General features: G+C 52.6%; 4 protein-coding genes across 8 annotated transcripts in view; 2 read left to right on the plus strand and 2 right to left on the minus strand.

Moving 5' to 3' along the window:
- The window catches only part of GRIK5 (glutamate ionotropic receptor kainate type subunit 5), a 115,812-nt gene extending 110,103 nt beyond the window's left edge, over nt 1–5,709 (plus strand). Inside the window, 2 exon segments of the mRNA XM_048501037.1 lie at nt 1,335–1,456; nt 4,187–5,709. Of these exon segments, the coding sequence (XP_048356994.1) occupies nt 1,335–1,456; nt 4,187–4,543 (479 nt within the window). The 3' untranslated portion in view covers nt 4,544–5,709.
- A 34,504-nt stretch (nt 5,710–40,213) lies between these two features.
- On the plus strand, nt 40,214–107,578 carry ATP1A3 (ATPase Na+/K+ transporting subunit alpha 3). The gene is made up of 23 exons (XM_048502323.1): nt 40,214–40,467; nt 46,465–46,590; nt 46,860–46,919; nt 49,847–50,050; nt 50,171–50,284; nt 54,780–54,914; nt 56,201–56,318; nt 57,560–57,828; nt 60,536–60,734; nt 61,556–61,665; nt 62,233–62,367; nt 79,458–79,650; nt 81,409–81,584; nt 85,549–85,685; nt 86,571–86,721; nt 87,393–87,561; nt 88,996–89,150; nt 92,942–93,065; nt 95,016–95,161; nt 100,680–100,810; nt 102,203–102,304; nt 102,402–102,493; nt 106,093–107,578. Exons 1-23 carry the CDS (start codon nt 40,462–40,464, stop codon nt 106,119–106,121), a joined length of 3,081 nt encoding a protein of 1,026 aa, XP_048358280.1. The 5' UTR covers nt 40,214–40,461; the 3' UTR covers nt 106,122–107,578.
- Nucleotides 107,579–115,384: 7,806 nt separating this feature from the next.
- RABAC1 (Rab acceptor 1) lies at nt 115,385–126,131 on the minus strand. Of its 5 annotated transcripts, none has more exons than XM_048502100.1 (7): nt 126,070–126,128; nt 124,120–124,306; nt 122,716–122,829; nt 122,316–122,528; nt 121,147–121,244; nt 118,928–119,029; nt 115,385–115,862 (listed from the first exon to the last, which is right to left on the minus strand). In XM_048502100.1, the coding sequence occupies exons 3-7, from the start codon at nt 122,793–122,795 to the stop codon at nt 115,774–115,776; spliced, it is 582 nt and encodes a 193-aa protein (XP_048358057.1). In that variant the 5' UTR covers nt 122,796–122,829; nt 124,120–124,306; nt 126,070–126,128; the 3' UTR covers nt 115,385–115,773. The 5 variants fall into 5 exon arrangements, with proteins under 5 accessions (XP_048358057.1, XP_048358058.1, XP_048358060.1 ...); XM_048502101.1 differs by lacking the exon at nt 126,070–126,128 and adding an exon at nt 125,822–125,842; XM_048502103.1 differs by lacking the exon at nt 124,120–124,306 and having other exon boundaries at nt 126,070–126,131.
- An 8,543-nt stretch (nt 126,132–134,674) lies between these two features.
- Nucleotides 134,675–141,238, minus strand: part of LOC125435126 (cornifelin homolog A-like) — a 7,302-nt gene continuing 738 nt past the window's right edge. Inside the window, exons 2-3 of the mRNA XM_048501181.1 lie at nt 136,927–137,063; nt 134,675–135,105 (exon numbers count right to left, since the gene is read on the minus strand). Of these exons, the coding sequence (XP_048357138.1) occupies nt 135,016–135,105; nt 136,927–137,063 (227 nt within the window). The 3' untranslated portion in view covers nt 134,675–135,015. The remainder of the gene's footprint in view (nt 135,106–136,926; nt 137,064–141,238) is intronic.

Raw genomic sequence — 141,238 nt, forward strand, 5'->3', positions numbered from 1 at the left:
CTTTCTCTCCTATAGGAGACTCAAAGGGAGTCTCAAAGGGAGTCTCAAAGGAGACTCAAACTCCTTTCCCTTTCCCCCTCACAACAAACACCCTGTGAGGTAGGTGGGGCTGAGAGAGCTCAGAAGAACTGTGATTAGCCCAAAATCACCCACCTGGCGTGCGTTGGAGTGCGCAGGCTAATCTGAATTCCCCAGATAAGACTCCATAGCTCAGGTGGCAGAGCGGGGAATCAAACCCGGTCCCTCCAGATTAGAGTACGCCAGCTCTTAACCACTACACCACTGAATTGATTTGATTAAAAAAGCTTGGGGTCCCATACAAAAGACACTGCAACAGGCTAAAGATTCTCAAGCTGATAAAAAGAGGCATCCGGTAACTTTAGAGGTGGGCGACTGAGTGTATTTGGCGACCAAAAACTAGCGAGGGGGCGCAGGGGAGTCACAAGTTGGGGCAAAAGTATATTGGACCCTTTCAAATCACTCGTAAGATTAACGAAGTAACTGTGGGATTGTACCTTCCGAAAAACTTGCAAAAAATTCACCCTGTGCTTCATTGCAGCCTTTTGAAAAAGGCGCCCTCCCCCCGGATGCATGGCATCCCTATCGGGAGCCTTTACCCCCCCCCCCCCAGGGTGGAGAGTTGGGGATTAGGACCAGACGGGTTGGCTGTGGGTAGAGGGAAGAGGTCCAAGACAAAGCTGTGCCTATTGGCAACTCTTCCAGCTCTGACTGCAAAGCAAATTCATGCTAGAAGTGCTCTTGCTTGCTGCAAGGAGAATAGAAAGTGAAAGTGGGACTTGAGGAAATACATCCATACGAGAAATCTTGCGGTGACGCACATTTGCCCCCATTATGGAGCAGATGCCTTGTGCATTATCGGCCGGAGAGAAGGGCGCAGATGTGGCTCTGAAGACCACATTATGGCCTCCCCCCAACAGAACTGCCTTGATCATGTGAATACCTGATGCTGGTCTATTCAGCCTTCCCCTGTCAGAGGGATATGGACGCAGATGGCTGTAGCCCTAAAGGGTGTGGTGGAGAAGCAGGAAACTTGATGGATACAGTTAACGGTCTTTGCTGTGCTACACCAGGGGTGTCCAATTCTGATGCTTCAGATGTTCGTGGACTACAACTCCCATCAGTCTCAATTGGCCATGCCAGCAGGGGCTGATGGGAATTGTAATCCACAAACACCTGGAGCACCAGAGTTGGGCACCCCTGTGCTACGCAAAGCCACTGATAAGGAAACATTAGCGCTCCCTATGGGTGGCAGAATCAGATCCACTGGGAAACCTTCCGCCCCATTGACTCTTGACTCTGGCTGTTTCCAACAGGGCTGGGCATGGAGAACATCGGTGGCATCTTTGTGGTTCTGATCTGCGGGCTCATCATCGCCGTCTTCGTTGCCATCATGGAGTTTGTGTGGGCCACGCGCCGCTCGGCGGAACACGAAGAGGTGAGAAATGGTGCAGGGTGAGGAAAGAGGAGCAAGGATTGGGGCAGCGAATGTCTTTGCTGCCTGCTCTTGGAGGAGGTTAAGCAAGCGAGACTCAAAGGCAGGGAAGAGATCAGTGCCTGGGAGGCAGAGGAGGAAACCCGTGGCAGAGACCAACTGATCAGAGACCCCCAACCTGGTGCCCGTTCAGACGTTTCCGGGCGCCTGCTTCCTTTTCCCCTAAAGTCAATTCTTTTCTTTCCTCCATCTCACTAGAGCAGAAGAACCCAGGAAGTGGCTCCTTTGGGTTTGCAGCAGAGTGGGGATTCAGCCGGTTCCCACCGGTTCTCCTGAACCAGTATGGCACCACTCCACGGCAACTGCAGATCGGCGGCTGTCGTGGGGTGGTGCCATGGCACACAGCCTTCGGGGGAGGGCCGGGAGGCCTGCTGGCACTCCAGCCGGCCTCCCCGCCCTCCCGCAAAGGCCACGCCCCAGCCAGCCCCCCGAAGCCGCTGCCTTCCCTCACCTTCCCCTGCCCAAAATCGGAAAGATGGGGACTGGCACTGCAACCAGATACGTGGGCGGCAGTGTGTGTGGTGGGAGGTGCACGGTGGGGGGAGGTGAACCGGTGGTTGATCCGGTTGGATCCCACTGCTAGATTGCAGGGAGCGCCTGCTCAAAAGCAGCTGCCTCCGTTGTAGGAGGGCATCCTTGTTCCACGAACTCTGCTTCCTCCCCACGACACCTTTGCCTCTGGGGGCAAGGAACGGTCTCCCCCAGGAGTTTGATTCGGCTTGGGGGCTTCTTCAGTGGTTGAAACCTGTCAGCATTTTTTTTTAAAAGCTCTAAGTCATGGGATCCCAAAATCACTTGAAGGTGAATCCTGTTCCAAGTGAGAACGGTTGCCAAAATCTCAACTGTGCTGTAACATCACCTGCATAAAGCTTGAAAGGGTGAGCACTGAATTGGGAGTAAAGTCTAGTAAGTCCGACTCCTAAGCAATCTCCTGAAGAAGAAGAAGAGGAAAGGTTTGGACTGATTTTCTCTCTGGTGAGGAGTCTCAAAGGGGCTTATAAGCTCCTTCCCTTCCTACATCAGACACCTTGTGAGGTGGATGAGGCTGAGAGAGTTCGGAGAGAACTGGGACTAGGCGAAAGTCACCCAGAAGGCTTCATCTGTGGGGGGGGGGGGGCAGAGGTGGGATCCAGCAGGCTCTCACAGGTTCCCGAGAGGAGGTTACTAATTATTTGTGTGTGCCGAGAGGGGGTTACTAATTGGTGATTTTGCCACGTGATTTTTGCCTTAGTTATGCCCCTCCTCTCAGCAGTAGCGCACAGAACTTGAAGCAGTCTAGCAGGAGGTGCACCAGCGTGCGTGGCAGCCTGCGCCTGCGTGCATTCAAGCTCTCGTCCAAGCGACCGGCGCCCAGCAGCTGCGTCCTTGCCACAGTCCCGCCCAGGAATGCCCCGCCCCCGGAATGCCCAGCCACGCCCCATTGGCGCTACGCCACAGTTTGAATCCCACCACCATGGGAACCTGTTACTAAAATTTTTGGATCCCACCAATGGGGGGGGGGGGATCCCGATCACCAATTTAGAGTCCACTGCTCTTAGCCACCGCACCAGGCTGACTCTCCTTTAGGTTCTGGGATTTATTAATTTGCAGGTCTCAGTCCTGGTTACTTGAGTACATTTGCCATTTTTCCAGTGGAGATGGAGAGTCCCTTGCTCCCTCCTGCTCCCTGCCCCTGCCCCAGCTTCCGTAGCCTGCTGCCAATCCAAGAGTCAGTGGGAGAAAAATGTAAACCCTCCCTTGGGTCCTCTGGACCGCTATGTATCTTGGGGGGAAACTTGGAAGTCATGTGCAATAGCTCTAGGAATCCCCAGAAACCATAGAGTTGTTTTAAAGCCATCTCACATCACTTTCCCCTGAAGTTGCATCGTGGTGCAGAGGATGTCGCAGCCCCCTGCCCTGCCCCCCAATTTCTCTGCCCATAACCTTCCCAGTAGTTGCTTAGCAACCCTATACTTGAAAGAACATGGGTTTTGGGGTTGCATCAGTTATTCTGGGTGACTAGTAGCCATTAATATAACGGAGCAGAAGAGTTCGTAACGGCTGCTATTAAAAACAAGAAGGGTCCAATAAGCTGCATTAGTTCAGTTCAGGAAGTATTAACTGTCTCAGTTTTAGCCGGTCTGCTTCCCTTCCCTATTAACATCCCATTTCTTTAGTCCTTCATGAGCCAGTAGCTGGCCGGGTGGCAGTGCTGAACCGGGGCCAAACTGCTCCCGGGGGCATGACTGCCTCCCTGCGCCCACCCTTGTGCCCCCTGCCCTACTTACAGGGGCCAGGGAGCCAGCAGGGAAACCAGGGGAGGGCGGGGCTCAGGGGTGGGACTTGTGGAGTGGAGCTCGAACTGGCGCTGCGATGGCAGGCCAACTCCTGGGTTGCCCATTGCCAAACCCCACCCCCCGGCCTCCCTGCAGGCTGACCTCCTGCTGTCCCCAGGACCTGGGGATAGCAGGAGCTGGGTGGCAGGGAGGCCAGGGGGTGGGGCTCGGCAGCGAGAGGCTCGGGTGCATGCTGTTTCATCATGTGGGGTGTGCCCGGCGCCCCCCTAGATGACGAAACGGTGTGCAGCTGGGGACATGGGATACCCCATGTTCCCATTAGCGGTACGCCACTGCCTAGCGGCAAAGCCTAGCTGGAAGTCCTCTTTTTCACCTCTCTTCCCATTCCCCCTTGCAGATCTCGGTGTGCCAGGAGATGCTGAGGGAGCTGCGCCATGCCGTCTCTTGCCGCAAACCAACCCGTTCCCGCCGCCGGCGCCGCCACTACACAACCCGTGGGGCCCTGTCGCTGCGCTCTATCCGCGAGATGCGCCTCAGTAACGGGAAGCTCTACTCGGGGACTCTAGTATCAGAGCCCGGCCCACAGCGCCTCCTGGAGGATCCCCCCAGGCCTTGCACCCATGTCCGCATCTGCCACGAGTGCCGGCGTATCCAGACTCTTCGGGGAGCACCCCCGCCACCTCGGGGACCCCCGCCCACAGAGGAGGGCACTCCACGAAGGGGAGTCGCCCGCGAACTCAGCGAGCAGGAGTGAGCTCCCCCCAACTTGCTTATTGCGCCCCAACTTTCTCCCTGCCTTCGCTCTCTTGTGGAGGTGCCTGCATTTAGACATGTACGCTATGCGTATGCCCTGACTTTGGGACCCAGGCGTGTGGGGACCCCCCGTCAAATTGGAGCCCCCGCTGCCCTCGGAGGAGAAATCCTCGCAGCACCCCGGTAAATCTGGAGAGAAAGATCCACAGCGATCCCTGAAATGCAAGGGAGCGTGTCTCTTTCTAACCCCCACTCTTTGCAGGAAAGAGACCCCCACACACACTGAATCCTGCCATCGGGCTGATAGATCTTTAGCTGCCTATTCTGACCTTGGAGCAAGGTAGAGTCCAGAGTCAGCTACTGTTCAGGTGCAGAAAGATCCAAAACCACATCGGCCTTTTCGGGAGAGCAATGCTACAGGTTACCCTTCCTTGTATCAGCCTTGCCCTCGCCAACTCCTCTCCCTTCCACTGTGCAACGGTCCCCATTGTGCTGTTCTCCCAACCCTTCACTCCAAGGAGGGAATTGCTCAAACAAATGCACCGGTGGGGTAGGAGACGCCAAACTGCCCCCAATCATGTGCCTCGGGGAAGTCGGGAAACAACACTCTGGCCGTCGGGGTGGGCGGTTTATGTAGACCCTTCTTTGTGCATGTGGTGTAAAGGTGGGGGGATACTTTTGGAAGATGAGCAGGGAGGAGCCCCCATCCCGTAATTAGGTGCACAGAACAGTGTGCGGATAGTCAAACCACAGTTTAGGGATTGGGCTGAACTTGGGGGATCCTCGGCTGTAAAGGAAAGCCGCCTTCCACGGCACCTGTTTGGAGTCCGTGCTTCTCACAGATAGACCTGGAACAACCAGGACCAAGATTCAAAGGGAGCAAGAGGATGAAATGGACGGAGGTAAACGGAACGACACAAAGCCCGACGCTTGGGAGGTGGTGGTAGGGAAGCAACCTGCACAGGATCCTGAAAGCGGAAGACGGTGGGGAGCGAGGATGGCTCTGTGGGGCCCCCTCCCCAAAATGTTTTGTCTGTCTTTTTAAATTTTGTTTCACTCTTTTAATTTTTTTTCCTTTTTTGGAGAAATTTCTATAGAAGCCAAAAACTGGAGACTTTAGTGGCGACCCCAAAAGACAAATAAACATGAAGATACTTGATTCTTTTATACGAGTGACGAGAGAGGATTATTTGCGCGGGGGCTGGTGGTGGGGAGAGACTTCCTGTTACTAACCCTTGTTTTGCATCCAGGGGGTAAATTCGCTGCTCGGTCTATTTCATATCGTGGCTTTTACTTCTGCTGTTCATGCGGAAATGTGTGAAAAGGAGAAAGGCAGAGCGTGTTCCGGTCCTGAACACCCGACTTCTTCCTCGGACAGAGAGGAGAATAGAAAAGATGGACATGGTTATTAAAAATCATAACTGATCAAATATCCTGTCACCACATTGCAGATAGAGTTTCCAGCTCTGGGTTGGGAAATACTTTTTGGGGGTGGAGTTTGAGGAAGAAAAAGAAGAATTGGATTTATATTCTCCCTTTCTCTCCCGTCGGAGACTCAAAGGGGCTGACAATCTCCTTTCCCTTCCTCCCCCCTCACAACAAACACCCTGTGAGGTAGGTGGGGCTGAGAGAACTCCGGAGAACTGTGACTAGCCCAAGGTCACCCAGCTGGCGTGTGTTGGAGTGCACAGGCTAATCTGAATTCCCCAGATAAGCCTCCACAGCTCAGGTGGCAGAGCAGGGAATCAAACCTGGTTCTTCCAGATTAGAGTACACCTGCTCTTAACCGCTACGCCACTGCTGCTCCTACCACTATGCCACTGCTGAATACAGAATGCTGAAGGACTATATGAGCTGGAGGGTACATGGACTTTAGTGATACCACCTCTTTGATCCTTCGTGCGCCCCCAGGTCACAGTGCTGTATCCATAAATATCACAATCTTGGGCTTTTGTGTAACTCTTAAAAAGGCAAGAGTGCAGTCAAGGCCCAGACCTCTCTGATTTATACTCCCTGGGTGTCTCTGGTCCACAATTCCCACCAGCGCTTTCCAGTGGCGTAACGCTCACGGGTAGGGGGAGCGTGACGGGGGCATTCTGGGGTGGAAGCAGGCGGCACTGCGGCAGGGGCGCAGGACATGCGCGTGCCCCAGGCGCAGTTTCCCCTCGCTCCGCCCCTGGCCTTTCCTCTCTAAGAGTTGCCAGAAGCCTTGGGGGAAAATGTCCTGCCCCTATGGGCCTAGCCTGATCTTGTCAAATCTCAAAAGCTAAGCAGGTCTGGCTCTAGTTGACAACATCCAAGGAATACCAGGGTCATGACGCAGAGACAGGTGATGGCAAAACACCCGAGAACATCTTTTGCCCTGAAAATACTACGGTGTCGCCATAAGTCAGCTGACCTGGTGGCACCAAAAAATGCATGGAAATGAGCAGGTGAAGTTTTCCCTGCCAACATGGAGTTTGGTAACAGCACTCAGTAAATAACATCCCATCATGCCTCTAGCAAAGGGATGAATAAGGTAGGTAGTATGGTATAGTCCAGGGTTCGGCAACCCGCGTCTCCGGAGCCGCATGCGGCTCTTTCGTCCTTGTACTGCAGCTCCCTCGTCTGGCGCCTGGGAAGGAGGGGAAAGGATGCCAGAGGAAGGAAGGAAGGAAGGAAGGAAGGAAGGAAGGAAGGAAGGAAGGAAGGAAGGAAGGAAGGGGCAGGGAAGGAGGCATGCTCACCATGTCCCAAGTGCAACTTGCCATTGTTGGTGTTGCTGCTGCTGTCTATCCCGCCCAAGCGATACTTATGACGGCATTGCACTTGGGATGCAGCGAGCATGCCTCCTTCCCTGCCCCCTCCTTCCCTGCCCCCTCCTTCCTTCCTTCCTTCCTTCCTTCCTTCCTTCCTTCCTTCCTTCCTTCCTTCCTTCCTTCCTTCCTTCCTTCCTTCCTTCCTTCCTTCCTTCCTTCCTTCCTTCCTTCCTCCCTCCCTCCCTCCCTCCCTCCCTCCCTCCCTCCCTCCCTCCCTTCGGCCTCCTTTCCCCTCCTTCCCTCATCTGGTGCCTGCTGTCACCTGCCCAGCTGGGGGCGTCTTCCGTAAGTGCAGCCCCCCCCCCCCGCAACTTACTCTGTCCGTCAGCTTGCAAGGCTGGCTTGCAGGCTGAAGGCGTGGCTTGGGGAGGGTGGGGGCGGGGCTAGGGGAGGCGGGGCCAGGCTCCCATGGCTCTTTGGGTGTTAAAGGTTGCCAACCCCTGGTACAGTCACATCTTGGAAGCTAAGCAGCGTCTGTATTTAGATGGGAGATCAGCAACTAAGCCTCTGCCGAGGAAGGCAATGGCAAATCCTCTCTGCCTTGAAAGGCCCTTGCTGGGCTTGCTGGAAGTTGGTTGTGGCTCGCTGGGGCTTAAAGGAACCACACATGATTCTCTAGGCCTGTTGCCGAGCTTCATAGTGGAACGTGGAATGTTCCTTGGTGCCAAGAAAGTCCCAGATGCAGCATGTTTTAGGGGAAACGTTAGGATTTCGAAGAGCTAAGATGATTTCGGTCAACAAGAAGAAAGCCTCCATTTGAATCATTGATTGGTCGTCTGCGAGTCAGGTCTCATTTAGGGCCTCCTCTATAGAGAGGGACATTTTTATGGATTGACACTTATTATTGATTGGCCAGACCATTAAGCCATGTTGATTTGCCATTAAATTGTCCTGAGCGAAGATAAAGTATATATTTTTCTACTCTGGAGGGCAGATTGTAACTCGATGCGCTCTTTGATCTTCAAAGGAAACGCACATGGCATAAATTGGCGTGTATTTTGTGATGTTCTTTCTTTGTTCCTAATAGGAAAGGATTAGTTTGAAGAACAGTTTGTTGGACAAAGACTCCAGGGTTTGACATAGGTCACAGTGACCAGAGGGGCCGTATCTCCTTTGCAGAGTTTGAGTTGTAAGTGAGAACTCAGCACCTTCCAGAACACTCAGGAGGTCTTTAGAGCGGCTGTCTGCGTAAGGCTAATAATGCTGGGCTACCTTGCAGGGCTATTGGCTTGATTATTAATGGGGCACATGGAGCAATTTTAGGATTAGCAATAATGTTGAAAATGCTGGGGGGAATACATTGGGGGGCATACATTGAAAATGCTGGGGGGAAGAATTAGGACTAATAAAAGGAAACATTTCTTCACGCAACGCGTGATTGGTGTTTGGAATATGCTGCCACAGGAGGTGGTGATGGCCACTAACCTGGATAGCTCTAAAAAGGGCTTGGACATATTTATGGAGAAGAAGTCGATCTATGGCTACCAATCTTGATCCTCCTTGATCTGAGATTGCAAACGCCTTAGCAGACCAGGTGCTTGGGAGCAACAGCCGCAGAAGGCCCTTGCTTTCACATCCTGCAGGTGAGCTCCCAAAGGCAACTGGTGGGCCACTGCGAGTAGCAGAGTACTGGACTAGATGGACTCTGGTCTGATCCAGCAGGCTCTTTCTTATGTGCTTATGTTCTTAATGTTTAGTTGTGCAAAATGGCCACCACCGTAAATAGGACAGTGGGCACCCAAAAGGTTCTGGAAGTTATGGGGGTGAGGGAAGGTGCCATCAAATCATGGTCAACTCTCAAGGCAAGAGATGGACACTTGTCATTGGTTTGTCATTGTCAGCCGCTGTGCAGCAACCGTGGACTTCCTTGGTGGGCTCCCATTCAAGTACTAATCACAACCGACCAACCCTGTTTAGCTTAAGAGCTCTGATAGGCTAGAGGAGTTATGTGTGCCGGAATTTGGGGCGCGCCTCTTAAACACTCAACCTTGAGCTGGCCATCTGAAACCGACTTCTGGCAGGATCGAACTCAGGCTGTGGACAGAGTTTTGACTGCGGTGCTGCAACTCAGCCCCTTGAGGCTCGTGTGAGTACCCAGTTTGCTGGGGGTAAATGGCAGACAATAGGCTATGATGAATCACCCCATAATAAACATAGTCTGCCTAGTTCAGGATCCAGCTCAAAGTTGACTCAACTTTTCAGCCTTGAGGACTTAGCTTGTAGGGGGTAAAGCAGTGGTGGCAAACCTATGGCACGGGTGCCAGAGGTGGCACTCAGAGCCCGCTCTGTGGGCACATGCAAACAGAGTTGCTCCCCCCCCCCCCGCCATCTAGGCTGGCCTGGGCCGCTGGGCTCGATTATTAGCATTAAACCTAAGACCTAGTTTTGGGAAGCAGTGTAGGTAACCCTGTTAAGCACTGTTAAACCCCACTGATTTTCATGCGAAGAACTAAAGCATGATCCTTTATTTGGGAGTGAGTTTGGTTGCTGGCAATGGGACTTGCTTCTGAGTAAACCCTCCTAGGGTTGTGATTCACCCGTTGGAAGAGTTGCACAGTTGCTTCAAAGCAAAGCCACCGACGACCACCAAGCTTACTCCCGAGTAACGCAAGCCTCAGAGTTTTTTCTAAACTAAAACCTCAGTATTCAGGTCAAATTGCCATGTTGGCACTTTGCGATAAACAAGTGGGTTTTGGGTTGCAATTTGGGCACTCAGTCTCGAAAAGGTTAGCTGTCACTGGGGTAAAGTGTAGATAACTGGGCAGTGCAATGGCAAATCACCTCGTAAAGAAGAAGAGTTTGAAGAAGAGTTTGGATTACTACCCTGCCTCTTTCTCCTCTAAGGAGACTCAAGGCTGTTTACAAACTCCTTTCCCCTTCCTTTCCCCACAACAGACTGCTGGTGAAGTAGGTGAGGCTGAGAGAGTTCTGAAGGAACTGTGACTAGCCCAAGTCACCCAGCAGGAATGTTGGAGTGGGGAAACACATCTGGTTCGCAGGATAAGCCTCTGCAACTCAGGTGGAGGAGTGGGGAATCAAACCCTGTTCTCCAGATTAGAGTCCACCTGTTCTTAATCACGACGCCATACTCTGCTGAGTAAATGTTGTGATGTGGCACCACCCCATGAGTCAGTCATGATCTGGTGCTTGCACAAAGAACTATCTTCAACTTTTACCTCTTGAACAGAGCAGTCAAAGTTGGATTCCTTGGTGAGAGACCACGGGGCTATTCCCAGTGTGTGCCACTAGATGGCAGTTTCTTGAATCTGATCACCCTGAAGCCTTGATGGTCCCAACGTCTACAGCCGGAGACGTCAGCCCTGTCTCTTTCTGGCTGAATTTTAATTCTTTTCTGAGGAGCTCTCTCTCTTCCACTTTTCAAGAGTGCTGATTTGATTTGGCAAGCGACTGCCCTTGCATTTCATATTCCTTGCCCATGAAGACTCCACTGTTATTCTGTGAACAACCCTCTTACGGCTCTTGATGGATCAACCTTCGCCAGGGGTGTCCAACTCGGTGCTTCAGATGTTCATGGGCTACAATTCCCATCAGCCCCTGCTGGGAATTGTAGTCTATGAACATCCGAAGCGCCAGAGTTGGATACTTCTGGCGTACGCCATTCAGACCACAAGCGTGCCACGTGCAGATAGATGCGTGTGCATCTAAAAAAGAAAACCATTTGCAGAACAAATGCTTTCAGATCCCCCAGAGAAGCTAAGCCACAAGCTGTGGAGAAATGTTAAAACCCATAACAGAACAACTCACAAACTCCACAATCTCCATTGTCTCACACAAATGTTGTGTTCTGCATGTGGCACTTCCCTGACGTTACTATGTGTGTATGAAGGGCCACGAACTCACAACCAACTTACAGCAACTCAGTTTTCAAGGCATGAAGCAAGTAAAGGCGGTTTGCCACTGTTGGGCTCTGGATGGAGACCTGGGGATTTCTTGGTGGGCTCCCATCCAAGTACTAACCAGGGCCAATCCTACTTAGAAGAAGAAGAGGAGGAGTTTGGATTTATACCCCCCTTTCTCTCGTGTAAGGAGACCCAAGGTGGCTTACAAACTCCTTTGCAGCAGTGGCGTAGGAGGCTAAGAGTTCGTGTATCTAAGCTGGAGCAACCGGGTTTGTCCTGCCCTTCACACCCCCTCCCTCTCACTGCTCAGGAGCAGCAGTGGCGTAGTGGCTAAGAGCAGTGACTAAGAGCAGGTGCACTCTGATCTGGAGGAACCAGGTTTGATTCCCAGCTCTGCCGCTTAAGTTGTGGAGGCTTATCTGGGGAATTCAGATTAGCCTGTGCACTCCCACACACGCCAGCTGGGTGACCTTGGGCAAGTCACAGCTTCTCGGAGCTCTCTCAGCCCCACCTACCTCACAGGGTGTTTGTTGTGAGGGGGGAAGGGCAAGGAGATTGTAAGCCCCTTTGAGTCTCCTGCAGGAGAGAAAGGGGGGATATAAATCCAAACTCTTCTTCTTCTTCTCCCCACAACATAGAGGGTTCCGAAGAACTGACTGGCCCCAGCTGTGATTTGGCTTCCAAGAGATGAGAATATCAGACTAGTACAGGCTATCCAGGGCAGGGCAGTGGCAAACACTGGTGGCTCACTGTTGTCTGCCTCTGTAAAATGAATCCGGACTTCTTTCGTTGTCCCCATCCAAATACTAACCAGAACTGACCCTGCTTAGCTACTTAGGTCTCATGGGATCAGGTTAGACTGGACCATCCAGATGAGAACAGTTCCATTGCACTCTCTGTTTCACCACAAATTGGTCTGGGAAGAGGCATAGCTACAAGGGGGCCAGGAATGCACGTTGCACCAGGTGCATGCCTTGGGGGGCAGCAAAATTTTCAAGTTTGTTTTTTTGTATTTTTTAGTGTTTTTCAGTTTTTGGCCTGGAGGGGATGCATTTTTAGGATAGCAGCACCAAAATTTCAGGGAGTTTTCGGAGGAACTCTCCTGATGATACCACCCAAGTTAGGTGAGGTTTGGTTTAGGGGGTCCAAAGTTATGAACTTCCAAAGGAGGTGCCCCCATCCCCCATTGTTTCCAATGGGAGCTGATAGGAGATGGGGGCTACACATTTGAGAGTCCATAACTTTGGACCCCCTGAACCAAACTTCACCAAACTTGGGTGGTACCATCAGGATAGCCTTCTAAAGATACCCTGAAATTCTGATGCTGCTAGCCTAAAAACTGCGCCCCCGCAGGCCAAAAACTGAAAAAACACTAAAAATACAAAAAAACACAAAAAAACATGGGGGGGGGGGAGGCAGCAAAAAAGATTTTGCACCGGGATGCATTTTCCCTAGCTATGCCTCTGGGTCTGGGGCACGTGGGCTGGACGTGGGTCTGGCCTCCAAACCTGATCCGCTGAATAAAGTTTTAAGCAGTGCCTAGGAACTATATTTGTCCAGGCCCAGATTTACATATAAATGCATATTATGTGGCACACAAAATCCAAAGGAGAGCCATTTGCACTGAAAGATGGGCTATCCTGATGTCTTAAAACCTGAAAACCTTTTCCCATTAGAGCGTGAAACAAACAAACCTCAGTGAAGATCTGGTGGAACCACGGGATATACTTTCACAGCAGAGGATAGAGTGCGTTGTTTCGGAGAGAAGAGTTTGCCAACCGCTGGGGCAAAGTAGACATAATTACAGTCCCTTTCTTGCTAATTTTTGTAGTGCCTCTCGAGGAGGACCCATCTGGATTGGAAGGCATCAGGCTGGAAATCCCGGAGTGCTTCTGTTTATTAATTTCGTTGATTGAATGAGTTTTTCCGCTGCGTTCTCAGTTAAATTGACTTTTCGGGCACTTCCCTGACATTAGTGTAAAGAAATACCAACAAGAAATGGTGGAAAAAAATAAATTAGTCAACCGGACGGCCACACAGATATTAATGTGGCAAAGCTGTGGGAGGGCGGGGAGCCCTTAATATTAAAAAAACCCAGCAAGGGTCATCTTTAAAACAAGGGCATTAAAGAGGAAGGCAATAAACTGGCCACTGAGAGCTCCAAAACTCAGTCGTTGTCATGAATAATTGCTTAAGGAGCATTAGTGAAATACCTGATGCAGTGTTAAGGCCTAATTAGGTTGAAGGGCTCATTAAAGCTCATTAGGAGGAGACCCGACGAAGCAAGAGTTTTTGAAGGGCTGCCAAGACCGCAATAATGTCGGCACCGATTGAAGAGCTGGGGAAAGGGCATCCCGATGCGGAGGTGCCCTCACAAAGAAGGCCGCGCTTCTGAAATCCACCCCTCTTTGATGGAGAGGAGGGAACGGAGCAGGAATGAAGGATTGAACAACTAAGCAGGTTTGCACAAGAGCTGAATGGATTGGTTTCTAAGTTTTGGTTTCTTAGTTTCAGAACTGATAATATCCATTTTGTCCCCCTAGAACAGTGATGGCGAACCTTTTCGAGACTGAGTGCCCAAACTGCAACCCCAAACCCACTTATTTATTGCAAAGTGCCAACACGGCAATTTAGCCTGAATACTGAGGTGTTAGTTTAGAAAAAACGGTTGGCTCCGAGGCATGCGTTACTCAGGAGTAAGCTTGGTGGTAGTCGGTGGCTTTGCTTTGAAGCAGCTGTGCATCTCTTCCAACGGGTGAATCAAGACCCTAGGAGGGTTTACTCAGAAGCAAGCCCCATTGCCAGCAAGCGAGCTTACTCCCAGGTAAAGGACTGTGCTTTTGTTCTTTGCATGAAAATTAGTGGAGTTTAACAGCGCTTAACAGGGTTACCTACACTGCTTCCCCAAAACTTGGTCTTAGTTTAACACTAATAATCGAGCCCAGCGGCCCAGGCCAGCCTAGATGTTGGGGGGGGGGGCATTCTGTGCGTGCCCACAGAGAGGGCTCTGAGTGCCACCTCTGGCACCCGTGCCATAGGTTCGCCACCATTGCCCTAGAATTGCTTTTAAGGTTTATCCCCAGTTCCTTTTCAGGTCTCCATTCAGAGTTGAACAATGGCAAACTGTATTGTCGAAGGCTTTCACGGCCGGAATCACTGGGGAGCTGTGTGGTTTCCGGGCTGTATGGCTGTGTTCTAGCAGCATTCTCTCCTGACGTTTCGCCTGCATCTGTGGCTGGCATCTTCAGAGGATCTGATAGTAGGAAAAGCAAGTGGAGTATATATACCTGTTGGAGTGTCCAGGGTGGGGGAAAGAACCATTGTCTGTGAACACGTAAAGGGTGCAACTAGCAAGCTAGATTTACATGTGTTGAGTGGGATCCACCCATCAGCATGTGAGTAATAATGAAGACAGCAAGATCATTAGGTGAGGGCATCTGAATAGATGGCAAACTGCTTTTACTTGCTTCTTGCCTTGAAAACCGAGTTGCCGTAAGTCGGTTGTGCCATAGAAGAAAGATCAAGGACAGAATGTTCCATTACAGCAGAGGTAACATATAGCAGGCTAAGTACATATATCTTAAACAGTGGTTCTCAACCTGGGGGTCGGGACCCCTTTGGGGGTTGAACGACCCTTTCACAGGGGTCGCCTAAGACTCTCTGCATCAGTGTTCTCCCTCTGTAAAATGGATAAATGTCAGGGTTGGGGGCAGCGGTGGGATCCAAAAATTTTAGTAACAGGTTCCCATGGTGGTGGGATTCAAACAGTGGCGTAGCGCCAATGGGGCTGGGTGGGGCACGACGGGGGCATGGCCGGGCATTCTGGGGGCGGGGCATTAATAATTTCTCTGTTACTGTAAAAAAAAGTTCCTAATTTCCAGCTGGTATCTTTCTGTCCATAATTTAAACTCATTAAAGCAAGTCCTATCGTCTACTGCCAACAGAAACAACTACTTCTCCTCTAATTGACTGCCTGTCAAATACTTAATACTTTCAAATGCTTAATTTTGTTTCTAGAAATCAAAAGAAGGAGACTTTCCTTAAACAAGGAACTTTACCATGTTTCTAACACATGTTTTTAAAACAGCCCAACAGGGAGAATTATCGCGTTTTCTCCCTTCGCTAACCAGCCACATAGGAAACAACAGGACTTTATGATTTTTGGACCTCATGGAATTTCTAACGGAAAAGCAGACCCAATTAGTAACCCCCTCTCGGCACACACAAATAATTAGTAACCCACTCTCGGGAACTGGTGAGAACCTGCTGGATCCACCTCTGGTTGGGGGTCACCACAACATGAGGAACTGTATTAAAGGGTCGTGGCATTAGGAAGGTTGAGAACCACTGATCTAAAAGCAGTTACATTGACAGGAATGCATCTGAATCACCCAGATACAATCGCTGTCCATATATTATGCAGCCAATACATGGAGTTAGGAACGCACTTCAATCAACTAGATGCCATTCCTGACAATAACCCTCAATCTTTGTACTGGGTTTGAAATTTCCGCACCTTGTTAACATGTGATCTTATCTGGGAACCAGCTATGTAGAAACACAGAAGCCATTTAGATGTATGCCTATTTTGACAGAATTGTAAATGTGTGTTTCTTACTGGGGCAAATTTCATTGTATAAATTGCTTTGAGGAATAAAAACTGATGGTTAAAACATGTGCCAGACGTCCACAACCATACTGCCTGGAAACTCTTCTGTAGGAGTGGCCAACCTCTGGCCCTCCCAATGTTTATGGACTACAATTCCTATCAGCCCCTGCCAGCATGATCAATTGGCCATGCTGGAAGCAGCTGATGGGAATTGTAATCCCTGAACATCTGGAGCACAAGAGGTTGGCCACCCCTGCATTCCACTGCATCTCCCAATCTCCAGGAATTTCCCCACCCGGAGTTGGCACCCCTGTCTAGAGGCCGTACATTGCCTGCTTTGCCTTTCTCCCTGCCCAGTAATTATTCTAATCCAAATCATCACCGGATTATAGAGGCAAATAAAAAGGCAGGAACGCACTTCCAGATTGCTCTCCGTTTCTTAAAGGGCTAAGCTCCCAAACCAGTGGTGGCGAACCTATGGCACGGATGCCAGAGGTGGCACTCAGAGCCACTGTGCGCACACGCAAACAGAGTGCCCCCCCATCTAGGCTGGCCTGGGCTGCTGGGCTCAATTATTAGCATTAAACCTAAGACCTAGTTTTGGAAAAGCAGTTTTCTGTTAAGCATTGTTAAACCCCACTGATTTTCATGTGAAGAACTAAAGCACGATCCTTTACCTGGGAGTAAGCTTGGTTGCTGGCAATGGGGTTTGCTTCTGAGTAAACCCTCCTAGGGTCGTGATTCACCCATTGGAAGAGTTGCACGGTTGTTTCAAAGCAAAGCCACCGACTACCACCAAGCTTACTCCCAAGTAACGCATGCCTCGGAACCAACCATTTTTTTCTAAACTAAAACCTCAGCATTCAGGTTAAATTGCCGTGTTGGCACTTTGCGATGAATAAGTGGGTTTGGGGTTGCAATTTGGGCACTCGGTCTTGAAAAGATTCACCATCACTGTCCCAAACCCTTGGACGCAACGAGGCAATTTCAGGGACGGACACACGGGGGCAGCATTGAGTTCAATTCTGCCCTCTATCTACAAGCATTGCTTTTCCAGTATAATGTAATTAAGGTGGGGTGGGGGTTGGCTATTTAGGAACAGAGACAATCTTCGTAAAGGCCCTGGAATGGAAAGCGGGACCCTAATTATAGACGTTAGTTTAGGGTGTGGAATGCGAAGCCCGTGGGTTGCCGGGGGAGGGAAGACAGGCTCTTTCGACTGTGCCTTTGGGAAGCGGCTGCTCCTGCTCAACTTCTCGGCGCATTAGAAGAATCTCTTTTTCCTGTGCGGAGTGTTTGATGCAGGGAGGGGCTCCCAGCAGGCTTTGCTCCCCGCGCGAAAGCAGACGGGAGGGGAGAGAAAGAGGATGGACGTATCATGTATTGCACACATTGCTCAGCCTCTGCAACTCTCCTTTATTCAGGCAAGAAGAAGAAGAAGAAGAAGAAGAAGAAGAAGAAGAAGAAGAAGAAGAAGAAGAAGAAGAAGAAGAAGAAGAAGAAGAAGAAGAAGAAGAAGAAGAGGAGGAGGAGGAGGAGGAGGAGGAGGAGGAGTTTGGATTTATATCCCCCCTTTCTCTCCTGCAGGAGACTCAAAGGGGCTGACAATCTCCTCCCCCCCACCCCCCCCCCCCCCCCCCCCCCCCCCCCCCCACCCTCCGATCCCCCCCCCCCCACCCCCCCCTCCTCCTACCCCTCCCCCCCCCCCCCCCCACCCTCCTCCCCCCCCCCCCCCCCCCCCCTCCCCCCCTCCCCCCTTTCCCCCCCCCGCCCCGGACCCCCCCCCCTCCCCTCCCCCCCCCCCCCCCCCCCCCCCCCCCCCCCACCCCCCCCCCCCCCCGCCCCCCCCCCCCCCCACCCCCCCCCCCCCCCCCCCCCCCCCCCCCCCACCCCCCCCCCCCCCCACCCCCCCCCCCCCCCACCCCCCCCCCCCCCCACCCCCCCCCCCCCCCACCCCCCCCCCCCCCCACCCCCCCCCCCCCCCACCCCCCCCCCCCCCCACCCCCCCCCCCCCCCACCCCCCCCCCCCCCCACCCCCCCCCCCCCCCACCCCCCCCCCCCCCCACCCCCCCCCCCCCCCACCCCCCCCCCCCCCCACCCCCCCCCCCCCCCACCCCCCCCCCCCCCCACCCCCCCCCCCCCCCACCCCCCCCCCCCCCCACCCCCCCCCCCCCCCACCCCCCCCCCCCCCCACCCCCCCCCCCCCCCACCCCCCCCCCCCCCCACCCCCCCCCCCCCCCACCCCCCCCCCCCCCCACCCCCCCCCCCCCCCACCCCCCCCCCCCCCCACCCCCCCCCCCCCCCACCCCCCCCCCCCCCCACCCCCCCCCCCCCCCACCCCCCCCCCCCCCCACCCCCCCCCCCCCCCACCCCCCCCCCCCCCCACCCCCCCCCCCCCCCACCCCCCCCCCCCCCCACCCCCCCCCCCCCCCACCCCCCCCCCCCCCCACCCCCCCCCCCCCCCACCCCCCCCCCCCCCCACCCCCCCCCCCCCCCACCCCCCCCCCCCCCCACCCCCCCCCCCCCCCACCCCCCCCCCCCCCCACCCCCCCCCCCCCCCACCCCCCCCCCCCCCCACCCCCCCCCCCCCCCACCCCCCCCCCCCCCCACCCCCCCCCCCCCCCACCCCCCCCCCCCCCCACCCCCCCCCCCCCCCACCCCCCCCCCCCCCCACCCCCCCCCCCCCCCACCCCCCCCCCCCCCCACCCCCCCCCCCCCCCACCCCCCCCCCCCCCCACCCCCCCCCCCCCCCACCCCCCCCCCCCCCCACCCCCCCCCCCCCCCACCCCCCCCCCCCCCCACCCCCCCCCCCCCCCACCCCCCCCCCCCCCCACCCCCCCCCCCCCCCACCCCCCCCCCCCCCCACCCCCCCCCCCCCCCACCCCCCCCCCCCCCCACCCCCCCCCCCCCCCACCCCCCCCCCCCCCCACCCCCCCCCCCCCCCACCCCCCCCCCCCCCCACCCCCCCCCCCCCCCACCCCCCCCCCCCCCCACCCCCCCCCCCCCCCACCCCCCCCCCCCCCCACCCCCCCCCCCCCCCACCCCCCCCCCCCCCCACCCCCCCCCCCCCCCACCCCCCCCCCCCCCCACCCCCCCCCCCCCCCACCCCCCCCCCCCCCCACCCCCCCCCCCCCCCACCCCCCCCCCCCCCCACCCCCCCCCCCCCCCACCCCCCCCCCCCCCCACCCCCCCCCCCCCCCACCCCCCCCCCCCCCCACCCCCCCCCCCCCCCACCCCCCCCCCCCCCCACCCCCCCCCCCCCCCACCCCCCCCCCCCCCCACCCCCCCCCCCCCCCACCCCCCCCCCCCCCCACCCCCCCCCCCCCCCACCCCCCCCCCCCCCCACCCCCCCCCCCCCCCACCCCCCCCCCCCCCCACCCCCCCCCCCCCCCACCCCCCCCCCCCCCCACCCCCCCCCCCCCCCACCCCCCCCCCCCCCCACCCCCCCCCCCCCCCACCCCCCCCCCCCCCCACCCCCCCCCCCCCCCACCCCCCCCCCCCCCCACCCCCCCCCCCCCCCACCCCCCCCCCCCCCCACCCCCCCCCCCCCCCACCCCCCCCCCCCCCCACCCCCCCCCCCCCCCACCCCCCCCCCCCCCCACCCCCCCCCCCCCCCACCCCCCCCCCCCCCCACCCCCCCCCCCCCCCACCCCCCCCCCCCCCCACCCCCCCCCCCCCCCACCCCCCCCCCCCCCCACCCCCCCCCCCCCCCACCCCCCCCCCCCCCCACCCCCCCCCCCCCCCACCCCCCCCCCCCCCCACCCCCCCCCCCCCCCACCCCCCCCCCCCCCCACCCCCCCCCCCCCCCACCCCCCCCCCCCCCCACCCCCCCCCCCCCCCACCCCCCCCCCCCCCCACCCCCCCCCCCCCCCACCCCCCCCCCCCCCCACCCCCCCCCCCCCCCACCCCCCCCCCCCCCCACCCCCCCCCCCCCCCACCCCCCCCCCCCCCCACCCCCCCCCCCCCCCACCCCCCCCCCCCCCCACCCCCCCCCCCCCCCACCCCCCCCCCCCCCCACCCCCCCCCCCCCCCACCCCCCCCCCCCCCCACCCCCCCCCCCCCCCACCCCCCCCCCCCCCCACCCCCCCCCCCCCCCACCCCCCCCCCCCCCCACCCCCCCCCCCCCCCACCCCCCCCCCCCCCCACCCCCCCCCCCCCCCACCCCCCCCCCCCCCCACCCCCCCCCCCCCCCACCCCCCCCCCCCCCCACCCCCCCCCCCCCCCACCCCCCCCCCCCCCCACCCCCCCCCCCCCCCACCCCCCCCCCCCCCCACCCCCCCCCCCCCCCACCCCCCCCCCCCCCCACCCCCCCCCCCCCCCACCCCCCCCCCCCCCCACCCCCCCCCCCCCCCACCCCCCCCCCCCCCCACCCCCCCCCCCCCCCACCCCCCCCCCCCCCCACCCCCCCCCCCCCCCACCCCCCCCCCCCCCCACCCCCCCCCCCCCCCACCCCCCCCCCCCCCCACCCCCCCCCCCCCCCACCCCCCCCCCCCCCCACCCCCCCCCCCCCCCACCCCCCCCCCCCCCCACCCCCCCCCCCCCCCACCCCCCCCCCCCCCCACCCCCCCCCCCCCCCACCCCCCCCCCCCCCCACCCCCCCCCCCCCCCACCCCCCCCCCCCCCCACCCCCCCCCCCCCCCACCCCCCCCCCCCCCCACCCCCCCCCCCCCCCACCCCCCCCCCCCCCCACCCCCCCCCCCCCCCACCCCCCCCCCCCCCCACCCCCCCCCCCCCCCACCCCCCCCCCCCCCCACCCCCCCCCCCCCCCACCCCCCCCCCCCCCCACCCCCCCCCCCCCCCACCCCCCCCCCCCCCCACCCCCCCCCCCCCCCACCCCCCCCCCCCCCCACCCCCCCCCCCCCCCACCCCCCCCCCCCCCCACCCCCCCCCCCCCCCACCCCCCCCCCCCCCCACCCCCCCCCCCCCCCACCCCCCCCCCCCCCCACCCCCCCCCCCCCCCACCCCCCCCCCCCCCCACCCCCCCCCCCCCCCACCCCCCCCCCCCCCCACCCCCCCCCCCCCCCACCCCCCCCCCCCCCCACCCCCCCCCCCCCCCACCCCCCCCCCCCCCCACCCCCCCCCCCCCCCACCCCCCCCCCCCCCCACCCCCCCCCCCCCCCACCCCCCCCCCCCCCCACCCCCCCCCCCCCCCACCCCCCCCCCCCCCCACCCCCCCCCCCCCCCACCCCCCCCCCCCCCCACCCCCCCCCCCCCCCACCCCCCCCCCCCCCCACCCCCCCCCCCCCCCACCCCCCCCCCCCCCCACCCCCCCCCCCCCCCACCCCCCCCCCCCCCCACCCCCCCCCCCCCCCACCCCCCCCCCCCCCCACCCCCCCCCCCCCCCACCCCCCCCCCCCCCCACCCCCCCCCCCCCCCACCCCCCCCCCCCCCCACCCCCCCCCCCCCCCACCCCCCCCCCCCCCCACCCCCCCCCCCCCCCACCCCCCCCCCCCCCCACCCCCCCCCCCCCCCACCCCCCCCCCCCCCCACCCCCCCCCCCCCCCACCCCCCCCCCCCCCCACCCCCCCCCCCCCCCACCCCCCCCCCCCCCCACCCCCCCCCCCCCCCACCCCCCCCCCCCCCCACCCCCCCCCCCCCCCACCCCCCCCCCCCCCCACCCCCCCCCCCCCCCACCCCCCCCCCCCCCCACCCCCCCCCCCCCCCACCCCCCCCCCCCCCCACCCCCCCCCCCCCCCACCCCCCCCCCCCCCCACCCCCCCCCCCCCCCACCCCCCCCCCCCCCCACCCCCCCCCCCCCCCACCCCCCCCCCCCCCCACCCCCCCCCCCCCCCACCCCCCCCCCCCCCCACCCCCCCCCCCCCCCACCCCCCCCCCCCCCCACCCCCCCCCCCCCCCACCCCCCCCCCCCCCCACCCCCCCCCCCCCCCACCCCCCCCCCCCCCCACCCCCCCCCCCCCCCACCCCCCCCCCCCCCCACCCCCCCCCCCCCCCACCCCCCCCCCCCCCCACCCCCCCCCCCCCCCACCCCCCCCCCCCCCCACCCCCCCCCCCCCCCACCCCCCCCCCCCCCCACCCCCCCCCCCCCCCACCCCCCCCCCCCCCCACCCCCCCCCCCCCCCACCCCCCCCCCCCCCCACCCCCCCCCCCCCCCACCCCCCCCCCCCCCCACCCCCCCCCCCCCCCACCCCCCCCCCCCCCCACCCCCCCCCCCCCCCACCCCCCCCCCCCCCCACCCCCCCCCCCCCCCACCCCCCCCCCCCCCCACCCCCCCCCCCCCCCACCCCCCCCCCCCCCCACCCCCCCCCCCCCCCACCCCCCCCCCCCCCCACCCCCCCCCCCCCCCACCCCCCCCCCCCCCCACCCCCCCCCCCCCCCACCCCCCCCCCCCCCCACCCCCCCCCCCCCCCACCCCCCCCCCCCCCCACCCCCCCCCCCCCCCACCCCCCCCCCCCCCCACCCCCCCCCCCCCCCACCCCCCCCCCCCCCCACCCCCCCCCCCCCCCACCCCCCCCCCCCCCCACCCCCCCCCCCCCCCACCCCCCCCCCCCCCCACCCCCCCCCCCCCCCACCCCCCCCCCCCCCCACCCCCCCCCCCCCCCACCCCCCCCCCCCCCCACCCCCCCCCCCCCCCACCCCCCCCCCCCCCCACCCCCCCCCCCCCCCACCCCCCCCCCCCCCCACCCCCCCCCCCCCCCACCCCCCCCCCCCCCCACCCCCCCCCCCCCCCACCCCCCCCCCCCCCCACCCCCCCCCCCCCCCACCCCCCCCCCCCCCCACCCCCCCCCCCCCCCACCCCCCCCCCCCCCCACCCCCCCCCCCCCCCACCCCCCCCCCCCCCCACCCCCCCCCCCCCCCACCCCCCCCCCCCCCCACCCCCCCCCCCCCCCACCCCCCCCCCCCCCCACCCCCCCCCCCCCCCACCCCCCCCCCCCCCCACCCCCCCCCCCCCCCACCCCCCCCCCCCCCCACCCCCCCCCCCCCCCACCCCCCCCCCCCCCCACCCCCCCCCCCCCCCACCCCCCCCCCCCCCCACCCCCCCCCCCCCCCACCCCCCCCCCCCCCCACCCCCCCCCCCCCCCACCCCCCCCCCCCCCCACCCCCCCCCCCCCCCACCCCCCCCCCCCCCCACCCCCCCCCCCCCCCACCCCCCCCCCCCCCCACCCCCCCCCCCCCCCACCCCCCCCCCCCCCCACCCCCCCCCCCCCCCACCCCCCCCCCCCCCCACCCCCCCCCCCCCCCACCCCCCCCCCCCCCCACCCCCCCCCCCCCCCACCCCCCCCCCCCCCCACCCCCCCCCCCCCCCACCCCCCCCCCCCCCCACCCCCCCCCCCCCCCACCCCCCCCCCCCCCCACCCCCCCCCCCCCCCACCCCCCCCCCCCCCCACCCCCCCCCCCCCCCACCCCCCCCCCCCCCCACCCCCCCCCCCCCCCACCCCCCCCCCCCCCCACCCCCCCCCCCCCCCACCCCCCCCCCCCCCCACCCCCCCCCCCCCCCACCCCCCCCCCCCCCCACCCCCCCCCCCCCCCACCCCCCCCCCCCCCCACCCCCCCCCCCCCCCACCCCCCCCCCCCCCCACCCCCCCCCCCCCCCACCCCCCCCCCCCCCCACCCCCCCCCCCCCCCACCCCCCCCCCCCCCCACCCCCCCCCCCCCCCACCCCCCCCCCCCCCCACCCCCCCCCCCCCCCACCCCCCCCCCCCCCCACCCCCCCCCCCCCCCACCCCCCCCCCCCCCCACCCCCCCCCCCCCCCACCCCCCCCCCCCCCCACCCCCCCCCCCCCCCACCCCCCCCCCCCCCCACCCCCCCCCCCCCCCACCCCCCCCCCCCCCCACCCCCCCCCCCCCCCACCCCCCCCCCCCCCCACCCCCCCCCCCCCCCACCCCCCCCCCCCCCCACCCCCCCCCCCCCCCACCCCCCCCCCCCCCCACCCCCCCCCCCCCCCACCCCCCCCCCCCCCCACCCCCCCCCCCCCCCACCCCCCCCCCCCCCCACCCCCCCCCCCCCCCACCCCCCCCCCCCCCCACCCCCCCCCCCCCCCACCCCCCCCCCCCCCCACCCCCCCCCCCCCCCACCCCCCCCCCCCCCCACCCCCCCCCCCCCCCACCCCCCCCCCCCCCCACCCCCCCCCCCCCCCACCCCCCCCCCCCCCCACCCCCCCCCCCCCCCACCCCCCCCCCCCCCCACCCCCCCCCCCCCCCACCCCCCCCCCCCCCCACCCCCCCCCCCCCCCACCCCCCCCCCCCCCCACCCCCCCCCCCCCCCACCCCCCCCCCCCCCCACCCCCCCCCCCCCCCACCCCCCCCCCCCCCCACCCCCCCCCCCCCCCACCCCCCCCCCCCCCCACCCCCCCCCCCCCCCACCCCCCCCCCCCCCCACCCCCCCCCCCCCCCACCCCCCCCCCCCCCCACCCCCCCCCCCCCCCACCCCCCCCCCCCCCCACCCCCCCCCCCCCCCACCCCCCCCCCCCCCCACCCCCCCCCCCCCCCACCCCCCCCCCCCCCCACCCCCCCCCCCCCCCACCCCCCCCCCCCCCCACCCCCCCCCCCCCCCACCCCCCCCCCCCCCCACCCCCCCCCCCCCCCACCCCCCCCCCCCCCCACCCCCCCCCCCCCCCACCCCCCCCCCCCCCCACCCCCCCCCCCCCCCACCCCCCCCCCCCCCCACCCCCCCCCCCCCCCACCCCCCCCCCCCCCCACCCCCCCCCCCCCCCACCCCCCCCCCCCCCCACCCCCCCCCCCCCCCACCCCCCCCCCCCCCCACCCCCCCCCCCCCCCACCCCCCCCCCCCCCCACCCCCCCCCCCCCCCACCCCCCCCCCCCCCCACCCCCCCCCCCCCCCACCCCCCCCCCCCCCCACCCCCCCCCCCCCCCACCCCCCCCCCCCCCCACCCCCCCCCCCCCCCACCCCCCCCCCCCCCCACCCCCCCCCCCCCCCACCCCCCCCCCCCCCCACCCCCCCCCCCCCCCACCCCCCCCCCCCCCCACCCCCCCCCCCCCCCACCCCCCCCCCCCCCCACCCCCCCCCCCCCCCACCCCCCCCCCCCCCCACCCCCCCCCCCCCCCACCCCCCCCCCCCCCCACCCCCCCCCCCCCCCACCCCCCCCCCCCCCCACCCCCCCCCCCCCCCACCCCCCCCCCCCCCCACCCCCCCCCCCCCCCACCCCCCCCCCCCCCCACCCCCCCCCCCCCCCACCCCCCCCCCCCCCCACCCCCCCCCCCCCCCACCCCCCCCCCCCCCCACCCCCCCCCCCCCCCACCCCCCCCCCCCCCCACCCCCCCCCCCCCCCACCCCCCCCCCCCCCCACCCCCCCCCCCCCCCACCCCCCCCCCCCCCCACCCCCCCCCCCCCCCACCCCCCCCCCCCCCCACCCCCCCCCCCCCCCACCCCCCCCCCCCCCCACCCCCCCCCCCCCCCACCCCCCCCCCCCCCCACCCCCCCCCCCCCCCACCCCCCCCCCCCCCCACCCCCCCCCCCCCCCACCCCCCCCCCCCCCCACCCCCCCCCCCCCCCACCCCCCCCCCCCCCCACCCCCCCCCCCCCCCACCCCCCCCCCCCCCCACCCCCCCCCCCCCCCACCCCCCCCCCCCCCCACCCCCCCCCCCCCCCACCCCCCCCCCCCCCCACCCCCCCCCCCCCCCACCCCCCCCCCCCCCCACCCCCCCCCCCCCCCACCCCCCCCCCCCCCCACCCCCCCCCCCCCCCACCCCCCCCCCCCCCCACCCCCCCCCCCCCCCACCCCCCCCCCCCCCCACCCCCCCCCCCCCCCACCCCCCCCCCCCCCCACCCCCCCCCCCCCCCACCCCCCCCCCCCCCCACCCCCCCCCCCCCCCACCCCCCCCCCCCCCCACCCCCCCCCCCCCCCACCCCCCCCCCCCCCCACCCCCCCCCCCCCCCACCCCCCCCCCCCCCCACCCCCCCCCCCCCCCACCCCCCCCCCCCCCCACCCCCCCCCCCCCCCACCCCCCCCCCCCCCCACCCCCCCCCCCCCCCACCCCCCCCCCCCCCCACCCCCCCCCCCCCCCACCCCCCCCCCCCCCCACCCCCCCCCCCCCCCACCCCCCCCCCCCCCCACCCCCCCCCCCCCCCACCCCCCCCCCCCCCCACCCCCCCCCCCCCCCACCCCCCCCCCCCCCCACCCCCCCCCCCCCCCACCCCCCCCCCCCCCCACCCCCCCCCCCCCCCACCCCCCCCCCCCCCCACCCCCCCCCCCCCCCACCCCCCCCCCCCCCCACCCCCCCCCCCCCCCACCCCCCCCCCCCCCCACCCCCCCCCCCCCCCACCCCCCCCCCCCCCCACCCCCCCCCCCCCCCACCCCCCCCCCCCCCCACCCCCCCCCCCCCCCACCCCCCCCCCCCCCCACCCCCCCCCCCCCCCACCCCCCCCCCCCCCCACCCCCCCCCCCCCCCACCCCCCCCCCCCCCCACCCCCCCCCCCCCCCACCCCCCCCCCCCCCCACCCCCCCCCCCCCCCACCCCCCCCCCCCCCCACCCCCCCCCCCCCCCACCCCCCCCCCCCCCCACCCCCCCCCCCCCCCACCCCCCCCCCCCCCCACCCCCCCCCCCCCCCACCCCCCCCCCCCCCCACCCCCCCCCCCCCCCACCCCCCCCCCCCCCCACCCCCCCCCCCCCCCACCCCCCCCCCCCCCCACCCCCCCCCCCCCCCACCCCCCCCCCCCCCCACCCCCCCCCCCCCCCACCCCCCCCCCCCCCCACCCCCCCCCCCCCCCACCCCCCCCCCCCCCCACCCCCCCCCCCCCCCACCCCCCCCCCCCCCCACCCCCCCCCCCCCCCACCCCCCCCCCCCCCCACCCCCCCCCCCCCCCACCCCCCCCCCCCCCCACCCCCCCCCCCCCCCACCCCCCCCCCCCCCCACCCCCCCCCCCCCCCACCCCCCCCCCCCCCCACCCCCCCCCCCCCCCACCCCCCCCCCCCCCCACCCCCCCCCCCCCCCACCCCCCCCCCCCCCCACCCCCCCCCCCCCCCACCCCCCCCCCCCCCCACCCCCCCCCCCCCCCACCCCCCCCCCCCCCCACCCCCCCCCCCCCCCACCCCCCCCCCCCCCCACCCCCCCCCCCCCCCACCCCCCCCCCCCCCCACCCCCCCCCCCCCCCACCCCCCCCCCCCCCCACCCCCCCCCCCCCCCACCCCCCCCCCCCCCCACCCCCCCCCCCCCCCACCCCCCCCCCCCCCCACCCCCCCCCCCCCCCACCCCCCCCCCCCCCCACCCCCCCCCCCCCCCACCCCCCCCCCCCCCCACCCCCCCCCCCCCCCACCCCCCCCCCCCCCCACCCCCCCCCCCCCCCACCCCCCCCCCCCCCCACCCCCCCCCCCCCCCACCCCCCCCCCCCCCCACCCCCCCCCCCCCCCACCCCCCCCCCCCCCCACCCCCCCCCCCCCCCACCCCCCCCCCCCCCCACCCCCCCCCCCCCCCACCCCCCCCCCCCCCCACCCCCCCCCCCCCCCACCCCCCCCCCCCCCCACCCCCCCCCCCCCCCACCCCCCCCCCCCCCCACCCCCCCCCCCCCCCACCCCCCCCCCCCCCCACCCCCCCCCCCCCCCACCCCCCCCCCCCCCCACCCCCCCCCCCCCCCACCCCCCCCCCCCCCCACCCCCCCCCCCCCCCACCCCCCCCCCCCCCCACCCCCCCCCCCCCCCACCCCCCCAATGAACATCTGGGACGCCAGAGTTGGACACCCCTGCTTTAGAGAGTCAGCCTCTCTCATATTGGGCCTTCCTCTTTTCCCTCTGCCTTCAGTGGGTTTTTTTAGCATTATTGCCTTTTCCGGAGACTTGTCTTCTCGAAATGTGACCACAGCAGAATAGCCTCACAGCCTCACTGTACTAAAAATGTTTCAGTACAGTGATGGCGAACCTATGATGCACGTGTCAGAGGCAATATTTTATTATGCCACAATGTTTTGGGTGACATGCCAACATTCACCAACACCCAACAACAACTATTCTCTCTATTTGAGTCATTCTTGTAATTATTCGATGTTTAGGGTGCCGTGCGGTTTCCGGGCTGTATGGCCATGTTTTAGCAGCATTCTCTCCTGATGTTTCGCCTACATCCTCTGAAGCTGCCAGCCACAGATGCAGGCGAAACGTCAGGAGAGAATGCTGCTAGAACACGGCCATACAGCCCGGAAACCACACAGCACCCTAGTGATTTCGGCCGTGAAAGCCTTTGACAATATTTGATGTTTCTTTATAGAATGATTGGACTGTATTTTTTAAAGTAAATGAGTATGTAAAAATTGGGGTGTTGTGGGGTTTCCGGGCTGCATGGCCGGGTTCTAGTGGCATTTTCTCCTGACGTTTCACCTGCATCTGTGGCTGGCATCTTCAGAGGATCCTCTGAAGATGCTAGCCACAGATACAGGCGAAACGTCAGGAGAAAATGCTACTAGAACACAGCCATACAGCCTGGAAACCACACAGCACCCCGGTGATTCCAGCTGTGAAAGTCTTTGACAATACATATGAAATTTTTTTTCTCTTTTGTAGGGGAGGGGGGCAAGAAGGGTGATACACCAACAGAGCCCAGTGACACTTTTTCCCTGAATTTTTGACACGCTGAGACAGAAAGGTTTGCCATCACTGTCCTTGTAGAAAGGTACAGAGAAATCTGGTCACTCTGTTCAGACGGCTCTGTGTTCAATGTGTTTTGCGGAAAGTTCACCTGCTTCTTGTGGCAGAGAATGGCTTCTGTTTAGAATTGGGGGGCTTTGAGCCCCTGAGAGAACTAGGCAGGGGCAGAGGTCGCCTTAAGGAGCAGCAGTTGCATAGTGGTTAAGAGCAGGTGCGCTCTAATCTGGAGGAACCGGATTTGATTCCCCGCTCTGCCGCTTGAGCTGTGGAGGCTTGTCTGGGGAATTCAGATTAGCCTGTGCACTCCAACACACGCCAGCTGGGTGACCTTGGGCTAGTCACTGTCTTCTGAGCTCTCTCAGCCCCACCTACCTGACAGGGTGTTTGTGGGGGGGGGAGGGAAAGGAGTGTCAGCCCCTTTGAGTCTCCTTACAAGAGAGGAAGGGGGGATATAAATCCAACTCTTGTTCTTCTTGTGGAAAATTCCACAGTCTGCTTGTCTGGGGAGCTGTCCGTTTCAGCACCACCAAGGAGAAGGTAGCACCAGCCCCTTCTGGCTCAGTTCCCATGATGCTCCAGGAGTCTGTGATGGGAAGTTACTGGGAAAGAGTCTCCTTAAGGCACAGGTGTCAAACTCGCGGCCCTCCAGATGTTATGGACTACAGTTCCCATCACCCCCTGCCAGCATCATGCTGGCAGGGGATGATGGGAACTGTAGTCCATAACATCTGGAGGGTCGTGAGTTTGACACCTATGCCTTAAGGGATTAATTGGGAGGGGTGAGAAGTGCAGAATGAGCTGACGAGACAGTTGGGGCCTGTGGTTGGAACCAAAGAGGCGTGACTTGGAGCACAGCACAGTGGTATAAACCAGTGGTTCTCAACCTTCCTGATGCCGCCACCCTTTAATACAGTTCCTCATGTTGTGGTGACCCCCAACCCTAACATTTATCCATTTTACAGATGGAGAACACTGATGCAGAGAGTCTTAGGCGACCCCTGTGAAAGGGTCGTTCGACCCCCAGAGGGGTCCCGAACCCCAGGTTGAGAACCACTGGTATAAACCATTGAAACTAAGTTGGAAAGAAACCGTTATTGGCACGACAAAGAGACTGAACGTGGTCAGATGTCCGTCTCTCTTCTGGAATCAGATGCAGAGAGGAATCAGATGCACACCCCTTCCCCAGAGGGGGACGTATTGGAGGCAGTAATAACGCTGACCTTATTTATTTATCCCTGCCTTTCTCCCCCAAAGCAGCTTGTATCGTTCTCTGATCCCCCACAACAGTCCTGTGGGAGTGAGTTAGGTTGAGAGGGTGTGACTGGCCCAAGGTCACCTGTGGGGATTTGAACCTGTGCCTCCCGGATCCCAGCCCCGCACTTTAACCACTACACTACCCTGGTTTTCTGTGCACAGGAAGTGACGTAGCCATAGCCAAGCACTGTTAAAACCTACACGGCAGACTTCAGCACATGCTTAAACATCCCCCCTTTGCAATCCATGGGGTTCCGGAGAGTTGGATTTGGACACGGTTGTGACTGGCACACTCACACACAGTGTTTTCTGAGTGTCCAAATTACCCCATAAAGCCCCTCCCCTTCCCAAACCCCGCCCTTGTTGTCAGGCTCCACCCTATTATTTCCCAACCCGGAGCTGGTATCCCTACAGGTGAGCAGGGATGGATGCGAACACTTGTTAATATTTAAAATGAGACTGTCAGGTTTGGTTACACTTCCGGGGGATTTCTTTATTGGCCCCAACCCTCCCCCCAAAAATACATTTTAGTCAATTCATTCTGCTGGTAGATATGACCACCCCCAGTACACAGTGGAGTTGGTGAGGCAACGGATTTTTTAAAAACCCTCCCCTAATTCCTCCTCAGATTTCGCAAATGAAAGGGGTCGGCCGATAAGAATTATTCCCCCCACCCTTGACTAAACCCTCCACATCCTGAGGCATGGCTGATCCTTCCTTTTCTTGCCGGGTGATCCTCCCCGCTGCCGTGGAAACCCTTTCTGTCTGTTGCCACAGTGACTCTGGGTCACATGGCCTCCCCCCTTGCCCGGTTGCCATGGAGACCGGATGAAGGATGAGGGAGGCTAGGAAACGATGCTGAGGCCTACATCGCCCCAAATCCCGCCTGTCTTTGAGATCCGGCAGAGGGATTATAAAGCGTGCAGGTGGCATTAAGCTTTGCAAAGCAGAACACGCACACGCGGGAAAATAATTAATGCCTCGTTGCTAAATGGGTAATGCTGTGATTTCTGTCTGGTTCTGTTAAAGAGGATGTTCACCCTGGATGCTATTGATTGGGGAGAGGATTGCAGTATGGTTAGTTACATTTTGATTTGGCTCCCAAAGGAAAAAAAATGGTTTTAAACCCTCCAGGCTTCCATTTGCAAACTTTCCCCCTACCCCTGATCAGGTTCAGTGCATGATCTGGGGCACCAAATGCTACCACTAAGCGACTGTAGGGAGAGATCTCAGTCAGAGTCCCAGGGGGAAAAGGGGTCACAGACTAAGCCCTACATGGCTGGGGGCAAGGGTATTTGAAGGGCCAGCCTCTCCCATATGTTCCTGTCTGGGAATTAAGATCACAGGAAGAGGCTCTCTTGACTGTCCCATAAATCAGAGAAGCTCATTTGGTGGGTAGAGAAGGAAGGGTCTTCTCAGTGACCGCCCCACAAATCTGGAACAACCTTCTCAGAAAGGTGTGCCAAACCGTCTCACATCCAATCTTTAGGAGGCAGTTGAAAATGGTTTCATTGAGGACTGAATTTGATTAAGTTCCTTGCAGTTCTAAATTCGGATTTTAAATTTTTGGTTTTATGTATTTTATTTATTTGTGTTTTCCCGTTTTATTGCACTGCCGCCCCCTGATCTTGCCCCCCCTCCTCCCTGTCTACCCAGTGATGGGTCACGGATGGATAGATTTCGAGGCTACTTCAGGGTCTGTTATGGACACCTGCCTGGTTGCCATTGAAATGAAGCTGGGTATTGGGTTTTAATGATGGATTCTTGGGATATTGTGGTTATTTAAATTGGTTTTAAATTGTATGGTTTTATGATATTTTGATGGGATTAAGTGATGCATGGATGCAGCCTCGAGCCTTGCTTTTGCTGGGAAAGGGAAGGGTATGCAGTTTAACAAAAATAAATACATGTATTTTATTTATATTGTAAGCTGCCTCGAGCTCTGTAAGAAAGAAAGGCAGCTAACAAATGTTTTCAATGAAATAATAAGACACACACCCCCGAAATCACTTTGTGTTTTTCAAAGGGACAGCATGATCATTTTGACAGGTGGTGGTGATTTAGACCATATCACCCCTGTGCTACGCTGCCTGCACTGGCTCCCAGAGGAGTTCCGGATCGTTTTCAAGGTGTTGGTATTGACCTTTAAGGACTTACGCGGCATGGGGCCCTCATACCTGCGGGACCGCATCACCCCTTATGTCCCACATAGGCAGCGGCGGCAGAATTGCTGGAGACCCCTGGCCCTGTGAAGATGCGGCTGGCCTCGACCCGGGCCAGGGCCTTTACGGCTCTGGCCCTTGCCCGGTGGAATGCTCTACCTCCAGCTGTCCAGGCCCTGCGGGACCTTGGTGAGTTCCACAGGGCCTGTAAGACGCAGCTATTCCGCCGGGCTTTTGGGGGGGCTGGCCGCGGCTCTACCGCCCCCCACCTTGGTTGGGCCTGAATCCATCTCGGGCCCTGCCTTTCCCCCTCCCTCTCTGGCCTTTGGATCGGGCGCCTGTTTTTAACAACTTTGGTTGTTTTAATTTCTATTCATTTAAAGTAATTGCTGGTATTAGATTTTAATGGGGTTAAGTTATATTTTTGTATTTATTTGCTGTCATTGTGAACAGTCATATTGTGAGCCGCCTCGAGCCCTTCGGGGGTGAGGCGGCCTATAAATCGAACAAATAAATAAATAGATAGATAAATAGATAGATAGATAGAAAGAAAGAAAGAAAGAAAGAAAGAAAGAAAGAAAGAAAGAAAGAAAGAAAGAAAGAAAGAAAGAAAGAAAGAAAGAAAGAAAGAAAGAAAGAAAGAAAGAAAGAAAGAAAGAAAGAAAGAAAGAAAGGCCGCGTACCTGTTGGTTCCAAAAATTATACCCTGTTTGTTCACCCATGCTTAAAACACACACACACAGAAAACCAGTTACACGGAAGGCATTTAACGGACTTAAAAAAATAATAATAGAACCAGGTAAGAACAAACCATGCACTGGCAGGAATTCTTACAAGCCTCCAGACATCTTTAAGGATGACGCACCGAACAGCCTCCCGGATTGCTCACAAAGGCAGTAAAGAAAATAGACAGAACTCCTTCGGATGAGAAGTATCATCAATTAACAATATGAATCATAAATAAAGGAACAGTATGATGCAGCCATAAGTTAAAAGGGCTCGGAGTAAAGTATGCATGAGCTAGAAGCAATCTGTCGACTTTGTGTTTGTGTGCTGGAACCGATTCAGGTGTTGTTGTGCCGTCCTGTTGTGTTATGGGCTGTGGATTATTTGTTTGCTTCACCGAAAGCCGGCCTTACTCCCCGGCGGAACCGAAGCGGCTCACTTTACCCTCCTGTACCCCATTGTATCTTGCCACCTACCCTGTAGGTAGGTCAGTCTGAGAGTGAATGACTGGCCCAGAACCCCCTGGCGAAATTCCACGGCTGACTGGGAATTTGAACCCAGATCACACAGGTCTTTGTCCAACATTGTTTGTAGGTCTGCATCACAGTGTCACCTCCAGTGGAATTTAAAACTGAGTTTTACCCTTCTAGGAGCAGCAGGTGCATTCTAATCTGGAGGAACCGGGTTTGATTCCCCACTCTGCCACCTGAGCTGTGGAGGCTTATCTGGGGAATTCAGATTAGCCTGTGCACTCCAACACACACCAGCTGGGTGACCTTGGGCTAGTCACAGTTCTTCAGAGCTCTCTCAGCCCCACCTAACTCACAGGGTGTTTGTTGGGAGGGGGGAAGGGAAAGGAGTTTGTAAGCCCCATTGAGTCTCCTTTGAGTCTCCTAGGAGCAGCAGTGGCGTAGGAGGATAAGAGCTCGTGTATCTAATCTAGAGGAACCGGGTTTGATTCCCAGCTCTGCCGCCTGAGCTGTGGAGGCTTATCTGGGGAATTCAGATTAGCCTTTACACTCCCACACACGCCAGCTGGGTGACCTTGGGCTAGTCACAGCTTCTCGGAGCTCTCTCAGCCCCACCTACCTCACAGGGTGTTTGTTGTGAGGGGGAAAGGGCAAGGAGATTGTAAGCCCCTTTGAGTCTCCTGCAGGAGAGAAAGGGGGGATATAAATCCAAACTCTTCTTCTTCTTCTTCTTCTTCTTCTTCTTCTTCTTCTTCTTCTTCTTCTTCTTCTTCTTCGTCCATTGATTCCGATGGATTTAGAAGGCTGTAACTCTGCTTAGGATTGCACTGGTGAGTGAACTTTCCAGATCCTTATAAAAATTGCACATCAAGTGAGATTTTGGGTCTTGTCTCCCAGAGACTGTCAGGGTGAGTTCACACATGCCTGCATTGCTCACTGCGACACTGAAAAGTTTCCGCTGGAAAAGCGCTCAGGTGGGAATTGACAGAAGGTGTGGGGAAAGTTCCAACGGTGGTGATGAATCTGTCAAAGCTCATTCACACGAACATGGGGGAACACGCATGTCTACCCTGGGCCTTTGCGAAACAGTTCTGTGCTGGGAGAGGTTGACGGTGTCAATTCCAAGAACGTTTTCTTGGAAGTCTCACACCGAATGTTGTGAAAAGCCTACTCAGTCGGCAAGAGGGGAGCAACTGGTGTAGCGAAAATGCAACATGAAATAGGAGGCGACATGCATTAGAATGCACAAAGCCGGCAGGAGCGCTGGAAGAAAGCTGGTGCGTGGGAAGGAAGTCTTGTTCGGCTTGCTGGGAGATCTCCCGCTGCAGGGAAACGGCATGCAAATGCCAAAGATCCGTTCGACCCGTTGGTGTCAGTTTTATTTTTGTGTGCTTTTTCCTGAAAAGAATCCTGGGATTGGTTGCGTGGGAGGGGCGCCGATCATTGTCTTAGAGATCCCCCAAAACCCCTTGCAGAAGAGTTCGGGGACGATAGTGGCTCTAAACCAGATTGAGCACGTAGCATAGATATGCGCTTAATGTGCTAACGCCATTCAAAGCCCCACATCTGTTTCGGCAGCTGGACAGGGAAAACATGAGTGGTACTAGAGCAGGGGTCTGCAACCTGCGGCTCTCCAGATGTGCATGGACTACAATTGGCATTTGCCAATTACATGACCTACATGACCAATTGGCCATGCTGGCAGGGGCTGATGGGAATTGTAGTCCATGCACATCTGGAGAGCTGCAGGTTGCAGACCCCTGTACCAGAGCCACCGTGGTGTAGGAGTTAAAATGTTGGACTAGTATCTGGGAGAACCAGCTTCGAATCCTCACTCTGCCATTCAAGGGTGACCTTGGGCCAGTCACACTCTCTCAGCCTGACCTACCTCGCAGGATTGTTGTGAGGATAAAACAAAGTGGTGTAGGAGTTAAAGTGTGGTGTAGGAGTTAAAGTGTTGGACTAGTATCTGGGAGAACCAGCTTCGAATCCTCACTCTGCCATTCAAGGGTGACCTTGGGCCAGTCACACTCTCTCAGCCTGACCTACCTCGCAGGATTGTTGTGAGGATAAAACAAAGGAGAGGAGAACGATGTTAGCAACTTCTGGTCCTCATCAGTGGAGTAAATAAAGTCAATGAAATAGAAATAACTATCTAGGTGCTTTCAATACGACCAGATAACAGATCATCATCATCATCATCATCATCATCATCATCATCATCATCATCATCATCATCATCAGATTTAATGAACCGCCCACCCCCGAAGATAACCTTTAATGGCACAGTACAAAGACCCAAAACAAGATACAAAAAATTAAAAGACAACATACAAAGCAAAATTAAGATCATTGGTTTATGACCGTGTATAAAAACCCGTCTGTTTGCTCTAGTGCAGTGATGGTGAACCTATGGCACGGGTGCCAGAGGTGGCACTCGGAGCCCCCTCTGTGGGCACACGCACACAGAGTTCATCATGTGCGGAGCGGAAAATCACCCCCCCCACACACACACACGCACCGCTAGGCTGGCCTGGGCCACTGAACACAATGTGCGTGCACCACAGTGAGCAGGGAGGACTCGGCTGGTGGGCCTGGTGCCTGTGCTCCAGGTGGCTGTTGTCCGAGGGGGACGCAGAAGAGGCAGAGATGCTAGAGAGGCACAGAGCAGTGCGCGCAGGTCTTGCCGGAGGCTAGAGCAGGCTGGCCCCTGCTTGAGCAGGTGGGGCGGAGGAAGAGGGAGCCAACCGGTTGGAACTTTGCGATAAATAAGTGGGGTTTGGGTTGCAATTTGGGCACTCGGTCTCAAAAAGGTTCACCATCACTGCTCTAGTGCATCTCTGGAGTCATTATTTAACACATAAACAGTCTTCTGCTGGTCTGTCCAGCACTCTAAACCCATCAATAAGGTGGAGAGGAACGGTATTCTGGCCCGTTTATGAAGGGGGCAATAATACAGAATATGGTGTACAGTTTCTGCAGTTTTCAGCGGGCAGATGCAAAAACGCTCGCTACGGGGTGCTTTGGAGCCTCTTCCATCCCTCAAAGCGGAAGGAAGCACATTGCATCCGGTCAAAGTGATGGCACGTCGGTGCTCCGGTTCAGAAAGAGCAAACAAATATCTGGCCACGCCTAGGCGGCCATATGGGATGCCGAGGGAGAGGGGAGAGCAGAACTTTGTTTTGCATGAGCCACCAATTCCTGATGTTCTAATTCAAAAAGTCTGGGGGAAAATGTCAATACAACCATTCAACGGAAGCGTTGAGAATTTGCAAAAATACTGGAGGACCAAGACAGCCTCCTCTGTGGCCATTCACTGGCCAGCTGGCAAATCTTCAATGACAGATCTCTCCACACCGTGCTTTTGGATTCCATTGGCAGTTGGGTGAGCCAAATTTGACCCAGGGCCTCTAGTTGCCAACTCTTGGCCTAAGTTAGCTGTAGTGAACTGTGTATTTTCAAGGGTAGTAACAACTGCGTGAGGATTCTGTCTCAGTGTTCCTTCTTGTGAAGTATCTTTGGAATGAACCGATCGGTTAGGCAGTGGAGATCCAGTGGGTTTGGAGATCTGACTGTATTCTTAGGACCTGGGTGTGCTGGGATACGAAGCTGTGTTAGCAGTGCATGACTGCTGTAGCATGTGCATTGCAGGGTTGAAGTATAAGAACATAAGAACATCAGAAAGAGCATGCTGGAAGACCAGAGTCCATCTAGACCAGCACCCTGCTACTCACAGTGGCCCACCAGATGCCTTGGGGAGCTCACATGCAGGATGTGAAAGCAATGGCCTGCTGCTGCTGCTCCTGAGCACCTGGTCTGCTAAGGCATTTGCAATCTGAGATCAAGGAGGATCAAGATTGGTAGCCATGGATTGACTTCTCCTCCATAAATCTGTCCAAGCCCCTTTTAAAGCTATTCAGGTTAGTGGCCATCACCACCTCCTGTGGCAGCATATTCCAAACACCAATCACGCGTTGCGTGAAGAAGTGTTTCCTTTTATTAGTCCTAATTCTTCCCCCCAGCATTTTCAATGGATGCCCCCTGATTCTAGTATTGTGAGAGAGAAAAATTTCTCTCTGTCAACATTTTCTACCCTATGCATCATTTTATAGACTTCAGTCATATCTCCCCTCAGACGTCTCCTCTCCAAACTAAAGAGACCAAACGCTGCAGCCTCTCCTCATAAGGAAGGTGCTCCAGTCCCTCCATCATCCTTGTTGCCCTTCTCTGCCCTTTTTCTATCTCTTTGATATCCTTTTTGAGGATAATGTGAGAGTAATGCTGCTTGTGGGTCAGGGAGGGCTGGAGTTCGGGGCATCTTGAGCAAATATGGAGGACTCAGTGTGTGATGTCAGAAAGAACATTTTAGATCTATGGGATTTGATAGCGTTTCGCTAACAAGCTTTTGAGGAGATGGGAAATTTCACCACAAATGGAAGTGAAGTGAATTCATGCAGCTCTCTCTCTCTCTCTCTCTCTCTCTCTCTCTCTCTGTGTGTGTGTGTGTGTGTGTGTTTGTGTGTTTGTGCAACCCATGGTGGTGGTAGTGGAAAGGGCCATCAAATTGTCCTCAACTTATGGCAACCCGTAAGGTTTCCAAAGCAAGAGATGAACAGAGGTGCTTTGTCATGGCCTCTCTCTGCACAAAACCCCTGGAACCAGGGTGGTTTGCTGTCGAAGTACTAAAAGGTAAAGTTTCCCCTTCAGTTGTATCCAACCCTGGGGTACCACTGCAAGCAGTGATTTCATAGGCAAGCTGTTTTTGTGGGGTAGTTTGCCATTGCTTTCCCCGGCTATTCTTTACCCCCTAGCTATGAGCTAGGTACTCATTTACAAACCAAGGAATGGATGTATGGCTGAGTTGACCATGAGTCAGCTGCCAGGATATCTGACCCACAGGGGGCTCGAACTCCTGACTGCATGAGTGGCAGTGCAAGCACTTAACCACTACGCCACGCAGCTCCTGTTGAAGAACTAACCAGGGCGAATCCTGCTTAGAATCTATCAAGTGGCAGACCCCATCTATGGCGACCCCGTCTGCTTTCAAAGGTGAACAGAGGTGGTGTACCGTTGCCTCAGTGGTGGGATGCAGCCAGTTTGCACCACTTCGGCAGAACCGGTTGTTAAAAATGGTGCTTGAAAACAGCCAGTTGTTAAATTATTTGAATCCCACCACCGGAACCAGTTGTTAAATTATTTGAATCCCACCCCTGCATTGCCTGCCTTTGTGTAGCAACGCTGGGTTTCCTCAATGGCCTGCCGTCCAAGTACTAACCCGGGCCAGCCCTGCTTAGCAGCCAAGATCGAAAAACATCAGGCTAACTTGGGCCATCCAGGTCAGGGTAATGCAACACATCGCCCATAAATACAATCTGTCCAGGCGTGGACGAGAGCCAAGAAAACGAGAAAAAGGTTGAGTGTGTGAGTGAGTGAGTGAGGGCCAAAAGCCAAGACTGGAAGATGACCTGGAATGGCAGTAAGTTGGTGAAAATCCAGAAGATCTGTCAGTCCAAATTGATTTGCTATGTCTCCAGACCATGTGAAGACCACCCACAGTGGTGGGATCCAAACATTTTAGTAACAGGTTCCCTCGCCAGCCCCCCCTCAGCAAAGGGGGCAGAGGCATACCTAGGCAAACCTGAGCCCTGGGCAAAACCTGAGTTGGATGTTGGATGGGAAGCCACCCCACCACGACCCCCCAAAAAGTTTTTGCACCCCAAATTTTTTTTGCACCAGGTCATTTCTAAATCATCATCACATTGTAGAAAATGCCCCACAAATCTGAACACAGCAATGGTGAAACACACAGGTTCTTTGATAGAGACTGGTGAGATAAAAGGTATGAAAGGCTGAGAATCAATGAATTGCAGGACCTGAAAGGGATTAACCCAGTTCAGGGAGTTACATTATTAGTGGCAATTGCTATATGGAATCTTCACGTTCAAAGGCAGGAGGCCTCTCGGGGAGGCGAGGGCGTGGAGATGGGAAAGCGGACCCAATTAGTAACCCCCTCTCGGCACACACAAATAATTAGTAACCCTCTCTCGGGAACTGGTGAGAACCTGCTGGATCCCACCTCTGACCACCCACCACAAGACCATGCGACCTGAAATGGTGGGTGCCAAGATGACCGTATGTGGCAAGACAGAGGCGTCTGGCCTTGCAGTGAGCAGGCCCTGTTACAGCCTGGCCCCGCCAAATCTGCCCAGGATACCACTGCTGGCCCTAAAATGAGAGTAGAGTGGGGCATGGGGGGGGGGGGCACCTGGAGCAGGTGTTTGCCGAGTAGCTATCCTCCCCAGAATGCCCCTGTGGCAAGATGTCCCTGACGAGAAGGTGAAAATGGAGAGCAGGAAGAATGGACTATTCTACGCTTCCATGACTATAACATTCCAAGATGTCTGAGGTGAGTCTGAGAACGTCCCTGGAAGATGTTCTGTCCTCTCCTGACTGGCCAGCATCAATGCCTCAGGTTCCGCCAGCCATTTTAGGTGGGCATATATCAAATCAAAGGACTCAAATCAAAGGGGTAAGTCAGACAGTTCCCGTCAGCACCAAGGCCAGCCACTGAGTAGTGAGTTTGTGTAATTTTTGTAATAAATAAAAGCTGCTATTTTGCTAAAGAACTTTGGATTTCTGGCCTCTTTCTCTCTCAGCAACCCCAAAACTCCAGCCAAAGGATCCCGGGCTCAAATTGTTGATGTTTCAGAAGGAAAACCCGAATCCCATTTTCTCTGTTCCCTGACACTCTAAATCCCCCCCCCCCTGTGTTTGGGAAGTCTTTGGGAAGCAGCTATGGGGGATACTTGTTTGCGGGGGTGGGGTGTTCTTGAGTCCGCATTGTATACCCGGGGAGAGATGTGTCGTTCTTTTGGGGTGTCCTATAGGGCGGCATTTCACGTCTAGGAAGTGTGAATCTGTGGGGCAGCGCGCGCGTCCGTCAAGGCCTGCGATTGATTAATAACTTGGGGTGCTCCGACTTACTCTGGGTGCCCCAGCAACATGGCTCTCTGGCACATAACACCGGGATGCGTTCAACGCCAGGGCCGGTCTCTCTCCTGGTTTGATTTGGGGGCTCTTTGGCGGATGTGTGCTGGCCAGGTTTGGGGGGATCCCCTGACCCTTTCTCCCCCCCACCTTGGGGAAGGTGAATTCTGCAGTAAAAGGGGCGGGGCCTGCGGGTGGGCCGGCGTCTGTGGGGGGAGTCACCGCTGATTGGCTGCTGCGCCCCGGCTGGCTCAGACGGCAGAGTCAGGAGCTTGGCCGGGCAGGATTGTCCTTCGGAGCTTAGCAGCCGTGGGCTCAGCATCCCTGGCCGGCGTCCAGCGCCTCCCTCCTCTCCCCTGTCTGTCTCGTTCTCTCTCTCTCTCTCTTTCCCCGTCCATCCATCCATCCATCTCTCCATCCGTCCACCTGTTTGCCTGCCAGCTGGCGAGACAACCCCAGGAGAGTCTGGATCGTCCACGCTGAGACGGGAAAGCCACCAAGATGGGGGTAGGTACCACCCAGCCCCTGGGGCTGCGGGCAGGGGCTCCGGGGACACGATTGCGCCTTGACATCCAGGTGTCCTTGCGCCGCAGCTGCGATGCCGCCATGTCTGCCCCACATGGCGTGCGCAGGAGGGAGCATCTAGGGGCGCATGGGTGCGCTTTTCTCTTGGCCCCCCCCCGGGTCCCTTCTGCCCCTCTCAGCCCCACGACTCGGACATGACCCCGTCGCCTCTCTTACCCTAGACATTCCCCCTGCCTGCACATCAGAGGCGCACATTTACCCCTCCCGTGGGGATATCTGCGTAGAGGGGCAGTGTCGGCCATTCCTGGGGGATCTGTGTGCGAATCCTCCCCGGCTCTGCGCGTTGGGGGGCCCCCCCCACCACCCCCACGCCCCCCCACCCCCCCCCCCCCCCCCGCCCCCCCCCCCCCCCACCCCCCCACCCCCCCCACCCCCCCCCCCCCCCCCCCCCCCACCCCCCCCCCCCCCCCCCCCCCCCCCCCCCCTCCCCCCCCCCCCCCCACCTCCCCCCCCCCCCCTACCACCCCCCCCCCCAACCCCGCCCCCCCCCCCCCCCCCCCCCCCCCCCCCCCCCCCCCCCCCCCCCCCCCCCCCCCCCCACCCCCCCCCGCCCCCTCCCCCCCCCCCCCCCCCCCCCCCTCCCTCCCACCCCCCCTCCACCCCCCCCTCCCTCCACCCCCCCCACCCCCCCCCCCACCTCCCCCCCCCCCCCCCCCCCCCCACCCATCCACCCACCCCCCCCCCCCCCCACCCACCCCCCCGAGTCTCATGGAGTGAGGAAGGCAAGGAGGGGGGCCCACATTGCTCCCCCCTTCCTCCTCTTCCATGGGTCTCTGCGGCTGGTGAGCTGCTGCAGCGCTGGCGCGGTGCCAGGCATCTGTGCCTCCCTGCCGTCGCAACGCTGCAGAATAGGGGGGTGGCGGTCAGTCACGACACTGCCGGGGAGGCCCTGGTGGGGTACGTGCCCCCCCAGCTACAGGCACCCCGCAGCAGCTGCCCCATAGCGATGCCCCTGCGCCAACCAGCTTCCACAATGCGTCTCCCTGAGGCGCATGGGCGGGCTCAGCCTGCAGCGGGAAACCAGGGGATCCCCCATTTCTCGATCCCCCCTTTTGCTCCTGGGTCAGGGCGCAGAGATGGGGGTCTTTCACCCCCTGCAGCGCACGCCCAGGGCAGACCGTCTTTGGTCGAGTTTGACCCTCTCCAGCCAGTTAACCGGGCAAATCTCATTGGGTCGCCTTCGAAGGCCCTGAATTGCAGCTCTTTGGGAGGGAGGAGGTGGGGAGGGCCGGGGAAATGGCTCCCACTTGGCCGTTTCTCCCCAGCCAAGGTGAGCCGTGGGGCAGGTGATGAATAAGCACATAGCCAGAGGTGTGCGTGCAGAGGAAGGAAGCAAACGGTCGTGAACTCCTTCGGAAACCTCGGGGGATTATTTGGGAACGTGTGGGAGATACAGTCATGCATAGGTCGGTGTTTGTGGTTGTGCGTTTGTGGGGAGTTCACGTACAACAGTCCACAGGCTTATTTTCTTTCTTATTTTCTGTGTGCATCTGTCTTGGGTGTGGACACCTGTTCACACGTCCCTGTATGTTCGCGTGCCTCAGAATGGGCATTCGGTAGGCTTAGAGCTGCGCTGCGGTCTTTTCGAGCATCCCGGTTCCAGGCAAGGGTTTGGACGGCAACAGGCCTTGCTTTCCATGGGCACAGTGAATATGAGCAGTTGGGGGGTGGGGGGGCCCTCTCAGAGCTCCCCTTCGCAATAACCCAGATCAGGACGATCCCAGCTTTCGGGCACACGTTGGGAGCAAGAGTTTTCCACTCAACCGGGACTGTTGCCTTCTGACAAAGAGCAATTGGGAAGGGCATCTCAAGGTCAGTCAAGGTCATATGAATATTATTTGGGCCTTTAAATATAGGCTTATGGGTCACTTTTAAATCCCATCTTTCCTCCCATTCGGGTCATGGGCTGGGCCAGGTCTGGGTAGCTTCAGAAATGGACCAACATCTGGCTGCAAAGAATGGATAGATTCCCTCCCTTAGTCTGAGTCCTGCCCAAGTCTCCTTCTAGGGCAGACCTGGGCATTATACGGCCCGCGGGCCACATCCGGCCCGCCGGATGACCCTGACTGGCCCCCCTGCCTTTTGGCCCGGCCCTCCACAATATTTTCTTTTTTTTATGCGGCCCCATGGAAAAAATAATTGCCCACCCCTGTTCCAGGGGGTTAAAAAGACAAGGAGAAGACAATGGATGTATAGAGATGGCAATTTTTCCAGAGTCTTGAAGGCTGTTTGATGGAATCATCGTTTTTGGTGTGCGTGGTCTTTTGTGGTTGTTTATCATAGGCAAAGACAAATAGGTTTTGCAGGTTTTTGTTTTGCTCCAAGAACCTGCAACACCTGTTTGACTTAGAGACCATAGCAGGATTTAGGTTGGGAAGGATGGACGTTAGCTGTACCATCTTCAGGCCTCTGAAAAACTTCTGTTACGCACACAACTGTGGACTACGTCCCTTCCCTGACCAGGTGGAGTTTGATCTGGGACTGGGCAGGGTCACGGACAGGGAAAAACCCAGCTGGACTACCTCTCAGTTCAACATGTGGGAGTCACATATAATTTGCCCGCTAAAGATTCAAATACTTGTAGTAATTCCCCTGAAATGAGGGCTAGGTGTACTTTGCGCATTCTCAATAGCATTCCGTGCTTTGCATGTTGCAAAGGTGACATGTACCTGCAAGGTAAGCCGTTCTTGATGAGGGACAACGGATGAAAGTGTATGGCTACCTGAAGACCAAGCAGGTGCTGTCCTGTTGACCTCCAAGGCCAGTGGATGAGTGGACAGGTGTGGTGGCCAGGCAAATGCGCACACAATAGGTGCATCATGGCCTCTAGAACTAGCCCAGCTCTGGAACCTGGATAAGAAACCACCTCCACAGTTCAGAACAGTCTGCATTCCAGGGCACAGATGCGCTTGTATGCCTCTGCATCGGCTGGTGGACTGAGAAGAGCTCTTGGCTTTGACCTATCACTTCGCATTCCTGGTGTACTAATAGATGCACGAAAATGCTTTCTGCTTGGCCAGACTGTTGTTACATCTGCCGTAGTGTTGTCTCATGGGCTCGGGCAAAGATTTTTCTTGAGAGCAAGCATGGTGTAGTGCAGTGGTGGCGAACCTTTGGCACTCTAGATGTTATGGACTACAATTGGCCATGCTGGAAGGGGCTGATGGGAATTGTAGTCCATAACATCTGGAGTGCCAAAGGTTCGCCATCACGGGTGTAGTGGTTTGAGAGCTAGCGTGGTGTAGTGGTTAACAGCAGGTGCACTCTAATCTGGGGAACCGGGTTTGATTCCCAGCTCTGCCACTTGAGATGTGGAGGCTTATCTGGTGAATCAGATTAGCTTGTGCACTCCAACACACGCCAGCTGGGTGACCTTGGGCTAGTCACAGTTCTTCGGAGCTCTCTCAGCCCCACCTACTTCACAGGGTGTTTGTTGTGAGGGGGGAAGGGCAAGGAGATTGTCAGCCCCTTTGAGTCTCCTACAGGAGAGAAAGGGGGGATATAAATCCAAATTCTTCCTCCTCCTCCTCCTCCTCCTCCTCCTCCTCTTCTTCTTCTTCTTCTTCTTCTTCTTCTTCTTGATTTTATGGGATTTTATGATAGTTTTTATGGTGTTTTTAGGATTGTACCCTGCTCAGGGACTTTGGAGATGGGCGGGAAATAAATGTACAGGAAATGAATCAATAAACATGACAAATGATCTCCCAAGCTACAGAAATCAGTTAACCTGGAGAAAATGGCTGTGTTGGAAGATGTACTCTATGGGTTTACACCAGTGATGGCGAACCTTTTCAAGACCGAGTGCCCAAATGGCAACCCAAAACCCACTTACTTATCGTAAAGTGCCAACACGGCAATTTAACCTGAATACTGACATTTTAGTTTAGAAAAAACCAGTTGGCTCCGAGGCGTGCGTTACTTGGTGGCTTTGCTTTGAAGCAACAGTGCAACCGTTCCAATGGGTGAATCATAACCCTAGGAGGGTTTTCTCAGAAGCAAGCCCCAATGCCAGCAACCGAGCTTACTCCCAGGTAAAGGATCGCGCTTTAGTTCTTCGCATGAAAATCAGTGGGGTTTAACAGCGCTTAACAGGGTTACCTACACTGCTTCCCCAAAACTTGGTCTTAGGTTTAATGCTAATAATCGAGCCCAGTGGCCCAGGTCAGCCTAGATGTATGGGGAGGGGGGACTCTGTTTGCGCGTGCCCACAGAGACGGCTCTGAGTGCCACCTCTGGCACCCGTGCCATAGGTTTGCCATCACTGGTTTACACCTCTTGGAGTCCCTTCCCTCCCCTCCCCAAACCCCGCCCTCCTGAGGCTCCAATCCCCAAATCTCCAGGGCCCCTTCTGCACACGCAAAATAATGCGTTTTCAAACCACTTTCACAACTGTTTGAAAGTGGATTTTGCCATTCCACACAGCTTCAAAGAGCACTGAAAGCAGCTTGAAAGTGCATTATTCTGCATGTGCGGAATGAGCCCAGGTATTTCCCGATCCAGAGCTGGCAACCCGATCCAGGGTAGTTAATTAGCGTGTTATCCTGTCCCATCAATCTTCGGTACTGTTTTCATTGGGGGGAGAGAGAATGCAGATATCTTGGCTTCCTCCCAAGGCTGAGAAATGCCAAAACTTTAAAGCCTTTCAAACGGCAACCCTTCTGGGAGACATCAATCTGTCATAGTTTCCCAACGATGAATGATACCCTGGGAGAATGAAGAGATCTCCTGGCACGTGTGGAAAAGAGTCAGGATCGGCGAGAATGGAGTTTCAACAAAACGTTGCCTCGGTTGGCTTGGATTCAGTCTGCCAAATGGGATAACCCAGAAGAGGTTCTCGCTTGCTCTTTCTGATTATGATGGAAGGGCCTGAAGAGGGCAGAAGCCGGGAGGCCGGGAGGAAGGCAGGGCGCCGCGGTGGGGGACAGCACATAGGGCAGTGGTTCTCAACAGTGGCGTAGGAGGTTAAGAGCTCGTGTATCTAATCTGGAGGAACCAGGTTTGATTCCCAGCTCTGCCGCCTGAGCTGTGGAGGCTGATCTGGGGAATTCAGATTAGCCTGTACACTCCCACACACGCCAGCTGGGTGACCTTGGGCGAGTCACAGTTCTTCTGAGCTCTCTCAGCCCCACCCACCTCACAGGGTGTTTGTTGTGAGGGGGGAAGGGCAAGGAGATTTGAGTCTCCTGCAGGAGAGAAAGGGGGGGATATAAATTCAAACTCCTCCTCCTCCTCCTCCTCCTCCTGCTTCTTCTTCTTCTTCTTCTTCTTCTTCTTCTTCCTCCTCCTCCTCCTCCTCCTCCTCCTCCTCCTCCTCCTAATGCCGCGACCCTTTAATACAGTTCCTCATGTTGCGGTGACCCCCAACCATAAAATTATTTGTGTCTCTGTTCCTAAGACCATTGGAAATATGTGTTTTCTGATGGTCTTAGGCGATCCCTGTTAAAAGGTCATTCGACCCACAAAGGGGTCACGACGCACAGGTTGAGAACCGCTAACATAGGGAGATGTCCGGCGCCCGCTCACATGACAAAAAGGCGTGCGCCCGGGGACATGGGTATCCCCTAGGCTTGTATGCCCCTGGTGGAACAGAGCTGTCTGTGGGCTGCAATTTGCGAACAAATGGTGTGCCCTCACAGGGGTAATTCTTAGATTGCTGGAGATTATGCCTGTATGGAGGGTGGCAGTGGGGGTACTACACAGGAGATATATTGCCCAAAATGTGTTTCTCCCCAACGAATTCTGTGGCACGACAGTTTCCTTTTTGGGATGGGTGAGGCCTGCCATATTCCCAAGAAGACACTTCTACAGGGAATGTATGTGCCAGAGATACTGATGGTTGTGGGGGGGTGGGGTGCTCAAAGGAAGAAGCTGTGAACCCGTCTTCGATACCTCGATCTCTGTTTTTTGCCTCCTACACAGTACGGCCGCTCAGACAGCTACCGCGTGGCGACCACTCAAGACAAAAATGACGAGAAGGACTCACCCAAGAAGGGCAAGAATCAGAAAGCTAAAGACATGGACGATCTTAAGAAGGAAGTGGCGATGGTGAGTAAGAAAGAGGGTGCCAGCGTGGCAATGGGGGTGGGGGCGTGCTCGACCCTGACTAGCAAGCGGCTGTCAGACTTTGCTCCCAGGCCATTTACGGCGCCACCAGATGTGGAGCAACTCCAGTTCAAACTCAGTAAAATCAGCGAATTTGGACTAGAGTAACTCTACTTCACCTTAATCTGGCAGCCATAGATGACAGAAAGGGAGACTCCAACAGAGCAAATGGAACGGCCTCCTAATTCTCACTCCATTTTGCATTTTTCCAGACCGAGCACAAAATGTCCATAGAAGAGGTGTGCCGAAAGTACAATACCGATTGTGTGCAGGTAAGGAAACCAAACCCCGACCTAGATGGGCCAAGCTAGTCTGATTGGCCATGCTGGCAGGGGCTGATGGGAATTGTAGTCCACGAACATCTGGAGAGCCGCAGGTGGCAGGGTTGATGGGAATTGTAGTCCATGAACATCTGGAGAGCCACAGGTTGCAGACCCCTGCCATAGAGGAAGTCCAGGGTCACTATGCAAAAGCAGTGGCAAACCATCTCTGAACGTCTGTTCCCTGGAAAACCCCACTGAGATGTCATATCTTGGCTGTGACTTGACGGCACTTTGGCCACACACTGAAGCCCAGGAAGCAGGGGTTCTCTTCCCCACACCAATACCGTGGGGCTCTGGAGTCTCCCTCAAGGACCGGGGATGATTTGGGGAGCATTGCAGTGATGCATGATGGTCGTAGTTGGGTGTTATCTTCTGGAGAGAACTGGGGTGTGGGGAATGAATGGGCCAGTGATGGGTTCATGACCGATGACTATAAAATCATCTGCAGGGAGGTTGAATCTCAAAACTGGATTTGACAAAGTGGAGTGGGAAAACTGTTTGTAGATTCAGATTCAGAGACCTTTATTAGGCACATACAATATAGCAGTGGTGGCGAATCTATGGCACGGGTGCCAGAGGTGGCACTCAGAGCCCTCTCTATGGGCACACGCAAACAGAGTCACCCTCCCCACACATACATCTGGGCTGGCCTGGGCCGCTGGGCTCGATTATTAGCATTAAATCTAAGACCTAGTTTTGGGGAAGCAGTGTAGGTAACCCTGTTAAGCGCTGTTAAACCCCACTGATTTTCATGGGAAGAAAATCCTTGTGAAGAAACTCCTTTACCTGGGAGTAAGCTCGGTTGCTGGCAATGGGGCTTGCTTCTGAGTAAACCCTCCTAGGGTCGTGATTCACCCATTGGAAGAGTTGCATGGTTACTTCAAAGCAAAGTCACCGGCTACCACCAAGCTTACTCCCAAGTAATGCACACCTTGGAGCCAACCGTTTTTTCTAAACTAAAACCTCAGTATTCAGGTTAAATTGCCGTGTTGGCACTTTGTGATAAATACGTGGGTTTTGGGTTGCAATTTGGACACTCGGTCTCGAAAAGGTTCGCCATCACTGCAATATAGGGACCAAAAAAAGTAAATCCAGTAGAGAACAGTAAAAGTATGGACAGAAGCCAGGGGAACCGAATTCAAAACGCGCAGTGAAAATTTGGCTACAATTTCCATTGTTTCAGCCTTGGGATTATTGACAGGAAGATCCGAGAATCCAACCGAGGTTAAGGCAGAGAAGTCCGGCCTGAAGCTGTTATACTTCGGGCAAGAGAGCAAGATGGGTTCAAAGGAGTCCGTATAAGTAGGGCAGAAAGAACAGCGTCGCTCATGCCGAGGGACGTCTGAGAACCAAGTAAAGACGATGGAAAGGAATTGCATCTTGCTCCTGAGAATGCCCATCTGAGTTTATGGTAACTGTTTGTAAAGGATGGGGGCCAAAGGGAAAAGGAAGACAGGAGGTGGTTGCCTGTGCCAACCTTAAAGGTCAAGATAGTTCCCTGCACAAGCACTGGGTCATTACTGACCCATGGGATCAGTGGTGGGATCCAAAAATTTTAGTAACAGGTTCCCATGGTGGTGGGATTCAAACAGTGGCGTAGCGCCAATGGGGCTGGGCGGGGCACGATGGGGGTGTGGCTGGGCATTCCGGGGGCAGGGCATTAATAATTTCTCTGTTACTGTAAAAAACTCTTACTGTAAAAAAAAGTTCCTAATTTCCAGCTGGTATCTTTCTGTCCATAATTTAAACTCATAGCAAGTCCTATCGTCTACTGCCAACAGAAAAAACTACTTTTACCTCTAATTGACTACCTGTCAAATACTTAATACTTTCAAATACTTAATTTTGTTTCTAGAAATCAAAAGAAGGAGATTTTCCTTAAACAAGGAACTTTACCATATTACTAAAACATGTTTTTAAAACAGCCCAACAGGGAGAATTATCCCGTTTTCTACCTTCGCTAACCAGCCACATAGGAAACAACAGGACTTCATGATTTTTGGACCTAATGGAATTTCTAACGGAAAAGCAGACCCAATTAGTAACCCTCTCTCGGCACACACAAATAATGAGTAACCCACTCTCGGGAACTAGTGAGAACCTGCTGGATCCCACCTCTGCATGGGATGGTGTCACATGGCTATGTTTACTAGGCAGACTTTGTTTACAGGGTGTTTTGCCACTGCCTTCCCCAGTCATCTACACTTTACCCCCAGCAAGCTGGGTACGCATTTTACTGAGAAGGATGGAAGGCTGCATCAACCTTGAGCCGGCTACCTGAGCCCGACTTCCGTCGGGATTGAACTCAGGTTGGGAGCAGAGTTTTGATGGCAGTACTGCAGCTCACCGCTCTGCGACAGAGGGCTCCTGGGCTAACCTTACCCAGGGATGTTTTAGCACACAGGTGTCAAATTCGCGGCCCTCCAGATGTTATGGACTACAGTTCCCATCATCCCCTGCCAGCATCATGCTGGCAGTGGATGATGGGAACTGTAGTCCATAACATCTGGAGGGCCGCGAATTTGACACCTGTGTTTTAGCACATCACTGCGACTTACTTGGAAAGAGAGTGGTCATACATGCTCTCTAAAAAGAAGCAAGTCGGCTCTGTGAAGTTGGCTGAGGGTTCCTAAGGCTGTCCCAGCTGCCATTTCTGTTCACCTTTTGGAAGTAAACATCACTGCATCAGGTTCCACAAAGCCGAGGCCTGAAACGTGGTACATTTCCCGAGGCAGGATTCAAGTGGTCTTCATGACTCCTTTGAGGTTGTGCAGAGAAATCCTTGGAAGGGTGAAGGAACGAACAGTGCAGGTGAAGGTGGCATGGATGGCTCCATCACGGGCTCGTGAAATAATTCACTTCTGTCTCCCCACCAGGGTCTGACCCACAGCAAAGCCCAAGAGATCCTGGCTCGCGATGGCCCCAACGCCCTTACCCCACCACCCACCACTCCCGAATGGGTGAAGTTTTGCCGCCAACTCTTTGGAGGGTTCTCCATCCTCTTGTGGATCGGAGCTATCCTCTGCTTCTTGGCCTACGGCATCCAAGCTGGGACGGAGGATGACCCATCTGGGGACAATGTAAGTGCTGCAATGCATTATGGGTATCTGGGAGCGGGGAGAGGAAATGAGGTAAAATGGGGGAATCTCATGAGGCTTCCAAGATTCTAGCTTCCTGTGTCTGCTCCCACCCTTCTGCAGCTGTACCTCGGTATTGTCTTGGCTGCTGTGGTCATCATCACGGGCTGTTTCTCCTACTACCAAGAAGCCAAGAGCTCTAAGATCATGGAGTCCTTCAAGAACATGGTGCCTCAGGTACGAACTGGGAGTAAGGAGTGTACCGATAGGACTGCTAGCCAATTGCAACCGTGTAGAACTGGGTTTCACTTGTTAAATCAGCAGTGTTTTAGCCAGTAGCCGATATTAGGGTCTGCAAAGGCAATAGGCTCAAAATTCTGCCTGGCTCACCAGATGATGCCAGGCTGCTGTTGCATGAACAGCCAGGATTCTCCTCCAATGCCTCCAGGATCTAGTTTGGGGCCTCCCCTAATTCCTCTGGATTCTAGCCTGGCTTTTCTCAATATCTCCAGATTCTAGTGTGGCTCCTCCCCTAATGCCTCCGGATTCTAGTGTGACCCCTCCCCTAATGCCTCCAGATTCTAGTGCAGGGGTAGGGAACCTGCTGCTCTCCAGATGTTCAGGAACTACAATTCCCATCAGCCTCTGTCAGCATGGCCGCAGGTTCCCTACCCCTGTTCTAGTGTGACCCCTCCCCTAATGCCCCCAGATTCTAGTGTGACCCCTCCCCCAATGCCTCCAGATTCTAGTGTGATTCCTCGCCGCCAGGTTCTAGTGAGCGCCGCCCTTAATGGCGGCTGGGGTTTAGCCTGACTCTTTTAGCATAATGCTTTAAGTTCCTACTCTGGTTTCTGCCTGACATAGCCAGTAGCCGATATTAGGGTCTGCAAAGGCAATAGGCTCAAAATTCTGCCTGGCTCACCAGATGATGATAGGCTGCTGTTGCATGAACAGCCAGGATTCTCCTCCAATGCCTTCAGGATCAAGTTTGGGGCCTCCCCTGTTTCCTCTGGATTCTAGCCTAGTTCTCCCCCAATCCCTCCAGATCCTAGTGTAGCTCCTCCCCCTGGTCCCCCTGGATTCTAGTGTGGCTCCACCCATAAAACCCCTGGATTCTAGCCTGGCTCCACCCCTAATGCCTTCAGATTCGAGTCTGGCTTCTCTACGTGAACCCCTCCTCAAATTCCATTTTGGCCCCACCCCGATGAACTCAATTTGTCTATTGTTCTGTTCTTGATTGCAAAGAGTACTTTATTCTCAGACGGCGTGCTTTCTTTTCAGCTGGCAATCAATATTTTTGCAATCTGAAGTTTGTAATGCAGCAAATGAATGGTACAAGCGATCAAAGAAAGGAGAGTTGCCCCAAACCTCTGCTGATGTCCTAACACCAGTGGTGGGATCCAAAACTTTTAGTAACAGGTTCCCATGGTGGTGGGATTCAAACTGTGGCGTAGCGCCAATGGGGCTGGGCGGGACACGACGGGGGCGTGGCCGGGCATTCCAGGGGCGGGGCATTCCTGGGCGAGGCTATGGCAAGAGGGCCAGCAGCCACTGTGCGGTCCTGATGGGGGGGGAAGCCGAATGCTGCGCGAGGCGCCCCGAGAGCTGCCACGACACTGCAGCGGTGCACCTCCTGCTAGAGCTGGCTTCAGAGTTCTGCGTTAACATGCACTGTTGGAGAGAGGTGGAGGGATGTAACTAAGGCAAAAATCACGTGGCAAAATCACCAATTAGTAACCCCCTCTCGGCACACACAAATCATTAGTAATCTACTCTCGGGAACCTGTGAGAACCTGCTGGATCCCACCTCTGCCTAACACACTTCTTGTAGTCAGCCTGGGTGTTCTGGAGTTGTCACTGTGTTGTCATGCACAGAGTGAGCGAACTGGTTAATTCTTGAACTGCGGCATACCATAGTTGAGAGGCAGTATGGTGCAGTGTTTCTAGAAATCAAAAGAAATATACTTTCCTTAAACAAGGGACTTTACCATATTTCTGAAACATGTTTTTAAAACAGCCCAACAGGGAGAATTATCCCGTTTTCTCCCTTCGCTAACCAGCCACATAGGAAACAACAGGACCTTATGATTTTGGGACCTAATGGAATTTCTAACGGAAAAGCAGACCCAATTAGTAACCCCCTCTCGGCACACACAAATAATTAGCAACCCACTCTCGGGAACTGGTGAGAACCTGCTGGATCCCACCTCTGCTTGAATCTCACCACCGGAACTGGTTGTTAAATTATTTGAATCCCACCACTGGTTAGGGAGTGTGCGTTGCTAGAGGGTAAACTTAGCCGCTACCTAGGAATGTTTTCCTTTTCTTTCATGCCTCCAGTACAACCACACTGCAGGCTTGAAGCAGCAGAATTTTAATTTGGAAGCCTTTGAAACCACCTCTCGTACAGTCACGATAGGCTGATTTTGCACGTTAAAAATGCCCCGTTGTTGGCACGGGGAATGCCCCGGCGCGATGGGGAGTTCCCCGCAGCTCTTGGCACTGCAGTGTTTCTGCCACGCTGTTTCCCCAGCGCCGCTCCGCAGCAGTGGCTTTGCTCCGGGACTTTCCAGAACTGCAAAGGTTGAGGACTTTTTGGAATGCCCCTCTGTTGCTCTGGTGGCTTCCGCTGCAGTGAAAACTCCTCGGCAGCAAAACGAGGCCATTTTCCCTGCCTCGCTGCACTGGCCCGTCCCTCCAATGAACCTTCCCCAATGAGCCTTCTCCTTCCCCCTTGCAGTAGAATAAAAAACACAGAGGGGAAAACCTCGCAAAAACCTGGAGAAACCTTGCAGAAAAGCGTCATGTGAAGGCACTGCGAACGGGAGGACGGCGATTCCCTCGCACAATCAAGGAGTTCAGACCGGATGTGTGCGTGTTGGAGTGCCACGATTCCCTCGCACATGCAGGGATTTTAGACGGGGGGAGGGGAGGGTGCCGATTCCCAGTGCCTGTTTTGTGCAGAGTCATTTAAAACTAAATTGGTAAAAGTGAGTGGGGGGGGGGGGAGCGGGAGGGGGAGTTTCAGCCAACCAGAATGCGGGAAACAGGTTGTCCGCGCATGCATAGAAGACATTGTCAAAGACCTCACGGTGCAAGTGGAGGAGAATCGGGGAGCAGTGCAAAGTCAACAGCAGCCATGGCTAAATAGCTCGGGGCGTTTTTACTGTGCAAAATCAGCCATAGAGGAAAACAGGGATGCTTGAAAATGCCAAATAATACTCCTGAACAGTGGTTTTCAACCTTCCTAATGCCGCGACCCTTTAATACAGTTCCTCATGTTGTGGTGACCCCCAGCCCTAACATTTATCCGTTTTACAGATGGAGAACACTGATGCAGAGAGTCTTCGGCGACCCCTGTGAAAGGGTCGTTCGACCCCCAAAGGGGTCGCGACCCACAGGTTGAGAACCGCTGCTCCAGAAGTTCAAAAAAGTCTGAGGCCCTTTCTGCCCAAATCTGCTAAAACATGTGGAAAATGTTTGGAAAACATTTTCAATCCCCCCCTCTTCTGCCTGCACTTATTCCTTAGGAGCAGCAGTGGTGTAGTGGTTAAAAGCAGGTGTACTCTAATCTGAAGGGACCGGATGATTCCCCACTCTGCCACTTGAGCTGCGGAGGCTTTTCTGGGGAATTCAGATTAGCCTGTGCACTCCAACACACGCCAGCTGGGTGACCTTGGGCTAGTCACTGTTCTTCTGAGCCCTCTCAGCCCCGCCTGCCTCATAGGGTGTTTGTTGTGAGGGGGGAAGGGAAAGGAGTTTGTAAGCCCCTTTGAGTCTCCTATAGGAGAGAAAGGGGGGGATATAAATACAACTCTTCTCCTCCTCCTCCTCCTCCTCCTCCTTCTTCTCCTCCTCTTTCTTCTCTTTCTCCTTCTTCTCCTTCTTCTCCTTCTCCTTCTTCTCCCTCTCCTTCTCCTTCTCCTCCTCCTCCTCCTCCTCCTCCTCCTCCTCCTCCTCCTCCTCCTCCTCCTCCTCCTTCTTCCTCTTCTTCCTTGGAAACAATTCATGGATGCTAGTGTTGTTTTCCCCTTTTACTGGAGTTCATAGTTGAATTGATGCTTCATTGGTTCATAGCCTCATTCTGCAGTTCTCTGCGCTTTGATGCATCAAAGATTATCCCCCCCTCAATTAAAAAAAAACTTGCAGAAATGATCTAACAGACAGGTGAAAGGGAACAAACTCATACAACAGAAGTTCAGGGACTGCCCAGAGGCGCGGAAAATGTTTCAAAGAGAGATACCCAGCAAGTGAAAACGTTTTGAAAACATTTCAGGCTCAAGAATCATTTGAAAAGGGGAGTCGTCGAAAACCTTTTGAGGCTGGAAATAAAATGTTTGAAGGTGAAAACAATGTAGAACTCCATGGAGGAAACATTTTATTTCCCGCCTCAAAATGTTTTAAGAGAACTGTGCAGAAAGGGTAATTGGATCTCTAGTGGACAGTGTTGCTTTTAGATGTGGGTGAACATCCTGGCTCATAAACAAACTCAGCAGATGGCATCCTGATTTTTGAATCCCCACATTTGCAAACTGGGGGCAGAAATAAACAATCTCAAAAGCATCTTTTTAAACGAGCTATGAACTGATAAAGTGACAATTGTCGTTTGGTACAAGCAGCAGTCCTGTGACTTTGGTCCCTCTTGGGAACGCTACTCTAGGGCAATATGATTTAGGATACCAGTAGCGGAGAATCCCTGAATTTGTACCTGCCTGCCACTTTTATTTTACAGCAAGCCCTGGTCATTAGGGAAGGTGAGAAGATGCAACTGAATGCCGAAGACGTGGTGGTTGGGGACCTGGTCGAAGTGAAAGGTGGCGACAGAGTGCCAGCTGATCTGAGAATCATCTCAGCTCATGGATGCAAGGTGAGGCCCATGGGTTTGTGGGATTTCCCCCCCCAAAGGGCTTCCTGAAGTATGAAGCACCTGGAACAAACACTGTAAGAGTTGCAAAGGGTTCTCACTACGCAGTGGCGTAGTGGCTAAGAGCAGGTGCACTCTGATCTGGAGGAACCGGGTTTGATTCCCCGCTCTGCCGCTTGAGCTGTGGAGGCTTGTCTGGGGAATTCAGATTAGCCTGTGCACTCCCACACACGCCAGCTGGGTGACCTTGGGCTAGTCATAGTTCTTCTGAGCTCTCTCAGCCCCACCTACCTCTCAGGGTGTTTCTTGTGAAGGGGGAAGGAGTTTGTCAGCCCCTTTGAGTCTCCTTACAGGAGAAAAAGGGGGATATAAGCCCAACTCCTCCTCCTCCTCCTCCTCCTCTTCTTCTTCTTTGTTAACCAAACCTAATAGAGAGAGGCGATCAGGATACCCCCTTCGGAGACGGAATGTCCCCAATTTCTTGGGCATCAAGTGAGATGATTCAAATTAGCATCACAATAGCAGCATCAGACATTTCTGGGCAGAAAGTTCTGTTCTGAAGATATTTCGGTCTCTTCCTTATTAGGAAGGAGGGGTTGGGAACATTTTAATGTATAAGAATCAGATATTTATTTTAATTGCACAATTCATCAGGAAGTTCTCCTGTAGAATTGTATCTTACCTTCTGTTGGGAATATGGTAACATACCATACACTTTATTGTTTGTAGCCAAAGGCCATTACAATATAGGATTCCATCAGTTAAAATATACAAATGTGGGACCATATACAACAATACACTATATATGGCCCCTTCCGCACACGCAAAATAATGCATTTTCAAACCACTTTCACAACTGTTTGCAAGTGGATTTTGCCATTCCGCCCAGCTTCAAAGAGCACTGAAAGCAGTTTGAAAGTGCATTATTCTGCATGTGCGGAATGAGCCTATACAAGTGGTAAAACAGCTATAAAACCCTACTGAACTATATCAGCTGGGTGCCCAATTTTGTAACATGTCAAATGATTCTAGTGTGGAACCCACAATTCAAAACGGATTTGTTATTCATTTAACCAAATAGTCATATACTGCCTTTTCCATTGTACAAATGATAAATTTGAATGTGGGGGACTGGAGACCCTTAGATTTTCCAACATTTGCACAGTTTGAAAATCTGAAATGTGAATTCTGTGTTGAGGTTTAAAAAGAGACTGAGTGGAAAGCTTTTGACGAATCGGTCCTTGTTTAGAGTAGTTTTTAACTATGTGTGTGGTTCCCTTTCTGCCCAGGTGGATAATTCCTCCTTGACTGGTGAATCAGAGCCACAAACACGGTCCCCTGACTGCACCCACGACAATCCCTTGGAAACCAGGAATATCACCTTCTTCTCAACTAACTGTGTGGAAGGTATGACCGTAACCTGTAAGGGAGAGGCAGAGTATAGACAGGCTAGGTCCGTGGTGGTGAACCTTTGGCACTCCAGATGTTATGGACTACAATTCCCGTCATGCTGGCAGGGGCTGATGGGAATTGTAGTCCATAACATCTGTAGTCCATAACATCTGTGGTCCATAACATCTGTAGTCCAGGGGCTGATGGGAATTGTAGTCCATAACATCTGTAGTCCATAACATCTGTAGTCCATAACATCAAAAGCCCACCAGCCATGCATAACAGGAATGTCCACCCATGATCCTTCCAATAGACATGGCCGCTACATTGTGTGAACAGGGGCAATGCACACATTCACCATGCACATACGCCTGGCTACCAATCTTATGGCTACTAATCTTGATCCTCTTTGATCTGAGATTGCAAATGCCTTAATAGACCAGGTGCTTGAGAGCAACAGCCGCAGAAGGCCATTGCTTTCACCTCCTGCATGTGAGCTCCCAAAGGCAGCTGGTGGGCCACTGCGAGTAGCAGAGAGCTGGACTAGATGGACTCTGGTCTGATCCAGCTGGCTTGTTCTTATGTTCTTATGAGTGCCAAAGGTTCGCCACCACTGGGCTAGGTGAAGTCTAAGACAATCTACCAGGATGCAGCAGCATAGCGCCAAGGGGACAGGGGTGTGTGTGATGCACCGGGCGCGCACACCTGCGGGGGTGTAGCGGGGACATTCCGGAGTTTTCCGGGGGCGGACAGGGGCTTGGAGGGGCACAGGGCGTGCATGTGCAGAGGGCGCAGTTACCCCTCGCTCCGTCCCTGCCAGGGTGTGAATGGAAGACTCATACATTAGGTCTAATTCCTTGGGTCCTGTCATCATTGAAAGCCGTTCTCTTTCCCAGGGAACTGTGGGAAAGGGAGGAATCTCTAACAGATAATTTTCAGTCTTCCTGAATAAAGATTCCCGGGGTTCTTTGGGAGAGGTCATGATATTAGATATAGCAAATGAGCATAAAACCAAGAGAGTCAGCATGGTGTAGTAGCTGGGAGACTGAGGTTCGAATCTCCACTCCTGCCCTGGAAGCTCACTCTCTCAGCTGAACCTACTACCTCACAAGGTTGTTGTGAGGATAGAATGGAGGACACGATGTAAGCCACTTGGGGTCCCTGTTGGGGGAGAACGGCAGGGTGGAGACGAGTTAAATAAGTAAACAACAGTTTGTAGTGCGGAGACCTGCAGAGTTGTCCTTTCTCCCTCCAAGGCACGGCACGTGGCGTCGTCGTTGCCACGGGCGATCGCACTGTGATGGGCCGCATTGCTACCCTGGCCTCGGGCCTGGAGGTCGGGAAGACCCCCATTGCCGTTGAGATCGAGCACTTCATCCAGCTGATCACGGGCGTGGCCGTCTTTCTGGGGGTCTCCTTCTTCGTCCTGTCCCTGATCCTGGGCTACTCCTGGCTGGAAGCGGTCATTTTCCTCATCGGCATCATTGTGGCCAACGTCCCCGAAGGTCTTCTGGCTACAGTCACCGTAAGTACTGCATTCCCCTTTAGGAATTCCCACTAAATGGGTTCTCTAGTCACATAACCACAGATTTGGAGACGAGAGAATCACAGTGGCAAAGGGTGCCCATAATAGGAAAACTTGAGGAGTTCCGCAGGGCCTGCAAAACAGCTTTGTTCCACCAGGGGTCTGCAACCTGTGGCTCTCCAGATGTTCATGGACTACAATTCCCATCACCCCCATGGTGGCAGGGGCTGATGGGAATTGTAGCCCATGAGCGTCTGGAGACCCACAAGTTGCAGACCCCCGCACCAGGCCTTTGGTGGTGGAGGTGGAGGGGGGGCGGGCAGGAAACAGCCATAGAAAGGTTTCGACTCCTGTTATCCAACTGACATGCTGGAATATCATCTTAACCCAGCCTCCGTGACATGTACTGTATGATCAGCACCATATTATTATTATTATTATTATTATTATTATTATTATTATTATTATTATTATTATTATTATTAGTAGTAGTAGTAGTAGTAGTAGTAGTAGTAGTAGTAGTAGTAGTACCCTGTTTCCCTGAATATAAGACATCCCCGGAAAATAAGACGTAGTAGAGGTTTTGCTAAAGTGCGAAATATAAGGCATCCCCCAAAAGTAAGACGTAGCAAAGTTTTTGTTTGGAAGCATGCCCGACAAACAGAACACAGAAAAATAAGACATCCCCTGAAAATAAGACATAGCGTATCTTTGGGAGCAAAAATTAATATAAGACACTGTCTTATTTTCGGGGAAACACGGTAGTACTTTGGGGTTTGAAATAATGGTTTTAAGGCTCCATGTTATCTACCTGTTTACTGTTAGTTTTAAAATGTTGTACACTGCCCAGAGCCCTTCGGGGGTGGGCGGTCTATTAAATTTAAATCATAAATTAAAAAATAAATAAAATAAATAAAACCCCGAGCTAGGTTGGAATCCAGTAGTGCCTGGGAGACCAACACAGTTTTCGAGGTATACGCTTTTAAGATTCAGAGCTTTAATGCAGGGGTGTCTGGCCCATTTGTTATGAGGGATGCATAGGACATAAATGTGACTTGATCGGGCCGGGTCTGAGGAAGGGGTGGCTTCCTTGGCTGGTGAGCCCCCAGCAGGCCCTCCAGCCCGGTGTGTATGTGTGTGTGTGTGTGTGTGTGTGTATGGCTACCTCCGCTAGAGATCTTGCAGGAAACTTGCCAGCTCAAATCAGAACCCCTTGATAGGCCTTACCAGGTTCACAAACCAGCCGAAACACACACCTGCTCCACATCTGGCCAGGTGAGCCCACGGGGTTTTTTTTTGCCTCAGGTGGCTCGTGAGCCTAATCAGCCCACTCAAGGGGAGGCATTTGACACCCCAACTCTAACGTATTGCTAAAGATTTTCACAGCCGGGATCAACGGGCTATTGTGGGTCTTCCGGTGGTCTGACCCACAAGCCCACAGACCTGACAGAGGAAGCCTTGAAAATCTTGTTGGCCTCTGAGGTGCTGCTGGATTTGAATCTAGCTCTCGCACTGCAGACCAAGGAAGTCCTGAATTCACGTTGCATAAAAGGGAGGAAGTTGTCTTTTCAAGCGCTTGAGTGCTTTTCAGTCAGCCTCCTGTCCTGACACGGGGTCCTTAGCAGGTGGGATCTGGGCAGAATGCTACATTTCTCCATGAGGTTTAATGTTATGCCTTCTGCCTTGTTACATGGCAGATTTAATAAGCAAGAAAAGGCTAAAAGATTGTGCCCATGTAACGATGGCTCAGTTGAATCTCTGGCCCACCAATTACGACACTGTCTCAGATTCAAGGAAATCAGATCCAAGTATGTGAATCTCACTCCCTTACATTTACCCCATCTCCCCGATTTAATTAGATTACACTACTTGTTGGACAACCCTGATCCTTCTCTCTGTATGATAGTAGCAGACTTTCTCCAGGAAATTACTAAACGCCAGTAGATTTCCTTCGGCCTAACATGTATATCCTGTATTGTATATGCTTTTTAATCTGTTTTTTATTATTGTTGTACTGCTGTCTATGCCAATAAAGGCTTGCTTCATCTCCCCATATAAGTATCAAGATTAGAAATGACTAGGGTTTTTAGAAATTTTAATGGAAGCTGGAGTTTTGGGAAAGGGGCCTGAAATATCCCTGGGGGACCTGGGTTCTGATGTTGAACATATGAAGCTACCTCAGTGACGAAGGGAGGGGGAAATGTGCCCGGAGCATGAACTGCCTGTGCTCCCCCTCCCACCCTGCCCTGCCCCCGATTTGCCCCGCCCCCGATTTACCCCGCCCCCGCTACGTGACTGCAATGGCAGCACCCGGGGTGAACTGCCTCAGATGCCCTCATTGCAGCTACGCTTCTGAGCTGCCTTGTCCGGAATCAGACCCTTGGTCCAGTCAAGTTAGTATTGCCTGCCCAGACTGGCAGCCGCTCTCCAGGGCTCCAGGTTGAATTCTTTCCCATCCCCTGCCCCCTGGTCATTTTAACAGGAGGTGCCGGGGATCGAACCTGCGGCCTTCTGCTTGCCAATCAGATGTTTTACCTCTAAGCCACAGCCCCTCCTCTATTGGGTTGACTATCCAAAGGACAGAATGTTTTGTGTGTGGGGAGTGGTCCAGCTTTGTCAATTCCGTCTGCCCTTTCAAATTCTGGTGCCTCCTGATTGGGACGCTTCCCGGCAGTCGGCCTCCCCTTGACTTTTGCCCTCCCGCCAGGTGTGCCTGACGCTGACCGCCAAGCGCATGGCCCGCAAGAACTGCTTGGTGAAGAACCTGGAAGCCGTGGAGACTCTGGGCTCCACCTCCACCATTTGCTCGGACAAGACGGGAACCCTGACGCAGAACCGCATGACGGTTGCCCACATGTGGTTTGACAACCAGATCCATGAAGCTGACACCACCGAGGACCAGACTGGTAAGGGCTGGGGGGGGGGGGGGGGGAATAGTTCATGGGAAGTCCTTGGTTCTTCTCAGGCAAAGAAGTCACTGTTTTACTGTTGATTCCCAGCTCTGCCGCCTGAGCTGTGGAGGCTTATCTGGGGAATTCAGATTAGCCTGTACACTCCCACACACGGCAGCTGGGTGACCTTGGGCTAGTCACAGCTTCTCAGAGCTCTCTCAGCCCCACCTACCTCACAGGGTGTTTGTTGTGAGGGGGGAAGGGCAAGGAGATTGTCAGCCCCTTTGAGTCTCCTGCAGGAGAGAAAGGGGGGATATAAATCCAAACTCCTCCTCCTCCTCCTCCTCCTCTTCTTCTTCTTCTTCTTCTTCTTCTTCTTCTTCTTCTTCTTCTTCTTCTTCTTCTTCTTCTTCTTCTTCTTCTTCTTCTTCTTCACATATTGTCGAAGGCTTTCATGGCCAGATTCAACTGGGTTGTGGTGGGTTTTCCGGGCTGCGTGGCCGTGGTCTGGTGGATCTTGTTCCGAACGTTTCGCCTGCATTTGTGGCTGGCATCTTCAGAGGTGTACCGCAGAGGGAAGTCACAGAGGGAAGAGTGAAGTTACACAGTGTGTGACAGACTTCCCTCTGTGGTACACCTCTGAAGATGCCAGCCACAGATGCAGGCAAAATGTTAGGAACAAGATCCACCAGATCACGGCCACACAGCCCGGAAAACCCACCAGAATCACAGTTTAACCTTTGGGATCTTCTGTTTCTTTCGCTTTCCTGGGCATGCACACTCCGCTGTCTTTCTCCTCTTTGACACTTCTTAATCTCCCTCCCTCTTCCTTACAGGCACAGCCTTTGACAAGAGCTCTCCCACCTGGGTGGCCTTATCCACAATTGCGGGTCTTTGCAATCGAGCGGTGTTCAAAGGAGGTCAGGAAAACGTGCCGATCCTTAAGGTAAGAGCAAAATACCCAGACCTCTCGGGGAAAGTATGTAGGTGGAGGGGAAAGTGGGGTGGGGGGGACAAGCTGCGAAAAGGGGGCCGAGGTGTTCTTTGGGGGAAAGTAAGGTGGAAGGAAACCTGCTTCAATTTCTCTCATCGTGGTGTGGTGACTAAGAAAGGGCAGGCGGACTCTAATCTGGAGAAGTGGGTTTGATTCCCCACTTCTCCAACACGAGCGGCAGACTCTTATCTGGTGAACCGAATTTGTTTCTTCACTCTTACACCCGTGCTGGGTGAAGCTGGGCCTGCCACAGTTCTTTCAGAACTCTCTCAGCCCCACCTACCTCACAAGGTGTGTGTTGTGGGGAGAGGAAGGGACAGGAGTTTGTTTACAAGGGAGAAAGGCGGGGTAGAAATCTTCTTCTTCTTTCGAAGCAAACAATCATATGAAGGTTAGGAACTTGAGGCCGGGGAGGCTGTAAGATAGCTGTGCCTTCCAGCCCAGCAAAAGGATGCAGCGAGTGAGTGGAGTCCTGTTTGAGGTTCGTGTTTACAGTCCTTTTCCCCGTCCGTCTCACAGCGTGATGTGGCCGGAGATGCTTCGGAGTCGGCCCTTTTGAAATGCATCGAGCTCTCGTCTGGATCCGTCAAACTCATGAGAGAGAAAAACAAAAAAGTGGCCGAGATCCCCTTCAACTCCACCAACAAATACCAGGTATGGACTCTCCGGCTGTTTGGCTGACCTCAAAACGAACATAAGAAGAATCCTGCTAGACCCCAGGGGCGTACTGCCTACGGGGACATGGGGTAACCCATGTCCCCGGGTGCACATAGACCTGGGCACCGCTACCAGTTCCGGGTGGTAGACCTGGATGCCGGCAATGGCTCCGAGCGGTAGACCTGGACGCTGGTGTCGGCTCCAAGCAGTAGACCTGGATGCCAGTGCGTGCTCCAGGCTGTAGACCTGGGCTCTGGGTGGTAGACCTGGGCGCCTGTGGGAGGGGAGGGGTGCGGAAAATCCAGATTTTGTCTCCGGGCTCCATTTTTCCTAGATACGCCTCTGGCTAGACCAGACCAGTGGTCCACCTTGTCCAACATTGTGTCTCATGTAGTAGCCCAAGAGGGCCAACAAGCAGTGCTTAGAGGCCAAAATCTTCTCCTGATATTGCCTCCTGGCATTGGTCTCCAGAGGTTTATTGCCTCTGATTATGAAGGTTCCAGGGGTGTCAAAACATGCCAGCCGAGGGCTGGATTTGGCCCCTTGAGAGGACCTATCAGGCCTGCGAACCACTTGAGCAAGACTCCCTTGCGGGCTCACCAGGCCAAATTGAGAGGGAGGAGAGTTGCCTCAGCTGCCTCACGGGCCTGATAAGCCCTCTCAAGCTGAGGTAGTTATGCCAGCCTTCAATGTCAACCTGTTGGGGGCTCACCCGTCGAGGTAGCCCCACTGCCCCCCCCCCCCAGGACCCAGCCTGACTAGTCACACTTATGTTATATTCGGCACCCGTAAAAAATGAGTTTGACACCCCTGCTTTGGTCACTATGGTGGATAGCTGCGGATAGACTTAACTTGCATGAATCCGTCAGATCCCCTTTTAAAGGTTTCTGCGCCGGTGGCCATTGCTGCATCCTCTGGCAGGAAATTTCCACATTATAATGACTCTCTGTGTAGAGAAGTGTTTCCTTGTCTCAGTCCTGAATCTACCGCCTGTCAGCTCTCTTGGATGCCCCTGAGTCCTTGTATTTGAGAAGAGACGGGGGAAAAAAAATGTCCACATCCACTCTATCTGCCCCATGTGTACTTTTAGAGACCTCTGTGTCATGACGTCTCCTCATGAAGTTGCAGACTCCATCCGTGTAGTTGGATACCCTTAAAAAGCTACATCCTCCATTGTGTGGAGGGAGCCCATGTCTGCACCGTTTGTATGTAATGTAAACAGCTCGCTAATGTTGTGCTGAATGCTCATATGTTGCAAGGTGACCAGACGTCCCGCTTTTGGCGGGACAGTCCCGCCTTAAACCAATTTGTCCCGCGTCCTGCGGGGTTTTTTTTTACTGTCCCGATTTTTGGAAGGCTGCCGCACTGCCTTCTGGGACACTCCCCTTTTCCCACTCTGTCACAGGGCGGGAAACCGGGGAGCGCCCCAAAAGGCAGTGCGCTCCTGCGGCCGCGCGTGCGCCCACCCACCCTGGTCCCGGTTTAAAAAGGTGACAATCTGGTCACCTTAGGGTATTGCTAGTGGGTGGCAGCTAAGCTCCACGTGGGGCCTGTAGCTCTCTGAATTGCAACTGGTTCCCAAGCTACAAAAATCAGTTCCCCTGGAGAAAATAGCGGCTTCTGAGTGTGAACGCTATTTCTACACATCCCCGTTGAGCTCACTCCCTTTCCCGAACTCCCCCTCCCCAGGAATTTCCGAACCCGGAATTGGCAGCCCTTCAGCTTGAGCATAGATATGCAAAATAGCAGTGCAGCTGCTTCCACAAAATCTCTGCCACTCCTATCTGAGCTTCACTATGTGATTTTCTACAACCTTCTCTCTAACCGGCCTTAATATTCTCTTCATGTTCTCCTATATGTGACACTACGACATTGACTCCCCCGCTTCCAGAATCTTCCTTCACGTAACTTTTCTCTTCGCTCAAAATGGCTGCCATACATGTCTATCAGATCTCTTGAAGGCCCATTCTCTGGAACTTTCTTCTCTGTGCAAGGGCCATGGGCCTTCTCTGTGCAATCTATGGTGATTGACGCACGTTGGCCATATCTAGAAACCTCTACAACTTCCCCTCTGACAGGCTTTAACATTCTCTTCATATTCACCTGTATGTGACACTACAGCATTGACTTTCCCACTTCTAGAATCTTCCTTCACGTAACTGTTCTCTTTGCTCAAAATGGCCGCCATACATTCCTTTCAACTCTCTTGAAGGCCCAGTCTCTAGAACTTTCTTCTCTGTGCAAGAGCCATGGCCATGTGTGACCCGTTTCTTTGGTGAATGACGCGCTCCACCCATACCTAGAAACCTCTACAAATTCCTCTCTGTCAGGCCTTAATATTCTCTTCATGTTCACCTATATGTAACACTACAGCATTGACTCCCCCACTTCCAGAATCTTCCTTCACGTAACTTTTCCTTTTTCCTCAAAATGGCTGTCACACACTCCCTTCAGCTGTCTCAGAGACCTGTTCTCTAGCACTTTCTTCTCTGGGAGAGAACCGTGGCCACATCTAACCAGAGGTGGGATCCAGCAGGTTCTCACCAGTTCCCGAGAGTGGCTTACTAATTATTTGTGTGTGCCGAGAGGGGGTAACTAATTGGGTCCACTTTCCCATCTCCACGCCCTCGCCTCCCCGAGAGGCCTACTGCCTTTGAACGTGAAGGTTCCATATAGCAATTGCAACTAATAATGTAACTCCCTGAACTGGGTTAATCCCTTTCAGGTACAGCAATTCATTTATTCTCAGCCTTTCGTACCTTTTATCTCACCAGTCTCTATCAAAGAACCTGTGTGTTTCACCATTGCTGTGTTCAGATTTGTGAGTTGGGGCATTTTCTATAATGGGATGATGATTTAGAAATGACCTGGTGCAAAAAAAATTTTGGGGTCGTGATGGGGTGGCTGCCCATGGGGGGGGGCATCCAACTCAGGTTTTGCCCAGGGCTCAGGTTTGCCTAGGTACGCTTCTGCCCCCTTTGCTGAGCGGGGGGGGGGGCTGGCGAGGGAACCATCACCACCTCCTGGTGGCCATCACCACCTCCTGTGGCAGCATATTCCAAACACCAATCACACGTTGTGTGAAGAAGTGTTTCCTTTTATTAGTCCTAATTCTCCCCCCCAGCATTTTCAATGAATGCCCCCTGGTTCTAGTATTGTGAGAAAGAGAGAACAATTTCTCTCTGTCAACATTTTCTACCCCGTGCATAATTTTATAGACTTCAATCATATCCCCCCTCAGCCGTCTCCTCTCCAAACTGAAGAGTCCCAAACGCTGCAGCCTCTCCTCATAAGGAAGGTGCTCCAATCCCTCAATCATCCTCGTTGCCTTTCTCTGCACTTTTTCTATCTCTTCGATATCCTTTTTGAGATGTGGCGACCAGAACTGAACACCGGACTCCAAGTGCGGTCGCACCACGGCTTTATATAAGGGCATGACAATCCTTGCAGTTTTATTCTCAACTCCTTTCCTAATGATCCCCAGCACAGAGAGTGTTCGTTCAAAGACCACTTCTGTGACAAACTCATTGCATGGTGTTGGCAACGCCCGCCTCTCTTTCCCCTCTGCAATCTGGGGTGGGGGTGGGGGTGGGGGGATCCTATCATTGCAGGGCTGCTGCAAGTGTAATAACATAAATGGAGTTCTCCGAAGTTCTCCAAAATGCAGAATATTGTTGTCTCTGATACCAGATGAGAAAGGTCCCCCCTGCCTCTGCAAAAAATCTTCTGGAAATGACGGCTTTCCATCTCTGTTCTTCCCCAATCCCTCCCCCGTCCCCTTCCCCCTCAGGTTTCCTGACCATAGTTCCATTTGTCTGTCATGCGCTTCCGCCGTTGATAGATTACCCCTCCACAAATGAGTCAGCTGCTTTTGTGAAGGCCATTTAAACAAGTGGTCGTCTTTAGGGTTGCCAATTTCCAGCCAGGGCCTGGAGGTCTCACAGAATCAAAATCGATGTCTGGACAACGGAGACAAGTTCCTTTGGAGAAAATGTCTGCTCTGGAGGGTGGACTACTATGGCCTGTTGAGGCCCTCCCCCCTCCAAACTTTGCCCTTCCCAGGTTCCTCCACTCCCAAATCTCTAGGTCAGCGGTGGCCAACTTGTGGTACTCCAGGTGTCCATGGACTACATGGCTTGGCCCTGCTGGCAGGGGCAGATGGGAATTGTAGTCCATGAACATCTGGAGCACCATAGATTGGCCACCCCTGCTCTAGGTAGTTCTCAATCCAGAAATGGCAACCCTTCTCGTTCTCGGTTCCAGTGGCGGTGAATTCTATATGTCTTAGTTTTGCGTCCCGTGAGGGAGATCTTTCTTTGATCCAGCCTGAATTCCCTGTCAACAAAACGAAACAGATTGCCCTTATTTTGCGAGGCTGCCATTTTGAAATTGCCCTATCGTTTTTTAGAAAGCCCTCTGAGCAGTGGTGGGATCCAAAAATTTTAGTAACAGGTTCCCTCGCCAGCCCCCCCTCAGCAAAGGGGGCAGAGGCGAACTTAGGCAAACCTGACCCTGGGCAAAACCTGAGTTGGATACCCCCCCACAGGGGCGTACCTAGGCAAACTGGCGCCCGGGGACAAAACCTGAGTTTGGCGCCCCCCTCCCTGCCTGGGAAAAGAAAATGGATGGGTGTCTCTTCCACCCCCAACGGCAGAGGGACTCTCTGCAGGAATGTCAGAGAAATCCATGAACCTTTCCTAGGAGGACTTTCCTACCTGCCATGATGAGCTCAAATAAACAGTATGGAAAGTCCTAACCAGACCAAATGGCCAGTGAGGATGACCCAACAGTGGTGTTGTGATGCAAGATTGTTTACTGCCATCGCTATGGAAACGCCCAGACTTCAGTAGCCCCAGGCTAGCCTGATCTCCTCTGATATCTGGAGTCAAGCAGGGCCAGTCCTGGCTAGTACTTGGATAGACAATGTCAAGTGTGCTAAAGTTGTGCAGTTTCGAGGGGGAATGGGTGCAAGCCTCCCAAGCCAGCTGACAGTTTTTTGCGCCACCCTGGATAGGTTGAAGGAAGGGTTAGGCCCTCTTCCTGGGGTGGTCTTGAAAGTCCTGTCTGTAAGATGCGCTTCATCTATCAGGGGAAAAGAAAATGGATGGGTGGGACATTGAGGTGGTGAACCTTCAAAGGACCCTCAGCAACACTCAGCTGACAAATAAAGACCGCCTGAATCCCTTGCAGCTGGGAGGGCTCTCACCCTTGACCTCCACACTTCACACAACAGCAGATTTGGCTAATGTGGTTCACCCCCCCCATGATGTGGCAGGAGGGCTTCAGGCTGGAGTCTTTGCTGCTAATATCCATTTGAGGACTTTCCTACCTGCCATGATGAGCTCAAATGAACAGCAAGACCAGTCCTACTCAGACCAAATGGCCAGTGAGGATGACCCAACAGAAGTATTGTGATGCAAGATTGTTTACTGTCATCGTTATGGTAACGCCTACACTTGAATAGCCTCAGGTTAGCCTGATTATCCCCCCCCTCCCCAACCATACCCAGCCATCTCTGAAGCCAAGCAGGGCTGGTCCTGGCTAGTACGGATGAAAGGCTTTCAAGGAATACCAGGGCAGTGCCGGAGAGGCAGGCGATGTCAAACCACCTCCAAATGTCTCTTACCTTGAAAACTCAACCAGGGTTTGCCATAAGTCAAATGTAATTGACAGCAAAATTGCCATAAGTCAAATGTAATTGACAGCAAAATTTTAAAAGCTGTGAAGAAAACATAATTATGCCGTATGGTACAAGCATGTGGAATTTTTTGCACTAAAATAAAAGAGAAAAGCAAGGTAGATCTAATGCTCTAGAGTCTAGGGGCACATCGTGGTATGACAAACTAATTTACAGAAGACCAGAAGCCACTGGGAGATATTAGCCCACAACAAGGCCCCACCATAGAGGGGAGGAGGCATCTGAGATTGCACCAGCTTCCAAAAGGAGGCTCAGATTCCAAAGGGACACCTTAAGAAAAATGCAGCGCTTAGACCACTGGTCAGAGAAGTCCATGAACCTTTCCTTGGAGGACTTTCCTACCTGCCATGATGAGCTCAAATGAACAGAACCGAAGGCAGGATGGGAGTGACAGCTCTGAGGAGAGATTATTACCCGTTGGAAGCCTATAAAAATTATATATATTAGCATATATTGCTGAAGAAGTAGTCAAAAAACGCTGCTTATGCGCAAAGCGTTTCCTGTTTGTTTTGATATGGTACTTTTAAGTGTGCTGCAAAAAAATTGGATAATGATGGAATAGAGCATATATACTCTGGTGTATGGATGACTGAAAAAAATAATTTTTGTTCTTATGAATCATGAATTTGGAAGTATGAAATATGGACGGATATCCTTTATGGATTATGGATTTATGTATGTAATATGATGATATATGAAATGAAATAAGACGACAAAACTGGATACATAATAGTAAAGAACATTTTATTTCACATCAGCTTGAGTGCAATGGTTTGTTGTAGTTTTGAGGTAGTGCATGTTGCACTCAGTTTTTGTAAGTGTTCAACAGTGTTGGATAGTGTTGGTGGGTTGGGACCCCTTTGGGGGTCGAACGACCCTTTCACAGGGGTTGCCTAAGACTTTCTGCATCAGTGTTCTCCATCTGAAAAATGGATAAATGTTAGGGTTGGGGGTCACCACAACATGAGGAACTGTATTAAAGGGTTGAGAACCACTGGCCTAACCCCTCCTCCAAACTATCTAGGATGGCACAAAAAACTGTCAGCTGGCTTGGGAGGCTTGCACCCATTCCCCCTCGCAACTGCACAACTTTAGCACACTTGACATTGTTGATCCAAGTACTTGCCAGGACTGGCCCTGCTTGGCTCCAGAGATCAGAGGAGATCAGGCTAGCCCGGGGCTAATAGATACCACACAGCAAGGTCCCACCGTAGAGGGGAGGAGGCATCTGAGATCACACCAGCTCCCAAAAGGAGGCTCAGATTCCTAAGGGGCACCTTAAGAAAAATGCAGCGCTTAGACCACTGGAATGATGCACATTTGCTCTGTCTCAGGAAGAAAGAAAAATAATCCGGACACCCCCGAAGGGTGACATGGACACCTAAAATGAAATTCTCTTACGGTGTCACCTATATGCATGTAAAAATACCAGAAATTGCAACTGTGGAAGCCAAAAAAGCTAACAGTTTTGAGAAATAAGATCTCACTCCAGAAGGCCAAGGAAAACTCCATCCAGTATAAAAAGGGTTGGCCTGGAAGCAGAGGAAAACAACAGAGCAGGCAAACAGGGGCCTCTTTAATCACCTTGCATTCTGCAAGAAAGCCAAGGCATAATCCCATACAAGGAGGAATACTGGATTTCTGTCTCTGGCTTCCACCCCCAACGGCAGAGGGACTCTCTGCAGGAAGGGCAGAGAAGTCCATGAACCTTTCCTTGGAGGACTTTCCTACCTGCCAAGATGAGCTTAAATGAACAGTATGGAAAGTCCTAACCAGACCAAATGGCCAGTGAGGATGACCCAACAGAGGTGTTGTGATGCAAGATTGTTTACTGCCATTGCTATGGAAACACCCAGCCTTCAGTAGCCCCGGGCTATCCTGATCTCCTCTGATCTCTGGAGCCAAGCAGGGCCAGTCCTGGCTAGTACTTGGATGGACAATGTCAAGTGTGCTAAAGGTGTAAAGTTGCGAGGGGGAATGGGTGCAATGGGCAGCCACCCCACCATGACCCCCCAAAATCTTTTTGCACCAGGTCATTTCTAAATCATCATCACATTATAGAAAATGCCCCAACTCACAAATCTGAACACAGCAATGGTGAAACACACAGGTTCTTTGATAGAGACTGGTGAAATAAAAGGTACAAAAGGCTGAGAATCAATGAATTGCAGTACCTGAAAGGGATTAACCCAGTTCAGGGAGTTACATTATTAGTCACAATTGCTATATGGAACCTTCACGTTCAAAGGCAGGAAGCCTCTCGGGGAGGTGAGGGCGTGGAGATGGGAAAGCGGACCCAATTAGTAACTCCCTCTCGGCACACACAAATAATTAGTAACCCACTCTCGGGAACTGGTGAGAACCTGCTGGATCCCACCTCTGCCTCTGAGTATCTACTCCTTCCGTCCACCTTTGCAGGCAGTAGAGCAAGACCTCCAGGCGCAGATTTAGATGAAGAGCGGCCCAAGTCCATTCCACTTGTGAGGGCCCTCCCAATCCCCCCCTCACGAATACAGGAAGACAGAAGAGTGTTTCAAACAAAATTGAGTAAAGCTGAGGATGATGAGGGGTGTTTAAAATTCCTCAGTTCTGCAGTTCACAATTCCTCCTCCTAAAGGATATAAGACATTGTTAAATACCGTAGTGATTGAAAAAAAAATGCATAAAATCAACACTGTGAAAAACTTTTGCCATGACCAAATTTTGCAAACACTTTCAAACCTTTGGTTCATACTCTGATTAGAATCCAAAAAGGAAAAGTAAAATTTTAGTTTAGCAAGCCTTTTTTGGCATAGACAACAGTACAACAATAATAAAAATGGATTTAAAGAGCATATACAATACAGGGAATAAATGTTAGGTCGAAGGAAATCTACTGGCGTTTAGTAATTTCCAGGAGAAAGACTGCCACTGTCATACAGAGAGAAGGACCAGGATTGTCCAGCAAGTAGTGTAATCTAATTAAATCGGGGAGATTGGGTAAATGTAAAGGAGTAAGATTCACATACTTGGATCGAAAAGTAAAATTAATCTTCAACATTTACTAGAAAGAAAAACACGAAGGGGCATTCTTACAAAATGGGGTCCGCTTCAGTGAAGTCCCGGAAAGACAAAAGCAATACAATACAGAAGTCAATTGCTACTGTTGAGTTTTCAGGAGCAGCAGTGGCGTAGGAGGTTAAGAGCTCGTATATCTAACCCGGAGGAACCGGGTTTGATTCTCCACTCTGCCGCCTGAGCTGTGGAGGCTTATCTGGGGAATTCAGATTAGCCTGTACACTCCCACACACGCCACCTGGGTGACCTTGGGCTAGTCACAGTTCTTCGGAGCTCTCTCAGCCCCACCTACCTCACAGGGTGTTTGTTGTGAGGGGGGAAGGGCAAGGAGATTGTAAGCCCCTTTGAGTCTCCTACAGGAGATAAAGAGTTCTTCTTCTTCTTCTTCTTCTTCTTCTTCTTCTTCTTCTTCTTCTTCTTCTTCTTCTTCTTCTTCTTCTTCTTCTTCTTCTTCTTCTTCTTCTTCATTGCTACTGTTGAGTTTTCAGTATTATTCTGAAATGGAGGGCAAGGGAAATCACCGAAGGGTTGTTTACAGACTACAATGAGTTATGACGGCAGGTGTAAGAAAGGTCTATAAGACAGTGTCAAAAATATCATACAGCTTGGCTGGAGGGCCCCTAGATGCTGACGCCCTAGACTTCCGCCAAGCCTTGTAGGTAAATCTGGCCCTGAGGAACTCCCACCCTGCTCTTGGAAACCTTTTTAGTTGGGGAATCCCCTCTCGACAAGACTCCGCACTGTGCTGTTCCCATGGACAGGATGGCGTGATCCCAAAACAGTTTCCCGGATTCTCAGGCCTGTCAACTTAATCCCGTCCTTGTCGATGACAGCTGGGGGAGGATTAGCCAGGATTCCTGATGGGCAGCAGTCTGGAATGATTGGCCTTGATGGGCAGTGCCAGGAAAGGGGGGGGGAGTGAGAGGTGGCCGTATCTGCGGGCCAAAACCATTTCTGCTTGGAAGGACGCTGAGCGCTGTCTCCCGTCCCACCGCCTCCCCCCATTCCCAGTCACCGTAGAGGCGACCCTGGCCGTGTTTCATTCGAGTCTGGATTTCCTAGTCCTGTTAACTTGCCCATGACAACATTTATTAGAAACTAGGGCATGGGCTGTAACGTTTAAGTTTTGGCTGCGTCTCTGCTTCTGCACAGATCCCAAAAGTTTATCTTTGCTAGAAATGAGGAAGCTTCAGCTTTCGAAGTGGTGGCTCCATATTGGGGGGAAAAAAATCTTCTCCTTGGGTTTCTCATGGAAGTCTCTTCATATGCTTACCGCCACGGACATTTACCATCATCTAAAAATCAGACTGTACGACCAGGAATACCAATCTCTCCTGAGCGCTGCACAAAGCTCCTGTTCCCCTCTATCCTTTGGGATCACCCCCCCGAAATCTAGCCCTGCTGTATATTTAGAACAGCTTGTTAATTATAAGTGCAGATGGGTCATGACCAGAGCAAGGTGCAACTCATTCCCCTCTGTCTACCTTCAAGGTGGTTTCCTTAACATCCCACAAAGTGAGCGTTGTTGTCGGTACTGTCCCAACACTATGGACTCAATCCCTCATATCCTGCTTTACTGTTCGAGGTATAATGATATTAGAACCGATCTGGGAGCTTTACTGCCTCTAGAATTTATGTTTCTCTCAGACAAACTAAAAACGTCTAAGCTACTGAACAGCCCTAATGTAGAAATTTCTGAAGCAGTTGCTACATTTTTAATCCGCGTTCTACATGATATGTAACAATGATCCTGTTTTTGTACTTGGAATGTATGGTACTTCTGGTTTATGCCTAATAAAGGTTTTTGGATTGGATTGGAACTTGCCCATGAGATGTCCCAGTAACCAAATTAAAAAACAGCCTCTGGGACCCAATGCCCCCTTGGCCAGCGGCTTCCTCGAACAATAAAAGCAAAAAACAGAGGGACCTCAATGTACCTCCAACTACAGATGGCATCCCCCCTCCCGCTTTCCGAGTGGCCGCATTTTTCTGCACAATTTGTGATTTTTAAAAAATCTATCTGTGCATAGAATGAATGGCAGCTAGCCTAGGTTTATGTCTCTAATTTAGACTGGAAATGGCCAGTGAGCCACCTGCCCCCCCCCCCGAGTAACTCTGTCTGGCCTCTCGTGGCCAGAGCACATTTTAGTGAAATGTAAAAATGAGGCTTAACTATCAGATCTTACCACCATATTAGAACCAGGGGGCATACATTGAAAATGCTGGGGGGGGGGGGCGGGGGGAAGAATTAGGACTAATAAAAGGAAACATTTTTTTCATGCAACGTGTGATTGGTGTTTGGAATTGAAGTCTATAAAATTATGCATGGGGTAGAAAATGTTGACAGAGAGAAATTTTTCTCTCTTTCTCACAATGCTAGAACCAGGGGGCATACATTGAAAATGTTGGGGGGAAGAATTAGGACTAATAAAAGGAAACACAACGTGTGATTGGTGTTTGGAATATGCTGCCACAGGAGGTGGTGATGGCCACTAACCTGGATAGCTTTAAAAAGGGCTTGGACAGATTTATGGAGAAGTCGATCTATGGCTACCAATCTTGATCCTCCTTGATCTCAGATTGCAAATGCCTTAGCAGACCAGGTGCTCAGGAGCAGCAGCAGCAGCAGAAGGCCATTGCTTTCACATGTGAGCTCCCAAAGGCACCTGGTGGGCCACTGCGAGTAGCAGAGTGCTGGACTAGATGGACTCTGGTCGGATCCAGCAGGCTCGTTCTTATGTTCTTATGTTCTTATGGTGTTTGGAATATGATGCCACAGGAGGTGGTGATGGCCACTAACCTGGATAGCTTTGAAAAGGGCTTGGACAGATTTATGGAGGAGAAGTCGATCTATGGCTACCAATCTTGATCCTCCTTGATCTCAGATTGCAAATGCCTTAGCAGACCAGCTGCTCAGGAGCAGCAGCAGCAGAAGGCCATTGCTTTCCCATCCTGCAGGTGAGCTCCCAAAGGCACCTGGTGGGCCACTGCGAGTAGCAGAGTGCTGGACTAGATGGACTCTGGTCTGATCCAGCAGGCTCGTTCTTATGTTCTTATGTGTTTTCAAGGGTATAGAAATGAAGCAGAGATTCTGGCTGTATTTCCTAAACATTACTGCTGCTGGTCAGACTCTCGAGGGGATCTTTCAAAAGCACATCTTCTCTCAGGGCAAGCCCTTGTTTATCTCATGCAGTCTAAATCATGTGCTGCGCACCAATGTGATTCTGAGTCAGAATGTGGTTATCTGGAAAGTACTGATATCATTCCGGTCCCCAGAACAGCATGTGATAAATGCAGATTTTTTTTTAAAAAAAAGGAAGCTGAAACCCAGTTTGCGATGAAATATAAGAAGGAAGTCATCTTGGCTATTTGCAGAGGTATGTGGTAGGTGGAATGGCGGACCAGGCTCTTAGGTGGCCTGGGTTCAAACGGCTGCTCTGCCACTAAAGCCTGCTGGATGATATTAGGCCTGTAACAATTTCTCTCAGCTGGGCTTACCTCACAGGGCCGCTGTTGAAAATGGTGGAAGAAGAAGAAGAGTTTGGATTTATATCCCCCCTTTCTCTCCTGTAGGAGACTCAAAGGGGCTTACAAACTCCTTGCCCTTCCCCCCTCACAACAAACACCCTGTGAGGTAGGTGGGGCTGAGAGAGCTCCGAGAAGCTGTGACTAGCCCAAGGTCACCCAGCTGGCGTGTGTGGGAGTGCACAGGCTAATCTGAATTCCCCAGATAAGCCTCCACAACTCAAGGGGCAGAGCGGGGAATCAAACCCGGTTCCTCCAGATCAGAGTGCACCTGGTCTTAGCCACTGCTCTTAGCCACCACGCCACTGCTTTGAGACCAAAAAGGTTAAAAAGTGGGATAAAATTATAAATACAAATAATGGAACAGATCTCCTGGAAAAACACGCCCAGGTCATTTGTTTCAATTAATTAATTTATTTACTGCTCCATTTATACACTGCTTTTCTTCCTTAATGGTGACACAAAATCGTTCACCTCTCTCCCATTTTATCCTCACAACAACAACACCACGAGGTAGGTTAGGCTGAGAGGGTGTGACTAGTCCAGAGTCACTCAGCAAGCTTCCGTGGTACAGTGGGGAGTTGAATTTGGGTCTTCTGGATTCTGTTCTGACCCTCTAATAACCCAGTGGTTCTCAACCTTCCTGATGCCGCGACCCTTTAATACAGTTCCTCATGTTGTGGTGACCCCCAACCCTAACATTTATCCACTTTACAGATGGAGAACACTGATGCAGAGAGTCTTAGGCGACCCCTGGGAAAAGGTCGTTCGACCCCCAAAGGGGTCCCGACCCCCAGGTTGAGAACCACTGGTATAAACCACTGAGACTAAGTTGGAAAGAAACCATTATTGGCATGACGAAGAGACTGAACGTGGTCAGATGTCCATCTCTCTTCTGGAATCAGCTGCAGAGAGGAATCAGACACACGCCCCTTCCCCGGAGGGGCCCCCAGTATTGGACGCAGTAATAACGCTGACGTTGTTATTGATTGATTTATCCCTGCCTTTCTCGTTCAAAGCAGCTTGTATCGATCTCTGATCCCCCAAAACAATCCTGTGGGGTGAATGGAGAACACTGATGCAGAGAGTCTTAGGTGACCCCTGTGAAAGGGTCGTTTGACCCCCAAAGGGGTCGTGACCCACAGGTTGAGAACCACTGCTCTAACCACTGTGTCACACTGGTTATAACTAGCTTTAGAGTCAAAATGGATGTGATGGGGGAAATCTGCCAACTGAAGTCAAAGATGAGGGGAACAAATCCTAGTGCCCTCCTGAGCCACCTTTGAGTTTTGGTGGGGTGGGAGAAAACTGCAAACACCCAAAAAGTACAGTGAAGTTGGGCGTGGAAAGGGGCAACATTTATCTCCCCTTGCCCATGTTTTCATTTTAAAAAATAGACTGCCCCAACCCCCCATATCTCGCTTGCAGTAAGCTAGCCCATCAGGGAAAGGACTATGCTACTTTAGAGAAGAAAAGTTGGATTCATATTCTCCCCGCTTTCTCTCCTGTAAGGAGACTCAAAAGGGTTTACAAACTCCTTTCCTTTCCCTCCTCACAACAAACACCCTGTGAGGTAGGTGGGGCTGAGAGAGCTACGAAAAACTGTGACTAGCCCAAGGTCACCCAGCTGGCATGCGTTGGAGTGCACAAACTAATCTAGTTCACCAGATAAGCTTCCACAGCTCAAGTGGCAGAGCGCGGAATTAAACCCAGTTCCCCTGATTAGAGTGCACCTGCTCTTAACCACTACACCACGCTGGCTCTGAACGACAAATGGGTGGTCACTGGTGAATCTGCCTGCCACACCAACCAACCAACCAATCTTTATTACAGTCACAGACCAGCAGAATCTAGCAGAAGGTAAATAAAATATGACTAAAAGGAGAAATGCTTCAAAATTGTAAATATATAGGTCTTTAAAAACCCTACTGATAATAAGAAATTGGAAATATAAAAAAATGGAAACATAAAACAATGGGATCAGTATTAAAAAGGAACAAAAGCTTAAAAAATTATTAAAAGGACTATAAAATATTTTAAAAGAATGATAGGCCCAGAGCAGCAGTAAAATTGGTAAATAAAAGGCTTTAACTTTTGGATCATTAGCTATCAGATCTTACCACACCTCATTTGGCCTTTGCTATAGTAACTTTTGACTATAATGAGCAGTCTGGTCTGTAACTGGAAGGTGGTCAAGGCTGTGCTTACCGTATTGTACCTTTAAGAGGTACCACTGGAAGGTGGTAAAGGCTGTGCTTACCGTATTGTACCTTTAAAATGTACCACTGGAAGGTGGTCAAGGCTGTGCTTACCGTATTGTACCTTTAAAAGGTACCACTGGAAGGTGGTCAAGGCTGTGCTTACCGTATTGTACCTTTAAAAGGTACCACTGAAAGGTGGTCAAGGCTGTGCTTACTGTACTGTACATTTAAAAGGTACCACTGGAAGGTGGTCAAGGCTGTGCTTACCTTATTGTACCTTTAAGGTGGTAAAGGCTGTGCTTATCATCTTGTACCTTTAAGAGGTAAACCAATGCCAGTTTTGGAACTCAAGGAGCTATTGTACGCAAGAGTGCCTCTGGGTATGTTCTGAGTCCTTTTTTCATGGTACCGTGGAAGCTCAACTAGAGTTCACGCATCTGGGATTAGATCCAGCTGCCCCTTTCTGTGCAACTTCAGTCACAGTGGCAATCAATTCGGACATGGGCCAGTGTGGGATTGTCAACAGATAACAGTGTGTTCATATTGTGCCATTTGGACACAGGCAGCTTGCTGGTGTGGAAGGGTTTTACATGGTACATTCCGAGCCAAAGGCGGAGCTACCACGGGATGGGAGGGGGGACAAATGCCCCGGGCGCATGTGTAGGGAGTGGGGTGGTGCGGAGAATTGCTGACTTTTACCTTTTAAAAGGTAAGTGAGGCATGTGGGGGAAGGAGCGGGGGGCGCACTGGGAGGGCATCATTTTGCCCCGGGCTCCATTCCCCTCCTCAGCACTGTTCAGAGCTGCAGTAGATATTCCCCAGAAAAAGGGTGCCCCTTGTCTAGGTCTGGTTAAAAGAGGGGTTGGGCATTCTCCCACTGCTTGGGGGAACCTACGTCTCTCCCCTTTGGATCAACATGAGGGAGTAAATACGGACTCAAAACTTGTTGTCTTGTTGCATTGCATGTAGAAAATACAGTGCTTAAGGGAGAGAGGTTTAGCATAGCACTTTCCCTGATTGATTAGCTTACTACAAGCAAGGAAAGGGGGTTGCCTAAGGAATCTCCCCACAAATTGCACTGGAGTCAAACCATATGGAATCTCAGCAACTGATTTTGCATATTGCATAGTTTGGCTAGTTAGCCTCGCTGGGGGGCAGGAGAAATTGGGTGGGGGGAAACAGGAATTTATAACAATTACACCACATGTGTTAATAAAATTACACAATATATTATTACACAGATAACATATAATATGACTTCCCTCCATCTCCTAATACTAATTCAATTACAGGTTTTAATTCTTGTTTCCTTTTTTCTATTGAAAATAGTTTTGAATAGCTATATGGATATCTACTTAGGTTTATTCTTCTTGGATAGGATTTCTCTTTCTTTCTGCTCTATGCTGTTTCTTCTTCTTTGATCTAACTTTTTCATTTATCTCTATTTCTTTCTTTTTTAGCTATCGTATGTTAGGTAGAGTTATCTATATAAGATCAGATCAAAAAGTAATTACCAAAGAGTGATTGTTATATTTTGTTTTGCGATTTGTTCAATTCTTGTTTTGTTTATTTGTCTGCTGCAATAAGTATAAATAAACTATATTTAAAATTTTTTTAAAAAGAAATTGGGTGAGGGAGGTCTTTATCTGTTGAGCTCTGTGATTTGTGGATGTGGAAGTCCTACTCGACCCCGATTTAATTAGATTACACTACTTGTTGGACAATCCTGATCCTTCTCTCTGTATGATAGTGACAGACTTTCTCCTGGAAATTACTGAACGCCAGTAGATTTCCTTTGACCTAACATTTATTTCCTGTATTGTATATGCTTTTTAATCCGTTTTTAAATTATTGTTGTACTGTTGTCTATGCCAATAAAGGCTTGCAATGGGAGCTAATAGGAGATGGCGACTACAGTTTTGAGGGTCCATAACGTTGGCCCCCCTGAACCAAACTGCACCAAACCTGGGGAGTATCATCAGGGCAGTCTCCTGATGAGACCCTGAAAGTTTTGAGAAATGTGTCCCCCCCAGCCTGCAACCCCCATTGACAGCAATACAGAAAACTCAATGCAGAACAAAGATTCTTGGGCAAATTTCTGTTCCTGAAGGGGGCGCATTTTTGGATGTATCAGCACCAAAATGTCAGGGTATCATCTAGAAACTGTCCTGATGGGACCCCCCAAGTTTGGTGCAGTTTGGTTTAGGGAGTCCAAAGGTATGGACCCTCAAAGGGGGTACCCCATCCCACATTCTTTGCAGACACTTACTGTTGTCTATGCCAGGGGTAGGGAACCTGCGGCTCTCCAGATGTTCAGGAACTACAATTCCCATCAGCCCCTACCAGCATGGCTAATTGGCCATGCTGACAGAGGCTGATGGGAATTGTAGTTCCTGAACATCTGGAGAGCCCCAGGTTCCCTACCCCTGGTCTATGCCAATACAGGCTGGCTTGCTTGTTATTTGTCTGCTGCAATAAGTATAAATAAACTATATTTAAAAATTTTAAAAAGAAATTGGGGGGGGGGTCTTTATCCGTTGAGCTCTGTGATTTGTGGATGTGGAAGTCCTACTTGACTTCAGAGGGTGCTCTTTTCCTTCCAACAGCTCTCCATTCACGAGACGGAAGACCCCAATGATAACCGTTACCTGTTGGTCATGAAGGGAGCCCCCGAGCGCATCTTGGACCGATGCTCCACCATCATCCTCCAGGGCAAAGAGCAGCAGCTGGATGAGGAGATGAAAGAAGCTTTCCAAAACGCCTACCTGGAGCTAGGAGGACTTGGCGAGCGCGTGCTGGGTAAGGAGACACCTGGCAAAAGAGGCCAGACAACCTGGGGGAAGCAGGGGGACAGTGCAAACAGGCAGAAATGCGTTATTTTTTTTTTACCTGCAAAGTTTTCATAGGCATGGAATAGTGGTTAAGAGCAGGTGGACTCTGATCTAGAGAACTGGGTTTGATTCCCCACTCCTCTACCTGTGTGGCGGACTCTGACCTGGTGATACTGATTTGTTTGCTCTACACTTGAAGCCTGCTGGTTGACCATGGGCTAGTCACAGTTCTCTCTGAACTCTCAGCCCCATCTCCCTCATAAGGTGTCAGTTGTGGGGAGGGGGAAGCAAAGGAGTTTTGTCAGCCCTTTGAGACTTCTTACGGTTGAGGAAAGCAGGATATAAATCCAAACTCCTCCTCCTCCTCTTTTTCTTCTTCTTCTTCTCCTCCTTCTCCTTCTCCTCCTCCTCCTCCTCCTCCTCCTCCTCCTCCTCCTCCTCCTCCTCCTCCTCCTCCTCCTCCTCCTCTCCTCCTCCTCCTCCTCCTCCTCCTCTTCTTCTTCTTCTTCTTCTTCTTCTTCTTCTTCTTCTTCTTCTTCTTCTTCTTCTTCTTCTTCTTCTTCTTCTTCTTCTTCTTCTTCTTCTTCTTCTTCTTCTTCTTCTTCTTCTTCTCAGAAAGGAAGAACAGCTAGATTAAGGCCCAGTAGTACTTTACAGACCAACATGATATTTGAGGGTATTAACTTTTGAGAGTCAAAGCTCTGTCCATCAGATGTTCAACCCCCCCCCCCCCCAATCGTGTTGGTATCTAAGAGTGCTACTGGATGTGAACACAGCAACCCTCTGAAATACGGTTGCCAACTCTGAGATGGGAAATTCCTGGAGCCTGGGGGTGGTGCTCGAGGAGGGCAGAGTTTGAGGAGGGCAAGAGTTAATGCCATAGAGTCCACCTTCCAAACCAGCCGTTTTCTGAGTCCAGGGGAACCGATTTCTGTTGTCTGGAGATCAGTTGTAACATTAGGAGATCTCCAGGCCCCACCTGGAGGCTGGCAACCCTACTCTAAAACTGTCATCTCAGAAAGGAAAAGATTTTTTTCCCCCAAGAGAAAAGCTGATCTTTGTAGCAACTCAGGGGCTAGGTTTTAAAAGAGGGCTTGCCTGTATTTTTCCACCCATGAATGGCTTGGACAGATTTATGGAGGAGAAGTCGACCTATGGCTACCAATCTTGATCCTTCTTGATCTGAGGTGGCAAATGCCTTAGCAGACCAGGTGCTCGGGAGCAGCAGCAGCAGAAGCCCATTGCTTTCACCTCCTGCAGGTGAGCTCCCAAAGGCACCTGGTGGGCCACTACGAGTGCCGTGTTTCCCCGAAAATAAGACAGTGTCTTATATTAATTTTTGCTCCCAAAGATGTGCTATGCCTTATTTTCAGGGGATGTCTTATTTTTCCACTCCACAGCTGCATGCTCTGGTCGACGGTCATGCTTCCAACCAAAAACTTGGCTACGTCTTACTTTTGGGGGATGCTTTACATTTAGCACTTCAGCAAAACCTCTGCTACGTCTTATTTTCAGAGGATGTCTTATTTTCAGGGAAACAGGGTAGCAGAGTGCTGGACTAGATGGACTCTGGTCTGATCCAGCAGGGTCTTTCTTATGTTCTGATGTTCTGATGTGTGAGTGTGGAGCCGGTTCCAAGCCCTTAAAGAGGCGGAATCTCTGGGTTAGCACCCAGTCATTCCGATTTGGAAGGGGCTCCCAAAACTTCTGCCTTCTCCCCGTTTAGGTTTCTGCCATTATTACCTGCCTGAGGAGCAGTACCCTAAGGGGTTCGCCTTTGACTGTGACGACGTCAACTTCACCATCGACAACCTCTGCTTCGTGGGACTCATGTCCATGATCGACCCTCCCCGAGCGGCCGTGCCCGATGCTGTCGGTAAATGCCGAAGTGCTGGCATCAAGGTAAGGTTGGCCGAGCCTGTCAGGAAGCCAAGGTGCCAGGGCTGCAATCTAAAATCTGAGCCCCTCGGGGGAGGGCGGTATACAAAATAAATAAATAAATAAAATAAAATGCCCATTACAAAAATTTATAGAGATAGGAAGAAACGAGAACTGGTTGGTTTTGAGAGGCATTTGGGAAAGGATAAAGTTTTCACGGATAAAAGGAGAATGTATAATGTCGACATGTCTGGAACTATATGGAAAACACAAAGGGGAAATTCTAGGGCATATATACAAACATATGGTAGATGATAAGGAATTCATGATAAGAATATTGAAACAAAAATGGGAGAAGGAAGGATTTCTAGACATTGGTAATACTGAAAAATTAATAGACAGTTGGAAAAATATAAAGATTGAGAAATATATGGAGTTGGAAAGAACAGTGATATTAAAATGGTATAGAACACCAAAACAACTAGCATATATGATTAAAGGACTTAGTTCTAAATGCTGGCACTGTGGAGACCAAGAGGCATATTATAGCCATATGTGGATAGAATGTGCAGAAGTGAAAAAATTTTGGACAACTGTATTAATATATATCGAGAAACTGGTGAAGATAAATATTGATTTAAATAATGACTTAATGTTCATGGGTGTAATGGAAGACAGAAGGGTGGATAAACAATATAGTTATATGTATAAAATAATGATTAAAGCAGCCCATGCAACAATAGCCTTGGGCTGGAAAGAAAAGAAAAAATGGACATTTCAGAAATGGCTAGAATATATCTGGGAACAAGCGACACTTGATATTTTCGATATATTAACCAAAAATAAGGCATGGCAAGATAAACAGAATGAAATGTTGAAGATATGGATAATATACGTAGACTGGATGAAAGAAGCCCGAGTCAATGAAGAAATATGGGAGAAGAGGCTACAGAGAACGAACTCACTGCTGTTTGTGTGACAAAACTAGGAAGAAGAAGTAATGGGGGGAGGGGAAAAAGGGGGGGGGAGTATCGTTTGAAAATGTATGAAGAAGGAAATTACTATAAACTGTAAAATTCAAACGATACAATAAAAAAATAAAATGAATAAATAAATAAAATGCCCCCCCCCTCTCACCCCGAGCAAAGCTTCTTCATAGAGATGTGCTTTGCCCGCGGCTGAGATGTAGCCACCACAACGTGTGGTGCTGGTGTAGGTACTTTGCCTGCTGTGAAGCCACATCTGTCTCTGCTAAAAGAGAATCCTGCCCACATGGCCAAAGTCTCTGAAGTTCCTTTTACATAGTCACTCTGGGGCTTTCCGCACTACAGAAGGGAGCTAAGGTCGACTCGGTTCCCTTCAGTGGGGGGCGATTCCAGGCTGTCTGCACAGCAACTTACTTGGCCCCCTGGAACCGAGCTAAGTGGGCGGGATCATCTTGGTGCCTGTTTCGCTCCTCGATCGTGATTGGAGCTTGTGTTACCATGGGAAACGGGAGCGTTCTTTTTTTTAAACAGTTTTTACAGTTTACAGTTACACGCCCGCCACGACTCTCCCGTTCTGCGCATGCCACAAAAGAGGCTCCTGATTGGTTGAACGGATGAGGTGTCGTTTCGATGCGTCCGCACTTCGAAGCTTCGAAGCGGTATCGACCTTGTTCCAGCAGAAAGGTGCAGTTCATAACTGCGACAGGGATGTCGCAGTTCTGAGGGAGGGGAACTGAGACACAACAACGTTGAGCTCAGTTGCAGTGTGGATACACTGAGGTGAACCTAGATAGAAACCAGTACAACTCTGTCAGTGCGGAAAGCCCCTCTGAAACAGGGCCAGAGCAAGGGGGAACTGCGCCTGGGGCACATGTGCACCCCGCCACGCCCCCGCAGCAGCGCACACCCGATGTATCGCACGCACCCCCTTATCCCCTTGGCGCTATGCCACTGCTGTGAAATCAGTAGCATATGCATCATTCTGGTGCATTTCCGTTAATCCCAGGGTGGCCCATGATCTTGCAGCATTAAACGTAGGAAAACATTTGCTCCATGACAGCTGTTTGGCTAAGCCTTCTACGACATCAGAGCAGCTGAGCCAATGGCGGCTGCAGAGCTGTTGCCCCTTTGGGCTCTTTTTCAGGATAGTCATCTCGATAGAGAGACCCTCCGCATTTGTTTGCTCTTTCATTAGAACCCACATGTCTGGACAGCTCGTCTGTGTTGGAGTCAAAGTTACTTCCCTGGAAAGAAATTTGGCACCAGATCTAGTCGGGGGGCTTTTGATTAAATATCAGCTTGCATCCGTTCAGAATTCCTGCATTAAATTATAAACAGCTTGCCTTGTGCCGAATTTTAGGTTGTGAGAAAGTGCACTGAGAGCCAGTGAGATGTAGTGGTCAAGAGCAGGTGGATTTTACTGGGAGAACTGGGTTTGATTTCCCACTCTGCCCCATGAGTGGCAGACTCCAAGCTAGTGAACTGGGTTCGATTCGGCTCTTCTGCTGCTGGCTGACCTTGGCCTAGTCACAGTTCTTTCAGAACTCTCGCAGCCCCACCTCACAAGGTGCCAGTTGTGGGGAGAGGAGGAGGAGTTTGTAAGCCGCTTTGAAACTCCTCACAGTTGAGAAAAGTGGGGTGTAAATCCAAACTCCTCCTCCTCCTCTTACTTGGCAAGCCTTTAACTAGTTGTGGAGTAACCCTATTCTAGTTATGGTCCAGTTCATACACTCACTTTGCCTTTATAATCTTTTCTGCTTAGCCTCAACATTACGGGGAAATCCAGAGCTTAAACTTGGGGCACGAACGGGTGCCTCCTTCTCCTAAATATAGATATGGGTTGGTGAGCTAAAAGCAGCCTATGTCTTCCCCTCCAAAAATTGTGGGTCATTTGGGCCTCCATGCGTAATGTGTGTGACCAGTTTTATCTATTATAAGAAGTGAGTCACACTGATGAAGTTCTTTTCGAAAACGCATCTTTATGCATGAGGCGTTCTGTCGTTGCTATCAAGGTGAAAGATGGAGGATGACCCAACTTTGAAGTGATTCCCTTTAAAGCATAGGTGTCAAACTCGCGGCCCTCCAGATGTTATGGAGTACAGTTCCCATCATCCCCTGAAGGTTGTATGCCAAGCAAGCATATATATTGGGCATTGCTGTGGCTGTCGACTTGCTCTGGAAACAAATACGTAACAACTCATTCTTGACTCTTAGAAGGACATGGTTAAAGGCGTACCATTACAGACAGAGGTGGGATCCAGCAGGTTCTCACAGGTTCCCGAGAGTAGGTTACTAATTATTTGTGTGTGCCGAGAGGGGGTTACTAATTGGTGATTTTGCCACATGATTTTGGCCTTAGTTTCATCCTTCCTCTCAGTGGTAGCGCGCAGAACTTGAAGCAGTCTAGCAGGAGGTGCACCCAGCGTGCGTGGCAGCCTGCGCCTGCGTGCATTCGTTTCCCACCCAAGGACCGGCGCAGCGGCTGCATCCTTGCCACAGCCCCACCCAGGAATCCCCCGCCCCGAAATGCCCGGCCACGCCCCCGTCATGCCCCGCCCATCCCCACTGGTGCTACGCCACAGTTTGAATCCCACCACCATGGGAACCTGTTACTAAAATTTTTGGATCCCACCACTGGTTACAGACAGACTCGCAGTGACTATTGGAAATTTACATGACTGTTTTTCCCTTGTACAGAACGATCTGCCGTTGACTTCTGTCTTTGTATGATTGTTTGTTTGAACATCTTGTTATTAGGTTTCACTTTATATACCTTTAACGTGCAGTTGAGGGCTATAGTTTAGTAATTAGGGACACCAGTGATATTACTTGCAGGCAGTATTGGAGCGCTTCGTGTCTCTTCGAGTTTCTGTCCTCATTGGGGCCTCCCCCTGAACTCTCTCGCTCTTGAAAGGGAGCCCAGGGTGGTTTGCCGGCTGGTCATTCTGGCCTCTTTCCATTCACTGGCTGCCCTTCGACCTCCCACCTATCTCTTCCACCAGGTCATCATGGTCACAGGCGACCACCCAATCACAGCGAAAGCCATCGCCAAAGGAGTCGGCATCATCTCGGAGGGCAACGAGACAGTGGAAGACATTGCGGCTCGTCTGAACATCCCAGTCAGTCAGGTCAACCCCAGGTGAGGGGAGAGCAGGCTGGAGAAAAGGTGGGGGGAGAGGGGGGAGCCAATGGTGGGGCTGCAGAGATGGGAGGGGGAAGCAAAGAATTCTGGGTTGGAACATTCCTAAAGGTTTGGGGAAGGGGGAAGCAGGCAGGGTTTAAGAAAGGAATGGGCTTCACCAGGAAATTATGCTGGGGTTTGCGGCAGTGGTGGGATCCAAAAATTTTAGTAACAGGTTTCCATGGTGGTGGGATTCAAACAGTGGCGTAGCGCCAATGGGGCTGGGCGGAGCACGACGGGGGCGTGGCCAGGCATTCTGGGGGCGGGGCATTAATAATTTCTCTGTTACTGTAAAAAACTCTTACTGTAAAAAAAAGTTCCTAATTTCCAGCTGGTATCTTTCTGTCCATAATTTAAACTCATTATAGCAAGTCCTATCGTCTACTGCCAACAGAAACAACTACTTCTCCTCTCATTGACTGCCTGTCAAATACTTAATACTTTCAAATACTTCATTTTGTTTCTAGAAATCAAAAGAAGGAGACTTTCCTTAAACAAGGAACTTCACCATATTTCTAAAACATGTCTTTAAAACAGCCCAACAGGGAGAATTATCCCGTTTTCTACCTTCGCTAACCAGCCACATAGGAAACAACAGGACTTTATGGTTTTTGGACCTAATGGAATTTCTAGCGGAAAAGCAGACCCAATTAGTAACCCCCTCTCGGCACACACAAATAATTAGTAACCCACTCTCGGGAACTGGTGAGAACCTGTTGGATCCCACCTCTGGCGTGGCATGGCGTGGCAGGGGCGCAGTTCCCCCTCGCTCCGGCATTGGCCAGCGCCATGCCCTATGCCTGGGCACAGAGGGGCAAATCTTACCATCTCTCCCCTACCCAGGGATGCCAAAGCCTGCGTGATCCACGGCACGGATCTGAAGGAGATGACGACAGATCAGATCGACGAGATTCTACAGAACCACACCGAGATCGTCTTTGCCCGCACCTCCCCGCAACAGAAACTCATCATTGTGGAGGGTTGCCAGAGGCAGGTAGGAAGGAGGTTCCCAAGCTCTGGTTTTCGAAACACCTGGAGGTTGGGGAGGCGGAGCCTGGGGAGGGTGGGGTTGGAGGAGGGGCGGGACCCCCGCAGCCTTTGTCAACTGGAGATCAGTTATAATAGCCAGAGCTCTCCAGCCCAGAGGCGTAGCTGCAACGGAGCCTGGGGGCACCCTGCCCCGGGCGTGCACCATTGGGGTCACGTGGGGGGCAGAAAATCATCCCCACACCCTTCCCCCTTTCCCTAAGATCTCCTGGGAAGTGTAGTTCCCACCACGTCGTTTTTTCAGCCTGAACTAAAGTAAGTGGGGGCAGGGGCAGGGGGCGCCACTTTGCCCCGGGCACCATTTTCTCCCCCTATGCCACTGCTCCAGCTACCAGCTAAAGGTTGGCAACTCTATTCCCGAGACCACCTCTCCCCCTAGTGGGCAACTCCTGGTAAATTCACCCTTCTCCAATCCATAGGGCAGTGGTGAACCTTTGGCACTCCAGATGCCATGGACTACAATTCCCATCAGTCCCTGATGGGAATTGTAGTCCATAACATCTGGAGTGCCAAAGGTTCGCCACCATGGCCATACGGTGTCAGGGCCACCTAGCCAGGATTCATTTCTTTGGGAGGAGAGAACGTAACAGCACCTCGTGTTCCTTCCTTCTCGCGTAGGGTGCAATCGTGGCCGTCACAGGGGATGGAGTAAATGACTCCCCAGCCCTGAAAAAAGCTGACATTGGGGTGGCCATGGGCATTGCCGGCTCCGACGTCTCCAAGCAGGCGGCTGACATGATTTTGTTGGATGACAATTTTGCATCCATTGTTACCGGAGTGGAAGAGGGTAAGTGACAAAGGGTTGGATCTGGAACAGGGGCCGTTGTAGGGGGTGTTTGGTCAGGGCCTAAGGCAGGGGTGGCCAACCTATGGTGCTCTCACAATACTAGAACCAGGGGGCATTCATTGAAAATGCTGGGGGGAAGGATTAGGACGAATAAAAGGAAACACTTCTTCACGCAACGTGTGATTGGTGTTTGGAATATGCTGCCACAGGAGGTGGTGATGGCCACTAACCTGGATAGCTTGAAAAGGGGCTTGGACAGATTTATGGAGGAGAAGTCGATCTATGGCTACCAATCTTGATCCTCTTTGATCTGAGATTGCAAATGCCTTAACAGTCCAGGTGCTCAGGAGCAACAGCCGCAGAAGGCCATTACTTTCACATCCTGCATGTGAGCTCCCAAAGGCACCTGGTGGGCCACTGTGAGTAGCAGAGAGCTGGACTAGATGGACTCTGGTCTGATCCAGCTGGCTTATTTTATGTTCTTATGTTCTTATGTTCCTTGACTACAATTCCCATGAGCCCCTGCCAGCATGGCCAATTGACCATGCTGGCTGAGGCTGATGGGAATTGTAGTCCATGAACATCTGGAGCACCATAGGTTGGCCACCCCTGCTCTAGGGTCTAGGGTAGTGGGAATTCAGTGGAGGGAAGTACTGTCAAGTCACGTCCAACTTAGGACAACCCTTTCAAGTTTTCAAGGCAAGAGATGTTCAGTGGAAATCCAAATGTTCTGTGGGAATGCATTGTCGAAGGCTTTCATGGCCGGGATCACTGGGGTGCTGTGTGGTTTCCGGGCTATATGGCCGTGTTCTAGCAGCATTCTCTCCTGACGTTTCGCCTGCATCTGTGGCTGGCATCTTCAGAGGATCTTAAGAAGATGCCACAGATGCAGGTGAAACGTCAGGAGAGAATGCTGCTAGAACACGGCCACACAGCCCGGAAACCACACAGAACCCAAGTTCTGTGGAAAAAATCCAGAGTTTTTGTCTTGTCCTATGTGGACTGGCTACACAAACTGTTTTCTACATTCTGTATGTGAGGTGGGAACCAATATTCACCCCTTCCTCCCCTTAAAAAAAGCACAGGCAGGGGGAAGTTGGGAGAGTTAAGATGGGGTGCAGAATGCCAGTGGCGTAGTGCCAAGGGGACAGGGGGATGCACGATGCACCGGGTGCGCGCTGGTGTGGGGGCGTTCCAGGGAGTTCCAGGGGCGTTCCAGGTGTGGCGGGGGTGTGCAGGGGCGTGGCAAGGGCACAGTTCCCTCTAGCTTCGGCCCTGTAGAACGCAGCCTAGAGAGAAAGGGAGAGCTCTCAAAACCATGCCAGGGGATGCAGAGACCTGCTTGGCTCTGACTTCTGGGAACCCTGCTTTCCCTGCCCCCCAGTTGTACCCCCCGTCTCTCCCCTTTATGCCCATGTGTCTCCCTCCTGCCAGGACGCCTGATCTTTGACAATCTGAAGAAATCCATTGCCTACACCTTGACCAGTAACATCCCGGAGATTACGCCTTTCTTGCTGTTCATCATGGCCAACATCCCCCTGCCCCTAGGGACCATCACCATCCTCTGCATCGATCTGGGAACTGACATGGTGAGTCATTCCCCCCAGGCTTCTGTTTGTCCAACATCTCCGCTCAGATAGTCTTGCTCCCTGGCTTCTCCATTGCTGCTTATACCAATGAGACCTTGGCTTATTTTGCTGTTCCAGTGTGATCCGCACAAACAGATGCAGAGGGCAGTGGTGTAGCTAGGGGAGTACAGGGGGGGCTGGAGCAATACTGCCTATGGTCATGTGGGGGATGCATTACAGAACTGTGCCCCTCCCCCCACCGAGCCCTGCTTCGAACTCTGCTGGAGTTTGGTATGGGATGCAGTTTCAGGGGGGCTGGGCCAAGCTGAGGGGCACAGCACCTAGGGCAGTGGTGGCGAACCTTTGGCACTCCAGATGTTATGGACTACAATTCCCATCAGCCCTTGCCAGCATGGCCAATTGGCCATGCTAACAGGGGCTGATGGGAATTGTAGTCCATAACATCTGGAGTGCCAAAGGTTCGCCACCACGGACCTAGGGCGAGTCCCAGACACCATTTCGCTCAGCTACTCCCCTGGCAGTAGGAAACATTCTTTGTAGGGTTGCCAGCTCCGGGTTGGGAATTATTAGAGATCTGGGGGTACAACTTGGGGAAGGCAGGATTTGGGGAAGGAAGGGACTTTAGCAAGGAGTGATGTCACTCTCCAAAGCAGCCATTCTCTCCAGAGGGACCGGTCTCTGTGGTCTGGAGATCAAGTATAGTTCTGGGATATCTCTACCTTGCAGCTAGATGTCAGCAAACCTAGTTTATTTATTTATTTTATTATTTTTTTAAACTTTTATACCGCCCCATCCTCTAGGGGCTCTGGGCGGTGTACAACATAAAACACGGTAAAACAAGCCACTAAAATATTTAAAACAGCGGTAACAAACACTAATAGTAATAATAATAAGAAGAAGAAGAGGCGTCCGACCGGCCCCATATTGCATTAAAATTTTCCCGGAAGAAAAAGAGGGGCGGGGAGGGAGGCGAGCCACATGTCATGGAGACACTCGATCATACCCTCTTTCATTGTGTAAGGTTTGCAAAAATCAGAATGTCACAATCTGCACTTATCCCATTTCTGTATAACAATCTAACTGATGCTCTTAAGATACCTATGCTTTTGAACAACATGGATCCCACAGTGTGTGAGAATGTAGCAAAATTTCTGCTAACAATAATAGACGGCAGTCTAGATGAATACCCACCAATGCCTCTGTATTATGACCACATATAGCCACCAGTAATTTTGCTAGCTCCTGTCAGTATCCGATGACGCTATGAGTTAACTTAGCTGAAGGGCTGAATGTCCTATAGTTACAGAGAAGTGACCATGTATATATTTTAGTATTTAGCATTTATTTTAGTACCAGTGTCTATAATTGTGAGCAATAATGGGCAAATTTTGTATGCTGATTTTGTATGTTTATTTTATGCCAATAAAGGCTTGTGACTTGACACATTAGATGATAGCCTAAATGACAGGCCTTCCATCAGCATCCGGGCACTCCATTTTCAGCTGCTGGTCCCTCCAAAGGCCCGGGCGGAACAACTCCTCGCTTTTACAGGCCTCTAAGCGGAACTGCTAAGGTCCCGCAGGGCCCGGACAGCCGGAGGAAGGGTGTTCCACCAGGCCGGGGCCAGAGCCGTAAAGGCCCTGGCCCGCGTGGAGGCCAGCCGCATCATTGAGGGGCCAGGGACCACTAATAAATTAGCCTCCGTTGAGCGGAGAGGCCGTGCAGGGACATATGGGGTGATGCGGTCTCGAAGATTGGGTTCTTGGGCTGTTCCAATCAGCTAGGGGACAACAGGACTGAATCCATCCATCCATACATAAAAATCCCTGCCTTTAAAAAGTGTACCCAGGAGAGGCTAATCTAGACCCCACTCTCCCTTACAGCTAGATTTCTACATACAGGGTTTGTTTGTTTGTTATTTTACAATGAAACTAGTTTTCAAGTGAGATTGCCCTGGGAACATATAATTCTTACAAGGAGGTGGAAAATTCTCTTGTTGAACCACAGAACTATAATTATATAATTTTATAGGGGTTTTTTTTAGGGGAAAAAGACAAGACAGTCAAACTGGTTGGCATCTGTAGGGTAAACCTGCTGTTGGTGTGATTATTAAGCACAGCCTTCGAACCCTTTTTACTGTTTACGCACAGAGGGAGAGGATGGTTTACACACAGAGGGAGAGGATGGTACCAGCTTAACAAAATGGCTGCCTCTGTCCCTTTCTGCACAAATAATCTAAAACGTTTCTTTTATACATACCGGTATATATATTTTTATATTCTCAACATATAGGAACACAAAAGGAAATAACAATAGACATAAATACTTCCATGCCTCACCACAGCAGTACAAAACATAAGCATAAAATACAAAAAAGGGGGAGAAAGATAAAAGAGAGCAAGAAAATATCCAAATAATGACTTCCCGCTGTCTCACTATGGAATTCTAATCCATTCTAGGTTCATGCATCTAATAAAACGTATTATTGGTTACACTCTACGTCATTTCTAATATACTATTTGAGTCTGTTGTTTTCTTTTAACTATCAAATCCTGCAATTATTTCTCTTCTGCCATATTTTCTCAATAGTTAATCCGTAATAGGTTTCCAGTTTTCTACAAATTTCTCTATATTACTGTTCTTTAGTATGGTTGTTAATTTTGCTAATTCTGAATATTCTGTGATCTTCTGTATCCAGTCGTCCTTGATTGGTATTTTTTCCTCTCCATTTCTGGGCATACAATGTCCTTGCACATATACATGAAAAGCAGTCTATATTGGTTTGGGATATCACCTCCAATTAATCCCAGTAGAAAAACTTAAGGCTTTTTCTTCATTGTTATTTTCAGAAATTTCTGCACTTCTTTAAGTATCATGTCACAAAAGGATTTAGCCAGCACATATGAAAAAAGATCCCTCATGTTTTTGGCATTTCCAACATCTATTAGATATCTTTTTATACATTTTTGCCAAATGTTTTGGTGTCAGATACCACCTGTATAACATTTTATAATAATTTGCTTTTAGGTTATAACATGCTGTAAATTTTCGATCCCTTTTCCATAATCGCCTAAAACGTTTCTAAAACGTTTTCAGATCCCCTTTTACAATGATGTATGTCTGCACTCACCACCCTCAAAATGATTCATAGCTGCCATTATGTGACCCCCCCCCCCTTTTTAAGTTCTGTGTTGAATCAATTCTTCAGTGCTTCAAAACTTCATGGTGCTATTCTCATCTCCTCGGGTACTCAATGCTTCAAAGATTGCCCCCCTGGATTTTTTTTAAAAAAGCACAAGCAAACAGAACTATTACAATTAATAAACAGGCAAAGGGGAATGGAGTGAGCTCAGAAAATGGCGTGGAGGAGAATATTCGGGGACAGCACAGAGACATTAAAAGATTGCTCTGGCAACTGAAGATGTTTTCAAAATAGTTTCAACAAAAGAATTGTTTTTAAAAAACATTTCTTTAAAACATTTTGAGGCTGCAAAGAAAATGTTTTGGGAACCAAAGGGGGTACAAACAATGTGGAACTCCATGGACGAAATGTTTTATTTCCTGCCTCGAAATGTTTCAAAAGGTTTGTGCAGAAAGAGCCTCTGTGTATCCAACTCATGGTGAAAGAAGCTGACTGTCATTCCAGAGTTTCTCAAAAGGTTAGCTGTTCAATAGGGCCGGAATGTTCTGTCCCCAAGTTCTGAAAGTAACAACAATAGAAATGTTTTGGACTATCCAGAACGATCTGAAAATGCCTTTCCTTCTAACAGTTCTCTCTTTTTCGTCCGTAGGTGCCTGCTATCTCCTTGGCTTATGAAGCAGCTGAGAGCGACATCATGAAGCGTCAGCCACGAAACCCCAAAACTGACAAGCTGGTGAATGAGCGACTGATCAGCATGGCTTATGGGCAGATTGGTGAGTGGGGGTTGAGGGGAGGCAGGGCGCTGTTCCCACGGAGCTGGGGAGAGCATGTGTCGTCAGGGCTGGGAATAGGATGATATTCTGGCAGGGGCATACCTAGGCAAACTGGCATCTTGAGCAAAACCTGAGTTTGATGCCCCCCAATGGGCAGAGCAGCCCAGCCGCGGCACTCACCCTTCCCGGATGGCTCCAGCAGCCCAAGTTCACCAGAGGAAGAGCTCCCCGTCCTCCTGCTCTGCCTCTGGTGGCTTGTGGGCCACCGTACAGAGTGGGTGGGGCTTAGCCAGAGTGGGCAGGGCTAAGAAATCAGGGGCCCCCATGTGACTTCAAATTTCTGCGCCTTGGGCAACTGCCCACTTTCCCCAATGGGCGGTACGCCACTGTATTCTGGAAAGGTACAGAAGGCCAGGTTGTTTGAGATCTGGCTTTCGCCTCCCAAGAAGACTGGGGTTTAGGTGTGTTATACGGGCCAAAGATAGAAAAATTGCTGGAAGATGAATATGGCTGCCAATCCAAGGTTCAATTGTTCTTGGAGATTTGGGAGAAGCACCTGAGGAGGGTAGGATTTGGAGAGAGGAAGAATGTAGGGTTTCCAGCCCCCAAGGGGTGGCTAGAAATTTCTTGCTATTACAACTCTGCTTCAAGCCGCAGAGATCAGTTCCCGTGTAGAAAATGGCTGCTTTGGAAAGTGGAGTCTATGGCATTATACTGAATTCACTCCCCATACCAAACTCAACCCCTGCCTTCCGCAAGCACCATCCCCAAAATCTCTAGGTATTTCCCAACCTGGAGCTGGCAACCCTAGAGGTATCAGCAGAGTTTAAAGCGGAGTCACTCTGGTAAGATGGGAATGTTTAGTTGTCTTGCACTCACTGCAACCTTCTACCACTCTGGAAAAGAATACTCTTCACACGAGATGTTCTTTCCATAGGAAGGTTTTACTTTAGCAAGGTTACACAAGTCTGTTCTATAGAAGACTATAATACTATACAGAACTCTCCGGCAAGAACAAAGTTCAACACATACTGAACTTAACTCCGTCTCTAACTCTATCTTAGCATATACAAATGCATACATCCCACTGGATACTTTTCCCCGCCCATGCAACAGCCTCTCATTGGTCTAGAATTACAATTGAATTCACCAATCATGTTAAAGATCAATCTTCGTTACTTCTTTGCCTTCTAGATCTTCGGTGGTTTTATCCTTACATCTCCAGATGTTAGTGGACTACATACTCTATCAGTCTTCCAGCATGGCCAATTGGCCATGCTGGCAGAGGCTGATGGGAATTGTAGTCCATAACATCTGGAGTGCCAAAGGTTCGCCACCACTGCCCTAGACTGACTGTCTCCGTCCTCTGGGTTTTGCAAACTTCTGCTAACTTCGACGATGACCTTTTAGTGAACTTAAACTCTCTTTTTTATATATCATGACAAGAGGAACCTCAGAAGAGTATAATGCCATTCTCCAGTGCAACCATTTTTTTCCAGAGTACAGCTTGGACAGCAGTTGTAATTCTGGGAGACCCCCAAGTGCTACCTGGAGCTTGGCAACCGAAGAGAGGGAATGGAGCCAGCCCTGAGGCATCTGTTCCAGGGAAAATATAACCAGGGAGTTTAGATCTGGCTGACTTTGTAGGGGGTTGGATAATACTATAATGAAAGCCCCACACAGCATGCACTGTCAAAAGCTTTCACGGCCAGATTCAACTGGTTGTGGTGGGTTTTCCGGGCTGCGTGGCCGTGGTCAGGTAGATCTCGTTCCTAACATTTCGCCTGCATCTGTAGCTGGCATCTTCAGAGGTGCATCACAGAGAGAAGTCTGTTACACACTGTGATACACCTCTGCTCCTAAATCTCCGTGAATCCCCCAATCCAAAACTGACCAACTTAGTTGTGATGGAAGCCCACGATGTCTCCAAATTCAAATTTTGCTTTTCAGGGATGATTCAGGCGCTGGGCGGATTCTTCTCTTACTTTGTGATCCTGGCCGAGAATGGATTTCTTCCCTCCGTGCTGGTCGGCATCCGTCTGAACTGGGACGACCGGACAGTCAACGACCTGGAGGATTCTTATGGGCAGCAGTGGGTAAGAAGAGGGAGGGGAGCTGTTCTGTTACATAGCAGCACAAGGTTGTACGTTCAGTGAAACTGATGCTGAAATGTCATGGGGAGAGTTCTGTTCATCCATTGTAATTAAGCAAAATGTTTGGGCTTCTGCAGTGGTACCTTAAAGATGGACAACATTTATCACAGTGTGTCCTTCCGTATAATTTCTGTAGTTTTCTTTTTCTGTAGTTTCTGTCATGGAGTGAAGGAGTTTCTCTCTTGCCCTTTTATCTGAGGATTCGAGCTCTGTCCCATGAACCCATAGCTGGAATACATGCTGTTATAGTCTGTCTCAGAAAAAGATGTTAGTTGGCTTGTAAATAACTCTGCCACAGAGCTGAACATGTCAGACCATCTTCGTTGTAGAATGCTCCGCATTGGTCCTAGTGGCTATCTAGCCCTGTCCCCCCACTCCCCCAATCTGTTTGAAAGTAAAAATCCGTTTTGGCATTCAGTTTAATTATACAAACTGGAAATGCTCTTGTACCAAAGCACTATGTTCAATAATGCAGAAAATAATGGGTTGGACGAAGGCAGTGCCTAAACATCCTTCTATGTAATTTGCTACGGGTTGGAGGTTGATGCTGGGGCCATCAGGGCTGCAGGTGAAAAGCCATCCCTGCCCTGTCCGCCCGGCTTCCAACCAATCAGCATGCACGACTGACTTCCATGGCTGGAAGTGAGTCCTGTGTGCCCATTGGTGGGAAGTGAGTCATCACGACATTCCAACCCGTAGCCAATTACTGTATAAGGATGTTTAGTCAATTGTTTCCTTCTCTTTACTACAGTCTCAGGATGGGTATTGGTCACAGCGCATTCTATTCAGGAATAACTAGACTGTTTTTCCTTTAAAATTTTCAGTCTTGTATTTTGGAGGGTGATACACTGGTCCTGCATCTCTGCGGTATGATCCCTGGGTGCCAATAGGGAGTACCACCAGTGGTGGGATCCAAAAATTTTAATAACAGGTTCCGAGGGTGGTGGGCTTCAAACAGTGGCGCCGCCGCACACACGCACCTGCAGTCCCTGTTGGGCAGGGAGGTTGCTTCAGTAACCCCTTCTCGGCACTCAGAAAAAATTAGTCACCACTTCTAGAGAAGTGGTGAGAACTGGTTGGATCCCACCTCTGAGTACCACCCCCTTGAGTTAATTGGTGGTTGCAGACTTTATCTATAACTGGTTGCTGCTTGGGTTGGTAGCAGACAACACGTGGGGCTTGATCAAGAATGTTATGGGGGCCTTGGGACCAGAGGTGTACTGGCAATAAATGGTTCCTGGGGCAGCTCCCCTGCATGCCCCTGAATGGTTTTCCACCCGCCTCCCTATGCCCCACTTAGCTGGTGGAGGAGGGCGGCAGCGGTCTCCGGCAGCCAGGCAGGGCTGGGCCTGGTGGGGACAACTCTCTGCAGGAGGGGTGTGTGTGTGGGGGCGATTTTGCACCCCCATGTGATCTAGTGGGTGGCGCCCGGGGTCAATTGACCCCCCTATCCCCATGGCTGATACGCCCCTGCTGGGAACCACAGACCCCTAGCTCTTCTGGTTCGTTACTGTCTACTCTGAATGGCATCCAGGCCTAAAGGTGAAGAAAGGCCATTCCAAACCCCTCCTTCCTGGAGACACTCGCGCAGTGATGGCGAACCTTTTCGAGACCGAGTGCCGAAATCGCAACCCAAAACCCACTTATTTATCGCAAAGTGCCAACACGGCAATTTAACCTGAATACTGAGGTTTTAGTTTAGAAAAAACTATTCGCTCCGAGGCGTGTGTTACTCGGGAGTAAGCTTGGTGGCAGTCAGTGGCTTTGTTTTGAAGCAACTGTGCAACTCTTCCAATGGGTGAATCACGACTCTAGGAAGGTTTACTCAGAAGCAAACCCCATTGCCAGCAACCGAGCTTACTCCCAGGTAAAGGAGTTTCTTCACAAGGATTTTCTTCCCATGAAAATCAGTGGGGTTTAACAGCGCTTAACAGGGTTACCTACACTGCTTCCCCAAAACTAGGTCTTAGGTTTAATGCTAATAATCGAGCCCAGCGGCCCAGGCCAGCCTAGATGTGTGGGGGGGCACTCTGCGCGTGCCCACAGAGATGGCTCTGAGTGCCACCTCTGGCACCCGTGCCATAGGTTCGCCACCACTGCACTAGCGGTTCAGTCAGCCCAACTTCTGTGTAGCATATGGCGTGTCTTACATCGCAATGTGGCAGCAAACCCAGGACTGCCCCCTGGTGGTGGAGAGGCATGGATCTGCGCAAGACATGGGCAGGGGTGACATCTCTAAGATTTGCCCCACGTTGGCTGGTTGAATGGAGACTGCTATCAATGTTATGCAGTCCTCGATTAACCATTGAGCAAAATAAGCACTTGCTTGGGGGCTCAAGTAAAGAGGGACCCCGTAGTGTGTCCCTGCCCTCCACGGGTCTCTCCTAAGTATTGAAGCAGATTTCTTAGGAGGAGCAGCAGTGGCGTAGGAGGTTAAGAGCTCGTGTATCTAATCTGGAGGAACCGGGTTTGATTCCCCCACTCTGCCGTCTGAGCTGTGGAGGCTTATCTGGGGAATTCAAATTAGCCTGTGCACTCCCACACTCACCAGCTGGGTGACCTTGGGCTAGTCACAGCTTCTCGGAGCTCTCTCAGCCCCACCCACCTCACAGGGTGTTTGTTGTGAGGGGGGAAGGGCAAGGAGATGGTAAGCCCCTTTGAGTCTCCTGCAGGAGAGAAAGGGGGGATATAAATCCAAAACTCTTCTTCACTCTTCTTATGTCAGATTAATGTTGAGGATATGATCGAAGACTTTGCCATTAAAAATGCAGGAGAAAACGTTTTGTAGTATTAATGCAGTTATTAGTAAGCAACAATAAGCATTATTTTGCATCTTTGATTTGGGTAAGTCAAAATGCTACGTATCTTCAAGGCAGAGGTGCAGCAAGGGGGAAAAGCGCCCGGTGTACCAGTGCGTCCTCCGCCCCTGCCCTGCCCCAGAACACCCCCGCCATGCCCCCAGAACGCCCTCGCTGTGCCCCCACAGGACTGCACGCCCCGTGCATTGTGCACCCCTCACGTCCCCTTGGAGTTATGCCTCTGCTTCAAGGCAACAAAGCAATGGAATAGCATGTGTTTTTTAAAATACAAATAAGGATATTTATTCATGCTTTACTATTGTTTTTTATTTGAATTACATATACAGTATATGGGGGTACCATAATCTTTTTGGTGCTTAGGGCCTCTAAAGGTCTTAATCCGGCCCTGATTTTATGATATAAATAATAGCAAGATAATAATGAGACTGAGTGTTGGCCACTGACAATTTCCAGGTGTGCCAATATCAGCATTGGTGTGAAATCCTAAATCCCAGCAGTTTTTAAAGGCAACAATACAACAACCTTTATTAGGCATATTAAAATAGGCTCCAGAGCTTTACAGACAAATCAAAAGTACATTCAAAACACAGACAGATAAACTGTATCTAGCATTGGACATTACTTAGAAAGTTCTGTCACTTGTAAAATAAATTTTGCTATTTTTTCCAAGAGCACAGCCTCTGTATTATTTAACAAAAGCTCCACAACAGAGTTGTCAGAGTCTCCTTCAGGTTTTGTACCTTAAGACCCAAATTTAGGAGAGTAGGAATTCTAATACCCACATATCTTGGACAGTCGAGTATAATGTGAGCAAGAGTCTCCACTTGGTTTTTACAGTGTGGACAGACCCGATCCTGGAGAGGAATAGATAGGTAGCGACCCTTTGTAATGGCCGATGGGAAGGTATTGGATCTGGCCCTTGTGATAATCCATCTCTGTTGGGGTTCAGTTAATAGTTCAAGATATTTGGCTATGTGCCCCTGTTTTGGGACTATTCCAACAGAAAGGGGTGAGCATGATTTATTTGCTTGCCCCAATAAGATATGGTATTCCTGTTCTAAAAGTCTGCTTTTTAAGGTTTGCAGAATCTCTCTGGGTGACAGCATACAGAGATCTTCAATTATTAAGCCTAGAGAGAATTCCAGCAGTTGTGGGATACTGAGGATCAGCTCCGAAGGGCAGACAGTACAGGGTGATCTCAACCCTGCTCCCTCAGGACAGGGGTCCTCAATGTGGTGCCCCTGGGCACCATACCACCCACCAAGCTCTTCTAGAAATGGGGTGGGTCTTTTGCCCAGCAGGTCTTCTGATTGGCTGTGCCCATTAAAAGGTATCATGTTAAACAGAGCCTCTGCTTGAAATGCTGAAGAGTTGCCATTTGAGTTACGAGTGACTTTGACAGGGATATTAGTTTATTATGCTTTAAGCCGTAAGGGAAATATATTTACCACACAAGTTGTATTAATTAGAGTAACTCACAAAGAACCAAGCGCCCTATATGAAAAATGTATTAGCTAGCGAAACTGAAGGGGCAGCCTGGAAAGAAATACTGAACTTTTCAGAAAGTCTAGTAAACACACAGGAATGTAGTAAGGTAGATAAGAGATCAGAAAAAGCAGAAGAGCACAAAAACATGAAGACAGAACAGAGCTTAGTTAGTATAGCAACCATTACGTAGTGAAAGTAGGATGTTTTTGACTTAAATTTTGACCAAATATAGAGTTACAAAGTAGGCAAGGGGCAGAGAGGCAGAATGGTGATAAGATGGTCAGTCTGTATGTCCTCTTAACCCAGCCAATGGAAAAGGACAGGGAGGGATGTTTGTAAATGTATAAAATAAGGTACGCAGACACCAGCACTTTGAACCTCCTCCTGTCTTCTTGTCAGAGGAGCAGAGGTGTAGCTGGGCCAGAGTGCGCCCGGTGCGTACTCTGGCTTTCCCCCCCGGCGCGGTGTCCCCCCCTGTGGTGCCCCCCCACTTACTTTAGAAGCCAAGCAGGCTGGAGAACAGGCCTGTTCCATTCCAGGCTTCAAAGGCCCTGGTGGGAACTACATTTCTCAGGAGACCCTGGGAAATGTAGTTCCCACCAGGGCCTTTGAAGCCTGTTCTCCAGCCTGCTCGGTTTGTAATGTAAGTGGGGGGGTGCCATGGGGGGGCACTACAGGGGGCCCGTGGGGGGAAGGGGGAAGGGTCTGGGTGGAATTTTCCACCCCCACGTGACCCAAAACCATGCGCCCTGTGTGCAGCGCACCCCCTGTCCTCTGGTAGCTTCGCCACTGCAGAGGAGTGTTCCCGATGCTGTCTTGAACAATAAATCATTGAACCGGAGGAATCTTTCGGAACTGGTTTATTTAACCTGACAGAGCTCTGCTCTGTGGCAGAGCTGTGCTCTGAGCCTATCAACTTCACTCCTTCACGTTTTATGCTTGGCCACAACTCTTATGGCAGCCATTTTGTGGCTGTGTCCACCACCCTGCCGTAGAATTCCAAAGGTGCCCACAAGGTCAAAAAGGCTGCCGGGCCTTAGGTTATATAGCTGTCACTCACGTGGAGCATGGATTGGTCTTGAGAGTCAGAGAAACGGGGATTTCTGGTGGGTCTTCCTCACCCAGGATATTGATTTTTGTCTCCCTTTTCCTAGACTTATGAGCAGCGCAAAGTTGTGGAATTCACCTGCCACACCGCCTTCTTTGTCAGCATCGTGGTGGTTCAATGGGCCGACCTGATTATCTGCAAAACCAGAAGGAATTCAGTCTTCCAGCAGGGCATGAGGTGAGAGCGCCGTAATTTAAAAATACACGCCAACCTTTGCAGTTCTGCACAGTGGTGGGATCCAAAAGTTTTTGGTAACAGGTTCCCATGGTGGTGGGATTCAAACAGTGGCATAGCACCAATGGGGTCTGGGCGGGGCATGACGGGGGCGTGGCCAGGCATTCGCCCAAATAAGATCTCCGAGAATGGGCGGAACTGGAGGTTAGAATGGGTGAATGGATCAATTATTAATTTGCCATGAGGGTTCCTGTGGAATGTTTTAAATTATCATCTTAAGTTATTGGGTTATAGATGTCGTTTGATAATGTTTGTTACCCGCCCTGAGCTCGGCTTCGGCCAGGAAAGGCGAAATATTAAATCGAATAAAATGATGATGATAATAATAATACACGTAAACCAGAAGGTGGAAGTCCCCAACGAGGCGCCAGCAGGCACTTGCTGAAGTGGCAATCATTTTGTGACTGGCTCCGCCTCCTGCAGCAGCCATTTTGAGGCAGCCATTTTGCTGCTGCGCCGATTATGCCTTGTCAGAATTCCAGATGTGCCCGCAGGTTCAAAAGGGGGGGGGCTGCCATAATGGCCAACATTCCCAGTGCAATCCTAAACAGAGTTATGCTCTTCTGAGGCAGTTGGACAACCAGGCTTAGAAGGGTATAACTCTGCTTTGGGCTGAACTGAAAATAACTCTTTCCCCCCAAAAAAAATATTGAAAAAGGGTGTTCTTTGTACTTAGCGTTTTCTTAATGAGTGTCTCAGGCGTGAAGAGATGAGGCATGACGCTTGAGATCCCACACTGGACATGCTGGGGTGTTGTCTTTGGCTGTGGGTCATTGCTGTGTGTTGCTTTGTGTTTTGTCACGTTCCCTCCGCACGCAAAAGGGCTAATGCAGTGGTGGGATCCAAAAATTTTAGTAACAGGTTCCCATGGTGGTGGGATTCAAACTGTGGCGTAGCGCCAATGGGGCTGGGCTGGGTTGGACACGACGGGGGCGTGGCCGGGCATTCCAGGGGCGGGGCATTCCTGGGCGGGGCTGTGGCAAGGATGCAGCCGCTGTGCCAGTCCTTGGGCGGGAAACGAATACACGCAGGTGCAGGCTGCCACGTATGCTGGTGCACCTCCTGCTAGACTGCTTCAAGTTCTGCGCGCTACTGCTGAGAGGAGGGACGTAATCACCAATTAGTTACCCCCTCTCGGCACACACAAATAATTAGTAACCTACTCTCGGGAACCTGTGAGAACCTGATGGATCCCACCTCTGGGCTAATGTCAGAAAACGGTGGCGGCTTTGGAAATTCTAAAGCTGAGGGGATGTTGTTCTTTGGAGTGGCTAAGTCAGGAAGGAGGTGGAAGAGGATTTTTAGTCCGACTTTCTTTCTCTCTTCCCCCCTCAGAAACAAGATCCTTATTTTCGGGCTCTTTGAGGAGACTGCCCTGGCGGCTTTCCTGTCATACTGTCCCGGAATGGACGTGGCACTGAGAATGTATCCCCTGAAGTGAGTATGGGCGGCGGGCAAGCCATTTTTCTGGAGGAATTTTCACCCTCTGTTCCCCGCTGACTCTCACGCCAATCTCCGTTCCTTCGCTCCTTAGGCCTAGCTGGTGGTTCTGCGCCTTCCCGTACAGCTTTCTCATTTTTGTGTATGATGAAATCCGCAAACTCATACTGCGCCGTAACCCAGGAGGTGAGTGGGTTGTGAAGAGGCAGGGGTGTGCATGCGCATGTTTGCACAGGAACTGGGCAGGTACGACAACCTTTGGAAGGGGGCTCAATGAAAACTGTCTATCCAGGGCTATACCCTTGCTTCATTAGATATTGCACTGTTGCCTTCCTGGAGCAGATGTCCAGAACGGAATTTTCCCGGGTGGTCAAGGCGCCGTCTATTTGCAAATGATTGCTATATTACCACTAGAATGCAATATCCAATGATGGGCAGATGCAAAAGATCTCCCCTGAAAAAGGAGATTCCTCTGCCCTCCAAAGATGATAAAAGGCCACCACCAGTGGCGTATCTGCCCGGGGACATGGGGTAACCCATGTCTCCAGGCGCACACCATTTGGTCACAGGGGTTGCAAAATGAACCGACCACGGAGCCGAAACAGCCTAGCTGGAGCAGGCTGCTTTTTCAGCTGGCTGCCGGCGGAATTAAAGTAAGTGGGGGTGGGTTATCGCCTTGGACTATGTTTTCAAGTGATGGTGATCATTTCAACAACATACCCATGAGCCTGTGCTAACTATGCAAATTATTAATTTGCATATTCATGAAAGGCTCATGGGTGTGTTGCTGAGATTCTCACCATCACTTGAAAACATAGTCCAAGGCACTGACTTTGGAGATCAGGGATGTGGCCCCATCCCCCTGCTTTTAGCAGGCCCAGTCCTGCCTTGGACTATCTTTTCAAGTTATTGTTGAGATGCTCACCATAACTTGAAAAAATAGTTCAAGGTAGGACTAGGCCTGCTAAAAGCAATGTGGCGGGGCCATGTCCAGTGGTGGGATTCAAAATTTTTAGTAACAGGTTCCCATGGGTGGTGAGATTCAAACAGTGGAGTAGCACCAATGGGGCTGGGTGGGGCACAACGGGGCGTGGCCGGGCATTCAGAGGGCGGGGCATTAATAATTTCTCTGTTACTGTAAAAAACTCTTCCTAAGTTCCTAATTTCCAGCTGGTATCTTTCTGTCCATAATTTAAACTCATTCTAGCAAGTCCTATTGTCTACTGCCAACAGAAACAACTACTTCTCCTCTAATTGACTGCCTGTCAAATACTTAATACTTTCAAATACTTAATTTTGTTTCTAGAAATCAAAAGAAGGAGACTTTCCTTAAACAAGGAACTTTACCATATTTCTCAAACATGTTTTTAAAACAGCCCAACAGGGAGAATTATCCCGTTTTCTACCTTCGCTAACCAGCCACATAGGAAACAACAGGACTTTATGAGTTTTGGAATTTCTAACGGAAAAGCAGACCCAATTAGTAACCCCCTCTCGGCACACACAAATAATTAGTAACCCACTTTCGGGAACTGGTGAGAACCTGCTGGATCCCACCTCTGGCCATGTCCCTGATCTCCAAGCAGACCAGGGGGCGGGACTGGGGGTGGCCCAACTCTGCATGCTCTGCAGGTGGGCATGGCTGGGGCATTTTGCCCTCTGCAGGGACGTGGCTCCTAGGGGTTGGGTTTGGAGTTGGGGTTAGGGATAGGCTTTGTCTATGACAACCACTATCGCTTTCCCACAATCCAGACTAGGTCAGCATACCAAGTACAGAACTGGAAGTATGTGTCAGGCTTCTGAGCTCAGCAGTCTGTTTAGGGCAGTGATGGCGAACCTATGGCACGGGTGCCAGAGGTGGCACTCAGAGCCCTCTCTGTGGGCATGCACAAATAGAGTCGCCCCCCCCCCTCCCACATCTAGGCTGGCCTGAGCCACTGGGCTCGATTATTAGCATTAAACCTAAGACCTAGTTTTGGGGAAGCAGTGTAGGTAACCCTGTTAAGAGCTGTTAAACCCCCTGATTTTCATGCGAAAAATTAAAGCACGATCCTTTACCTGGGAGTAAGCTCGGTTGCTGGCAACGGGGCTTGCTTCTGAGTAAACCCTCCTAGGGTCGTGATTCACCCGTTGGAAGAGCTGCACAGTTGCTTCAAAGCAAAGCCACCAACTACCACCAAGCTTACTCCTGAGTAACACACGGCTCGGAGCCAAACGTTTTTCCTAAACTAAAACCTCAGTATTCAGGTTAAATTGCCGTGTTGGCACTTTGCGATAAATAAGTGGGTTTTGGGTTGCAATTTGGGCACTCGGTCTCGAAAAGGTTCGCCATCACTGGTTTAGGGGTATGTGATTAAAATGTGGAAGTAGTATAGCTGGGTCAGACCTCAGAAGTTAAGCAGCCTCAGCACTTCGAGGGGAGACTATCAAGGAAAACTCTGCAAAGGAAGGCAACGGCAAACGGCCTCTGCTTCGCACTTGCTTTGAAAGCCTCTCGCTGCAGGGGCTACCATAAGTTGGTCGCGGACCTCGACGGGCACATACACGTGCATAGTGATAAAAAAAAATGTACCGAAATGGTCACTTTTCTCGTATTAATATTTTCCACTGATTGCTGATCTCCAAACTCAAAGATGGGGCTAAATAAGGAGAGCGGCCATAAAGAAAGGTTTAACTGGCTCCCTAAGATGGTAATGACTCAGTGGTCTGATCCCATCCTTTAAAATAGCCCTTTGGTCCACAGCAGGGGTGGAGCAAGGGGGAATTGTGCCCCAGCCGCACACCCAGAATGCCCGGTGCGTTGTGCATTCCCCACCCCCGCTCCCTTGACACTACACTAAGTCCAAAGTGTCTCTACACTGGTCCAAAGTGTCTCTGCATCTTGCTTCCTTAGCCATGGTGTAGTAGTTAAGAGAGGTGGAGTCTGGAGAGCTGGGTTTGATTCCCCACTCCTCCACACGAGTGCCAGATTCTAATTTGGTGAATCAGGTTTGTTTCCTTGCTCCTCCACATGAAGCCTGCAGGGTGACCTTGGGCTAGTCACAGTTCTCTCAGAACTCTGTCAGCCCCCCCCCTCCAAGCTTACAAAATGTCAGTTGTGGGGAGAGAAGGAGTTTGTAAGCCACTTTGAGACTTCTAACAGGTGATAAAAGCAGGATATCAATCCAAACTCCCCCTCCTTCTTGGCAAGCTTTTCACTAGAAGACGACGACGTAGAAGAAGAAGAGTTGGATTTATATCCCCCCTTTCTCTCCTGTAAGGAGACTCAAAGGGGCTTACAAGCTCCTTTCTCCCCCGCCACAACAAACACCCTGTGAGATAGGTGGGGCTGAGAGAGCTCTGAAGAACTGTGACTAGCCCAAGGTCACCCAGCTGGCGTGTGTTGGAGTGCCCGTGCTAATCTGAATTCCCCAGATAAGCCTCCACAGCTCAAGTTCCTCCAGATTAGAGTGCACCTGCTCTTAACCACTACTCCACTGCTGCTCTAGTTGTGCAATAGCTCTAGCCTAGCTATGGTGCAGTTCATGCGCACACTTTCCGGCTTCAAAAACATTTTCTGGTTAGCCTCAACATTAGGAGAACATGAGCTCGGGGCGTGAGTGGGTGCTGTTGTAATGGGAATTAGGGTCTTTGCCTTGGTTTGAATCCATGGGGTTAGAAATTATTTGAGTGGCGGCATCAAGGCGGAATAGGGAGCTGTTAGGACGAGCGTTTGGAAAAATGGGGGGGTGTAGAAATAGGCTGGACACTAACCCCCCCCTTTTCTGTTAATTTCTCTCTTGCAGGATGGGTGGAGAAAGAAACCTACTATTGAGCCTCTTCCTCGGTCTGTTGCTGGTGTCTCCTCTGCAAGGGGGGGACACCCCCCCCTCCAAAATCCCACCTACCCCTCCGACGACGAGCGCAAAGCCAGGACCATCTTCTCGGACGCCAAAACAACAAACCGAGTCCCCGTCCCCAAACCCCCGTCTCCCCAACTTTGGGTGGCTGAGACCGGGAACGTGTCCTGTTTCATCCTGTCTGCATGTCCCAGGTGGGGGGTGAGGGGGAGGGGCACCCACCCAGCCCCTCCCTCTGTTCTCTGCTCCCTTCTTTTTTCGTTTTTTGGGGAACAACCCGGGAAGACAAGCCGGCGGGGAGATCCGAATGAAATGGATTCTCCTCTGCGAAACTCTCGTGTTGGAGCCCTCCCCCTTTTAAAATTCCCTCCCCTAGCTGGGATAGAACCTGGGACCAGCGGCAGCCCAGAAAACAAAAATGCCTCGGATATGTGAGCCAAATGCGACAGGGTTACTGTTATCTGGTTAGCAGTAGTCGAGACTTTTCACAAACATCTCCCACTTGGCGGGTGACCCCCCCCCCCCGGTTCTCCTAGCAGTTCTTCTCAATCCCGGGGGGCATGGATAGGGTGCTTGAGTGTGTGAGTGTGTGTAAATACGTGAGAGTGTGTGGGGGGAATGGAGGCCAGATGTGGGTTAGCCCCCTCTACTGCCCTATCGAGCTTCCCCCAACTTTCCCCATTCACAATTTTCCGGGACCTGTGGTGTTGGGTGCTGAGCACAAAGGGAGGGGGGAGGGGAGACGAACCTAGCGAGAACAAAAAAAAACACCGGGATTACACGCCGCCAGCCCCCCCCCCCCCCACCGCCATCTCTCCTGCCCAACTCTGACTTCTGCTAGATGTGTAAATGAAACCCAGGAATCCAGAGTCCTCTGTGCATGTACAAAGTTGCTCTTTTAGGACCAAGACAGCCGCTTTCTACCGTTTCTTCCCTCTGTGTGTGTGCATGGGGGGGGGGGGGAGTCATTGTCATCCTCTTATTTCGAAAGAACCCATGGAGGGGAAAGGGACCCCCCCCCCACTGGTGCTCAACCACCATCTCCTCCCCCCCCCCACAGGCATTTTCCCGGTACCCCTGCCTTGCCAGCCGGCCCAGAGCAGAGGGGACCACAGCCATAGTCCCCTCCCCAGGGGAGTTTGCGCTTCCTCATCTGTCTTGGGGGGGGGGAGGACGGGGAGGGGGCTCTCTGCCTCCTGACGGGGTGAGGTGGCTGTACCACCCTGTGTCTTTCCCCCAACATACTCTCTTAATTTCTTTGTGTTTTAGGGTTGGGGAAGGGGGACAGGAGGGGCCCACATTTGGAGGGGGGAGGCATACTGTCCTGTTCCATCTTCCTCTTCCTGTTTCGGGAATAGTGTTGTTGTGTGAACCAACCAAAACAAGGAAAAAAAAAATTTAACGAATAAAAACCAGAAGTGGAATATTTAAATACGAGCGCTGTGGCGGTCTCATTGCTGCAAGGCGGGAGCATGTGACGGGCGTCTGCTGCTTCCTGCTGGCGGGAAATGGTGCGCTGGGTTAAAACCGGTGTACGAAGAGGCCAACGTGCCCATTACGCTGAATGAAGTGGTAAACTGAGTCTGTGAACTGGTTCTGGTGGGTTTCCCGGGCTGTGTGGCCGTGGTCTGGTGGATCTTGTTGCTGTAGTGGCGTAGGAGGTTAAGAGCTCGTGTATCTAATCTGGAGGAACCGGGTTTGATTCCCAGCTCTGCCGCCTGAGCTGTGCAGGCTTATCTGGGGGATTCAGATTAGCCTGTGCACTCCCACACAAGCCAGCTGGGTGACCTTGGGCTAGTCACAGCTTCTCGGAGCTCTCTCAGCCCCACCTACCTCACAGGGTGTTTGTTGTGAGGGGGGAAGGGCAAGGAGATTGTCAGCCCCTTTGAGTCTTCTGCAGGAGAGAAAGGGGGGATATAAATCCAAACTCCTCCTCCTCCTCCTCCTCCTCTTCTTCTTCTTCTTCTTCCTCCTCCTCTTCCTCTTCTTCTTCTTCTTCTTCTTCTTCATTTCCCTTCCTCTTCCTCCTCCTCCTCTTCTTCTTCTTCTTCTTCTTCTTCTTCCTCCTCTTCCTCCTCCTCCTCTTCTTCTTCTTCTTCCTCCTCTTCCTCCTCCTCTTCTTCTTCTTCTTCTTCTTCTTCTTCTTCCTCCTCCTCCTCCTCTTCCTCCTCTTCCTCCTCCTCTTCTTCTTCTTCTTCTTCTTCTTCTTCTTCCTCCTCTTCCTCCTCCTCCTCTTCTTCTTCTTCTTCCTCCTCTTCCTCCTCCTCTTCTTCTTCTTCTTCTTCTTCTTCTTCTTCCTCCTCCTCCTCCTCTTCCTCCTCTTCCTCCTCCTCCTCTTCTTCTTCTTCTTCTTCTTCTTCTTCTTCTTCTTCTTCTTCTTCTTCTTCCTCCTCCTCCTCCTCTTCCTCCTCCTCCTCCTCTTCTTCTTCTTCTTCTTCTTCTTCTTCTTCCTCCTCCTCCTCCTCCTTCTCTTCCTTCTCTTCCTCCTCCTCCTCCTCTTCTTCTTCTTCTTCTTCTTCCTCCTCCTCCTCTTCTTCCTCCTCTTCTTCTTCTTCCTCCTCCTCCTCTTCCTCCTCCTCCTCTTCTTCCTCCTCCTCTTCTTCCTCTTCCTCTTCCTCTTCCTCTTCCTCTTCTTCTTCTTCTTCTTCTTCTTCTTCTTCTGTTTCGCCTGCATCTGTGGCTGGTTCATGAACAATGCACTCCACCCAAACACAGGATTTGCATTCACCAATACTACTGCAGGGCATGAAAATGTGAATCGCTCCCTGGACTGATAAGCCCCACCCGCAATACAAGACTATCAACCACATCTTTGCATAACAAGGTCCACCCAAACACTTACTGATTGGGATCCCCACCCTGGGACATTTTTTTCCCCAGGAGCAAGCCTTTATTGGCATAGACAGCAGTACAACAATAATAAAAAACGGATTAAAAAGCATATACAATACAAAATACATGTTAGGTCGAAGGAAATCTACTGGCGTTTAGTAATTTCCAGGAGAAAGTCTGCCACTATCATACAGAGAGAAGGATCAGGGTTGTCCAACAAGTAGTGTAATCTAATTAAATCGGGGAGATGGGGTAAATGTAAAGGAGTAAGATTCACATACTTGGATCTGATTTCCTTGAATCTGAGACAGTGTCGTAATTGGTGGGCCAGAGGTTCAACTGAGCCATCGTTACATGGGCACAATCTTTTAGCCTTTTCTTGCTTATTAAATCTGCCATGCAACAAGGCAGAAGGCATAACATTAAACCTGGCGAGCATTATGGCTCTCCTTTGAACAGGGTTTATTAAGCAATACAGGTAGTGTGCCAAGTGGCCCCGTTCAAATGGGAGAGAAAAATACAGGGGGGAGCACGTTTTCTTGGCTGCAGTCATTAGGGTACACCCTGGGACATGGACAATATATACCCCAAACATTTCCTTCTCTCTGGACACAGTGTGTAACAGACTTCCCTCTGTGATACACCTCTGAAGCTGCCCGCCACAGATGCAGGCTAGAGGTAATCCGAGGTGGTCTCATCCGGATGGTCCGTGGTAGCCCGATCTTGTCATCTAAGCGCTAGGATCAGAGACTCCCAGAGAAGTCCAGAGGTGCTGTGTGGAATGTTTTTCTCTTCCCTTGATAGCGCTGCAGCATTGGTGCCCGGCCGTTTTTCACTCGCGTACCCTTGGAAACCCATTTCCCTAAAACTTTACCCCCATATCAGCAAACCCATTACCTAATCTTTTGTGCATACCACCGAGTGCTCTGGCATGTACCCGGGGGGGGGGGGGGGGGGGGTCCGCATACTTCAGGTTGGGAAATCACGGCGCTGCAGGATTACCGCGAGTCGTTGGCTGCCGCGCGAAGGCACTGTCCGCCACCAGGCCAATGTGCCCTTGCTTGTCCGCATTTGGCCACAGTGGCATCCGACACTGCGGCAGACGCTGGCGGCGGCAGCCAGAGGGGGCGGGGGAAGGCTGACCTGGAATGCCCTTCTGCCTCCCGGCCCCAGTCCTCTCTGATGCTACAGCCCCCCCCCCCCCCGGTCTGGCGTTCTCCTCTGCTTCAAAGATGCCACCTGATGCGGCTAATTTAATCAGATTGTTTGTTCCATCCGGCTCCCATGGGCAGGGGAGGGGGGGGGGAGAAGAGCCACAGGTCATCGCTGCAGCAACAGAAGGCTTCAGGGGGAAGGATCTAATCGCCATGGCGACTAAAACCGAGGCAACGGTGGGGAAGGGGGGGGGGGCGGGGAACCAAAGGACCAGAAAACGGCCAAGGGGCTGCACAGCTTTCCCGTTTTGGTCTTGCTTCGTCTGAAAGGACATTCGGTGCCCCGTCATTTATCATCCAGCCTCCCTGGCGCAATCTGACATGGAGACAGGTGGCAGAACGATGCCCGCTTCGCTTGGCACATTTTTTATCTGCATTGGATAATAGCCGCAGCACAGAGCCCCGGAGAAAAGGTGGACTCACCTTTACTGTGCCAGCTGTTCAGGGGGTGGATACTGGTGGACAGGGAGCATCTATGCTGGGATGGCGGAGACTGTGCCGTCCCAATTTCTGATAACTGGCCATTGCTGTGGGTTCCTCTCGGCTCTGTGCCGGAGCCCTGCTCCGCTTGGAACGGGCTAGGGGTGGCCAAGCTATGGTGCTCCAGATGTTCATGGACTACAATTCCCATCAGCCCCTGTGCCGTCCCAATTTCTGATAACTGGCAATTGCTGCGGGTTCCTCTCGGCTCTGTGCCGGAGCCCTGCTCTGCTTGGAACTGGCTAGGGGTGGCCAAGCTATGGTGCTCCAGATGTTCATGGACTACAATTCCCATCAGCCCCTGTGCCGTCCCAATTTCTGATAACTGGCCAATGCTGCGGGTTCCTCTCTGCCCTGTGCCGGAGCCCTGCTCTGCTTGGAACTGGCTAGGGGTGGCCAAGCTATGGTGCTCCAGATGTGCATGGACTACAATACCCATTAGCCCCTGTGCCATCCCTATTTCTGATAACTGGCCAATGCTGCGGGTTCCTCTCAGCCCTGTGCCGGAGCCCTGCTCTGCTTGGAACTGGCTAGGGGTGGCCAAGCTATGGTGCTCCAGATGTTCATGGACTACAATACCCATTAGCCCCTGTGCTGTCCCAATTTCTGATAACTGGCCATTGCTGTGGGTTCCTCTCGGCTCTGTGCCGGAGCCCTGCTCTGCTTGGAACTGGCTAGGGGTGGCCAAGCTATGGTGCTCCAGATGTTCATGGACTACAATTCCCATCAGCCCCTGTGTCGTCCCTATTTCTGATAACTGGCAATTGCTGCGGGTTCCTCTCGGCTCTATACCGGAGCCCTGCTCTGCTTGGAACTGGCTAGGGGTGGCCAACTTATGGTGCTCCAGATGTTCATGGACTACAATTCCCATCAGCCCCTGTGCCGTCCCTATTTCTGATAACTGGCCATTGCTGCGGGTTCCTCTCGGTTCTACCGGAGCCCTGCTCTGCTTGGAACTGGCTAGGGGGTTGGCCACCTCTGGGCTAGAGGAAGCCTGCGCCGAGGCGAAGGCCGACCTGCTTCTGAATTGGGCCCAGCTGAACAATCGGGCTCCCCTGCAAAGAAAACGGAGGCACTGGCAGGTGACGTTCCTTCGATTCGCACCTCATTTTGTGCAGTTCAGGAACCACCCTCCTAAAATCGAGGCTGGTGGGCAGTTGGACAAGAACACTTTTGCTTACATCCCCCCCCCCCCCCCCCCGCCCCAATATGCACAAATCTGTGAAGCTGCCTGGAACATCGTACGGCCCATGGCAAACCGAGCTCGGTAGCTCCTCAGACTCGCCAACGCCCTCCGAGAGTTCTTTCTCACCGCCAGCTCCTGCCGTCTCTCTCTCCGAGGCATTTTCATTCGGCCCTCCATCTAAACAGCTTCCCTAACGTAGCAGGGGATTTGAACTTTGCCCTCCCATGCCCTAGTGCTAACCACTACACCACACTGTCTCTCAATAACCAGAAAGCTCACAGATCGAACTTGGCAACCGTAGGCTTTGCAGAAAATTTGCCTGCAACAAGAGGCAGGCTGCAGTATTAACTATTTTCACCCAGCCACCCATTTCTAATATGCTATTATGCAAAAGGGGAAGGTATACACCAAAGTGAAAATGAAGAAAACTTGTACCAACCAGGCTATAATAATGGCTTCAAAAATTAGTTCTCCCACTGGAGTAGCAATTTACTTATAAGCAACCAAAATAATTTTATAATTTTACAAACAGTAACAAAATGTTTTGGAAAAAATTGTTCACATTCTCCCATTGGAGTAATATATATATACAAGTTAGAACGGCACGGCAATATGATCCAAATACAAATATAACAGCTAGCCAGATTCTAGATAATTATAAAATTATTTTGGTGACTTATAAGTAAATTGCTACTCTAATGGGAGAACTAATTTTTGAAGTCATTATTGTAGCCTGGTTGGTACAAGTTTTCTTCATTTTCACCCATTTCTAATACAGCAGTGCAGTGGTGGGATTCAAATAATTTAACAACTGGTTGTTTACAAGCACCAGTTTAACAACCAGTTCTGCCGAAGCGGTGTGAACCGGCTGAATCCCACCACTGTGGCAGTCCCACACTGCCTCAGTCACTTTCTTTTGGGAAATACCTTATGTCCATATCCCCTTCCCTATTTCCCCCCTTTCTCTATTAAAGGTTGCAGGCCTTTAATAGAGAATCCCCTCACCTTCCATGTGTCGCATTGGAAACATTCACGTTGCTGCCCCTGTTAAGGTGCTCCCCACCTTGTTTCTCAGCAAAGTGCCCATGCAAAAGGCTCAGGAGACGCAAGACGATTCTTACCGAGATGGAAATCACTGTTGTTGCCTTGTGCCTACAAGCTGAAAGACTGACTTTTGACTCTCTTCGTAGCAAGATCTTAAGAATCCGTGTAGCTCAGGGGTGTCCAACTCTGGCGCCCCAGATGTTCATGGACTACGATTCCCATCAGTCCCAGCTATACTAGGGATGTCCAGCTCTGGTGCCCCAGATGTTCATGGACTACGATTCCCATCAGTCCCAGCTATACTAGGGATGTCCAGCTCTGGTGCCCCAGATGTTCATGGACTACGATTCCCATCAGTCCCAGCTATGCTAGGGATGTCCAACTCTGGCGTCCCAGATGTTCATGGACCATGATTCCCATCAGTCCCAGCTATACTAAGGATGTCCAACTCTGGCGTCCCAGATGTTCATGGACCATGATTCCCATCAGTCCCAGCTATACTAGGGATGTCCAACTCTGGTGTCCCAGATGTTCATGGACCATGATTCCCATCAGTCCCAGCTATACCAGGGATGTCCAACTCTGGCGTCCCAGATGTTCATGGACTATGATTCCCATCAGCCCAATTGGCCATGTTGGCAGGGGCTAATGGGAATCGTAGTCCATGAACATCTGAGGCACCAGATTCGGACACCTCTAGTCTAATTGGTCACCCTCAACACCACCAGGTCTTCTTTTTGGCCCTAGCCATGATTTCATGGTCACAGATGGCCTCGTCCACCCGGTAGATATTATGGGTCTAAGAGCAGAATCCAGTAGCTTTTTGGGCAAATCAAGAATGCCTGAGTGTGCAGGCACACAAAAAACACAGTAGGGTGAGGTAAAGGATCTCAAACACAAATGGAATTAGAGTTATCCTTTCCACATTGCAATTTTCCTGAACATGGTCTGCTATATTGCCCGTTGGCATAAGAAATTACGTAGGGGGGTGGAAGCCACAGACGACACACGAAGGCCAGCAGATGAAGAAGAAGAGTTTGGATTTATATCCCCCCTTTCTCTCCTGTAAGGAGACTCAAAGGGGCTGACAATCTCCTTGCCCTTCCCCACCTCACAACAAACAGGTAGGTGGGGCGGAGAGAGTTCCGTAGAGCTGTGAATAGCGCAAGGCCACCCAACTGGCATGTGTTGGAGCGTACAAGCTAATCTGGTTCATCAGATAAGCCTCCACAGCTCAAGCGGAACAGCGGGGAATCAAACCCGGTCCCCCCGGATCAGAGTCCACCTGCTCTTAACCACTATACTACGCCGGCTACACCACGACACAAAAAATTCAGAAACTCAGAAATGCATAACATATATGATGTTGTATAATATCAACATATGTCATATTTTAATACCATAAATATCCACGTTTTCTTTTTTCAAGGAAAAAGAAAATAATTCAGACTTATTCTCTGGTACGAAGGGAGGGCCAAAAAAATTTACTTGGATTTCCAGATCGTGGGGGCCACTTCTAACCCCGGCAGTGTGGAAGAGATAACTATGTTGGATGCTGGTTAGATCGAACAATTTAGGAATTTTTATTTTCGGGGCAAAGAGGTAGCATTTCATTATGAATGGTCAAGGACCTGGGTGGTTTTGAACAGCCAGGAAAATGCCCTTGGCAAGGGTCAAGCGGGCACGGCAGCAACTTAAGAGGCCGAGGATTGCTTCCCAAAGATCATTTCAGGTGGGTAGCTGCGTTGATTTGCAGCAGTAGAAGAGTTTGGATTTATATCCCCCCTTTCTCTCCTGTAGGAGACTCAAAGGAGCTTACAAACTCCTTTCCCTCCCCCCCCCCCAAACACCCTGTGAGGTGGATGGGGCTGAGAGAGCTCAGAACTGTGAATAGCCCAAGGTCACCCAGCTGGCATGTGTTGGAGTACACAAGCTAATCTAGTTCACCAGATCAGCCTCCACAGCTCAAATGGCAGAGCGGGGAATCAAACCTGGCTCCTCCAGATTGGGGCACACCTGCTCTTAACCACTACGCCACTGCTGCTCCACAGCTGTAGGCCGGTTGCACCTTGAAGACCCGAGCTAAGTATCTCTTTAGGGCAGTGGGGTAACCTTTGGCATCTGATAGCCGGGATATTATGGATTCGAGCATACCCCATCAGCCAATTGGCCATGCTGGCAGGGGCTGATGGGAATTGTAGTCCATAACATCTGGAGTGCCAAAGGTTCGCCCCCACGGTTCTAGGGTATAAGCTTTCGAAAGTCAGAGCTCTCTTTGAATTCCACAGAAATCTCGTTGGGGACTTTAAAGAGTACAGGACTCAAATCTTGTTCTTCCTAGAGACTGTGGCCAGCCCTGCAGAGTTGGCCACAAGGAACCAGGGCAACGGTTGGGGCTCGTGCGCCGAAGGCTGATGTAAGCCAGCGGGTCGTAATAACCTCCGTCATGTCACGGACCAAACACATGAAAGACAATCTAATACCTGGTTTCTTTCTTTAATATTATTGGTAAGGAAGAAGAAAGGAGACTGCATTCAGATTGAGGCCAGAAAAATTCCAAGGCATGACTGTTATGGGACGAGTTAGTGCGTGATGGACTCACAGTCGAAGAAAGGAAGGAAGGACAGCATTAGAGCATATCCCAGTTGAGACCCTACCCCCAGAGGGATAGAAGGGGCTAGAAATAGGGAGGTATTAAGGAGAATGGTGGATGATTAAAGGACCAGAAGGGAGCCTGCAAGTCAGGCTCTTGGGGAGAGGGGAAAAATCCCACAGGACATCATCTGTATATACAGAGGCAACGGAAGAGGGACGCTGAAGCACAGAAAGCACTGGGGATGTAAAAGCATCAGCCGACGTCTGCCGGGCTCTTCACACTGGCTCCATCTGCAGTTCATCGCCCTCTCCGGATTCCAGCTCGTGAAAGGCAGCGTGGGAGCCAATGACTACCAAAGTGGCACCTGCAGGGGGCAACAGAGAGGAAGGGGTTACCCGGTGCAGCCCCCACTGCCGCATGCGATGACGGAAGCAGAGAATCCTCCTCCACCGCGTCTGAGCCTGGCCCTGGCAAATCTTGGGGACAATGTCACAGCCAGAAGAGGGAAGTCCATGTGTCGAATCGACAAGTTCTGATAACGCCCACCAAACAAAAAGCACAACTGAGCCAATGGTGGCCGAAGTGGATCCTACCACCGACCTCCTCAACGCATACGAACCTGCTCCTTCTGATGAAACAGCTGAAGGGAGGAGAGGGATTAAACGCAGAAAGCGATTTACAGATTCGATTTTTTAAAAAGACAAGTAAGGGAAGCTGCTGCAAAATATGCGAAAAACAACCCAGAAGTTCACAGGCGGGCTGTGATGAGGTATGCTGAATGTCACCCTGAAGTTAATGGAGAGGCTGTGATGAAGTATGCGTAGCGAAGCACAGGTGCCCTGCTAGTGTATATATGAATTTAGGATTTCGCCTTTCAAAATCCTGAACGATTAGGGCTTTTTTCCAAATGCACTGGGGAAATAGCACCACCTAGTGTCCACTGAAAGAACTGCAAGTGCTCTCTGTGTAAGATTGCCAGACTACGTGAGTGTAAGGTGAGAGCAGTAGAACAATGAGGAATTCAGGTCTGTTGCTTTTGGGGGGAGGGACCTGGGGGGGCAATATACCTCCCCAAGAAATATGCCATGCCTCATCATTGAACCTCCACCTTAATTTTCTTCTAAGTCTCTAGCCCAGCCTTTCATTTTGAGGGTTGGAGAGGACACAAATGTGACTTGGTCAGGGTGGTAGCTGTCTTGGCTGGCCCCAGAATGCCTTTACTGGCAAATCCACACCAGGGTGGGGTGGCCATCTTGAGAGGGTTTATCAGGCCTGTGAGGCAACTGGGGCAACCCCCCTTGCTCCCAATCAGGCCTGGCTTACGGGCCTCATAAACCCCCTCAAGAAGCTGGATCCAGCCCTTGAACTACATGCTGACACCCTTACTCTAGCCCTTTCTGTTGCAGAGATACAACAGAAAATGTGCAGGGAGTCCTTTTCATCCAGAGTGCCTGGGTAGGAGAGGAGGAGCAGGAGGAGGAGGAGGAGGAGGAGGAGGAGGAGAAGAAGAAGAAGAAGAAGAGGAGGAGTTTGGATTTATATCCCCCCTTTCTCTCCTGCAGGAGACTCAAAGGGGCTTACAATCTCCTTGCCCTTCCCCCCTCACAACAAACACCCTGTGTGGTGGGTGGGGCTGAGAGAGCTCCGAGAAGCTGTGACTAGCCCAAGGTCACCCAGCTGGCGTGTGTGGGAATGTACAGGCTAATCTGAATTCCTCAGATAAGCCTCCACAGCTCAGGCAGCAGAGCTGAGAATCAAACCCGGTTCCTCCAGATTAGATACACGAGCTCTTAACCTCCTATGCCACTGCTGCTCCGTTCCCAGTTGACCCATTCCTTACCAAACCTCTTCTCATCTGCTCTGCCCAATCACTTTTTCTCCCTGGACCCTGGGCTTCTGTCTTGCCTGGTTCTGTTAGGTCACTGACTCTTTAACACGCTAGCCCAGCATTAACTGAAAATTCACTTGCCATAATGTGACTGCGTAAAGGAATGCAGACCTCTGAGCATGTTCAGAGTGTATTGTACTTAACAATGAATATGGCCCTGCCCAATGAGTCCCAGGATTTAGGATGACAGAGACGACAGTGCCTCCCTCCCACCTGATCATGTCTCCTCAGTGAAACATTTCTGGCCAGGAGTCTGAGGGTGCAGTCACTCAAACGGCTCTTGTAGGAAGCAGTATGATGAACTGGTTAGGCAGGAACTGGGTCTGGGGAGCAGCAGTGGCGTAGGAGGTTAAGAGCTCATGTATCTAATCTGGAGGAACCGGGTTTGATTCCCAGCTCTGCCGCCTGAGCTGTGGAGGCTTATCTGGGGAATTCAGATTAGCCTGTGGACTCCCACACACGCCAGCTGGGTGACCTTGGGCTAGTCACAGCTTCTCGGAGCTCTCTCAGCCCCACCCACCTCACAGGGTGTTTGTTGTGAGGGGGGAAGGGCAAGGAGATTGTCAGCCCCTTTGAGTCTCCTAAAGGGGGGATATAAATCCAAACTCCTCCTCCTCCTCCTCCTCTTCTTCTTCTCAGTCAATGAAGTTCACTGGGTGACTTGAGATCAGCCTTGCCTACTTGGCAAGGTTGTTGTGAAGATAAAAACCAGAACCATGGAATCATAGAGTTGGAAGAGCCATGCAGGAATACACAATCAAAGCACCCCCGACAAATGGTCATCCAGCCTGCTTAAAAGCCTCCAAAGAGACTCCGCCACCCTCGAAGGCAGCATATTCCCCTGCTGAAAGGCTAAACATCCCTTACCGTTAGGAAGTTCTTCCTAATATTTAGGCGGAATCTCTTTTCCTTTACTTTGAATCCATTACTCCTCGTCCTAGTCTCTGCAGCAGCAGAAAACAAGCTGGTTGCATCTTCAACATGACATCCCTTCAAATATTTAAACATGGCTACCCCTTAACCTTCCAGACTAAGCACACTGGCTCCTTAAGCTGCTCCTCATAGGGAATCCAGACTTGTTATCATTTTGGTTGCCCATTTGCTCTGGGTTGTAAGAACATGGCAAAAAAAGGGATGTGAAGCAGGGCGGGGGGTGGGGGGAAGATCACTCATTGGCCCAGGTAGAAGAAGAGTTGGATTTATATCGCCCCGTTCTCTCCTGTATGGAAACTGAAAGGGGCTTACAATCTCCTTGCCCTTCCCCCCTCACAACAAACACCCTGTGAGGTAGGTGGGGCTGAGAGCTCCAAAGAGCTGTGACTAGCCCAAGGTCACCCAGCTGGCGTGTGTGGGAGTGCACAGGCGAATCTGAATTCCCCAGAGAAGCCTCCACAGCTCAGGCGGCAGAGCTGGGAATCAAACCCAGTTCTCCAGATTAGAGTGCACCTGCTCTTAACCACTACACCACACTGGCTTCACCACCCAGAAGGAGAAAGCTGGTGCCTCACACCTTGGATGGGGTTAACGCCCCAGTTACTCACCCAGCACCCAGAAAACAGCAGATCCGGCTCCTGCCAGCCAGAAGAAAGGGAAAGAAATGCCTCCAGCCAGGCCGTATTGATGGGCTGTGCTAAGTTCCCGGCCTAAAGTAAAAAAGAGATGGGGTGAAAACATGGAGGGGGGAGAGTAAAACGAAGCCTTAGAGACGAATGGCTTTCTGGAAGGTGTTGACTGGCTCCATTTTGTTTAATACTCACAGGCACCAACGATAAGCCCCAAGAAAATGAAGACGATCGCTTTGGAAATAGTCGTCATTGTGCACGAGCTGTTTGTGCAGCTCCCAAAAATTCCGGGTATCTGTCTTCTAATTCCAGAGCTCCTTCTGGCCTACTCGGGAACCTCGGCTGCCTTGCTAAAACAGCTAAAGTCCTGAGGCCGAGGTTTCTGTTCCAAGGAACACAAGAATGTTTGCCTTTTACACTATTCCCAAATTGGAAGGAAGGGTCTCTTGAAGGCAGGGGTGTCCAACTCTGGCGCTTCAGAGGTTCGTGGACTACAATTCCCTTCAGCCCCTGCTGGCAACACTAATTGGCCATGCAAGCAGGGGCTGGCACCACTAATTAGCACCACTAATTGGCCATGCAAGCAGGGGCTGATGGGAATTGTAGTCCATGAACCTCTGAAGCGCCAGAGTTGGACACCTCTGCTGTAAGGCCTAGGGGGGAGCAGCCTCTGCGAATGAACTGTGCTCATTCCTGTTGGTGCATTGCCACCTGATGGCCACTTTGAGAACTGCAACACCTGAAGACCCTTCGATCATTAATGCAAGAAAAAAATGAGTTTTGCAAACACACGCATATGAGGGACAAACATAAGGAACAGGCAAAAGGGAGAGCTACCGCCTTCCCTTTCACGGCACACAACATCCTATTCTTAACCCCATTTGCCAGTGCTGACGAGGATGCCATATTTTGCCCTCTCTCTCTCAGACTGGGTGGGTAATCCCGTTCTCAGATGCAACCTCCGCTTCCATCCTTTCTCAAGCGTCCAGCTTGGTGAGAGGCTGCTTTCGTGTGGCGCGTCTCATTGCCAACAGGCAGTTTTAATAAAATCACTCCGAGAAGCGAGCCCGTAGGAATCCAGGCTGCGGCTGGATTTGAGCCCACTGGCACAATTTAATTCCTGCTAACGTCCACAGGGTGCCTGGGGCAGAGTGCAAAGTTAACAGAACACAGCAAACCCTAGAGGAGAGGCAGATTTATGTGCATTGGGAGAAAAACAGCCTCCCAAATAAAACAAGACTGCCTGTGTGTAGAAGCAAGAGGGAAGGTTGGGGAGAATCTCCTGGGGAAAGTAAAGGACATGATGTGGTGTGTCGTTCCCCACCCCCCCATCACATGCACACATACTGTGTATAGCCCAGGGGTCGGCAACCTTTAGCACCCAAAGAGCCATTTGGCCCTCTGCTCTCCCTAAGTTCTCCCTCACACCACACCCCCAGCCTCCTCCTAAGCCCTGCTGCCCTTCCAGCCAAGCTGGTGGGATAGGACAGCTGGCTGTGATGCTAACGACGGCAGTTGCAGACTTTGGGACGCGTAAGCGAAGGCTCATCTCCTTCCTTCCTCCCTCTGGCATCCTTCCCAGGCACCAGATGAGGGAAGGAGGGGAAAGGATGCCGGAGGAAGGAAGGAAGGAAGGAAGGAAGGAAGGAAGGAAGGAAGGAAGGAAGGAAGGAAGGAAGGAAGGAAGGAAGGAAGGAAGGAAGGAAGGAAGGAAGGAAGGAAGGAAGGAAGGAAGGAAGGAAGGAAGGAAGGAAGGAGGGGGCGGGGAAGGAGGCACGCTTGCCATATCCCAAGTGCAACTTGCCATCATTGGCGTGGCCGCTGTAGAGCCGCAGTACAAGGACGAATGAGCCGCATGTGGCTCCGGAGCCGCGGGTTGCTGACCCCTGGTATAGCCATTTAGGCTCCTGGCCCTGCAGTCTGAGATCAAACATGTTTTATCCAGAAAAGGACACTGTCCAGTCTCACCAGGCAAGTGGGAGACTGAATAGTCAAACGCTGTATTGTGCTAAAAACTGATTCCCTCTGTGCAGATAACTTGAACTTCAATGTTCTGACTCCAGTTTTAACCAGAAGAAAGAGACTCCACTACACTCCAAGGAGGTGTATTCCACTGTCGAACAGCCCTAACTGTCAGGAAGGACGAACGACATCTGCCGGACCTGCTCCCCTGAGAATCGGAGCCACCTTCTGCTTACCAAACACGACAAGCTGAGACTGCTGCGTCTTCAGGTAGATGATGTAACAGGCCCCAAAGAAGACGGCGAGCGCAATCAGGAGGAGAGGAGATGTAATGCTGTGGGGAGAGAGGAAGGCACGAGGGGAAGAGAAGAGTTGAACTTTGGTGGTACAGAATGCATTTGGCATGCAAGGAAATTCAAGGTTTGCTCCTTGGGATCTGCCATTCAGGCCAGCGGGTGGAATCAACGGAAGTTAGTTTCATACACAACCAGAATCCATGCACTGGTCTTTCCATTTATCGGATTCTGAAAAAAAATGACCAAGGACTCCTGCGCACGTGCGCCAATCAATGAAAAATGGTAGATCCCCAAATATAGCATCATTCAAGTCCTACATCCCGGTACAGTCTTTCTGCAGCAAGAACTCTGAGCACTAAAACAGGCTAAAGGCAGCTCAGTGGGATAAATCTGTATCATGCTGCAGCTGGAGAAATCAAGAGATTTCCTTTCTCCATCCCCCATGGTTCTAAATCAACATGTCAGTTTTAGAAGAGTTTGGATTTATATCCAAACTCTTTGAGGAGACTCAAAGGGGCTTACAATCTCCTTGCCCTTCCCCCCTCATAACAAACACCCTGAGAGGTAGGTGGGGCTGAGAGAGCTCTGAAAAGCTGTAACTAGCCCAAGGTCACCCAGCTGGCATGTGTGGGAGTGCACAGGCTAATCTGAATCCCCCAGATAAGCCTCCACAGCTCAGGCAGCAGAGAGGGGAATCAAACCCCATTCCTCCAGATTAGGATGCACCTGCTCTTAACCACTATGCCACTGATGCTCCTAATCAAGCTAAAATCAATTTTAGCTTGATTATCCCCGTCTCAACAAGCATGTCTGTGTTCATTTCCTCATAAGGGTAAAATCTCTATTTTTTATTTAAAAATAAACACTTTTTTGAGGACTCTGTCAGGGATTTCTCTCTCAACAATCCTGCCGTAAAATCATCAAGGTGGGAAAAGTGTTCCCAGCTACAAGGGCCAGAAACTCAGATTTCCATTTACAAGCAGTGAATTCCCAGATGCCACATTCCCCCGACCTCGGATTCTGTTACTGTTTGGCTATTTGACAGCAGGATGCTCAATGATGCCCCCAATGCAAAATTAGGAGCGTCCCCCTCCATTTCTGCTACTCACAGGCAATAAACAATGAGCCCCAAGAAAACGAAGACGTAGTTGCTCTGGAAATATTCCACATTGCGCACGAGCCTTTTGCACAGTTCCCCAAAATTCCGAGGTTTCCCAAAGCGCCGCTGATCCACAAAATTGGCCCAGGGTCGGATGGTTGCCTTCCGCTGCTCCAGCCACTCCTTGGCAGGGCCTTGGGGCAAGAGAGCTGGGATGGAGATCCTGTGTGAGGACAATGTGGGGAGAAGAGAGGGATGGCAGGAGGGATGGGGGGTGCTTTAGAAAGCTGGACTTCACAACAGTCCTATCCTGAGGCCGCACACCCTTCAAAAGACCCCCAAGCCCATTTGCTAAAGATGGGGGCCTTGTCCCCAATTGCGAAGGCCCCCCTCCCTGAATCCTTACTTACTTGGTACCCAGAACCGTTCCCGCCTCCTCCACTTCAGTTCCTGGATTGAAGAGATGCTCCGGTCCTAATTTGCTAGCCATTTCGCTCTGGACGATTTCACGCCAGGCTAAGGAGCTGCAGAGAGATGGGAAGGGAGGAAGAGAGCTGGAAAAGTTAAGACGCACCTTTGAGTGGCTTGACAGAAACAGTTATGAAGAGTCAGGCCCTGGCAAGAGGCGGATCCCACAAGATCCATGATTTGTGGACACAAACGCAAAGGTGATTTCGCCTATTATGCAGAGGCGACAAAGCAACATTCCACAGTGAGCTGTGGTCAGTCGAGACCCCCTGATAGACAAGTGAAAACAGTTTGTGGCATAGTGGTTAAAAGAGTTGAACTAGTCTAGTGGATGGAAGACTCAAGTTCAAATCCGTACTTGTGCCATGGAAACTTGCTGGGTGATTTTTAGATGGTTGTGAGAATAAAATAGAAGAGAGGAGAATTATATAAGCTGGTTTGGGTTCCCATTGGAGATCTAGAATTTGCCAAATTTGTATCTAGCAGCCAAACGAACCTGCTCTCCAACACAACTCCTAATTCCATTTGAGCAGAGACGTATGGGCCTTCCACATTATCTCCATGCTACCTTAACGTAACTCCACGCTAGCTAGGAGAGCTTCCTCTACCGCTGCACGCTTTTAACGTTATGCCCTCTGCCCTATTAAAGGGTAGGTTCGGCAATTTAGATAAATCCGCAAGGTTATGCAGTTGCAAACTTAATGTGGTTGAAACCCTGACTCACCAACTCTTGCACTGCACCAGATTTGATAACATCAGATCTAAATATACCAACCTACATTTTTTCCTTCCAATCTGGGCTGCCTGATCTGACTAGGTTATCTCTATTGTTAAACAACTCGGATCCCGGTCTTTGTGAAGAGATCGCCAATTTCATTGCGGAGATAGTTTTAATTTATTTATATCCCCGCTTTCTCTCCTGCAGGAGACTCAAAGGGGCTTACAATCTCCTTGCCCTTCCCCCCTCACAACAAACACCCTGTTGAGAGTTCCCAATAGAACGTATTTGTTGTGCTCCCCGTGGGGCCTTTTATCTATCATGTATCCATGCAATTGTTCCCAATTCATGTAACTTTTTTCTGACTATGCCAATAAAGGCTTATGTATGTATGGTTCCCATTGGGGAGAAAGGTGGGGTTTAAATGAACCTCACAACTGAATTAATTGAATTAAATAAATATATCCACACAATGTGTTTGGCATTTGCTTCTGGAGGAATTTGCACATTCATTGCAGGGTAAACAAAAAGCTGGCACCAGAACCACTGTACATTTTTAGACGCATGCTTAAAAACACCTCGACTATGTGCCTGAAAATGGGTGAATGGGAAAATAAACTTAACTCACCCCTCTGGTCACCACAGTCCAGAAGAATTTGTACAGGCTGTAGTGGCTCCCCACCTAGGTCACAGTCTCCGTAAACTGTACAATCACAATCCAGGAACTGCCCTGCTGGTTTCTGATATCCTGTTTGTCGGTTTTTGCAATTGTTTTTTCCTTACCTTTTAAAATTTGTTCAGCGGCAACATCTGACCTATTTTACGTTACAGGTGAGAAATATGTTTGCTTTATTCTAGCCAGCAACTGGTTTGTTTTTTTTCAAATGTCAAATCCTGGCAAAGAGATTTCCTTCTCCAGTTGTGCAAACAATTAGATCCTGGGACAAACCCCAAGTTCCTGGTATTGCTGTGCAAATCAGAAAAGGATCCCGACAAGGCGAGGGGTGGGGGGGATCCTGACTTTTTGGTAATATGATTATCCTTATTTGCTTTTTTTATGATTAAAACACACACACACACACACACACATGGCCCCTGCTGCAAACTGCGTGAAGACTAAAGTTTAAATCCCTGCTCGCTCATGACATTTCTTTGTTGGCTTTGAGCAAGTGATCTCTTTGGGCCTAACCTACTTCACATGGTCTTTGCAGTGGAGCTAGTTCACACATTTGGGTATAAAGCCCTTAACAGAAGGGTGGAACAGAAATATGGTGGATAAAAGCCGTCACACAGAGATCAGCGGGGAGGCAAGAGACACACATTTTCATTGAATGGATAACCTGCCCCGCCCCACCGAAAGATCCCAAACTCTAGGGCTGCAAAGAGAAAAGACCAAGGAGCGGAGAAGAAGAGTTTGGATTTATATCCCCCCTTTCTCTCCTGTAGGAGACTCAAAGGGGCTGACAATCTCCTTTCCCTTCCCCCCTCACAACAAACACCTTGTAAGGTGGGTGGGGCTGAGAGAGCTCCAAAGAATTGTGACTAGCCCAAGGTCACCCAGCTGGCATGTGTGGGAATGCACAGCTAATCTGAATTCCCCAGATAAGCCTCCACAGCTCAGGCGGCAGAGCTGGGAATCAAACCCGGTTCCTCCAGATTAGAATGCACCTGCTCTTAACCACCACGCCACTGCTGCTCCTTTGGCTGGGAAAGTGATGTGGCATCCTTTTACAGGATGTTTGGTTTGAACCTGGGTGTTGTGAGAGGCAGTTACAGAGAACATACTCTGCCTGGCAAATTATGACTGTTCTCAGGAATCTGGCTGGCCACTGGAAGAAACAGGGTGCTGGACTGGGCTCAAACCATCAGGCAATATGCAAAGGAGAAAAGCGAGATGCTGGGGTTGCCAACTCCAGACTGGAAAATTCCTGACGATTTGGGAACAGAGGGTATTTATTTATTTTATTAGGCTTTTATACCGCCCCATCCCCGAAGGGCTCTGGGCGGTGTACCGCATATAAAAATAACAATATAAAATAGTTAAACATTTAAAAGCAGCGATAAAAGCTAGAAATTTAATTTATGCAATAAGTCTCAGTAACTAAGGATATAATTGGCGTCCAGCATTCCAGATTTAAAATTCCCTCCCCCCCCAAAAAAAAAGTAGGACTTGAGGAGAAACCTCGGCGAGTTATAAAACCAGAGAGCCGCCCTCCAAAGCAACCATTTTCTCTAGGAGAGCTGGTTTTTGGCATCTGGCGATCAGCTGTAATTCTGGGAGATCGCCAGGCTCTAGCTCCTAAAACTTTGTCCCGCTCCTAAATACTCACCCCTAGATCCGGGAAGCATGGAGGGTGGGATCTCCCAAAGAGACCTAGGGCCCGGGGTGCCTGACTTGGTGGGGGGAATCGTGGTACCCGGGGTGTTTTAGCATCCTTTGGCCCTCTTGCTCAGGGTGGGGCTCAGTAAAAAGAGAAGCCTCGGCCGCCCTCCCCTCCAAGAGACTGCAGCCCGGCGCGAAAGATGCCCACCGCCTGCATCCGGGGTTGCCCCTAGCAACAGAACCTCCGCCGCTCACCTGCCGCCTTTGGAACCTGGTCCAGCAGTCTCTCCCCGGAAGCGCAGGGTCTGCGTGGCAAAGAGGCGGGGCAGGAAGGCGGATGTTTACCTTGGTGGGCGCGGTGGCTGCTGGGGATTGTAGTCTTGGGGGTCGCAAAGGCTTGGGCAGCAGCAAGGACGTTTTGCAGGCTCTCTGCAGCGTGGTGCGTCTAATATAAATGGCTCAGCGTGTGGGACGTGATCTGGAACTGTGTTCTTGTGAAGTTTAATGCGGATTCAACCCTGGTCATAGAGAATCGCTGCTTTCCTTCTGCTGCACTTACATACATTCCAGGCATCGCTTAGGGTTCAAGATTCCCCCACCAATCCAGCGATTTCAGACGCCCGAATATGTAATACATGGTGCAGAATAGTATTGTCTGTTGAGACACGGTTTCAATCCTTACTGTACCATGAAGTTCACTGGCATCTAGTCATTTCTCTCCCAGCCTGCCTACCTAACAGGGCTGTTGTGAAGATAAGCTAAAGGAGGAAGAACGGCACACGAGGTTCTGAACCAAGGACGTAGGTAAGGGGGGGGGGTTTCCTCGGGTTCAAACCCCCCCATTCATGTCCGAAGCTCCGCCCACCCGTTTGTGCCCCCATCCTCCATTGTTTCCAATGGGAGCTAATAGAAGATGGGGGCTACGCCTTTGAGGGTCCATAACTTTGGACCCCCTGAACCAAACTTCACCAAACCTGGGTGGTATCATTAGGAGAGTCTCCTAAAGATACCCTAAAAGTTTGGTGTTGCTAGCTTAACAATTGCACCCCTGACAGCAGGCACCTCCCAAATTTCCCCAGATTCTCCTTTTAAATCCACCCCCTTCGGCATGGATTTAAAGGGAGAATCTGAGGTCCTACGTTTAGAAGAAGAAGAAGAGTTTGGATTTATATCCTCCCTTTCTCTCCTGTAGGAGACTCAAAGGAGCTTACAATTCCCTTGCCCTTCTCCCCTCACAACAAACGCCCTGTGAGGTGGGTGGGGCTGAGGGAGCTCCGAAAAGCTGTGACTAGCTCAAGGTCACCCAGCTGGCGTATGTGGGAGTGCTCAGGCTAATCTGAATTCCCCAGATAAGCCTCCACAGCTCAAGCGGCAGAGCAGGGAATTAAACCCGGTTCCTCCAGATTAGAATGCACCTGCTCTTAACCACTACGCCACATTGAAAGTGATGCTGTTTCACGGTGGGTGATAGTCCACTCCAAAACAGCATCACTTTCAATGTTGTTTAACTGGGGACCCCAGATTCTCCCTTTAAGGTGGATTTAAAAGGAGAATTTGGGCTCTCTAGTTTAAACACCATTGAATGTGCTGCTGTTTGGGGGTGGATTCCAGCATCACAACAGCTGCCGGGGGTGGGGGGGGGGGCAAGACTCAGATTTTGCCTCAGGCTCCATTTTCCCCCCATGCCTCTGCCCAGAGGGGAGGGCAGAAGGAACTGCCAGCTGCCGGCTGGGAGCCCAGCTGGTGGGGGGCAAGGGAGGGCAGTGCGGAGGAGTCTGCCGTCTCCAGCCTTGGAGAGCTGCTTTTATAAGCACTAGGCTGGGGGCGGGGCTTGGGAAGGCGTGGCCATGCCCTAGGGGCGGGTGGGGGTGTGGGCCAACCCCCGAACTCCCCCCATAAAAAACTATACCTACGTCCCTGTTCTGAACCCTGTTCTGAGACCTACCACAGGGAGAGGCTGTGGCTCAGCAGCAGAGTGTCTGTTTTGTGTGATATGAAAGACTTTGTAGAGCTCCTGCCAGTCAGAATATGCCAACTGGACAGACTCGCTGTGGAAGACAAGTCCATGGTGGTCACTGATGCATGTAGAATCCCTGCTGGAAACACAATCATCCTGTTTAGTCCATTGTTGCTGGCTGGGAATGCTAATATTGGCATTGCTTTGTAAACCTCAGCTCTGAACCCAAAAGGAGGTAGTGAGTACAGGATGGGCACAGGACAAGAAGACCTTACTTTGCAAACTCATTGTTTAGAAGAAGACAAGTTTGGATTTACACCAGTGGTGGGATCCAAAAATTTTAGTAACAGGTTCCCATGGTGGTGGGATTCAAACTGTGGCGTAGCGCCAATGGGGCTGGGCGGGGCACAACGGGGGCGTGGCTGGGCATTCTGGGGCGGGGCATTCCTGGGCGGGCTGTGGCAAGGACACAGCTGCTTTGCCGGTCCTTGGGTGGGAAACGAATGCATACAGGTGCAGGCTACCATGCACGCCGGTGCACCTCCTGCTAGACTGCTTCAAGTTCTGTGCGCTACTGCTGAGAGGAGGGGCGTAACTAAGGCAAAAATCATGTGGCAAAATCACCGATTAATAACCCCCACTCGGCACACACAAATGATTAGTAGCCTACTCTCGGGAACCTGTGAGAACCTGCTGGATCCCACCTCTGATTTACACCCCACCTTTCTCTCATGTGAGAAGTCTCAAAGGGGCTTATAAACTTCTTTCCCTTCCTCTCCCCACAACAGACACCTTGTGAGGCAGGTGGGGCTGAGAGAGTTCCGGAAGAACTGTGACTGGCCCAAGGTCACCCAGCTGGCGTGTGTTGGAGTGAACAAGCTACTCTGGTTCACCAGATAAACCTCCACAGCTCAAGCAGCAGAGCGGGGAATCAAACCCAGGCTTCATGTGCAGGAGCGGGGAAACAAATCCAGTTCACCAGATATGAGTCCACCAATCATGTGGACGAATGGGGAATCGAACAGTCCGCCGTTCTTAACCAGTATACCACATAGACTCTGTATAGGATTGTCGATAGAGGATCAGAAACAGCGGGTTCATAATTTGGAACTGGGCCTGAGAAACAGTGCTGGAGTCCTGATGAATAAAGGGAGATTTATTTGAGTTTGGGGTTAGGTAGGGTTACTGGCCTCTAGCTGTGGCCTTGCAGAGGTAGCAGGCTGTAGTAGTTAAGGTGTAGGACTAGGACCTGAGAAACCCCAGGCCCGAATGCCCACTCTTCCATGGAAGCTTGTTGGGTGACCTTGGGTGACCAGTCACACACTCTCAGCCCTGACCATGGCTGGTATTTGGATGGGCAGGTAACTGCAAACATAGGCAGGTAACTGCAAACCACCTCTGAATGTCTCTTGCCTTGAAAACCCCACAAGAAGAAGAAGAGTTGGATTTATATCCCCCCTTTCCCTCCTATAGGAGACTCAAAGGGGCTTACAAACTCCTTCCCCTTCCCCTCTCACAACAAACACCCTGTGAGGTAGGTGGGGCTGAGAGAGCTCCGATGAACTGTGACTAGCCCAAGGTCCCTGGCGTGTGTTGGAGTGCACAGGCCTGCAACCTGCGGCTCTCCAGACGTTCATGGACTACAATTCCCATCAGCCCCTGCCACCACGGCCAATTGGCGATGGTGGCAGGGGCCGATGGGAATTGTAGTCCGTGAACATCTGGAGAGCCGCAGGTTGCAGCCCCCAATCTGAATTCCCCAGATAAGCCTCCACAGCTCAAGCGGCAGAGCAGGGAATCAAACCCGGTTCCTCCAGATCAGAGTACACCTGCTCTTAACCACTGCACCACTGCTGCTCCTGACAAGGTTGCCGTACGTCAGCCATGACTTGACGGCAAAAAAGTAGGAGGGGGGGAAGTTGGGCCTGGAGATTTTCTGGAATTACAGCTAATCTCTACATAGCAGAGATTGGTTCCCCTGAAGAAAATGGCAGCTTTGAATGGTGGGGGCTTCATGGCGTTCTACCCTGCTGAGCTCCTTTCCCCTTCCCAAACCCTGCCCGCTGCAGGCTCCAAACCCAAATCTCCAGGAATTTCCCAACCCAAAGTTGGCAACCCCAGCTAATGGTACATGTTTATCGAAAACCACTGCCCAATTTTTCACAAGGTTGGCGGTACTCAAAGAGACCCGTGACTGGGCAGGATTTTCACTCCTGCGAATTTTTACAGGAAGGAAATGCAGATTAATTGACATGTGTGTTTTGGAACCAGGGCTGGGTGCAGTGGTGGGATCCAAAATTTTAGTAACAGGTTCCAATGGTGGTGGGATTCAAACTGTGGCGTAGCGCCAATGGGGCTGGGCGGGGTATGACAGGGGCGTGACCGGGCATTCCTGGGCGGGCCATTCCTGGGCAGGGCTGTGGCAAGGACGCAGCTGCTGGCCGGTCCTTGGGCGGGAAATGAATGCACGCAGGCGCAGGCTGCCACGCACGCCGGTGCACTTCCTGCTAGACTGCTTCAAGTTCTGCGCGCTACTGCTGAGAGGAGGGGCATAACTAAGGCAAAAATCATGTGGCAAAATCACCAATTAGTAACCCCCTCTCGGCACACACAAATAATTAGTAACCTACTCTTGGGAACCTGTGAGAACCTGCTGGATCCCACCTCTGGCTGGGTGTCACCTTATGGGTCAGTAATGGCCTGGGGCTTGTACAGCGGACTACCTTTACCTTTAATTCAGTGCAGAAAAGTCTTGGGCCCCTTCCGCACATGCAGAATAATGCACTTTCAATCCACCTTCCATCCACTTTCAGTCCACTTTGCAGCTGGATTTTACTGCGTGGAATAGCAAAATCCACTTTCAAACAATTGTGAAAGTGGATTGAAAGCGCATTATTTTGCATGTGCGGAAGGGGCCTTCGTTATGTCTCCATCTGGGCAGGCCTCTGTTTTTCTAGCTGTTTTTCCTCGCTGGCATTGCTTTTCTGTTTTCCTCCGCAGTTCAGTATTTTAGAGTCTGGCATTAAAAAAAAAAAAAACCATAACAACAAAATCTATACCACAAGAGATGATTTATCCACTGCATTACATACCGGTCATTTATAAAGCCCTTCAAGGGGACACTCTTCAATTGGTTTTAAAATGGATTTGTTCTGGTGCTGCTGCGAGGAATTCTGGGAAATGTCGTTTTTATGAAGGTACTCATATTGCTGGTTTATCATTCCTGGTTCATCAAGTTATAGTTCACAGGACTGCTTGGGGGAGATCAAGAAAGATAAAGATTGTCAACAGGAGGCGGTGCAGGTATACCTTTTTGTTTGCTATACATTCAAGAAACCTTGATCAACAGGAGGTGGTGATGGCCACTAACAGTGTTCCCGCGTAGTAACGGGTTAAAACTAAATAAGCTCAAGAAAGCTCAAGCCGATACAGAATAAAATCAGAGATAATTTTATTCGGCCAACAACGGGCAAGACAGTATCAAGGGAGCCACACAAAATGGCAGCGCGTTCTTATTTTTATAGTATAAAGACAGGTTACATCAAGATGGCAGACAAGAATACACCCCAAAATGCCCACATCACCAATCAATCATACAGAAAAGGAGGAGATTTCCCTTTCCCCAAAACATTTGGGGTTGTCCAAAACCCTTATTGGAAGATGTCAGCATTTCACCCTTTGACGTTGTGTGAACTAGAGCCCTGTTCTCTCCTTATCTGTATTGTTCTTTGTTGCCCCATCTCTTAGACAATGAGCCAAAACATTTTTATGTTTCTTTTCCCTTGTCTCAGAAAAAGGGCAACTTCAAGGTATCTTTTGGGTACAGCAAGACCTCGAAAACAGTTTAGTTTGCACATTCTGTATAATTGTGAACAAGAGGCATTCTTCAGGGTTGTCAAGCTTAGCTAGTAACAGTGAAAGAGCAATAGGCTTTCAGGCCTGCATGATTTCTTTGGTCAGCAGCTTTATGGTTGCCATCTCCCAATTATAGGAAGAATAATGGAGGGAAAGAAGAAACAGCCTTTCTTATTAGTGTAACTAAATTCCTTTTTCTTCCTCTGCGCCTACAACAGTCCTGGCTCATTCCGCACATGCAAAATAATACACTTTCAAACTGCTTTCAATGCTCTTTGAAGCTGTGCGGAATGGCAAAATCCACTTGCAAACAGTTGTGAAAGTGGTTTGAAAACGCATTATTTTGCGTGTGCGGAAGGGGCCAGTGATAGCGGAGTCAGAACTGAATTATCCCATTTCTGATCTTGCTGTTAATAAAGGTGAAATTATGTTTGATTTTTTTATAAGTTAGATAGGAACAAGTTGTATTAGGTAGGATGTAGGAATTACTGTTGTGTTTTGTATTTGTGTCTGCATGGAACCTCCTTTGCTCAAGGCAGGAATCCACCCCTGCTCCACCTGGACATGTCCCTTTCATTTCTGCGTAAAACACCATGAATGGATCGACTGACAAAAGGGGACCCCGAAGAAGCACAATAATCCATCCCTTCCTTAATCCTGCCAGCAGGCAGATATAGGGTGCCGCTGCTCATTAGGGTTTCCCTTTCCTTTCCTTTCGGCCCCCCAAGCAACCCAAAAAAAAAGGGACTCTTCCTTTGTGTGTTTCTCTTTCTCCCCGCCCTCCGGGTGCCCCTACCGGCTCATCGGCCTCGCCCCTTGTCTCTGCTCGCGAAATCTCAAGAAGGGACTGCCCTCTGGAATCCTGGATTGGTTCCTAAGCGTAATTTTGTCAGTAGATGAATGATTGTGAAGGGTTAGTCCTGTACTCCTCCCCGGATTTCCGGGCGGGAGAGTGTATATAAAAGTTGCTTTAAAGCTGCTCGGCAGCGCAGTTGCCGCAGTGGTGGAGTAGTGCTGGGACATCGTGAGGTCAGCATCTCAATAAACTCATTTTTATTTTCAACATTCTCGCTGTGTTGGGTCCTGTTTCTGTTCCTCTGCACTGCTGAGAGCTGGCGGATCTGAGGAAATAAAAGTTACCCAGACAGCGCGGTAAAGAGGTGGTGATGGCCACTCTGGATAGCCTTAAAAAGAGCTTGGACAGATTTATGGAGGAGAAGTCGGTGAATGGCTACCAATCTTGATCCGCCTTGATCTGAGATTGCAAAGGCCTTAGCAGACCAGGTGCTCGGGAGCAGCAGCAGCAGAAGGCCATTGCTTTCACATCCTGCACGTGAGCTCCCAAAGGCACCCGGTGGGCCACTGCGAGTAGCGGAGTGCTGGACTAGATGGACTCTGGTCTGATCCAGCAGGCTCTTTCTTATGTTCTTAACAGTTTTGCATTTTAATTGATGACAGTGGCATATATTTATATGGGAATGAGAAAGAAAGCTCAGTGAGAAATCATACTTTGTCTTTAGGTGATGGAGTTTTGTGATTCCTCTTTAGGAGGGACATTCAGACCTGTTTAACAGAGGAAAGGAGATTGTATCTTCTAAGGATGGCACCTGCCGCCCTGACCAATCTGGTGTTAAGAAAACATTTTTAAAAGAACGCTGCTGTCTGATCAATTGAAATCACATTTTAAACCAATACGTTTTCAATTGATTCATTTAATGGTGCGGTGAAATATTGCTGCCCTCTTTACAATCCTTAAGCCCAACCTTTCGACAGTGGTCGATTCCACAAGCAAATGTATAATGGGTAGCAGTGGTGATAAAAGAACCTGTTTCCCCGCTCACATATGTGCTGTGAGGGCAGCGAGTGGAGCCCATGGAAACAATCCAGGTTTCTTTTGTCCGTTCACACAGAGATGCTCAAAAAAAAAAGAATTCCTGCAACACATGCGTAGCTACGCAGGCACGCAGCAACGAACCCTCGCAGCCAAGCCGATTGTCCCACAATATGATTGGCTGCACCTGCATAGCTACACAGGTGTGACACACAAAATAAAAGAAAAACGGGCCTCCCTGGAATGGCAGGGTGCTGGCAGGTGGAGTCTTTCTTCCATGGACAATGGGGTAGAAGGGAGGGAAATAAAGGGCCTCTTGCCTGGCTGTTTGCGTGGGAGTGGCTGCAACTTGGGATTTTTTCCAAAGGATTGCTGGTTTGCCAATTTTCAAAAATCTCGGGAAGAGGGAAATAAAACTGGGTAGACTTGTTCGGGGTAGCAGGACCTGTGTGAGCCCCCCGCCCTGTGCTATATAAACAAACAGTTTATATAGCATCCTACACTAAGGTGACCAGATGGTCACCTTTGTGAACCGGGGCGGGCGGGCGGGCAGGCGGCCGTGCGTGCAGCCGCAGGAGCGCACTGCCTTCTGGGGCACTCCCGTTTCCCGCCCCTGTAGACAGGGAGCACCCTTTTGCTTGGTGAAGCGCCCCAGAAGGCTGGGGATTTCTGCGCCCCAAAAGCGTCGGGTAAAACTCCTGGCGGCCATGCGCTGGGAGGTTGCCGCGACTGCCTTTGCTCTGGCTCTAGAAGGCAGTGCGCGGCAGCCTTCCAAAAAAACCGGGGACATCTCTTGAAAAAAAACTCCGCCGGACGCAGGTGGACAAATTGTTTTATATAGGTGGGACTGTCCCATGCCAAAGCAGTGATCGCCTGGTCAGCCTATCCTACACTCCATCTCCTTACTCTGCCTCTATGTGGGAATCTAGTAGGGAGCAGTGTTGTCTTTTCAGCCCTCATCTGTTTAAAATGACCAAATATAAACACCAAGCAAAACTTTGTTTTGATCCAAACTTTTAGGCTAAGTCCAAGCCCACCTCCACAGTACAAACCACTTTTCAGAGCCCTCACCAAATCACAGTTTCCAGAATCCTTTCGGGATGGAAAACCATGACCAATCCAGTTTGTTTTGTTATGAAGACAAGTCCCAACTCTGTCCAAGAGGCTGTCCCGCTGTGGGTCTGAGCTTCCCCAACAAATTCACAACCCATTTTGGATGAGGATCGCAACATTATTTTATTAGGATACAATTCTCATGGTGGGGTTAAATAGAGAGGGGTCCTTATTCTTTCGTGGTCCCTCCCACAAGGATGAAAAACGTTCTGGTCTAAGAACGTCTAAGAATGTGCTGGTGTCGTTCCAAAACGGCTCCCCTCCCATCTATCAGGGGTCTGCAACCTGTGGCTCTCCAGATGTTCATGGACTACAATTCCAATCAGCCCCTGCCAGCATGGCCAACTGGCCATGCTGGCAGGGGCTGATGGGAATTGTAGTCCATGAACATCTGGAGAGCCACAGGTTCTAGCTGGTGAGAAGATTCTTCAGCTCTCCGTCCATTTCAGTTTCTGTTGCTCAGTTCTCGAGAAAGTTGGCAGAGACCGCAAAGCGGACAGCAAGACATAACCATCCAGTCTTCAGTAATAGAACCCTGGGGGAAGTAAAAGTCAGAGTAAGTGAAACAGTGGGAACCAGTGGATCGAGAACTTCCCTTTATCGTACAGGATGAGCATTATGTAAACAATGTTTAGTAACAGGATTGTATTAGTTATGTAATTGCTTTAAGATAAAGAATTAAGAAATAGGAAATGTAGAATTTATTAATAGTAGAGAGATTATTGTATTTCTCAGCCAAATTATAAAAGAGCAGTAAAGATACAAAAGTGAAAGATTAGAAAAAAGAAAGAAAGAAAAGAGTGAGAAACAACTGGGATATATCCCACTGAATCAGACCTGGAACGTCAGAAATATCAGATGGAGTCAATTAAGGGGGAGGAAGTGTATAACCTGGAATAATCAACAAATAAATTCTGATAGAGACTCAAACCAGTCTCTTTGAAAGAAAATAGTGAAATAGAGTTGTTGATTGTTATTCTGTTGTTTTGTTTGTTATTACATAGGTCAATAGATGACCAATAGAGATCAACGAATGTTATGTTTTGTAGACGAAAACTGAAAATGTTGGATATTTAAGTGTTGTAATGAGTTAACGTTATGTGTAAAATGTTTTAAATTTTAATACAATTTTCTATTAAAAAAAGAGTTTTGTGATTCTTTAAAGGCTAACAGATTAATTGTGGCATGGTAAAAGTTTATGCAAGATGAGTTGGTCTTTTTAAAGATAGCCACAGCAGTGCTTTTTGGCTTTGCAGCCACAAATTGACACAGCTGCCCTGATGGAATTTGAAGTCAAGGTCTGAAATTCCTGTCCAGCTATCAGTTTAAGCTGAATGGGCCTTGAGCTTTTGGCTTCAGGGTTGTTTCAAGCGTGCTTGTTCGTTCATTCCCCGACAACTTCTGAGCCTATAGAAAATATCCCCAGAATTTGCTGTCAAAGGTTTTCACAGCCAGAATCAACTGGCTGTTGTGGGTTTTCTGGGCTGTGGGCTGGCAGTTTTTGCTCCTAATGTTTTGCCCACATCTATGGCTGGCATGACATGTCTCTGAACAGAGGCGTATGAGTAGGAAATGGCACCCGGAGACAGCTGCTTCTCCAGCCCCCCCCCCCGCCCCCTCCAACTTTGGCGGCAGGAGGGGAGCGAAGAAGAAGAAGAAGAAGAAGAAGAAGAAGAAGAAGAAGAAGAAGAAGAAGAAGAAGAAGAAGAAGAAGAAGAAGAGGAGGAGGAGGAGGAGGAGGAGGAGGAGGAGGAGGAGGAGGAGGAGGAGTTTGGATTTATATCCCCCCTGTCTCTCCTGTAGGAGACTCAAAGCGGCTTACAATCTCCTTGCCCTTCCCCCCCTCACAACAAACACCCTGTGAGGTGGGTGGGACTGAGAGAGCTCTGAAGTACTGTGACTAGCCCAAGATCACCCAGCTGGCATGTTTGGGAGTGCCCAGGCTAATCTGAATTTCCCAGATAAGCCTCCACAGCTCAGGCGGCAGAGCGGGGAATCAAACCCGGTTCCTCCAGATTAGAATGCACCTGCTCTTAATCACTACGCCACTGGCTGCACGCCATTTAGTAATGTGGGATGGGCGCCTTTCACGTGACCAAAAGACGTGTTCCTGGGGACATGGGTGACCCCATGCTCCCAGGCAGATACTCTGCTGCCTCTGAAGATGCCGGGCATAGATGCCAGTGAAACGTTAGGCGCAAAAACAACTAGACCACAGCCACATAGCCTGTAAAAACCACGATAGCCGATCACCCAAACTTTCAGGCTTCTGTTGGACTGGCAGGGCAAACCCATCAGCAATTAACATGTTCTCTTCCTCCCCGCCCCTCAACATTTCACAGTTCCCGTGTTTCACCTGAATGTGGTATTTCTCACGGACGCCAGTGCGCAGGGCGATCAGAGTACCGGGCAGACAAGGGAGGCAGAAACACTCGCCCGCTTGTTCGGAAACCCGGCACGCAAGGATGCAGGGCACGAAAGTGGCACAAAGACCTGTGGGATGGCAGAAGAGGACATGGCATTCAGTTGGAGAATTTTGGGAGGTTTCCTAGTCCCCTGCCCCTCCCATGTCCCTCAATAGCCTCCTTTTGGTCCCCCTTGCCCAATTCTCTTGTGTACCGCTCCTATTATGGACTCTGTAGGTAACTCAGCACCAGAGGCGTACCGGGGGGTAAATGGCACCTGGAGACAAATTGTCTTCAGGTGCCCCATGCTGCCCTGCCCCAGGGGGAGGGGCTCTGCCCCCCACTGCTGCCCCCCCACCCCCCTCTTCACTGGCTGGGCTCCAAGCCAGCAGCCAACAGTCCCTTCTGCCCTCCCCTTGAAGTTGGCAGTTGGAGGGGGGCAGTGAGGGGGCGGATCCAGGCACCCTCTACCCTGTCCATGGTCGATTCCGCACTTGAGTTATCGACCTAAGTTCGAGCTGTGTTCAACCTAAGTGACCCGCACAACCACTGGGATCGACGTGGTTTTGTACCAGCTTCGCCCCGTGTAACGGTCAAATTTCTGACTCCAGTTGGGAACTACTACTTTTGCAGGGAACCACGCTCGAACTCAGCTCGATTCCAGTAAAGTGCAGAATCTCTGGTGCCAGGAGTCCCCCATTCAGCCAATCACAGCCACACACGGGCATGCGTACTGCTGGCCAATCAAAAAACGCCACCTTTGTCCCTCCATTCCTGTGGCAGTTTTTTTAATAACGTGTGTGGGGATAGACGGAACATGGCCGTAGAACAGCAGCCAATCGGAACGGAGCGGCGAAGAGGCACAGGATGATTCCGCCCTCCGAGCTGGGATCAAGCTGGTTGCAGTGGGGAACAACAATGGCTTCGACACAGGTCAGTACCCTTCTCAGGGAACTGGGTTGAACCTATTTTACTCATGTGCGGAATCGCCCGCTGTCAATGATGACATGGGCGGGGTCAAGGGCGCTCGAAGAAGACGAGGCAGCAGGAAGTCCTGCTGCCTCGTCGTCTTCGAGCACCTTCGACGCCCCCCCATGTCGTCATAGACATGGGCAGGGTAGAGGGCGCCCGGGTCTGCCCCCCCACTGCCGTCTTCCTGGTCATATGGGGGCGATTTTGCACCCCCACATGACCTGAAGAGTAGCACCCAGGGACAAAGGGTACCCCCTTGTCCCTAGGCAAAAATGCCACTGCTCAGCACATATCAGAGATGCCAGCTCCAGAGTGGGGAAAACCTGGAGATTTAGCAGGTGGAGCCTACAGATTGTGGAGGTTGCAGAGTGAAGGGTGCGCAGCATATAAAATGCCATATAGTCCACCCTCCGAGGCAGCCATTTTCTCCAGAGGAGGTCTCCAGAGTGTGCATGGATAGCCAAGGAAGGAGAGGGGAATCAAAGGCGTTTTCCCCATGGCCAAAACATTCTGCGGGAAAACCAGGATCATACACACCGGGATATTTCTGTTTTGGTTTCTCCCTCACGGCATCCCGGCAGTACGTTCAGTCTGGGGGGAAGAACTCCAGGTGATTATGCACGGCCCCAGTTTAGTTTCATTTTCCCTGCCGATGTTGCCACACGTGCACGGGCTGTCCCATTTTCCCACCGCGCTGATTGGCTGCAGCCGGCAAGGCAGGAAAAATAAACTGGTCTGTCTCCTGCTGTGTTTGCACGGGAGTGGGAGCGGTGCGATTTTTTAAAAAGAACCCCCAATTTTATCATTTTTTTAAAAGGTGTGGGGTAAGGGAAATCTCGCCAGGGGACCCGGAAGCCCTGTGGAAATTGTGGCCAAAGTGGGATCTTTCACCTCCTTATCCCAGGACATATTGGCCGTGGGGAAAACGCCAAACTGAGTCCTCCAGATTAGAGTCCGTCTGTTCTTAACCACTATTCCCCACTGCCTCTTGCGGAATCATGCTTAGCTTTACATCTTTCATTCCATTTCCTGGATTTCCCCTTTTCAATGGGGTTCTTTTTTAAAGGAATGGAGTTTTATTGAAGAAAGGAAAAGGGGTGGGTGGGAGGAAAGAAGAGGTTTCCGGGCTTTCCGGTGCTCAAGGCTGGAAACTTCAGAATGAGGCAAATTCAGTACAGGTGCGTCAAAGACACACGCTCTGCGTTCTTCTCTGCTGGAATATCTGTGCCATGATCTGGCTAGTCCAGGCTACCCTAATCTCAGAAGCTAAGCCAGAGCCAGCAGAGGTGTACCAGGGGTAAATGGCACCCGGAGACAAATTGTCTCCAGGACGCCCCCAGGCTCTGCCCCCACCCCACCCTGCCCACCTCAGCTCCGCCCCCACTGCCCTTGACCCCGCCCATATCACCATGGACATGGGCAAGGTTTAGGGTGCCCACCTTGCCCCCTCCAGACTCCCCCTGCCGGCTGGGCTCCCAGCCGGCAGCCTGCAGTCTCTTCTGACCTCCCCTCTGGGCAGGCCAGAAGAGACTACAGTCCTGGCCTCGGAGACCTTCTTTTATAAGCACTGGGGGTGGGGCTGGGGGTGCAGGAAGTCCCACCCCTTCCTGCTCCCCAAGCCCCACCCCCCAGCCTCAGTGCTTATAAAAGAAGGTCTCCGAGGCCGGAACTGCAGTCTCTTCTGGCCTGCCTGGAGGGGAGATCAGAAGAGACTGCCGGCTGCCGGCTGGGAGGCCAGCTGGGAGGGGGGAAGGGAGGAGTCCAGGGTGGGGTTGAGGGCGCTTGGAGGCAGCAGGAAGTCCTGCTGTCTTGTCATTTTTGCGTGCCTCGGACAGGGTCGAGGCACGCAAAAACGATGAGACAGCAGAACTTCCTGGTCACGTGGGGGGCTGATTTTGCGCCCCCCCAGGTGACCAGGGAGTGGTGCCCGGGGACAAGGGGTACCCCTTGTCCCTAGGCAGACACGCCACTGCGAGCCAGCCCTGGTTGGTACTTCGATGGGAAACTACCAGAGAAGCCCAAGGTACTACACACAGGCAGGCAATGGCAAACCACCTCTGTTTGTACCTTACCATGAAAACCCTACAGGGTCACAAAGTTGGTAGCAACTTTACAATAAAAGAAGGAGGGCATCTGCATGCCCCATATGGGTGACTATGGACCTCCTTCCCCAACTGCTCCTCCCCAAAGTCCCCTTTGGCCAAAATATTCTCAACCAGCTTCTTCTGCCTTCCATGAGTACAATTCCCCCAGTGGAATTCTGCTCCGAGATGCTTGGTTGGCCTTAAAGACCGAAGAGCAGTGGCGTAGCTCCCAGAGGACGGGGGGGGCTCTTGCCCAGGGCGCGCACCGGTGCATGGGCGTGGTGTGGGCATTTGGGGGCAGGGTAGGGGCATAGCGGGGGCGCAGGGCATACACGTGCCGGGCCCCAGGCGCAGTTCCCTCTTGCTACGGCTCTGCCTAAGGGGAAGGGGAGTATAGGACAGTGCCTGTGATGTCCTACAGGCTTGTGTCCACAGCTGCTAACGGCCAGTTGTTACGCAGCCACCCAGGTGCGAGCCCTCCTGCTACTGTGTCTCTACCCATAAGGCATCGACTCTTATTGGGTTTAATTATTTGGTCTTCCTTGGTTAAGTGTTGTGGAAATCTGACACAGGCTCTAAATTATTGAAGGGCTAAATGGTCTCTGTTGGGCTATGTCACCCTCTCAGCCCTCAGACTGCCAACTTAGGACAGGTTACTGGACAAAGAAGGCAGCGTTGGGGCAGATCCTCTCAGGAGACTGGAGGGATGATGCAGAGGGGAAACCGAGGCAAACCAGAATCTAGGGGAATCTGGGCCATGCGGCTTACAGAAAACTCATTGGCTGGCTTTTCAGAAGAGCCCAGTACCAGTATCCCAGCAGAACAGGTTTGGGGGCGGGGGGGGGGGTATAACTAGGATCTGGAAGATTCGGAATTCCAGTCCCTACCTTACCATTCAACCTGCTGGATGAAGTTGAGCAAGTCATTCTTTTGCAGTTTGGCCTACCTCGCAAAATCGTTGTGCAAATAAAACTGGAATGGGAGAGCCATACCTTCCAACCGAAATTCCTCAGAGGAAGGACAGAATAACACTGTACCATGTAGACCAGTGATGGCGAACCTTTTTGAGACCGAGTGCCCAAATTGCAACACAAACCCCACTTATTTATCACAAAGTGCCAACCTGGCAATTTAACCTGAATGCTGAGGTTTTAGTTTAGAAAAAAATGGTTGGCTTCCTCTGCCCCACCTGCTCGAGCAGGGACCA

Source organism: Sphaerodactylus townsendi, linkage group LG06 (genome assembly GCF_021028975.2).
Source record: "Sphaerodactylus townsendi isolate TG3544 linkage group LG06, MPM_Stown_v2.3, whole genome shotgun sequence".
In the NCBI taxonomy this organism is placed as follows: domain Eukaryota; kingdom Metazoa; phylum Chordata; class Lepidosauria; order Squamata; family Sphaerodactylidae; genus Sphaerodactylus; species Sphaerodactylus townsendi.

Excerpts from the sequence above, each read along its gene's own strand:
- ATP1A3 (XM_048502323.1), top strand. Across the intron at positions 60,735-61,555 it reads CACCACCGAGGACCAGACTG|GCACAGCCTTTGACAAGAGC; the intron begins GTAAGGGCTGGG and ends TCTTCCTTACAG. Across the intron at positions 86,722-87,392 it reads TGGAGGGTTGCCAGAGGCAG|GGTGCAATCGTGGCCGTCAC; the intron begins GTAGGAAGGAGG and ends CTTCTCGCGTAG.
- RABAC1 (XM_048502103.1), bottom strand. The coding sequence starts at position 122,795 with ATGGCTAGCAAATTAGGACCGGAGCATCTCTTCAATCCAGGAACTGAA. Across the intron at positions 121,245-122,315 it reads GGGCTCATTGTTTATTGCCT|CATTACATCTCCTCTCCTCC; the intron begins GTGAGTAGCAGA and ends CTCTCCCCACAG. Across the intron at positions 115,863-118,927 it reads TGCTGTTTTCTGGGTGCTGG|GTGCCACTTTGGTAGTCATT; the intron begins GTGAGTAACTGG and ends TGCCCCCTGCAG.